At 35.5% G+C, this 142,902-nt stretch overlaps 10 protein-coding genes across 18 annotated transcripts; 5 read left to right on the top strand and 5 right to left on the bottom strand.

Moving 5' to 3' along the window:
* Nucleotides 1-30,528: 30,528 nt before the first annotated feature.
* LOC110622472 (cyclic dof factor 1) lies at nucleotides 30,529-33,226 on the top strand. Of its 2 annotated transcripts, none has more exons than XM_021766976.2 (2): nucleotides 30,529-30,903; nucleotides 31,190-33,225. In XM_021766976.2, exons 1-2 carry the CDS (start codon nucleotides 30,691-30,693, stop codon nucleotides 32,393-32,395), a joined length of 1,419 nt encoding a protein of 472 aa, XP_021622668.1. In that variant the 5' UTR covers nucleotides 30,529-30,690; the 3' UTR covers nucleotides 32,396-33,225. The 2 variants fall into 2 exon arrangements, with proteins under 2 accessions (XP_021622668.1, XP_021622677.1); XM_021766985.2 differs by having other exon boundaries at nucleotides 30,763-30,903; nucleotides 30,989-33,226.
* Nucleotides 33,227-61,916: 28,690 nt separating this feature from the next.
* Nucleotides 61,917-62,798, top strand: LOC110630945 (probable calcium-binding protein CML46). The gene has a single exon (XM_021778607.2). The coding sequence runs from the start codon at nucleotides 61,951-61,953 to the stop codon at nucleotides 62,443-62,445; it is 495 nt and encodes a 164-aa protein (XP_021634299.1). The 5' UTR covers nucleotides 61,917-61,950; the 3' UTR covers nucleotides 62,446-62,798.
* Nucleotides 62,799-63,989: 1,191 nt separating this feature from the next.
* LOC110627967 (transcription factor CSA) lies at nucleotides 63,990-66,175 on the bottom strand. The gene is made up of 3 exons (XM_021774392.2): nucleotides 65,396-66,175; nucleotides 64,788-65,279; nucleotides 63,990-64,551 (listed from the first exon to the last, which is right to left on the bottom strand). Exons 1-3 carry the CDS (start codon nucleotides 65,850-65,852, stop codon nucleotides 64,241-64,243), a joined length of 1,260 nt encoding a protein of 419 aa, XP_021630084.1. The 5' UTR covers nucleotides 65,853-66,175; the 3' UTR covers nucleotides 63,990-64,240.
* Nucleotides 66,176-72,339: 6,164 nt separating this feature from the next.
* On the bottom strand, nucleotides 72,340-75,663 carry LOC110618264 (transcription termination factor MTEF1, chloroplastic). 2 transcript variants are annotated; one of them, XM_043954522.1, is made up of 4 exons: nucleotides 74,670-75,663; nucleotides 74,001-74,065; nucleotides 73,794-73,910; nucleotides 72,340-72,637 (listed from the first exon to the last, which is right to left on the bottom strand). In XM_043954522.1, the coding sequence occupies exon 1, from the start codon at nucleotides 75,650-75,652 to the stop codon at nucleotides 74,786-74,788; it is 867 nt and encodes a 288-aa protein (XP_043810457.1). In that variant the 5' UTR covers nucleotides 75,653-75,663; the 3' UTR covers nucleotides 72,340-72,637; nucleotides 73,794-73,910; nucleotides 74,001-74,065; nucleotides 74,670-74,785. The 2 variants fall into 2 exon arrangements, with proteins under 2 accessions (XP_043810457.1, XP_021617095.1); XM_021761403.2 differs by having other exon boundaries at nucleotides 73,794-74,065.
* A 3,169-nt stretch (nucleotides 75,664-78,832) lies between these two features.
* On the top strand, nucleotides 78,833-83,584 carry LOC110625562 (agamous-like MADS-box protein AGL30). Of its 2 annotated transcripts, none has more exons than XM_021771201.2 (12): nucleotides 78,833-79,101; nucleotides 79,733-79,918; nucleotides 80,354-80,410; nucleotides 80,513-80,531; nucleotides 80,672-80,736; nucleotides 80,845-80,860; nucleotides 80,969-81,030; nucleotides 81,155-81,251; nucleotides 81,595-81,642; nucleotides 81,721-81,848; nucleotides 82,677-83,049; nucleotides 83,144-83,584. In XM_021771201.2, exons 1-12 carry the CDS (start codon nucleotides 79,088-79,090, stop codon nucleotides 83,153-83,155), a joined length of 1,077 nt encoding a protein of 358 aa, XP_021626893.1. In that variant the 5' UTR covers nucleotides 78,833-79,087; the 3' UTR covers nucleotides 83,156-83,584. The 2 variants fall into 2 exon arrangements, with proteins under 2 accessions (XP_021626893.1, XP_021626900.1); XM_021771208.2 differs by having other exon boundaries at nucleotides 78,833-79,269.
* A 1,902-nt stretch (nucleotides 83,585-85,486) lies between these two features.
* Nucleotides 85,487-87,200, bottom strand: LOC110625577 (expansin-A1). Of its 2 annotated transcripts, XR_002489591.2 has the most exons (5): nucleotides 87,043-87,200; nucleotides 86,825-86,955; nucleotides 86,404-86,716; nucleotides 85,677-86,264; nucleotides 85,487-85,634 (listed from the first exon to the last, which is right to left on the bottom strand). XR_002489591.2 is itself a non-coding variant. In XM_021771215.2 (4 exons), coding segments are annotated over exons 1-4 (753 nt in total). In that variant the 5' UTR covers nucleotides 87,045-87,200; the 3' UTR covers nucleotides 85,487-85,957. The 2 variants fall into 2 exon arrangements, 1 of the variants encoding a protein (XP_021626907.1); XM_021771215.2 differs by having other exon boundaries at nucleotides 85,487-86,264.
* A 13,599-nt stretch (nucleotides 87,201-100,799) lies between these two features.
* LOC110628612 lies at nucleotides 100,800-105,180 on the bottom strand. The gene is made up of 4 exons (XM_021775383.2): nucleotides 104,995-105,180; nucleotides 103,333-104,009; nucleotides 101,902-101,936; nucleotides 100,800-101,822 (listed from the first exon to the last, which is right to left on the bottom strand). Exons 2-4 carry the CDS (start codon nucleotides 103,649-103,651, stop codon nucleotides 100,944-100,946), a joined length of 1,233 nt encoding a protein of 410 aa, XP_021631075.1. The 5' UTR covers nucleotides 103,652-104,009; nucleotides 104,995-105,180; the 3' UTR covers nucleotides 100,800-100,943.
* Nucleotides 105,181-110,585: 5,405 nt separating this feature from the next.
* LOC110625389 (RNA-binding KH domain-containing protein RCF3) lies at nucleotides 110,586-117,042 on the top strand. 4 transcript variants are annotated; one of them, XR_002489578.2, is made up of 9 exons: nucleotides 110,586-111,369; nucleotides 111,849-112,250; nucleotides 112,352-112,606; nucleotides 112,696-112,959; nucleotides 113,187-113,233; nucleotides 113,608-113,676; nucleotides 114,565-114,688; nucleotides 114,779-114,816; nucleotides 116,635-117,042. XR_002489578.2 is itself a non-coding variant. In XM_021771022.2 (7 exons), exons 1-6 carry the CDS (start codon nucleotides 110,779-110,781, stop codon nucleotides 113,654-113,656), a joined length of 1,608 nt encoding a protein of 535 aa, XP_021626714.1. In that variant the 5' UTR covers nucleotides 110,586-110,778; the 3' UTR covers nucleotides 113,657-113,676; nucleotides 113,838-114,385. The 4 variants fall into 4 exon arrangements, 2 of the variants coding, with proteins under 2 accessions (XP_021626714.1, XP_021626713.1); XR_002489579.2 differs by having other exon boundaries at nucleotides 114,776-114,816; XM_021771022.2 differs by lacking the exons at nucleotides 114,565-114,688; nucleotides 114,779-114,816; nucleotides 116,635-117,042 and adding an exon at nucleotides 113,838-114,385.
* Nucleotides 117,043-123,831: 6,789 nt separating this feature from the next.
* LOC110625365 (protein SHORT ROOT IN SALT MEDIUM 1) lies at nucleotides 123,832-138,757 on the top strand. Of its 2 annotated transcripts, XM_021771002.2 has the most exons (23): nucleotides 123,832-124,032; nucleotides 124,125-124,226; nucleotides 124,925-125,119; nucleotides 125,659-125,728; nucleotides 125,822-125,955; nucleotides 128,182-128,282; nucleotides 128,516-129,160; nucleotides 129,264-129,309; nucleotides 130,046-130,138; nucleotides 130,227-130,282; nucleotides 130,578-130,698; nucleotides 134,000-134,211; nucleotides 134,296-134,359; nucleotides 135,102-135,275; nucleotides 135,458-135,488; nucleotides 135,591-136,744; nucleotides 136,875-136,949; nucleotides 137,036-137,110; nucleotides 137,198-137,530; nucleotides 137,683-137,904; nucleotides 138,003-138,044; nucleotides 138,125-138,187; nucleotides 138,287-138,757. In XM_021771002.2, exons 2-23 carry the CDS (start codon nucleotides 124,155-124,157, stop codon nucleotides 138,374-138,376), a joined length of 4,068 nt encoding a protein of 1,355 aa, XP_021626694.1. In that variant the 5' UTR covers nucleotides 123,832-124,032; nucleotides 124,125-124,154; the 3' UTR covers nucleotides 138,377-138,757. The 2 variants fall into 2 exon arrangements, with proteins under 2 accessions (XP_021626694.1, XP_021626686.1); XM_021770994.2 differs by having other exon boundaries at nucleotides 125,659-125,955.
* Nucleotides 138,758-139,401: 644 nt separating this feature from the next.
* On the bottom strand, nucleotides 139,402-141,196 carry LOC110625380 (methyltransferase FGSG_00040). The gene has a single exon (XM_021771015.2). It carries the CDS (start codon nucleotides 141,152-141,154, stop codon nucleotides 139,541-139,543), a length of 1,614 nt encoding a protein of 537 aa, XP_021626707.1. The 5' UTR covers nucleotides 141,155-141,196; the 3' UTR covers nucleotides 139,402-139,540.
* Nucleotides 141,197-142,902: the final 1,706 nt, after the last annotated feature.

Raw genomic sequence — 142,902 nt, 5'->3', positions numbered from 1 at the left:
GATGTGATAAGAACAAACTGAAACTGAATCAGAAGCTTATAGGGGTAGTGTGATTACCATCTAAGAGTTAAGTAACAAGATTGCATGTGGTTTATATATGTATGTATCTGTGAGAGTGAGGGAGAAATGCATGCACAATCATGAAAGGAATAAAAGGTCCACGTATTTGCACACTTTTTACAGTATGAAAGCTATCAACTTAAAGAAATATATTCAAAAGGGAATATTAGCTTTAAGTCTGTAATCCATGTCTAAGCTGAAACTTGGAAGGGGAATTTTCATCCAGAAAAGAAAAGAAAAAGAGCAAGAAAAAAGGAAGCCAAAATGGCCAACAACAAATCGTTAAAGTCAATTGAATCAGATCGATCTTCAGATTTCTTGGGTTTCGTTCAAGAATTTTGATCAAATGGAATCAAAATCCAATGATTGATATCCCACAGCATTGCCATCTCTCAGTTCCATACATGCACTTTCCCAGGATTCAAAAGTGAAGAAAATTAGATACTAAGCAATGTTTTTAACAGACAATTAAAAGAGTAATGTCCTTATAGATAACAGAAAAAGTAGAAGAAATCAGCATGCAAGTCCTTAAGAGAGTCTGATTGTCTAGTTATCACTCAGAGATTTCAATCACTAACATAATCCCATTTCATCATCAGCTGCAAGTTGAATATATATAATGAAAATGGAGAGAAGAAGTCCAATGATCATGCTGTTACTGTCACCATTCACTTAGATAAAAAAACTTAACTGACAAATCAACACATTGGAACCAATTAGTGGTAGGTCCAGTTCAACAGCAAGTTCTTCCTAAGCAAGCATCTTCTTCTGTCCCAAAACTATAATTTCTTAGTGCAAGCTCTTTCTCTTTAAGCAGCTGCTGTACTTGAAGGCTCCTTTCTTGCTTTAATATATTCCATGATGGATAAAGGAGATTCTAGGATGATGCTGAACGGACCCGGTGTTTTTAAGGTCAGTAAGAGAAGGTCCGGTGAATCAAAAGGCTAAGATGCCTCATCAAATTATTATTCTTTAAAGGGGCCCACTACACATCTCACAAAATTAAAGCATGTAAAGCAGATGAGGAGAATATGGCCTAAGGAATCAGGATGCAGAAAATGACATGAGCAATATGCCACTGCTCTATTTATCTCTATACACATAAAACACGAGTAAGTGATTGCAGGCTTTATAAAAAGAAAATCTATCAGCAATATGCCACTGCTGAGTTGTGTTACTGGTTCAGTTGCAGCGGTACCCTGTGCAGGTTGAAGTTGAAATCATTTTAGGATCTTCAGTACAAGGCAGCGATAACAAGCTAAAGTCTTCCATTTTATCTAAGTCAAACAACATATCCATATCAGGACTACCAACTAGTCTCATCATATTTGAATCTCCAAAAATGATGGCAATAAACCAAGAATTGAGGATTGAGGTTCATCTTATGCCTTGGCAATTGGCATATGGTGAAGTTCTGGATATTAAATGTATGTGAACTTAATGTCACACATGATTTACAAGTGGTAGGCATAATTGCTTCTTCACTAGAGCATCACACTTGCTAATTTAAGCGATCACCAATTTGTAGAATCTTTTTGAGGAACATCTTTGTCCAATATCCCAGACTTGATTGAAATAGATAATGTGGAATCTCACAAAGACATTCCCTAATAATTTAGGCAAGACTAACTCATTCCTGATTAAATGCTACATCTAATGATGTAATACATCTTGGTGGACATGCATGGATGGGAATAAATATAGAGGGATATGCATATTTTCTAAGAATTAGTTTCAATTTTTTGAGTTTTATCAGCTGTTGAAAGACTGATTATTTACAGTTGAACAAGAGAAAACATAAGAACAAGGAACAATTATAACAAGCAACTTTCTTCCTGCTCTTTTGTTAGATCATCTTCTGAATCTCATCTTTACTGCTTGTACAAATAAGGAAAAGAATTGGTTTTTCCCTCCCTTCAGTTCTATATTCGTTTATCCTTTCATCATTCATTCAAGCTCTATGTAAGCATATTGTTATCTAAGTATAAAAGTGAATAAAATTTGAAGCTTACAAATCTTTGATATCTCAAGACAAGTGGTGATAAATCCGGTGCCTGCCCCACTTTCGGTCAGGAACTCCAAACTGAACCACGATCCGGAAAATATATTCGGACCTGACATATAATCCCTACACCCAGTCCAGACAAAGTTTTCTAACTCGGATACCTTACATAATCCAAGATTTCCAGAGATCCTATCCGAACCACAATCTTATTCATAACCTATTACATGAACTGAAGAGCAGAAGGATTCGGATATCAAGATCTGAAGAACAGGGAATTCTACGTAGTGCAACTACTTCTTAGAAGACATTGAATCTTACATGGATTTCATGTTCTCAGATTTTCATAAACTATTTGCATCGGAGAGGAGAGGTTGTTCACAACCACTACCCAGTGTTTTTGCATATCCATACCCACAAAAGAGATTAGAACAGCATCAATCAGATTCATTCATTATTAACTGAGCAACTCTCCACTCCTGAATACAAATTAGAAATAACTTAGAGAGTGGAAGTGTTTCAATTCACCAGTTGAATTTAGGAAATTTATAAAACCAAGTTCAAAGGACGAGTGAATTCCCAACTGTACCTGCTAAAAGATTTTTATCCCGGCGAAGGATCAAGCCAATGCCTTACAGTTTTGACGTCTCCGGCGCCTCGCAGTTGCCGGGAATCGGATGTTGGACTTGGACCGGTGGCGCTCCAGTTGCACATGTTGGGCCGTTCAGTTTTAGCCCATTGGCATAATTTTATCCTTTATCACTAAATTTTTATTTATTTTTAATTACTTGTTTATGTTTATAAATTTGAATCATATAATTAGGAATTTCATAATAAATTTATCTTAAAAATGTAATTTTATATTTAATATTTTATGTATATATTCGTTTATGAAATTAATTTGAAGCATATTTAATATTTTATTTTTTATTATATTATTATATATACATTTATACTTGCTTTAATAGAAAATTTTTATTAGTTTTACTATTTATTTGTTAATTAATCACCGCTCGACTTAACATCTGAACTGAGTTCAAACTCTGAAGAAAGATACAGACTCAAAATCTATTAGAACTCACTAATCAGGTCAATTCGTTGACACACTATTCAATCCGTGCTTAAAATAAGATTGAGGATCCGGACCTACTAAAAATGAGTCTAGTTTATTTGATATGACGAAAAATAGGAGAATAGGTCTAATTATGCCGTAGCCCTATCAGCATGTGTGCCTGAAGAGAAATTAAATGATCGTCTAAGGATAATGGGCAAAAAGATACCCGTATGTACAGTTCTGTATGACAGAAACATGCAGTATTATAGTAGAATAATAGTTATACTGTGCTAAAAAAAAAGAAAAAGAAAATAAAAGAAGAAAACGCAATTCCTCCATACTAAATTTAAATAAATTTCAGAATATCATTAATTAATATAATTTTTTAATATATAAATTAATTACAAACGTACACAAATAAATTAAACAAAAATACTGGTGATATTTAAAATATGGAAGAATATCTACATAGATGTTTAAAGTTTAATCCACTAGTTAAATTTATTTTATCAAAAAGTATTTTAAATTTTAAAAATAAATTTTGGAAAAATAAACTTTTTAAAATTTAAATATAAATAAAATAAACTTTATTTTCAATTTATATATTTTATTTATTTTCTATCCCATCTTTTTGCAATTAACTTCTTTAATAATTTTCGTAAACAAACATCACTTACTCACCTTTTATGTGCAAAAGTCTCTCTTACTTACAATAGAAAATTTTCATATTAAAAATAAAATAAAATTACTTTTGCATCATATTTCATTTTACTTATTTTTTTATAATTAAATAATATTTTTTTGCGTTTACCAATAAATTAACTATTACAATGTATTATTATTATTATTAAAATAAGGTAGTATAATTTGATTTTATTTTATTATTAAAATTTTACATATATATATATATAACATTATGAAAATGTTGAGTAGAATGTAAAAAGTATGAAAATGCCAAACTAGCCGAATAAGGGGCCTTTGAGATCCTACGTCGGCTGTGGATAGTCGTGCATTTATATATCACTAAGGAATTTTATATGAGAGTTTTATTTTTAATATAAAAAAAAAAAAGCAACAAGTTAAGATGTACGTCCGTAATATTGCATGAGTTTTGAATTGAGATTCCTTTTGAGTGTGCTCCATAGACTGATCTTTTGGGTTTATACGTCGATTGTAGATGAATGTGTAGATTTATATATCACTAAAGAATTTTATTAAAATTATTATAATTTTAATTTAATTTCAATAGTTGCAATATGTATGTGATAGTTTTATCCGTTGATAGTAAAAATTGTATGCATATATGATATGGCATGTGATGTTCTGAAATTCAGAAAATATAATTTTTTGTACGTGTGTGTAAAACTTCCTTCTTTTAGGGATATTTTGTTCCTTGTATTCTCTTCTTCTTGCTTGTCAGTGGCGCCTAACGGCCTTTCCGCTACAGTGACGTCTGTCTCTGTCAGGCGGATCCATACCATCCGTTGTCATACCTATATCAGGCGGTCATTTAATTTTCCCCAGTGCGCATGCGAATAGGGTTGCGAAAGGATGAGACTTGCTCATTTCTCCCAATGTCTCATTCTTGGGCCGGCCTCTTTCTTACTGGGCTTGGACTACCCGGCCTATCGTTCATGCTAGATCCTGGGTTGAAGTAACTGGTCAGGCCTGCCTAAAAGCTTTCGAGTCTGCTTTTGTGGGTCCTAATTCAGCACAAAGGGGGTGCGAGACCCGACAGTTATCAACATGAGTTTTGAATTGAAATTCCTTTAGAGAGTAATTTATAGATGGATCCTTCAGAATTTTATATCGATTGTGAATGTGTGTAGAATTATATATCACTAAGAAATTTAATTAAAATTTTATGATTTTGATTTGAATTCTTCTTTATGGCGCAATGAACCATTAGGTAGCCATTCAGCCAGCTGCCCAATTATTTAAAAAAATATATATTTTTCTTGAAATGATTTATTTTTTTAATTTTAAAAATATTTTTTATAAAATAAATGGAGTCTTATTATGGAAAAAAATGATTTTAGTGATCGTGAAAGGAAAAGATAGTGATTTGCTTTCTGAATTTAGTGAAATTTTTACATTAAATTTTCTATTTTCAGAAGTCAATTATTTAGTTTTTATAATTTTTTAAAAAAATATATAATTTAACTATATTTGTAGTATTAATGATTAATTTATTAAATTTGTAAAAATTTCAATTATTTAATAGTTGGTCTTCAAAAATATAAAAAATAATAATTTATATAGCAACTAAATTTTGGTTAAAAAAGGAAAAAAGAAAAAAAAAAAAGGCTAATAAAACCATCCACTCGGGCTAAATCTATATTAACTTATACATTCAAGATAAATATTTTGAACTAGTATATTTTTGGAAACAAAAGTTTTCTTCCCAATTTTTTATGAAAAAAAATGTTGAAAATGATTTTTTTCCGAAAGCTTTCATTTTTATAAATATTTTTTTATATATTTGTATAAAATAAATGAATAAAAGGGTTAAAAATAATAAAGTTTAAAAAATTAAATAATTATTTATCTGAGATTAAATTAACATAAATAAAATAATATGTTATAAGATGGTTAAAAATTATTGAATGAAAGAATTTAAATATTTAATAAATTAAATAATCAAACAATAATTTCCGTATACTCACTCATAAGTAAAACCTGTTATGGTGAATAAAATCACGCGTTAGCAAGTGAACACACCTGTTTTCGTAGCGTCTAATCAAAAAAATTTTAATGTATGGCTTAACTAGCAGTATGATCTTACAATCAGAAATAATCAAGTCAAATTGAGAGTAACTCTCGTTGAAAGAGTTAATAGTAAAAAATAAAGATGGACAATTAGTAAAAACAGAGCCAGAATCGAATAAGGAGTCACGGACACAAACTAAATATTGCCTCAACGTCAAAGCTTCCGCAATTTCAAGCTTGAAATCTCCCTCTTCTAATACCACACCAAATCTAACAAAATCAAAACTATATCTACATGTGCAAGTCATGCAACTGATGCTCAATCTGTGAACGTTGTAATGGAATTGCTGCAATCTAAAACAGCTGCCGAAGCTGTTCCCAAATTTGAGCACGCCTTCTTGTAATGTTCAATAAAATAAGCGTTGCATGAGTTATAGCTGTGATATTCAGAAAAATATTCCTCAAGTAGAGCGAGTTCCGATCCTCTCATATTTTCCATGCTAGTGCTGCCATAATTTCATACCTATGTTTTTTAAGAGTGGAACAAACTTGTGTAAAGATTACTTAAAAAGCAAGATTTAAATTAATAAAAACAAAGCCTCCTTGTCTCCTAACTTCTTGAGCCAACACACACTTCACAAGGACATGATCAATATTTTCCATTCATGATAAAACAAACATTGTGCAAGAGTATTAATTTCTTTCCTAACCAAGTTGTCTCGAGTAGGTAGTATATTTCTTCCCACTCGCCACATAATGTGTTTAATTTTTGGAGGAACATCTAGCTTCCATAAATCACCAATGTAGTTTCCCTAACTCTTCCCCTTACCGAAACAAATGATAGGTTAAGTAATAAGCAATTTTGACTATATAAAAACCCTTTCGATCAAAATGCCAAACTAATTTCTCTTGATTAGCACGCTATTAGCAGTAACAGTTAGCCTAAGATAAGATAGATTAATTCAAAGTGTATTTGTATTTTGTAGATTCCTTAGAATCAGGAGCTTCTCTCTGTATTTAAACACTGTACACATTCATATCAAGATATACAAAAAATACTCATCTTCCTTCCTAAGTTAATTTGGTATCAAAGCCATAGGAAAGAAAAAAAAATGGCTTCAGATTCATCAACACCTGCTGATGTTTCTCATTCTTCTCCCCTTCAATCTTCGAATTTATTTTCTACCCCACCACACGCCCAACTTTCTTTTTCCTTGAAACTAAAGGAAACCAATTATTTAGCATGGAAGACACAATTTCTTCCTATCATCAAGTGTTATAATTTGAACCGACACATTGATGGAACTCCTGAACCAACACCAATTATCACAAATTCCACTACTTCTCAACCAGAGCCAAATCCAGAGTATCTCAAATGGATTCAGGAAGATCAGCTCCTTCTTAGCTGGATCTGTTCCTCTCTTACGGAGGAGGTGATGCCATATGTTACCGGTCTTGAGAGTGCTTTTGATGCCTGGAATTCTTTATCTGAAGCTTTTGGTATGAGTAATAGTGCTAAGAGGGTTCAATTACATATTGCCCTTCAGAATCTATCTCTAGGTGACAAACCTATATCTCTATTTTTGCGAGAAGCAAAAGTTATTGCAGATGAGTTGGCAGCGGCTGGTACTCCCATTTCCACCGATGAGTTCAATGCAACAATTTTCCGGTTACTGCCTTCTGACTATCATCCAGTCATTGCTACTCTATCTGCTAGCAAAACGAAGGTACCATTCTCTGACCTGTCTGCTCAGTTGATGTCTCATGAGATTCTCTTGCAAAGTAGAAATCGTTCGACCACCACTACGCCTATTCTTGCGAATTTCTCTCGCCAAACTCAGTCTGGATCACGATCTAATCAACGTGGTCCGAATGCAAGAGGTTCAGGTTCTAACTCCAAAGGGTCAAAGCGATGGTTTCCAAACCCTTGTCAGATTTGTGGCTTGAACAACCATCAAGCGAAATGGTGCCGCAAGCGCTATGATCAGGATTCGACTCCGATTACTGCCAATACAGCTACTACTATGACATCTGCTGATTCCACAACTTGGTTTGCAGACTCCGCTGCCTCACATCATATGACTCCCGATCTCTCTGCTCTTGAGATCACTGATGAGTATAAGGGACCGGACAAGGTTACTTTAGGTAATGGATCGGATTTGGATATTCAGCATATTTGTAATACCCGGCTAGACTCCGGTATCGGAATTCCTACCGTCCGGTGGAATCTAGGATGTCGGAGACCTCTAGAAGGGTAGAAACATGTTTTTATAAAATGTTTTAATGCATTTTATGATTTTAAGTATGAAATAAAATGAGTTTTTGCATGAAAATAGCTTTGAAGGAAAACTCAGGTTCGGCCGCCGAACCTCAAGTTCAGCCGCCGAACATGGCATGCATGCGGAGGCACATTCGGCCCCCGAACGTGGTCTGGCCAGCCACTATAAAAGGGTCCCTTAGCCGAAAACGGGCGAGCTTTTTCCCCATTTTCGGCCAAGGTGAGTCTCCGCCGCCCCTCACCCATCTTTGGCGTCTTTCCTCTAGATCTTTCAAGATTTTCACTTGTTTTCACTTTGTTTTGAAGATTAAAGCTTTTGAGCAAAGTTTTGGAGTTTGGAGGTTCAAGAACCAAATCTCTCCCAACTCCGAGTTTTTGGGGTCGTCTCTCTCGATCTTCAAGAGGTAAGAGCCGATCTTAAGTTCATTATATGTTTTAAACAAGTTTTATGAAGTTTCTTTGGGTAGAAATGCATGCTTAGGATAGTTGAGCTTTGATAGGGTTTTATGTATGTTTATGGGTATAAATGTGTGTTCTTGAACAATGTGGATGCTTGATGTGTTGTAGATGGGGTTTATGATGGTTTGAGACCCCTAGGAACATGTATGCTTGCGTTTGTGTGTTGTAGAATAGGTTTGATGCATGTTTGATAAGTTTGGAGGCGAAATGTACATTGGGAGCCAAGTTTCTGCCCTTTGGCAGAAACCAGGTTCAGCAGCCGAAGGAACTTTCGGCCGCCGAACATGGCTGGGGAGGCAGCCTTTCGGCTGCCGAAGCTTGCCCCCGAAAGGAGACTTTCGTCTCTGTCTGGCAGTTTCGGCCGCCGAAGGTGTCGCCGAACATGCATGAGTTTCGTCTCTGTCTGGGAGTTTCGGCCGCCGAAGGTGCCGCAGAACCTGCCTGACTTTCGGCTCTGGAGGGACTTTCGACCGCCGAACCTGCCTCCGAAAGTGCCTTGTCCAGGCCTCCTTTGCATGTTTTTGTATGGTTGTTTCATGATGCTTTAAGGGATTTTTGGGGAGTAGTTTATAGTTATGTTCAGGTATGTTTGGTCCCTCATTTGAGTCCACCTGTGTAGGTTTGGACCCGAGGAACCGAGGACCCCAGCAGTGAGTTCAGCTGCTTCGGTGTTGTCAGAGTCAGCCAGAGGTGAGTGGGACTAAACTTGATCTTTTAAATTAAATATTTTATCATGTTTCATGCATCATGATTATGCAATAGGATGATTGCATTAGTTTCACGAATATGCCGCATTGCATCTATTGTTGTTGATGTGGGTGAATGTTGGATGACCCAATTAGTCCATGACAGGAAGAACAGGACCCCATTCTATGGCCTGGCATTATGTAAGGAAAGACCAGGACCCCATTCTACGGCCTGGCACGGTTATGGGACTCGAAGACCAGGAGCTCAGAGGAGGCCCTGGGGCAAATGGTAAGTAATGTATGTTATGACAGGAAGACCAGGACCCCATGCTACGGCCTGGCACAATGTTAGCTTGGACTAATTGGTGACAAGTTCACCCAACCCTTATGTGAATTGTCTGTGTTATGATGCATTTCATTGGAGCATAGTGTTAATATGTTTTATAGTTCTACTCACTGGGCTTTTAGCTCACCCCTCTCCCTTTACCCCCAGGCTTGCAGGTACAGGATAGAGCAGGAGTCCGGATAGAGTAAAGAAGTCATGTTTATGTAATAGTTAGTAATGGACATGATCATATTATATTGTAATGTTTTAAACAGTATAGTTATGAAAGGATGTTTATGGATGTTAGAGGTGTGCTTGACCATAGATGGTTGTTATCCCTTTTATTACATGAGCTTAGATATTTTTATGATGATTTTTGTAAACCAACTTAACATATGCTATGCCACCCATTGGGGGCACTGATGAGATCCCACTGAGGGATCAATGTTATGTTTATGTTATGTATGATGTTTATGCACAGGTTGAGTTTGGTTGATGTATATGGAAAGAAAAGTTTTAATTTTTATGTATGTTGTTGATCATGTATGGGATTAAGCAGGTTTTCAGGATGCATGTCAGGCTTGCTACGGGTCCCGGCGGCCTTAAGTCGACCCGGATCCTAGCGCCGGTAGCGGTCCGATTTTCGGGTCGTTACAGAATGGTATCAGAGCCCTAGGTTCATATGGTCGGACCTAGAGTGTCGGGCTCATAGATGTTATAGAAAGTCAAGCACAATAGGAAAGATCATGTCCACTAGGATAGGATGTGGAGTCCTGTCTTGTATGATGATATGAAATGCCATGATAATATGCATGTGCATTAATGATATGCTATGATATGTGATGTATGTGATGCGGGTTCATGTGTGCCCACATGAACCATATGATGCTAATGTTTGCTTGTGATGTGTACTGTTTTTCAGAAAACAGGATGAGGGGAACTCGTCGATCAGCAAGATTGACTGGAGTACCACCTGAGGATGAGGGCATGAGCGCCCGTCCTCCTACATTGCCTAGGGCAATGTCTAGTAGGTCTAATAGAGAAAGAGCAGTAAGAGACCCTAGAAGGTCTCTGGATCTGGGTAGAAGCAGATCAGTTAGAGGAACAGTTCAGGGCGGAATGTCAGAGGAAGTGGGGGACCAGATGGATGTAGAGCAGAGGAGGGACGGCAGTGTGGGAGTTAGCATGTCGGAAGAAGGTATGGGAGAGTCCCAAGGAGGCACTCAGGCCTCGGGATTTGTTCAGCCACCCCACTACCCATACTTCTCACAACATCCCGGGTATTCGATGGGAGGTACATCGGATTACCCTAGCTTCACTCCTTATCCCACACAGATGCCATACCCACCATACTACCCACCATACTCACAGTACCCGATGTATCCACCACCACCCTACTATCCAAATCCAGCAAACCCTACCACAGAAATTGTTGCACCACCTCCACCACCTACAGAACCAGCAGCCCCAGTTACTCAACCTTCTAGACCTAGCTCAGCCAGTGGGAGCAAGGTCAAGATGACTGAATACATGAAGCTGGGTGCTCCCCAGTTTGAGTCAGGTGATGACCCGTTTGTGTATCTGGAGAGGGTCAAGGCTATTACAGAGGAGTTAGGGGCGGATGACAGTAGAGCCATTCAGATGGCCGGGTTCACGCTTAAGTGCAAGAAGGCACGAGAGTGGTTCAAGAATTATGTGAACCCGAGAGTGGACAGCATGTCCTGGGAAGAGTTTGCAAACGAGTTTGCAGGTTGGGCTTTTCCCGATAGTTCAAGGGAGCTGAAGATGATAGAGTTCGAGCAGTTGAGGCAGACGGATGAAATGAGTGTAGAGGAGTACACCGACAGATTCTTGGAGCTGTTGCCTTTTGCTGGGTAGAGTCTGGATACAGATTCGAAGAAGTCAAGGAGGTATGTCATGAAGCTTCATTCCAGGTATTCCTCCTTGATTCAGTCCATGGACAGGGAGAGCTTCCATGCCATAGTAGATATGGCTAGAAAAATGGAGGCCAGTGCCATCATTCAGGGGACAGTTAAGCAGACAGTGGCACAGCCTTCTGGTTCTAAAACTCCGGGTGGGGGAAGATTAGATCCTTCTACCCTGAGTGCAGCAGCTTCAGGCAGTAAGAGATGGGGTAAGCCCAAGGGTAAGAAGAATAAGTTCTGGAATAAAGTCAAGTCCAGTCTGGGATTTGGAAGTGGCTCAAGCTCTGGTGCGGATAATGTAGTTTGTGCGAAGTGTGGTAAGCCACACAGGGGAGTATGTCGGTTTGGGACGAACTCCTGTTTCAGATGTGGTCAGGAGGGGCATATGGCTCGAGAATGTCCAAGAGCAGTCCAGATGGCTCAGTCCCAGCAGACAGCCTCAGGCAGTGTAGCGCAGCCAGCAGCTCCAGCCATGACTCAGGCCAGTGGCAGAGGCAGAGGGAGAGGGGCAGCCTCTTCTTTAGCGGGTTTCAGAGGTGAAGGTCCATCAGCTCCAGCACGGATCTTCACAATGACACAGCAGGAGGCAGATGCATCTAACACCGTGGTGGCAGGTAACTTAATCATTGGTTGTTCAGATGTGTATGCCTTGATGGACCCTGGTGCATCTCATTCTTTTATTGCTCCGAGAGCCGTGGGGAGGTTAGGTCTGATGACTTCTGGGTTAGAGTGTCCTCTCTGGGTCAGTGGACCCAAGTGTGATCCATCAGTGGCAGAGTCAGTCTGCCAGTGTAGTCCTGTGTTTGTTGAGGGAAGATGCTTGTCCGTCGACCTGGTGGTTCTAGATTTGACAGATTTTGACGTCATTCTAGGGATGGACTGGTTATCTACCCATGGTGCTACCTTGGACTGCAGGGACAAGGTAGTCAGGTTCAGAGGTCAGGATGGGTCTGAGGTTGTCTTCAGAGGAGACAGGAGGGGTACACCTAGAGGTCTGATATCAGCTCTTCAGGCTCGTAGGTTGCTCAGGAGGGGATGTCAGGGGTATTTGGCTCATGTGAGAGAGCTTAGCAGTCAGGTCAGAGAGCCCGCCTCAGTGCCAGTGATTAGAGAGTTCTTAGATGTGTTCCCAGACGAGCTGCCAGGTTTACCACCTGCTAGGGAGATAGAGTTCGAGATAGAACTAATGCCTGGAACCCGACCGATCTCTATCCCTCCCTACAGGATGGCGCCAGCAGAATTGAAAGAGTTGAAGGAGCAGTTGCAGGAGCTGGTAGACAAGGGCTTCATCCGACCGAGTACCTCACCCTAGGGTGCTCCAGTTTTGTTCGTGAGAAAGAAGGATGGATCCCTTAGACTTTGTATCGACTACAGGCAGTTGAACAAAGTCACTACCAAGAACAAGTACCCTTTGCCAAGGATCGACGATCTATTCGACCAGCTAGCAGGAGCGGGTTGTTTCTCCAAAATAGATCTGAGATCTGGGTACCATCAGTTGAGGATCAGGGAAGAGGACGTGCCAAAGACGGCTTTCAGGACTAGATATGGGCATTTTGAGTTCCTTGTAATGCCGTTTGGGTTAACCAACGCCCCTGCAGCATTCATGGATCTCATGAACAGAGTGTTTAGCCAGTACCTGGATCACTTCGTTATTGTCTTCATAGATGATATCTTAGTGTATTCCAGGAATGCAGAGGAGCATACCCATCATCTGAGGTTGGTTCTACAGACCTTGAGGGAACATGGCTTGTATGCCAAGTTCTCCAAGTGTGAGTTCTGGCTGAGGTGCATTTCGTTCTTGGGGCATGTAGTGTCAGAGAATGGGATAGAGGTGGACCCCAAGAAGACAGAAACTGTGGCTAACTGGCCTAGACCCACTTCAGTAGCGGAGATCAGGAGTTTCTTGGGTTTGGCAGGTTACTGCAGGAGGTTCGTTCAGGATTTCTCGAAAATAGCAACTCCTCTGACCAGACTAACCAGGAAGAATCAGAAGTTTCTGTGGACCGACCAGTGCGAAGAGAGTTTTGAAGAGCTTAAGAAGAGATTGACTTCAGCGCCAGTTTTAGCTCTGCCATCTAGTGATGAGGACTTTACAGTCTTTTGTGATGCGTCCCGTGTGGGACTGGGTTGTGTACTGATGCAAAATGAGAGGGTGATTGCTTATGCTTCGAGGCAGCTAAAGAAGCATGAGTTGAATTACCCCACACATGACCTTGAGATGGCAGCAGTAATCTTTGCACTCAAGATGTGGAGGCACTACCTCTATGGGGTAAAATGTGAGATCTTCACAGATCATAAAAGCCTACAGTACATCCTGAGTCAAAGAGATTTGAACTTGAGACAGAGGAGATGGGTAGAGCTGCTAAGTGACTATGATATCAAGATTCAGTATCATCCGGGTAAGGCGAATGTCGTGGCAGACGCCTTAAGCCGGAAGTCACTAGGTAGTCTATCCCACATCACGGCAGAGAGGAGACCAGTGGTGAAGGAGTTTTACAAGCTCATTGAGGAAGGTCTACAGTTGGAGTTGTCTGGTACAGGTGCTTTAGTTGCTCAGATGAAAGTGACACCTGTGTTTCTGGAGCAAGTGGCTCAGAAACAGCATGAGGACCCAGAGTTAGTAAAGATTGCCAGGACTGTTCAGTCAGGCAAGGACAGTGAGTTCAGATTCGACAATAAGGGGATCCTCCGCTATGGGAGTCGTTTATGTGTACCAGATGACATAGGGCTAAAAGGAGACATTATGAGAGAGGCTCATAATGCAAGATACAGCATTCACCCCGGAGCCACCAAAATGTATCAGGATCTGAAGAAAGTTTATTGGTGGCCAGCTATGAAGAGAGAAGTGGCACAGTTTGTGTCAGCCTGGGAAGTTTGTCAGAGGGTGAAGCTGGAACATCAGAAGCCGGCTGGAATGCTTAACCCGCTACCTATTCCAAAGTGGAAATGGGAGAATATAGCTATGGACTTCGTAGTGGGGTTACCGACGACGTCCAACAGATTGGACTCCATATGGGTGATTTTGGACAGACTCACCAAATCTGCTCACTTCATCCCTGTCAGGAGTGGCTATTCTGTGGACAAGTTGGCGCAGGTGTATGTTGATGAGATCGTTAGACTGCATGGGGTTCCTGTTTTTATAGTGTCAGATAGAGGACCCCAGTTCACCTCCAGGTTTTGGCGGAGTCTGCAGGATGCTATGGGTACCAGGTTGGATTTTAGCACTGCCTTCCATCCACAGACAGACGGACAGTCAGAGAGGACCTTCCAAACCATAGAAGATATGCTGAGAATGTGTGTGCTGGACTTTGGCGGTTCTTGGAGGCAGCATCTACCTTTGGTGGAGTTTGCCTACAATAACAGCCATCATGCTAGCATTGGGATGGCTCCATATGAAGCTTTATATGGAAGGAAGTGCAGGTCACCTGTTTGCTGGGAAGAAGTTGGAGAAAAGGCCTTGGCAGGGCCTGAGCTAGTAGAGATCACCAGCAGAGTGGTACCCTTAATCAGAGAAAGAATCAAGACGGCTGCAAGCAGACAGAAGAGTTATGCAGACATCCGCAGAAGGCAAGTAGAGTTTCAGGAGGGGGATCTGGTATTGCTCAAGGTGTCTCCAATGAAAGGAGTGGTTCGGTTTGGGAAGAAAGGTAAGCTGGCTCCGCGGTACATCGGACCCTTTGAAGTCTTGCAAAAGATTGGGAATGTATCGTACAAGCTGGATTTACCTGCTTCAATGGAGAGAATCCATCCAGTTTTCCATGTTTCTATGTTGAGAAAGTTCGTGTCAGATCCGGGCAAGGTTCTTAGTGAGCCTGATGTGGAGATCCAAGAGGATCTCACCTACGTTGAGCAGCCGGTACGGATTCTGGACACTCAGATCAGAAAGCTAAGAAACAAGGAAATCCCGATGGTGAAAGTCCTATGGAACCACCACAATATGGAAGAATGCACTTGGGAGACACGGGAGTCCATGCTCCGGCAATATCCTTGTAATACCCGGCTAGACTCCGGTATCGGAATTCCTACCGTCCGGTAGAATCTCGGATGTCGGAAGCCTCTAGTAGGGTAGAAACATGTTTTCATAAAGTGTTTTAAGGTATTTCATGGTTTTAAGTATGAAGATTTAATGAGTTTTTGCATGAAAAGTCTTTGGAGAAAAACCCAGGTTCGGCCGCCGAAAGTCAAGTTCGGCCGCCGAACATGCATGCGTTTTGGAGGCACGTTAGGCCCCCGAAAGCATGAGTGAGGGAAGTTCAGGTTCGGCCGCCGAAAGTCAAGTTCGGCCGCGGCACCCGACGCCGATAGGGTCAGCCAGACGAAATGTCTTCGTTTTTCTGTGGGGGCTTGCGCAGGGGCCCAGGCGTTTCGGCCAGGCCGCCCGTCGGCCCGTTGTCTTCGGGGGCCAGCCACGCGCTCTGAAACTCACTTTTCAGGGGGCACTTAGCCGGAATTGGGCGAGGGCCTCGAATCTTTCGGCCGCTTTTTCTTTGTCCAAAGGCAGATCTCTATGCATGCTCCAGGACACAGCTCAGCTTTCCGACCTCCTACTTCCAATCACAAATTCTGTTGATATCTTCCTTCAAAACTTTGTCCCTCATCATATATATTCTAATAGGCTTAAACGAGCCATATTGATCTATACTAAACCTTAGGGGGTCCATCAACATTAGCAGTATACCCCAACCTAACACACTTTCCAACACACAAAAATCCAACCTTGAACATGTATAGCATGCTTTAACTTTCCATTTAATACTGCAACATAAACCTACATACAACGCATTTGCTAGAACATGCTGTTACCCCATAAAGACCTATCTGAAGCTTAACAATCAAGCTAGCTGTCCTCCATTTTACGATGGCTTGTTCTACAAAGAGTTTAGCGAGTGCGCTTTATACGCCACTCCCGATCTTCAAAGAGGTAGAGCGCGATCTTAAGTCCTATATGCTTTTTATAAGCCTAACGCTTTGTATAAGTTATGTTTCAGGGGTTCGAGAGAGATGAGGCTGACTCGTTACTAGGCTTGTTGAATGTGTTGTATGGGTTTGATGTTATCCGAATGATCCTTGATTCCTCAAATATGCCCAAAACTCTGTTTCAAAAGTTTCAAATAAACAATCCTGTGCAATTCAGTGTCATAGGCTTTATTCTTGTAAGAACGTCTAGTTTTGGAAGATGTTGTAGTAGGGTAAATATGCTATGTTTGATTGAACCGCCTGTAGGGGTGATGGAATTTTATTGATAGATAAGAGGTGTTTATGATCGTTATAGACTAGCAAGTTTATGCATGATTGGTGAGTTTGGAGGCAAAAATGCATAAGGGAGCCAAGTTTCTGCCCTTTGGCAGAAACCAGGTTCGGCAGCCGAAGGAGCTTTCGGCCGCCGAACATGGCTGGGGAGGCAGGCCTTTCGGCTGCCGAAGTTGCCCCCGAAAAGAGACTTTCGTCTCTGTCTGGCACTTTCGGCCGCCGAAGGTGCCGCCGAACATGCATGAGTTTCGCCTCTGTCTGGGAGTTTCGGCCGCCGAAGGTGCCGCCGAACCTGCCTGACTTTCGGCTCTGGAGGGACTTTCGGCCGCCGAACCTGCCGCCGAAAGTGCCCTGTCCAGCCATTTCTTGCATGTTTTTATGTAGTTGTTTTATGATGTTTTAGGGGGTTTTTGGGGAGTATATTAGAGTTATGTTTATGTATGTTTGGTCCCTCATTGGAGTCCACCTGTGTAGGTTCGGACCCGAGGAACCGAGGACCCCAGCAGTGAGCCAGCTGCTACAGAGTTTGTCAGAGCTAGCCAGAGGTGAGTGGAATAAACCTTAAGTTTTAAAATAAATGAAATATGGATTTTTGAGCATGATCCATGCATCATGAATGCCATGAGATATAGTAGGTTGTTGCATTAGTATTCACGAATATGTTGCATTGCATTTATGATGATGATGTGGATTGGTTATTGGATGATCCTTTAGTCCTCATAGGATATGATGATGTTATGGCATGATATGGTATGGAAGTCCAGGTTGTACCCATTCTACGTCCCTGGCACGATGTAAGAGGAAGTCCAGGTTGTACCCATTCTACGTCCCTGGCACAGTTGGACTGTATGATATGTTATGATAAGGGAAAGACCGGTTGTACCCATTCTACGTCCCGGCACAGTTGGACTATGTAGAGGACTATTGGTGACAATACCATCCGAGATGTGATTAGTTGTGATGTGTTGCATTACATAATGGCATGAAATTTTAATATATGTCTTCACTATTCTGCTCACTGGGCTTCGTAGCTCACCCCTCTCCCCTAACCCCAGGTGTGCAGGTACAGGGTAGACCAGGAGGTTAGCCAGAGTTTTGAAGTATGTGTATGTAATAGTTAGATGGTGGACATGACAATTGTATTATGATGTAATGTAAGAGATTACAGTATGTTATGTAATGAGGTATATTGAGGTTATAGATGTGCTTGACCCTACGTGTATTGTAATCCCTTTTTGATGCATGATCTTAGTTATTTGATGATACAGATGTTAACCAACTCATCTCATGTTATAGTGCTCATTGGGGCATTGATGAGATCCCACAGAGGGATCACGATTATGATCAGGACTATGTACATGTATGTTCAGGTTGAGTTGGATGCCTTTAAGGAAAAGTTTAATTTTTATGCATGTTGTTGATCATGTATGGGATTATACAGGTTTCCAGGATGTATGTTTGGCTTGCTACGGGTCCTGGCGGCCTTAAGTCGACCCGGATCCTAGCGCCGGTAGCGGTCCAATTTTCGGGTCGTTACAGAATGGTATCAGAGCCCTAGGTTCATAGGATCGGACCTAGAGTGTCGGGCTCATAGATGTTCTAGAAGGTCAAGCACAATAGGAAGATCATATCCACTAGGATAGGATGCGGAGTCCTGTCTTGTATGATGATGTGTAATGCCATGACTTTGTGCATGTGCATTAATGATATGCTATGCTATGTGATGTATATGATGAGGGTTCATGTGTGCCCACATGAACCATATGATGCTAATGTTTGTATGATGTGAACTATTTTTCAGAAATTAGGATGAGAGGAACTCGTCGATCTGCACGATTGACTGGAGTGCCACCTGAGGATGAGGGCACGAGCGCCCGTCCTCCCACATTGCCTAGGGCAATGTCTTGTAGAGCCAACAGAGAAAGAGTGTCAAGGGACCCTAGAAGGTCTTTTGATGCTAGCAGAAGGGGGATTGATAGAGGAGGAAGTTCTTCAGATGTGAGGGAGGTTATGGAAGAGGATTAGAGGAGGGATGGGAACCTGGATGTGAGCATGGAGGAAGAAGGGACAGGGGAGTCTCAGGGAGGCGTTCAGGCCTCGGGGTATGGTTTTCCACCCCATTATCCACCCTTCCCACAGGGTTCAGGGTATCTGATGGGAGGTACATCGGATTACTCCAGCTTTAACCCCTACCCTACCTACATGCCTTATCCACCTTTCTATCCACCTTACACACAGTACCCAGCTTATCCACCCTCACCCTTCTACCCAAACCCGGCAAACCCCGCCTCGGGGAATGCTGCACCTCCACCTCCACCACCTACAGAACCAGCAGCCCCAGTTACTCAACCTCCTAGACCTAGCTCAGCTGATGGGAGCAAGGTGAAGATGACAGATTACCTCAAGCTAGATGCTCCCAAATACAAGTCAGGGGATGACCCCTTTGAATATCTGAGAGTGGTGAAGACAATAACTGATGAGCTAGGGGCAAGTGACAGCATGGCCATTCAGATGGCAGGGTTCACTTTAAAGTGCAAGAAGGCACGGGAATGGTTCAAGTGTTATGTGGACCCGAGACTAGACGGTATGACATGGGAAGAATTTGCGAATGAGTTCGCTGGATGGGCTTTTCCAGACAGTTCCAGAGAACTGAAGATGATTGAGTTTGAACAACTGAGGCAGTCAGAGCACATGGGTGTAGAGGAGTTCACGGATAAATTCTTGGAGCTATTGCCTTTTTCAGGGCAAGCTCTAGATACAGATACGAAGAAAGCCAAGAAATATGTTATGAAGCTACATTCCAGGTACTCCTCGTTGGTTCAGTCAGCTGAGAGAGAAAGTTTCCACACTGTGGTGGATATGGCTCGAAGAATGGAAGCAAGTGCTATAGTTGAGGGGTCAGTGAAGCAGTCAGTGACCCAGTCTTCAGGGGTTAAGACCCCAGGCAGAGGAGGACCAGGTTTCTCTTCTCGGAGCTCAGGTAAGAAGAGGTGGGATAACACCACCAGGAAGCTGAAGAAGAATAAGTTTTGGAACAAGTTGAAATCCGGTCTGGGATTTGGCGGTGGCTCGAGCTCAGGCTCAGATGGTACAGAATGCCAGAGATGTGGAAGACCGCACAGGGGAGTGTGTCGAGCTGGGACTAACACATGTTTCAGATGTGGACAGGAGGGACACATGGCTCGGGATTGTCCTAGAGCGCCTTTTATGGGCCAGCCCCAGCAGACAGCTTCTGGTAGTGTGGCACAGCCAGCAGTTCCAGCCACAACTCAGGGCAGTGGCAGAGGTAGAGGGAGAGGGACAGCCTCTTCTTCTGGTTCCCGAGGTGAAGGTCCATCAGCTCCAGCCAGGATCTTCACCATGACACAGCAGGAGGCTAACACAGGTGATTGTGGACAGACTCACCAAATCTGCTCACTTCATTCCTGTCAGGAGTGGCTATTCTGTGGACAAGTTGGCACAGGTGTATGTGGACGAGATCGTCAGACTGCATGGGGTTCCTGTTTCGATAGTGTCAGATAGAGGGCCCCAGTTCACCTCCAGGTTTTGGCGGAGTCTGCAGAATGCCATGGGTACTAGGTTGGATTTCAGCACTGCCTTCCACCCCCAGACTGACAGACAGTCAGAAAGGACCATCCAGACTATCGAGGATATGCTTAGAATGTGTGTGCTGGACTTTGGCGGTTCTTGGAGGCAGCATCTACCTTTGGTGGAGTTTGCCTACAACAACAGCCATCATGCTAGCATCGGGATGGCTCCATATGAAGCTTTGTATGGGAGGAAGTGCAGATCACCTGTTTGCTGGGAGGAAGTTGGAGAAAAGGCATTGGCAGGGCCTGAGCTAGTAGAGATCACCAGCAGGGTGGTACCCATAATCAGAGAGAGAATCAAAACTGCTGCTAGCAGGCAGAAGAGCTATGCGGACGTCCGCAGCAGACAGTTAGAGTTTCAGGAGGGGGATCTGGTATTGCTCAAAGTGTCTCCAATGAAAGGAGTGGTTCGCTTCGGAAAGAAAGGTAAATTAGCTCCACGATACATCGGACCCTTTGAAATCTTGCAAAAGATTGGGAATGTGTCATACAAGCTGGATTTACCTGCTTCAATGGAAAGAATCCATCCGGTTTTCCATGTTTCAATGTTGAGGAAGTTTGTGTCAGATCCGAGCAAGGTTCTTAGTGAGCCTGATGTGGAGGTCCAAGAGGATCTCACCTATGTTGAACAGCCAGTACGGATCATAGACACCCAGATTAGAAAGTTAAGAAACAAGGAAATCCCGATGGTGAAAGTCCTGTGGAACCACCACAACTTGGAAGAATGCACTTGGGAGACACGGGAGTCTATGCTCCAGCAGTACCCTCATCTCTTTTAAGGTTGGATCTCTTTGTGTTTATGTGCTATGTGTATATGTTATGTTTTATGCCATGCTATGTGTGCTAGTTGAGGTACATTCGGGGACGAATGTTCTTAAGGGGGGGAGAATGTAATACCCGGCTAGACTCCGGTATCGGAATTCCTACCGTCCGGTAAAATCTCGGATGTCGGAAGCCTCTAGTAGGGTAGAAACATGTTTTCATAAAGTGTTTTAAGGTATTTCATGGTTTTAAGTATGAAGATTTAATGAGTTTTTGCATGAAAAGTCTTTGGAGGAAAACCCAGGTTCGGCCGCCGAAAGTCAAGTTCGGCCGCCGAACATGCATGCGTTTTGGAGGCACGTTAGGCCCCCGAAAGCATGAGTGAGGGAAGTTCAGGTTCGGCCGCCGAAAGTCAAGTTCGGCCGCCGAACATGGCATGCTTGCGGAGGCACTTTCGGCCCCCGAACGTGGTCTGGCCAGCCACTATAAAAAGGGGCACTTAGCCGAAATGGGCGAGCTTTCTCCCATTTTCGGCCACAGCTAGCTTCCGACCTCCCTCTTCCAAATCTAGTGTTCTTCCTTCAAATCCCCACCATTTTTCTTGAGTTTTAAGCTTGCATTGAAGGTTTTGAACTTTTGAAACAAGTTTTGGAGCTTTGGGAACTCAGGAGCTCATTTTCGTGGATCTCCAAGTTTAGGTCGTCTCCCTCTCGATCTTCAAGAGGTAAGAGCCGATCTTAAGCTCCTTATATGTTTTAAGCAAGCTTTTAAGTTGTTTTATGGGTAGAAATGCATGTTTAGGCTTGTTGATGAGTTTATGGGTTTTGATGTTTTGATGAACAATGTATGTTGATTTTTGTGTGTTTGAAGTGTTGTAGTTGGGGTATATGCTTGTTTGAGACCCCTAGGTGTGATATATGGTGTTTATGCATATTTTAGAACAAGTTTATGCATGATTGGTGAGTTTGGAGGCAAAAATGCATAAGGGAGCCAAGTTTCTGCCCTTTGGCAGAAACCAAGTTCGGCAGCCGAAGGAGCTTTCGGCCGCCGAACATGGCTGGGGAGGCAGGCCTTTCGGCTGCAGAAGTTGCCCCCGAAAAGAGACTTTCGTCTCTGTCTGGCACTTTCGGCCGCCGAAGGTGCCGCCGAACATGCATGAGTTTCGCCTCTGTCTGGGAGTTTCGGCCGCCGAAGGTGCCGCCGAACCTGCCTGACTTTCGGCTCTGGAGGGACTTTCGGCCGCCGAACCTGCCGCCGAAAGTGCCCTGTCCAGCCATTTCTTGCATGTTTTTATGTAGTTGTTTTATGATGTTTTAGGGGGTTTTTGGGGAGTATATTAGAGTTATGTTTATGTATGTTTGGTCCCTCATTGGAGTCCACCTGTGTAGGTTCGGACCCGAGGAACCGAGGACCCCAGCAGTGAGCCAGCTGCTACAGAGTTTGTCAGAGCTAGCCAGAGGTGAGTGGAATAAACCTTAAGTTTTAAAATAAATGAAATATGGATTTTTGAGCATGATCCATGCATCATGAATGCCATGAGATATAGTAGGTTGTTGCATTAGTATTCACGAATATGTTGCATTGCATTTATGATGATGATGTGGATTGGTTATTGGATGATCCTTTAGTCCTCATAGGATATGATGATGTTATGGCATGATATGGTATGGAAGTCCAGGTTGTACCCATTCTACGTCCCTGGCACGATGTAAGAGGAAGTCCAGGTTGTACCCATTCTACGTCCCTGGCACAGTTGGACTGTATGATATGTTATGATAAGGGAAAGACCGGTTGTACCCATTCTACGTCCCGGCACAGTTGGACTATGTAGAGGACTATTGGTGACAATACCATCCGAGATGTGATTAGTTGTGATGTGTTGCATTACATAATGGCATGAAATTTTAATATATGTTTTCACTATTCTGCTCACTGGGCTTCGTAGCTCACCCCTCTCCCCTAACCCCAGGTGTGCAGGTACAGGGTAGACCAGGAGGTTAGCCAGAGTTTTGAAGTATGTGTATGTAATAGTTAGATGGTGGACATGACAATTGTATTATGATGTAATGTAAGAGATTACAGTATGTTATGTAATGAGGTATATTGAGGTTATAGATGTGCTTGACCCTACGTGTATTGTAATCCCTTTTTGATGCATGATCTTAGTTATTTGATGATACAGATGTTAACCAACTCATCTCATGTTATAGTGCTCATTGGGGCATTGATGAGATCCCACAGAGGGATCACGATTATGATCAGGACTATGTACATGTATGTTCAGGTTGAGTTGGATGCCTTTAAGGAAAAGTTTAATTTTTATGCATGTTGTTGATCATGTATGGGATTATACAGGTTTCCAGGATGTATGTTTGGCTTGCTACGGGTCCTGGCGGCCTTAAGTCGACCCGGATCCTAGCGCCGGTAGCGGTCCAATTTTCGGGTCGTTACGGATCATCTCTTTTAAGGTTAGTCTCTATGTGTTTTATGTTGTATGCCTTACATGTACTAGTTGAGGAACATTCGGGGACGAATGTTCTTAAGGGGGGGAGAATGTAATACCCGGCTAGACTCCGGTATCGGAATTCCTACCGTCCGGTGGAATCTCGGATGTCGGAGACCTCTAGAAGGGTAGAAACATGTTTTTATAAAATGTTTTAATGCATTTTATGGTTTTAAGTATGAAATAAAATGAGTTTTTGCATGAAAATAGCTTTGGAGGAAAACTCAGGTTCGGCCGCCGAACATGGCATGCATGCGGAGGCACATTCGGCCCCCGAACGTGGTATGGCCAGCCACTATAAAAGGGTCCCTTAGCCGAAAACGGGCGAGCTTTTTCCCCATTTTCGGCCAAGGTGAGTCTCCGCCGCCCCTCACCCATCTTTGGCATCTTTCCTCTAGATCTTTCAAGATTTTCACTTGTTTTCACTTTGTTTTGAAGATTAAAGCTTTTGAGCAAAGTTTTGGAGTTTGGAGGTTCAAGAACCAAATCTCTCCCAACTCCGAGTTTTTGGGGTCGTCTCTCTCGATCTTCAAGAGGTAAGAGCCGATCTTAAGTTCATTATATGTTTTAAACAAGTTTTATGAAGTTTCTTTGGGTAGAAATGCATGCTTAGGATAGTTGAGCTTTGATAGGGTTTTATGTATGTTTATGGGTATAAATGTGTGTTCTTGAACAATGTGGATGCTTGATGTGTTGTAGATGGGGTTTATGAGGGTTTGAGACCCCTAGGAACATGTATGCTTGCGTTTGTGTGTTGTAGAATAGGTTTGATGCATGTTTGATAAGTTTGGAGGCGAAATGTGCATTGGGAGCCAAGTTTCTGCCCTTTGGCAGAAACCAGGTTCGGCAGCCGAAGGAACTTTCGGCCGCCGAACATGGCTGGGGAGGCAGCCTTTCGGCTGCCGAAGCTTGCCCCCGAAAGGAGACTTTCGTCTCTGTCTGGCAGTTTCGGCCGCCGAAGGTGCCGCCGAACATGCATGAGTTTCGTCTCTGTCTGGGAGTTTCGGCCGCCGAAGGTGCCGCCGAACCTGCCTGACTTTCGGCTCTGGAGGAACTTTCGGCCGCCGAACCTGCCGCCGAAAGTGCCTTGTCCAGGCCTCCTTTGCATGTTTTTGTATGGTTGTTTCATGTGCTTTAGGGGGTTTTTGGGGAGTAGTTTATAGTTATGTTCAGGTATGTTTGGTCCCTCATTTGAGTCCACCTGTGTAGGTTCGGACCCGAGGAACCGAGGACCCCAGCAGTGAGTTCAGCTGCTTCGGTGTTGTCAGAGTCAGCCAGAGGTGAGTGGGACTAAACTTGATCTTTTAAATTAAATATTTTATCATGTTTCATGCATCATGATTATGCAATAGGATGATTCATTAATTTCACGAATATGCCGCATTGCATCTATTGTTGTTGATGTGGGTGAATGTTGGATGACCCAATTAGTTCATGACAGGAAGACCAGGACTCCATTCTACGGCCTGGCACTATGTAAGGAAAGACCAGGACCCCATTCTACGGCCTGGCACGGTTATGGGACTCGAAGACCAGGAGCTCAGAGGAGGCCCTGGGGCAAATGGTAAGTAATGTATGTTATGACAGGAAGACCAGGACCCCATGCTACGGCCTGGCACAATGTTAGCTTGGACTAATTGGTGACAAGTTCACCCAACCCTTATGTGAATTGTCTGTGTTATGATGCATTTCATTGGAGCATAGTGTTAATATGTTTTATAGTTCTACTCACTGGGCTTTTAGCTCACCCCTCTCCCTTTACCCCCAGGCTTGCAGGTACAGGATAGAGCAGGAGTCCGGATAGAGTAAAGAAGTCATGTTTATTTAATAGTTAGTAATGGACATGATCATATTATATTGTAATGTTTTAAACAGTATAGTTATGAAAGGATGTTTATGGATGTTAGAGGTGTGCTTGACCATAGATGGTTGTTATCCCTTTTATTACATGATCTTAGAGATTTTTATGATGATTTTTGTAAACCAACTCAACATATGCTATGCCACCCATTGGGGGCACTGATGAGATCCCACTGAGGGATCAATGTTATGTTTATGTTATGTATGATGTTTATGCACAGGTTGAGTTTGGTTGATGTATATGGAAAGAAAAGTTTTAATTTTTATGTATGTTGTTGATCATGTATGGGATTAAGCAGGTTTTCAGGATGCATGTCAGGCTTGCTACGGGTCCCGGCGGCCTTAAGTCGACCCGGATCCTAGTGCCGATAGCGGTCCGATTTTCGGGTCGTTATAATATTGGTAATCGTATTATTCAAACTCCTGCTGCAAAACTTCATTTGAATAATCTTTTACATGTGCCTACACTGCAATCTCATTTACTATTTGTTAATCAGTTTGCCAAAGATAATGATTGCACCTTTAAATTTGACTCTTGCGGCTTTGTTGTGAAGCACAAACCAAGTAAGCGGGTTTTGATTACTGGTCCAGCCGAGGATGGTATTTACAAGTTCAGATTTCCACCTCCTGTTTCGCATCCTACAGCTATGGTTTCTGCGAGGACTACGCAACCAGATTGGCATTCCAGACTTGGTCATCCTCAACACTCAACAGTATCTTTTCTTATTTCAAAGTTTAATTTGCCGCATTCTTCAATAAAACAGTCATCCAACAGCCTTTGTGAAGCTTGCTGTTTGGGGAAGAGTAAACAACTTACTTTGCCTTTGACTGGAACTATTGCAAATAAACCATTAGCCTTGGTTCATGGTGATGTCTGGGGTCCTGCCCCCGAATTATCGTTTTATGGAGATCGATATTTTGTCATTTTTGTAGACGATTTTTCAAGATATTGTTGGTTATTTCCTATTAAGAAGAAAAGTGATGTTTGTTCTGTTTTCATAAATTTTCATAAACTTGTTGAAAGACAGTTTCAAACTCCACTGCTTGAATTTCAATCGGATTGGGGAGGGGAGTTTCGCACTGTCCATAATTATTTGAAGGAACAGGGTGTTCATCATCGTATTACATGTCCGCACACTCATCAACAGAATGGTACAGTTGAGCGGAAAATTCGACATGTTGTTGACACTTGTCTTGCATTACTTGCTCACTCCTCGGTTCCCAAACGATTTTGGAATTTTGCAATGTCTACTGCTGTGTTCTTGATAAATCGGTTGCCAACTTCAGTTTTACAAAATATTTCACCATATCAGAGGTTATTTTGTAAAGCTCCGGCTTATCAGTTTCTACGGGTCTTTGGTTGTACGGTTTATCCATTACTTAGGCCCTACAATCAGCATAAGTTTTCATACAGAACTGTTGCTTGTCTTTTTCTTGGCTATTCTAATGATCATTTGGGATATCTTTGTTTTAATCCTAATGATAACAAGTTGTATGTCAGCAGGCATATTCAATTTGATGAGTCCCGATTTTTATACAAGGAAACTCTTTCCACCGGTGCTTCGATTCTTGGTAAACCACATTCAGACATAGATTCTGTTTCATGGCTCACACTTTCAGTGCCGACTTCTAAGCCAATTAATTCAGAAAAGCAACCATCTGCTGGACAAGTAGACACGCCATCTTCTGCTGGTCAGGAGAATCTTATGCTATCGACAACTGAATCTGGATCAAACCCATGCTTGCCGCAGCATATTCAGTCTTCAGATAGTTCTCTGCCGTAACAATCATCTGGAACAGGACTTGAACTTGCGTTGGTTTTTGAATCCAACACTGCAACAACTACTTCTTTGCCGTCGGAACAGCCACTTGATCCGATTTCTGCACCCACACCCCGTCCACATCCTACAATGGTCTTGAGACCCAATCCTAAGAAGAAAACATTTGCTTACACTACAACTATAAGTTCCCATGGAGAGAAGCAATGAGTAGTGAAATTACTGCTCTAATTCAACATCAGACTTGGGAATTGGTTCCTAAACCTTCGAATATTAATGTTGTGGGATGTAAGTGGGTCTTTAAAGTTAAACGGCATCCAGACGGTAGTGTTGAACGATGCAAAGCTCGGTTGGTTGCCAAGGGTTATAATCAAGTTGAAGGGCTTGACTATGCTGCCACTTTTAGTCCAGTGATCAAACCACCAACAATCCGTGTTGTTTTATCTCTCGCTGTTATGAAAGGATGGGATTTGCGGCAATTGGACATTTCCAATGCGTTTCTAAATGGGTTTTTGGAAGAAACTGTATATATGACCCAACCTCCTGGGTTTACTGATTCCCGATGTCCTACATATGTTTGTAAATTGAACAAATCCATTTATGGCCTTAAGCAGGCTCCTCGGGCGTGGTTTCAGAGATTAAGTTCTTTTCTATATGGCCTTGGTTTCTCCGGATCACACACTGATTCTTCTCTTTTTATTAAAGAAGCCAACGGAGCTGTTTTATATATTCTTTTATATGTCGATGACATTGTCATCACTGGTAGTTCTTCTACTATGATTCAAGATTGTATACAGCAGATTGCTCATGAGTTTAAATTGCGCCATCTTGGCAAATTAAGTTACTTTCTTGGAATAGAAGTCCATCATCACAAAAATGGAATTCTTCTTTCTCAACACAAGTATCTTCAAGATTTGCTTCAGCACACTAAAATGGAACATGCAGTGGCTGTAAAAACGCCTATGGCTACCAATTGTCAATTACATCTTGAAGATGGTGAACCAATGGCTGAACCAGATTTGTATCGACGAACGGTAGGTGCTTTGCAATATGCTTGTTTGACACGACCCGATTTGGCATTTTCTGTCAACAAACTTTGTCAATTTCTCTCGAAGCCAACGATGACTCACTGGACAGCATGTAAGAGAGTCCTTCGCTATGTTAAGGATACAATTCAACAAGGGTTATTTATTACACCATCTACTAATAGCAGACTACAAGCCTTCTGTGATGCTGACTGGGCAGGAAGTTTGCAAGATCGTCGATCTACCGGTGGCTTTGCCATCTATTTTGGAACAAATTTAATTTCTTGGTCCGCTAAGAAACAACCTACAGTTGCAAGATCTTCCACAGAGGCTGAATATAGAGCTGTTGCAAATACGACAGCTGAACTGATTTGGCTTCGGTCTTTACTTAAGGAATTGCGACAACCTTTGCTTAACCCAACAATCATTTGGTGTGATAATATTGGCGCTTCATATTTAGCTGTCAATCCATGTTTTAAAGCCCGAACGAAACACATAGAAGTAGATTTTCACTTTGTTCGGGAGCAAGTCAAGGAAGGAAATATTTTTACAAAACCCCCCCCTTAGCACCAGTCGATTTCAGCAGCATAAAAACAAGCTTCGACTTCTCACCCGAGATTCTAAGCTTGAGAGGGGGTATTAGCAGTAACAATTAGCCTAAGATAAGATAGATTAATTCAAAGTGTATTTGTATTTTGTAGATTCCTTAAAATCAGGAGCTTCTCTCTGTATTTGAACACTGTACACATTCATATCAAGATATACAAAAAATACTCATCTTCCTTCCTAAGTTAATTCACGCAAACTCAACCGAATGTTCAAAATTCTTCTAAATAATTCATATTAAATAAATTCTACATCCGTTCACCAGCAACAAATAGGTCATAAACCCACATAGCATTAGGAATAAATATAATAACATCTTTAGAATAGAAATTTTCTTCCTAGAAATTCAAGGATCAATATTCACATAGATACTATTCCCATCTCTTGCACCCCATATTTCAATACCTGTTTAGAGAACAAAATACTCTTCTAAACATAGTTACAACCTAATTCAGGAGTAGCCGATAAAAAGTTTTCTCTTAAAAGTATTTAACTTTAAAAACCCTCTACATAAAAGTGTTGGTATCTCTTAAAAATCTTCACCCTTATTACATAGCAAAGTAACACCGAAATATCTCAAATCCCTAAACTCTATCACACTTTCTGATTTCTTATCACATATTAAGTTCCATCCTTCCAAAAAAAATAAAAATAAAATTTAAAAACATTTTACAATAATTTTTTTAATCCAAATAATATTATTAATAATAAAAATTCTAAAAAAAAAAAACTCAACATTCTCGGTTTAAACTAGCTTAAACAATTAAATTCTTGTATTAGGTCAAAAACTCAAGATATTAGGTGAAAAGAATCCAGAACTATCAGATTCAAGCGAGCTTTGATTGGAGACTAACAAAACAGTAAAACTAGCATTTAAAATAACTATTTGTATAAACAATACATTGCCATATTAATTTATCTCATAATCTACCATAAAGTCCATTAAACTCATAGAAAAGTAAATCCTACAGTCTAATTTCACACTTTCCAATATAAAATATCTTCTCCTTTATTATTTTAACTCTAATTTGAAGAAAAAATAGAAAAAAAAAATATTTTCCTTTTCTTTCTCTATTTTTCTCTCCCTTCCAAACAATATAAAGTAAAATTATATAAATAATGAAAATGTAATCAATCCTGAAATTGAAGGAAAATTCCTTGGCCAGGCTATGGGCCCTTTAGTCAATTTTATGCTTGGGCATTTGACACGTGTTCAGTTGTCATTGGCAGAGGAACGAACGGTAGGAATGTTGTCAGGAACCTTTTTCAATTCGCTTTTTGCAGGTGGGACCAGAGAAAAATGTTGGTGATGTGGCAGATGCAGGGAAGTTTTAAATGCAAGCTTGCGGTGTGAAACAAGGTGGGTCACGTGGCCATGTGCTTACATGGCATGTGAGACCAGACAGCTTGGAAATTTCGAGATTCTGTACCTCCAACACAGCATGCGGCATTCCGATAATTAACTCCGGTTTCAACTAACTTGATCTTTTTTTTTAATACATCAAAGGAAAATACTTGATAATTTTTTTAAATTTGATTTTATTTAAATGAGAAAAAGGGGTGGAGTGCTGACATGGCGCAACACAAAAGGAAGGGACAGCACAGCACTATCTTTATAAGCAAGAATGAGGAATCAAACGCTCTCAAAGATCTCAAACGCCACATAAACTTGTGGCTCACAAACTTTCCCTCCTTTGCTGATGTGGCATTCCTCTCTTTTCTTTATTTACCAACTATGACTTCCATCTTCCAACTCCCTCCTCCTCCTCCTCTCTCTTCCTCCTCCTCCACCACCACCGCGATCACAGCTCCAAGAGAATGTCGGGTTTTAAAGATTCTACGATAAAGCTCTTCGGCAAGACGATTCCATTGCCGCTTTTCCACCGCCCTCCACACTTGTCTTCTCCTAATGAGTCTTCTTCAGCGGCAGCTGTTGGTCCTGTCCAGCTTCAGGACTCCTCCGATGAGAATCCCACTTCTTCTCCTGAAAATACGTTTTCCATGGAACAAGAAGCTCACCAATGGAACAGGGTATCTTTGTTTTTCTGTGTTTGTACTGGTTTTTTCTCTGATTTTCTCTCTATCTAGAAAACTGATTCTGATTTATTTTAACAAGTGATCCATGGAATATACGAGTATTTTCAGTCCACCACTTGCTATATTTTTGTTAAGTTCAGAGTAGCTTCTGACAATTATCAAGATGAGTTCTTGTATTTTTAGCTGTATCAGTGTTCTGTTTTTTGCTCTGTTTCTTATTAAATGGATTTCCAGAATGAAACTGAATTTTCTGTTTTGGAAATTTTGTCTGAAATTTCAGGAATCCTCAGAAAAAGATGCCACAGATGATAAACAGGAAGGTACTACATCGGATCATGTAATTGAGGACTCAAAAGATCCAACAACATCATCAGACATTAATGAGAAATTACTCAAGACTTGCTCAGCTGAGAGAGAAGCTTCACCCCAGAAAAGCTCCAAGAATGGAGAACAAAGCGAGACAAGTAACTCTCAAGAAAAGACTTTGAAGAAACCTGACAAAATACTTCCATGTCCTAGATGTAATAGCATGGATACCAAGTTCTGTTATTACAACAACTACAACGTTAACCAGCCACGTCATTTCTGCAAGAACTGTCAGAGATACTGGACTGCTGGAGGAACCATGAGAAATGTCCCTGTCGGAGCTGGTCGTCGCAAGAACAAAAGCTCTTCTTCTGCTGCTGCTGCTGCACATTACCGTCAAATAATGGTATCGGAAGCTCTCCGAACCAGCACCTCTGTCCTTAATTTTGGCTCAGATTCTCCTCTTTGTGAATCTGTGGCTTCTGTACTGAACCTTTCAGACAAAACACAGAACAATATTCGAAATGGGTATCACAGACCTGAACAAAGTATCCTCATTTCTTGTGGAGGAGGAGCAAGCGATAATGGTGATGATCGAGCAAGTGGATCTTCTGTCACAGTTTCGAATTCATCGGAGAAGAAAGGAAACTGTGGCTTTACTCCTGAACCTCAAGTTCCAAGCTTTGCAGGGCCTCCTTGGTCTTATCCATGGAGCTCTCCAATGGCTCCGCCGACTTTTTGCCCTTCTGGGTTTCCAGTTTCATTTTATCCGGCACCGGCATACTGGGGTTGCAGTGTTCCGACTCCTTGGAATGTAGCACCATGTCTCTCGCCACAATCACTATCTTTGAATCATCACTGTTTTACTTCTGCACTAGGTAAACACACAAGGGAAGGCAAAATCTTAAATCCTACACATTCAGAATCTCCCTCAGAAAGCAGTGTTTTGATCCCAAAAACTCTCAGAATTGATGATCCTAGCGAAGCTGCAAAATCCTCTATATGGGCAACACTTGGGATTAAGAGCAGTGACAAAACAAATTTGAATGGAGGAAGATCACTCTTCAAAGGTTTTGAATCTAAAAATGAAGACAGAAACTACAGAGCTGAAACTTCTCCACTGTTGCATGCCAACCCAGCTGCCTTGTCTCGATCTCTCAAATTCCAAGAGAGCACCTAAAGCTAAAATGAGTCATCTGTCAATAGCTTCCATAGCTACCTTTTAAATCTTCATCTGTAGCATTATGAACATGCAACAGGTGTTTTCAATTTCTTGTACATATAATATATTATAGATATATATATATATCTCAAAGTGTGAGACATGTATTACAGATTCAGACAACATAGAATCTTTTGATTTTATAATGTTGCAGAATAAACTGTCAAAAGCTTCTTCACTCTATCAACAAACCTGCATGAACTGCATCTTTCTGCAGAATCTTACCCTGATAAAAAAGCTGCATTTCATGGACCCTTTTCAATTCTAAGAAGATCAGAATAATTCCTCCAAGCTATACATATACACATACCATCTGATATATCATACTTCAATCATACAGGATTGAACAGCCTTGCATCAGATGAAGGAATACAGTTGCATGTATCTGATCCTACCCATGTGTGTAATCTTGTTAGATGCCAGGGAGCAGATACAAGAGATTTGCAGGTTGTGTGATGGTAGAGAAGTAAAAAAGCAATGATCACAGAGCTTACTATTAATCGGGTGCTCAAAAATTATCTACTAAGCCAAGCTAACAGAGAAGAGCCAGGGTGGGAAGTACACAAGGAGATGAGAGCAGATTCAAAAGAGATGGAGAAAAGTTTCTTGCAGGCCCACACTACTCTTCAACAGATAAACTTGAATATAAATAAATAAAATATTTATATAAATGTCACATAACAACCCACAGAGAAACCAAACAACAACACCAAAAGGTGGAAAGGAAAAAGTTTTCTTTCTCATGCATCTTTTTGCCTTCTTTTTACGCTTTCTCTTCAATTTTTTTTTTTTTTTTTGTTTTTTGCTTTTATATGGAGACAAGTATTCTTGTATTTGTTTTTCTATTAGAATAATTTATTGTAATATCCTATGTTTATGAATATTGCAAAAATAAATGATAGTAGTTAATTATCTCCAACTTTTCATGATTGGAACTTGTCATAAAATCTCTCTAATTCTTGTGGCTATCCTTGGAGAACAACTTCTTTGTTGTGTGTCAACTTCATACTCTTAAGTAAGCATTTTGATTAGCTAATTCTATTAATATAATATGTGGAAGCCATTGATACTCTTATGGAAAGCCCACTAAAACTTTCCTTTTTGAAAGTTCTTCAATCCCATTACTCTTATGGAAAGCCCACTAAAATTTTCCTTTTTGAAAGTTCTTCAATCACATTGGTGAGTTTCTTGGGTCTCAATAAATACCAGCTTCCTATCCATAAAAATAAATCAATCTGATGCGTAGCAATTAATCTTTATATTTTATAGTAGATTTGAACTAAATTTAACTTTTATTGCTGTCGACATCCATTGTAGATTTATGATAAAATTTTAAAAAAAAAATTTCGAGATACACAACTTTTAAAGTATAACAGAGAGCCGCAGACCTATTCATTAAGTCCAAAACTTTATCATTTATAGAATTAATTTTTTATTTTTATTATTTTTTTAAAAAAAATTTTCATAATTTTTCATAATAGAGTTTTTGCTATTATAAATAGTTATATTTTTTTTTATTGTTTAAGAGATTTTTGAATTTTTCAAGAATTCAACAAGAAATTTCGGTTTTTAGTGTTTATTTTCTTAATAGAGTGTAATTAATTCTATTTTAAAAAGTTTAGAGTTTAAATCTTAGTATATTTAAAAATTAAAAACAAGTAATTTATCTTTTAATAAGTCTGATCGACATAAATTTAAATTAATCAACTGATATTATACTAAATGAATAAATAAATGTCAGCTTCCTAGTACTATTTTTATTTTCTAACATTAAGAAATAACAATAACTATAACTTCTCTTTGTACTACAAAGCATTCATGATGAATGGGATGAGCAGTATTCGGTTCAAATCGAAAAAATCGATCGAATTGAATTAATTTTAAAATTTAGTTTGGTTTTTTATTCAATTCGATTCGATTCGGTTTTTAATTTTAAAAATTTCGGTTATTTCGGTTCGGTTCAATTTTGATCAGAAAAAAATTGAAAAAATCAAACCGAATCGATTAATGATAATAATATGTTATTTTCAATAATATAGAGAAATTAAATTATATTAAGATTAAAATATTTTAATTAAATTTTAAAATATTAAAAATAAAGTGTAAAAAATAAAAAATTTATTAAAAATCAAAATCGATCAAACCGAATCAAATCAAATTGAATCAGACCGATTCGATTCGATTCGATTTCTGATCAAAATCGATTCGGTTTGGTTTTTATAAATATTAAAATTTCGATTTTTGATTTATTTAGTTCGATTTAATTTTGAACCGAACCGATCAAATGCTAACTCCAATGAAAGCAAATGACCTATAAAGTCAAGCTACACCACCACTTCAATAAAGTTTTACCCATTTTGAAGTGAAAAAAAAAAGATTATTTAACAAAATATGGACTTGGACTTGCTTTTTAAGTGGATTTTAGTATGATTTATGTTAGAATTATTAAACTATTTAAACATTTTGGTAGAGGCTTAATTAAAATGTGCTTAAAGATAACAATTTGATAATAATTTAAAATTATTAAAAAAAATTATTATATATAATAATATATATTAATAAATAATTAATTTTATATTTAATAAAATTATAATTTTAATAATAATTTATAACTAACGTAAAAAAAAATAAATATATTATTGCTTTATATATTATACAGTGAAGATAAATGTATTAATTTTTAGGAGTGAGTAGTATTCGGTTTAAATCGAAAAAATCGATCGAATTGAATTAATTCAAAAATTCAGTTTGATTTTTTTTTATTTTAATTTAATTTAATTTTTAATTTTAAAAATTTTAATTATTTTAATACGTTTCTATTCCTCTTCACATTAGTACCATGTGCTATAGGTCTCTTCAAAAATTTTTAAATTATGTAGAAATATTTATATATATAAAAAAATATTATTAGATTTTTATATATTTAAAAAATATTTTATAATTTATAAAATTAAATTATTTAATTTTTTATCAAATAAATCTTATTCCCCTTTAATGCTATTTAGTTCATTTAATTTTATTTTATTCCTTTCATTCTCTATTTTTTTTAATCTAAAAAATTTATTTTTTATTTTTAAAATTTCAATTTTAATTCGTAAGTTTTTAAAAAGAATTATATATTCATTATATAATTTAATTTTATATACTATTTTTATTATTAAAAAGTAATTATCTCACTTAATTAATTTTTAATCTATTTATATAATTAAAATTATTTATTAAATTATTTAAATATTAAAAAATAAATTTTAATTTTTTTTAAATAAAAATGTTATGAGTAATATTTCATTAATGAATGAGTTTTATAGAATATTTAAATTTAAAAATTTTTTAATAGGTAATAGGTTAGATAATTTAAATTTAAAAATATTTAAATATAAATTAAGTATTATTTTTATAGATAATATATTAAATTATTTAAATTGAGGAAAAATGAAATGAATATATTATTTTTATAGTTAATTGGTTAAATAATTTAATTTTTATAGTAAATATTATATTAAATTATTATATTATTTTAATAGTATTACTTTTTATATGTGACAATTATAATAGAAAAAGTTATTTTTATAATAAATATTATTAAAAATAAATTTTATAATAAAGAATTTTTTCTATAATAAATATATCAAAAATAAATTTCATAATAAAATTAAAGATGAGTTATCAATCGATTAACGATATAATTATAAATATAAAATAATAAATTTATTATTACTATATTTTAATTTATAAAAAATAAATAAATTGTAATTTAATTATAATATTTTATTAATTTTTATAAATTTTTTAAATATATATTTATTTTATATATTTTATTTTACGTTTAAATCGGGCCTTCAAAAACAAAATTTCTAGATCCTGACGCTCTTAAGCTTTCTCAATAAAAAATTATTTATAAAATAAATTAATTCTCACGTAAATTCTTCGTAAATTAAAAAATTAAATTATTTTTTATGTTCTTAGATTTAGAGAATAGGCTTTACAATGGTGGTTGTGTAAACTTAACCTCCGTGAAGGATGTTCCTCACCTTTTATCATTTTTTCCCTTTTGTCTACTATCGACGCCTAACTGTCTCTTTGCTACAATATCGTCTGTCTCTGTCGAACAAGTCCGTACATACGAATGGCGTCAGACGTACTCTCCACATCAGGCGGCTATTTAATTCCCCCGGCGCGTATGCAGGCAGGGCTGCGAGGTAACTGAGCCTGCCGTCCTTCCTCATGTCACATCACTGGGCTGAGCTCAAGGTTGGGGCGCCTGAGCTTGTGAGTGACTCGACCTACTTTCTGAGGTCTGGGTCGAAGGGGCCAGTCTGACCTGACAGGGAGGATTTCTGAATCTTGGGCTGGGGCAATTTTCGTGGGCCTGACCCCCTTCTTGGACATGTGAAACCCGACGATCATCAATTGTCCCTTTACCTCCTCAGCAGTTATTGCATGAGTGATGATGACGTAAATATCTAGGTTCTCTTAATGACCGCGCAGCTTGAGAACGGTTTCCATCAAAACGTCTCTTCTTTGCTTTTCTATTTTCAAAATTCAAAAAACCTCAAATTTCTACAGAACTCTTCTTCTCCGGTCGCTCTCTGCGCACCTCGTTTCTCCACATTTTTCCTGCGAAATCATCTTCAAGGTACGTACTCTGTTCTGCCATGGAAGATCCAAAACTTCAGGATGTTATGAACCTAGAGTCTAATGTCACTACTTCCTCCCTCATGTCCTCTTTTCTTGAGAATATCTAGATACCCCCTTATTTCGGATTAGGGCTCCTCATCATAACGAGAGGATCGTTCTTCCAGAACCTCCACCCTCCGGTCTCATTGATCCCTAGAGGGATCGCAGTCTAGTTTTTTTTTGTTAAACAGCGTGAGTTTGGCCTAACCTTTCCCTTCTCTCCATTTTTTATCGAAGTTTTTCGGTATTTCGAAATCACTCCCCGTATGGTTGCCCCTAACTCGATTCTTTTCATGTGTTCTTTTGAGTCTATCTGTTTGAGCTAGGGATTCTGTAATACCCGGCTAGACTCCGGTATCGGAATTCCTACCGTCCGGTGGAATCTCGGATGTCGGAGACCTCTAGAAGGGTAAAACCATGTTTTCATGAAATATTTTAAAGTTTTTGATGATTTTAAGTAAAGAGGAAATGAGTTTTTGAATAAAAACAACCTTGGAGGAAAACCCAGGTTCGGCCGCCGAACATGCAGGCATTTCGGGTGTGCCTTAGGCCCCCGAAGGCATAGGTTGAGGAAAGTCCAGGTTCGGCCGCCGAACCTCAAGTTCAGCCGCCGAATATGGCATGCATGCGGAGGCACGTTCGGCCCCCGAACGTGGCCTGGCCAGCCACTATAAAAGGGTCCCTTAGCCGAAAACGGGCGAGTTTTTGTCCCCATTGTCGGCCAAGGTGAGCTCTCCGCCGTTCCTCATCAATCCTTGAGTTTTTCCTTCAAATCTTTCAAGATTTTCACAAGTTTTTGCTTTGTTTTGAAGATTTTCGAGTTTAAAGCAAGTTTTGGAGCTTTGAGGTTCAAGAACTCAAAAATCTCCCACCTCCGAGTTTAGGACGTCTCTCTCTCGATTTTCAAGAGGTAAGAGCCGATCTTAAGCTCATTTCATGTTTAAAGTAAGTTCTATGCAAGATCTATGGGGTAGAATGCATGTTTAGCTTATAGTTAGGTTTTTGAGTTTATGTTGTGTTTTTGAGCAATGTGTTGTTGTTGTGTGTTGTAGTTGGGGTTTAAGTTAGTTTGAAGCCCCTAGGAGCCAATGTATGTATATTTGCCTGATTTGAATGAGTTACTTGCATGTGGGAAGTTTTGGAGGCAAATATGCATAGAAGAGCTGAGTTTCTGCCATTCTGGGAGAAACCAGGTTCGGCAGCCGAAGGAACTTTCGGCCGCCGAACCCTCTTGTGGAGGCAGCATTCGGCTGCCGAAGCTTGCCCCCGAAAGAGGACTTTGCCTCTGTCTGGGAGTTTCGGCCGCCGAAAGTGCCGTCAAACATGCATGAGTTTCGCCTCTGTCTGGGAGTTTCGGCCGCCGAAGGTGCCGCCAAACCTGCCTGATTTTCGGCTCTGAAGGGACTTTCGGCCGCCGAACCTGCCGCCGAAAGTGCCCTGTCCAGCCTTCCTTTGCATGTTTTGCATGAATGTTTTGAGGAGTTTTAGAGGGTTTTTGGGGGATGTTTTAGAGTTATTTTATAGTATGTTGGTGCCTCATTTGAGTCCACCTGTGTAGGTTCGGACCCGAGGAACCGAGGATCTCAGCAGTGAGTCAGCTACTTCAGTCAGTGTCAGAGCTAGCCAGAGGTGAGTGGAATAACTCTTATTCTTTAAATAAATAAACCAGTTTTGAGCATGTTCATGCATCACGGATGCCATGTGATATTTTAGGTTGTTTGCATTAGAAATCACGAATATGTTGCATTGCATAATATGTTGATTGATGTGGATGAATGTTGAATGATCCATTAGCCCTCGTATGTTATGACATGATGATATGATATGGAAGTCCAGGTGTGGCCTGCACTACGCCCCTGGCACTATGTAAGAGAAAGACCGAACGTGGCCTGCACTACGCCCCCGGCACCATGGATTATGTATGTTATGTTATGTATAAGAGAAAGACCAGGTGTGGCCTGCACTACGCCCCTGGCATGATTGGAATATGTAGAGGGCTAAATGGTGACAAGTTCATCCTTGATATGATTAGTTGTGATGTGATGCATTCCATGATAACATGTGTTTTAAATGCTTTATGATTCTGCTCACTGGGCTCTTGTAGCTCACCCCTCTCCCAAATTCTCCAGGTTTGCAGGTGCGGGTTAGACAGAGAATTCAAGAAGAGTAATGAAGTCTTATGCATGTAATAGTTAGAATGTAGACATGACAGTTTGTATAATGATGTATAGATATGTAATGTAACGATATTAAGGTTAGAAGTGTGCTTGACCATAGTATATTGTAATCCCTTTTTGATACATGATCTAAATGTTTATTGATGACTATGTTTAGCCAACTCAACACTTGTTATGCCACCCATTGGGGGCATTGATGTGATCCCACTGAGGGGTCAAGTTTATGATTATGTATATGTTCAGTGCATGCACAGGTTGAGTTTGGTGTATGATAGAATGTATGAAAGAAAAGTTTTAAATTTTTATGTATGATTGTTGATCATGTATGGGATTAAACAGGTTTACAGGTTACGTGTCAGGCTTGCTACGGGTCCCGGCGGCCTTAAGCCGATCTGGACCCTAGCGCCGGTAGCGGTCTGATTTTTGGGTCATTACAGAATGGTATCAGAGCCCTAGGTTCATATGGTCGGACCTAGAGTGTCGGGCTCATAGATGTTATAGAAGGTCAAGCACAATAGGAAAGATCATGTCCACTAGGATAGGATGTGGAGTCCTGTCTTGCATGATGATGTGAAATGCCATGATTATATGCATGTGCATTAATGATATGCTATGATGTGTGATGCGGGTTCATGTGTGCCCACATGAACCATATGATGCTAATGTTCATATGATGTGTACTGTTTTTCAGAAAACAGGATGAGAGGAACTCGTCGATCAGCAAGATTGACTGGAGTACCACCTGAGGATGAGGGCACGAGCGCCCGTCCTTCAGCATTGCCTAGGGCAATGTCTAGTAGGTCTAATAGAGAAAGAGCAGTAAGAGACCCTAGAAGGTCTTTGGATCTGGGTAGAAGCAGATCAGTCAGAGGAACAGTTCAGGGAGGAGCGTCAGAGGACTTGGGGGATGATATGGATGTAGAGCAGAGGAGGGATGGCAGTTTGGGAGTTAGCATGTCAGAAGAGGGAATGGGAGAATCCCAAGGAGGCACTCAGACCTCGGGATTTGTTCAGCCACCTTACTACCCACCCTTCTCACAAAACCTTGGGTATTCGATGGGAGGTACATCGGATTACCATAGCTTTAGCCCTTATCCCACACAGATGCCATACCCACCTTATTATCCACCATATCCACAGTATCCAATGTATTCACCCCCACCTTACTATCCAAATCCAACAAACCCTACCCCGGGGGATGCTGCACCTTCTCCTCCTCCAGCTGAACCAGCAGCCCCAGTTACTCAACCTTCTAGACCTAGCTCAGCTAGTGGGAGCAAGGTCAAGATGACCGACTACATGAAGTTGGGTGCTCCGCAGTATGAAAAAGGGGATGACCCGTTTGTGTATCTTGAGAGGGTCAAGGTGATCACAGATGAGATTGGGGCTGATGATAGTAGAGCCATTTAGATGGCTGGGTTCACACTTAAGTGCAAGAAGGCACGAGAGTGGTTCAAGAATTATGTGAACCCAAAAGTGGATAGCATGTCTTGGGAGGAGTTTGCAAACGAGTTTGCAGGATGGGCTTTCCCAGATAGTTCAAGGGAGCTGAAGATGATAGAGTTTGAGCAGTTGAGGCAGACTGATGAGATGGGTGTAGAGGAGTTCTCAGATAGATTTTTGGAGTTGTTGCCATTTGCAGGGCAAAACCTTGATTCAGACCAGAAAAGGTCAAGGAGGTATATCATGAAACTCCACTCCAGATATTTCTCCTTGATCCAGTCAGCAGATAGGGAGAGCTTCCATGCCATAGTGGATATGGCCCGAAAAATGGAGGCCAGTGCCATCGTTCAGGGGACAGTTAAACAGTCAGTGGCACAGTGATCAAGCATAAATTAGCCACATTTTTATTATCTTTTTTATTGCTTATTTACACATTCTTTAGTTTAATTTATGGTTTTTATCTTGTTTTTACAGAAAAGGAAGAAATTGGAAAATTGGAGAAAAAGTGCAGAAAATTGACAGAAAAGTGATTGGGTCAGTGATTTGCCCAGTGATCCGCCCAGATCAAGCTGAAGCAGAAACCTGGAGGCAACAAGTGATAAGGTCAGTGATTTGCCCAGGACACTCGAAGACACTGGCCAAATCACTCGCAGAAGACAGAGAGAACTGACTCACAGAAACGTGATCGGGTCTGTGATTTGCCCAATCACTTGAAGAAACTGGTCAAATCACCGGGCAAATCACTTTCACAACAGAAACTGACAGCAGAGCGGGAATTTGGGCAGAAAACAGAAATCCGAATTTTCAGAAGTCCAAATCCAATCCAATCATTACCAACATAAAACCAAGAGCCACGAAAGAGCTTCTCATCCAAGGAATTCCAATTGCAATTAAATTCAACATCAAAAGAGGAGTCAAACACCAAATCAAAAAGGGATTTCAAAACCCTAGATAGATAGAATTCTTCAGCTATAAAAGGAGAACCTCCAAACCAGCAAAATATCTTCTGAAGGGCAACTCAACTCGCCAGAAACTCTCCAGCATCTTCCTTTTTCTTTTCTTTTCATCTTTTTGTGTATTTAGTCCACCATGAGTGGCTAAACTCCTCCTTTTCTAGTTGAAGTTGGTGAATTTCAGATTTTGTGATGAATTGGGAGATTTAATACTCCATTATTGAACTCTTGTTTATTTCAATATTTATGCAATCTGATCTTTTCCATAATTATTACTTTGCTTTTAGAATCAATAAGGGCCCATTGCTTTTAAATTACTTAAGTGATAAATTGTTTGAATGATTTAGGTCCGTAATTGCTTAAATTGTTTAAACTCACATTTAATCAAATTGCATAATCTAAACTTGACCACGCGGTTGGCAAGGTTAGAATTAGGTTTCTCTAAGTCTTAATGCAGTTAACAGTTGTTCGATGCTATAATGCCCCAAGGACGTTCCTTGGCAACTTGTTAACTAGTGTTTGATTAGCGAACGTTTCCTAATCAAACTAGAACTAAGGAGGAATTTGGATTGTGAGAAGCGTCTTCCACATCCAAAACTAATTTATTGGAATAAATAGGAGAGTTAAAGGATCAATGATCAATTCTAAACAATCTGAAATAAGATCCATACTTCAACTAGAAGCTTTTCTCTTATTGATTTACTCATCTTTAAATTATTTGCTTGCTATTGTTAATTAGCTTTAGTACATCTTCAACACAAAACCCCCCTCTTTTTATTTGTTATTTACTCATCTTGGTTATTATTAGGAAGATCTTTAGTGTCAATTCCCTGTGGTTCGACCCTATTGCCACTATCTACAAGTTTTTTGTTGATTGTTTAATAGGTTTATTTTTGACGGCTTCGACAACCGCCTATCACACAGCCTTCTGGTTCTAAGACCCCAGGCTCTTCTTTAATGAGTGCAGCAGCTTCAGGTAGCAAGAAGTGGGACAGAGGTCCCAGGAAGTCTAAGAAGAACAAGTTCTAGAACAAGGTTAAGTCCAGTCTGGGACTAGGGAGTGGCTCAAGCTCTGGTGCGGATAATGCAGTTTGTGCAAGGTGTGGTAAGCCACACAAGGGAATATGTCAGTTCGGGACGACAGCCTGTTTCAGATGTGGTCAGGAGGGGCATATGGCTCGAGAATGTCCAAGAGCAGTCCCGATGGCTCAGTCCCAGCAGACAGCTTCATGTAGTGTAGCGCAGCCAGCAGCTCCAGCCATGACTCAGGCCAGTGGCAGAGGCAGAGGGAGAGGGACGGCCTCTTCTTCAGCGGGTTTCAGAGGTGAAGGTCCATCAGCTCCAGCACGGATCTTCACGATGACTCAGCAGGAGGCAGACACATCTAACACCATGGTGGCAGGTAACTTAGTCATTGGTTGTTCAGATGTGTATGCCTTGATGGACCCGGGTGCATCTCACTCTTTTATTGCACCGAGAGCCGTCCAGAGGTTAGGGTTGATGATCTCTGAGTTAGAGTGTCCTCTCTGGGTCAGTGGACCCAAGTGTGATCCATCAGTGGCAGAGTCAGTCTGCCAGTGTAGTCCTGTGTTTGTTGAGGGAAGATGCTTGTCCGCCAACCTTGTGGTTCTAGACTTGACAGATTTTGACGTCATTCTAGGGATGGACTGGTTATCTACCCATGGTGCTACCTTGGACTGCAGGGACAAGGTAGTCAGGTTCAGAGGTCAGGATGGGTCAGAGGTAGTCTTCAGAGGAGACAGGAGGGGTACACCTAGAGGTCTGATATCAGCTCTTCAGGCTCGTAGGTTGCTTAGGAGGGGATGTCAGGGGTATTTGGCTCATGTGAGAGAGCTTAGCAGTCAGGTTAAAGAGCCCGCCTCGGTGCCAGTGGTTAGAGAGTTTCTAGACGTCTTCCCAGACGAGTTGCCAGGTTTACCACCTGCTAGGGAGATAGAGTTCGAGATAGAATTGATGCTTGGAACCCGACCGATCTCTATCCCTCCCTACAGGATGGCTCCAGCGGAGTTGAAGGAATTGAAAGAACAGTTGCAAGAGCTGGTAGACAAGGGCTTCATCCGACCGAGTACCTCACCTTGGGGTGCTCCAGTCTTGTTTGTCAGAAAGAAGGATGGATCCCTTAGACTTTGTATCGACTACAGGCAGTTGAACAAAGTCACTACCAAGAACAAGTACCCTTTGCTAAGGATCGACGATCTATTCGACCAGCTAGCAGGAGCGGGTTGTTTCTCCAAAATAGATCTGAGATCTGGGTACCATCAGCTGAGGATCAGAGATGAGGATGTGCCAAAGACGGCTTTCAGGACCAGATATGGGCATTTTGAGTTCCTTGTAATGCCGTTCGGGTTAACCAACGCCCCTGCAGCATTTATGGATCTCATGAATAGAGTGTTTAGCCAATACCTGGATCACTTCGTTATTGTCTTCATAGATGATATCTTAGTGTATTCCAGGAATGCAGAGGAGCATGCCCATCATCTGCGGTTGGTTTTGCAGACCTTGAGGGAACATGGCTTGTATGCCAAGTTCTCTAAGTGTGAGTTCTGGCTGAGGAGCATTTCATTCTTGGGGCATGTCATGTCAGAAAATGGAATAGAGGTGGACCCCAAGAAGACAGAAACTGTGGCTAACTGGCCTAGACCCACTTCAGTGACGGAGATCAGGAGTTTCTTGGGTTTGGCAGGTTACTACAGGAGGTTCGTTAAGGACTTCTCGAAAATAGCAGCTCCTCTGACCAGACTAACCAGGAAGAATCAGAAGTTTCTGTGGACCGACCAGTGCGAAGAGAGTTTTGAAGAGCTTAAGAAGAGGTTGACTTCAGCACCAGTTTTAGCTCTGCCATCTAGTGATGAGGACTTTACAGTCTTTTGTGATGCTTCCCGTGTGGGACTGGGTTGTGTACTGATGCAGAATGAGAGGGTGATTGCTTATGCTTCTAGGCAGCTAAAGAAGCATGAGTTGAATTACCCCACACATGACCTTGAGATGGCAGCAGTAATCTTTGCGCTCAAGATGTGGAGGCACTACCTCTATGGGGTAAAATGTGAGATCTTCACAGATCATAAAAGCCTGCAGTACATCCTGAGTCAAAGAGATTTGAATTTGAGACAGAGGAGATGGGTAGAGCTGCTGAGTGACTATGATTGCAAGATTCAGTATCATCCGGGTAAGGCGAATGTCGTGGCAGACGCCCTAAGCCGGAAGTCACTAGGCAGTCTATCCCACATCACGGCAGAGAGGAGACCGGTGGTGAAGGAGTTTTACAAGCTTATTGATGAAGGTCTACAGTTGGAGTTGTCTAGTACAGGTGCTTTAGTGGCCCAGATGAGAGTGACACCTGTGTTTTTGGAGCAAGTGGCTCAGAAACAGCATAAGGACCCAGAGTTAGTGAAGATTGCCAGGACTGTTCAGTTAGGCAAGGACAGTGAGTTTAGATTTGACAGTAAGGGGATCCTCCGCTATGGAAGTCGTTTGTGTGTACCAGATGACATAGGGCTAAAAGGAGACATTATGAGGGAGGCTCATAATGCAAGATACAGCGTTCACCCGGGAGCCACCAAGATGTATCAAGATTTGAAGAAAGCTTATTGGTGGCCAGCGATGAAGAAAGAAGTGGCACAGTTTGTGTCAGCCTGCGAAGTGTGTCAGAGGGTGAAGCTGGAACATTAGAAGCTGGCTGGAATGCTTAACCCGCTACCTATTCCAAAATGGAAATGGGAGAATATAGCTATGGACTTCGTAGTGGGGTTACCGGCGACGTCGAACAGATTGGACTCCATATGGGTGATTGTGGACAGACTCACCAAATCTGCTCACTTCATCCCTGTCAGGAGTGGCTACTCTGTGGACAAGTTGGTGCAGGTATATGTGGATGAGATCGTCAGGCTGCATGGGGTTCCTGTTTCGATAGTGTCTGATAGAGGGCCCCAGTTCACCTCAAGATTTTGGCGGAGTCTGCAGAATGCCTGACTTTCGTCACTAGAGAGGGACTTTCGGCCGCCGAAGGTGCCGCCGAAAGTGCCCGAGTTTCGTCTCTGGAGAGAGGGTTCGGCCGCCGAAAGTGCCGCCGAAAGTGCCCTGTCCAGCCCTTTCATGGTTATTTTCTATGCATGTTTAAGTGATGTTCTAGAGGGTTTTTGGGGAGTTGTTTATGAGTTCTTTAGAGTGTGTTTGGCACCTCATTCGAGTCCACGTGTGTAGGATCGGACCCGAGGGACCGAGGAGGCCATCAGTGTTAGCAGTTGCAGAGTCAATCCAGCGTCTGCCAAAGGTGAGTAGAACTAAACTTAATCTTTATTTTATGAAATCAAATGCCTAAAGCATGTTCATGCATCATGTTTATATGTAATAGGTTGATTGCACTAGTTCCACGAATATGACGCATTGCATCATTTACTGTTGATGTGGATGGACCAAGGCGACCCCAATAGCACTAGCTATGTTATGTTAATGAAGTCCTAAGGAGCCCCTTGAGGGCCGGGCATAATGAAGTCCTGAGGAGCCCGAAGGGCCGGGCACCATGTTATGTTACAGACAGAGGGAGTTTTGGTGGTCATGTCCAATCCGTTATGTGAAATGTTTGTGCTGTGACGCATTTCATAAAAGCATGTAATTAACGAACTGTTTTATTGTTTCTACTCACTGGGCTTTTTAGCTCACCCCTCTCCCCTAACTCCAGTGTTGCAGGTAGAAGGTCGATCGGGAAGTCTCAAGAGTTAAGGTTGTGCTTATGTAATAGATTAGAGTTGTGTGGACATGTAATGTAAATTGAGATAATGTATTGTAAGATAATGAAATGTAATGTAATGCAAGTAAAAGTAGAGTTTTGTTTATGGATTAGTATTGTGCTTGGCCCTAAGACTTGGTTAGTCCCTGTTTAGTACATGATGTATGTAATGGTTTAATATTGAGTTGTGTTGAACCAAACTTGTGGCATGTGTTGGTTACCACGCTAGAGTTTGATGAGGACCCTAGTGGAGGTCTTATGTTTGTGGTTTGATGCGTGCACAGGTTAAGTTCTAGTTCTTTGGATGTGACTCCGGCTTGATGTATGTTATGTTGACCCAGCTAGAGTTTTGATAAGGACTCTAGTAGGGGGTTCTTTATGTTTCCAGTTATGTTGCATACAGGTCAAGCTCGGTATTTACATCAGATGTTACAGTTTTTATGTTAAGTTTTGATCATGTATGGGATTTGACCAGGTGATAGGAGGTATGTTTGGCTTGCTACGGGTCCCGGCGGCCTTAAGCCGATCTGGATCCTAGCGCCGGTAGCGGTTCGGGCCGTTACAGAGGGGTATCGGTTTTCGAGTCGTTACAGAGTGGTATCAGAGCATAGGGCCTCATCAGTACGGTGTGCTGAGCAAAAATGCTCAAGGGTTAAAGATATCCCACATCGGAAAGAGGTTGGTTTAGAGGTCATAGAAGGGCAAGCACAATAGGTAAAAATCATGTCCACTAGGATAGGATGTAGAGTCCTGTCTTGTATGATAATGATGTGGAATGCCATGATTTTATGCATGTGCATTAATGTTATGTATGGTATGCTATGTATGCTATGTGTGATGCAGGTTCATGTGTTTTCATATGAACTGTATGATGCTAATGATTTTTTGTTTGCTTGTGTGTTGTTCTTCAGAGGAGCCAGAATGCGAGGCTTTTGTCGATCTGTGGAATCGACTGGAGTTCCATCTGAGAGGGAAGGTATGGATACATTTCCCCCTGCTCTGCCAAGAGCGCAGTCGTGGGGAGTCAGCAGATGGGGAACATCAAGGGACCCTGGAAGGTCTTTCGATGTAAGCAGAGAAGGAATGGCTCCAAGAAGGATGTCAGCTAGTGTGAGGGAAGTAGAGTTGGATGTTCAGAGAAGAGATGTCAGTTTGGGAATCAGAGTGCCAGAGGAAGGCATGGGAGATTCTCAGGAGGATGCTCAGACTCAGGATTCTAGAATCTCGGGTTCAGGAGGGATTGATCCCTCCACTTTGAGTACAGCTTCCACGAAAAGTAAGAAGTGGGGCAGAGGCCTCAGAAGGTCGAAGAAGAAATTTTGGGCGAATTTGAAGTCTAGTCTGGGTTTAGGTGGTGGTTCGAGCTCTGGCTCAGGCAGTTCAAGATGCATGAGGTGCGGAAGGCCGCACAAGGGAGTCTGTCTGATTGGGACTAATCTATGTTTTAGATGCGGTCAGGAAGGGCACATGGTACATGAGTGTCCCATTGTGCCCCGGTTGGCACAGTCTCAGTGGACATCTTCAGGTAGAGCGGCTCAGCCAGTGGCTCCAGCCATGGTTCAGGTTAGTGGTCGAGGCAGAGGAAGAGGGTCAGCCTTTCTTTCTGAAGGTTCCCGCGGAGAAGGTCCGTCAGCTCCAGCTCGGATCTTCACCCAAGCTCAGCAGGAGGCAGACACATCGAACATGATGGTGTCAGGTATGCTCACTTTTGAATGTTCTGATGTGTATGTTGTTGTGAACCCTGGTATTTCTCTTTCTTTAGTTGCTCTAGGAGCCGTCGAGAGGTTGAGTTGATAGCTTCTGGACTAGAGTGTTCTCTTTGGGTCAGTGGACCCGAGTGTGATCCATCTGTGGCAGAGTCAGTCTGCCGGTTCAGTTCTGTGTCAGTTGAGGGTAGATGCCTTCCACCCGACTTCGAGGTCCTAGACTTGACTGTCTGGACGTTAGTTTAAGGTTGGACTGAGTTTTTCTGCTCGAGGTGCTATCTTGGTCTATAGAGACAAGGTAGTCAGGTTCAGAGGACAGGATGGGTCAGAGGTTTTCTTCTGAGGGAACACAATAGGGATGCCTAGAGGTTTGATGTCAACCTGTCAGGTTCGTAGGGTGCGTAGGAGGGGTTGTCAGAGGGTTCTAGCTCTTGTTTGAGGGTTTAGCAGTCAGGTCAGGGAACCGGCCTCAGTGCCAATTGTAGAGAGAGAGTCTTAGATGTTTTCCCAGGCGAGCTGTCAAGTTTACCACCTGCTAGAGAGATAGAGCTTGGAACTAGAAGTGATGCCTAGCATCAGGTTCATCTCTATTCTTCTCTATAGGATGGCACCTGTAGAGTTGTAGAAGTTGTTAGAGCAGTTGTGAGACTTGGTAGACAAGGGGTTTTATCCGACCTAGTACCTCACCCTGGATTGTTCCAGTGTGGTTGTGGGAAAAGAAGGATGAATCCTTGAGACTTTGTAACGACTGTAAGCAGTTGACCAAGGTCACTACCAAGGGCAGGTATTTCCATGCAGGATGGATGATCTATTGGGACAGCTAGTAGGAGCTGTTTGTTTTCCAAGATAGATCTGAAATCCGGGTACTACCTGTGAGAGTTAGAGTTAGTTTTGGGTTAATAGTGAGAAGAAGCCAGTTAGTAAAGATGAAGAGAGAAGAGTAAGGATCAGAGTAGCGCTTTGGAAGCGTGTTGTGTTTCAGGAGAAGGTTGGGTATTGCTAAGGTGTCTCTTTGGAAAGGTGTGTTTGGAAGACCCGGGAGTTCTTACTCCAGCAGTACCCGTGTCTCTCTTTTAGGAGAGAGGTTTTTAAGTTTTGCTAGCTTGTTTGCTTGCTTGTTTATGTATGCGTGATGCTATGATTTCAGAATGCCTGTTTGTTTGTGGAACATTCGGGGACGAATGTTCTTAAAGGGGGGAAGAATGTAATACCCGGCTAGATTCCGGCATCGGAATCCCTACCTTCCGGCGGAATCTCCGTTGGAATCTGGAATTCTGAAGATGCCAGAGGCTTCTAGAGGGGTAAAATGTGTTTTCTAAAAGGTTTTTACTGATTTCATGATTTTAAATGAAAAAGAATTGAGTTTTGAAAAGAAAAGACCAAGGAGGCATTTGCCAGGTTCGGCCGCCGAAAGTGAAGTTCGGCCGCCGAACATGGGAAGGTTTCGGGAGTGCTTTTGGCCTCCGAAAGATTTGTTTGAACGAGCCAAGGTTCGGCCGTCGAAGTTCAAGTTCGGCCGCCGGACATGCATGAGTTTAGGGGGCACGTTAGGCTGCCGAAGGTCTTCGACCAGGCCACCTATAAAGAGCCCTCAGATCGCAAATGGGTGAGTTTTCTCCCCATTCTCGAGCTCAGGTGAGTTTTTGTCCTCCCTTGGCCGTTTTCATGTTTTTCTTCATCTCCTTCATGTCTTTATGAGTTTCATGGTTGTTTTGAAGAGTTTTGAGAGCTTGGAGGCTTTTGGAGCTTGGATCCTCCACACCTCCGAGTTAGGGATCGCACCACCCCTTGATCTTCAAGAGGTAAGTGTAGATCCTTGCTTTCCTTGTGTTTTAATGAAGTTTTAAGTAAGTTTATTGGAGTTTTAATGGGTAGATACGCATGTTTAGGTTTATATAGGTTTTATGCCCAATGTATGCTTATGCCTGTTTATGTATGTTTATGTGATGTTATGTTGAAGGTTTAAGCTAGTCTATGCATGTGGGAGTGAGTATGCATGATGGAGAGAGAGTATGTGAGGATTTGGGTTGTTTTAGAACAAATGCATAAGGTAGAGGGTTTATGTTACCCTTTATGCAAATGTGTGTTTATGTATAATGAATGTATTGTTGTTGGGGTTTAGGATAGTTTGAGACCCCTATGTGCTTGGTTGCATGTTGTAGAATAGTTAATGCATGTTTTAAGAGGTTGGGTGCTTGTTTTGGGGTGTTTGGAAGGTTTGGGAGGCTTGTATGCATAAGAGGCTGAGTTCTAGATGAACTCAGGTTCGGCCGCCGAAGGTAGTTTCGGCCGCCGAACCTGCCTGTGGATGCATGGATTGGCCGCCTAACCTTGCCCCCGAAAGTTGAGTTTTGGCTTGAAAGCAGACTTTCGGCCGCCGAAGGAAGGTTCGGTCGCCGAAAGTGCCTGACTTTCGTCTCTGGAGAGGGACTTTCGGCCGCCGAAGGTGCCGCCGAAAGTGCCCGAGTTTCATCTCTGGAGAGAGGGTTCGATCGCCGAAAGTGCCCTGTCCAGCCCTTTCATGGTTATTTTCTATGCATGTTTAAGTGATGTTCTAGGGGGATTTTGGGGAGTTGTTTATGAGTTGTTTAGAGTGTGTTTGGCACCTCATTCGAGTCCACGTGTGTAGGATCGGACCCGAGGGACCGAGGAGGCCATCAGTGTTAGCAGTTGCAGAGTCAATCCAGCGTCTGCCAAAGGTGAGTAGAACTAAACTTAATCTTTATTTTATGAAATCAAATGCCTAAAGCATGTTCATGCATCATGTTTATATGTAATAGGTTGATTGCACTAGTTCCACGAATATGACGCATTGCATCATTTACTGTTGATGAGGATGGACCAAGGCGACCCCAATAGCCCTAGCTATGTTATGTTAATGAAGTCCTAAGGAGCCCCTTGAGGGCCGGGCATAATGAAGTCCTGAGGAGCCCGAAGGGCCGGGCACCATGTTATGTTACAGACAGAGGGAGTTTTGGTGGTCATGTCCAATCCGTTATGTGAAATGTTTGTGCTGTGATACATTTCATAAAAGCATGTAATTAACGAACTGTTTTATTGTTTCTACTCACTGGGCTTTTTAGCTCACCCCTCTCCCCTAACCCCAGTGTTGCAGGTAGAAGGTCGACCAGGAAGTCTCAAGAGTTAAGGTTGTGCTTATGTAATAGATTAGAGTTGTGTGGACATGTAATGTAAATTGAGATAATGTATTGTAAGATAATGAAATGTAATGTAATGCAAGTAAAAGTAGAGTTTTGTTTATGGATTAGTACTGTGCTTGGCCCTAAGACTTGGTTAGTCCCTGTTTAGTACATGATGTATGTAATGGTTTAATGTTGAGTTGTGTTGAACCAAACTTGTGGCATGTGTTGGTTACCACGCTAGAGTTTGATGAGGACCCTAGTGGAGGTCTTATGTTTGTGGTTTGATGCGTGCACAAGTTAAGTTCTAGTTCTTTGGATGTGACTCCGGCTTGATGTATGTTATGTTGACCCAGCTAGAGTTTTGATGAGGACTCTAGTAGGGGGTTCTTTATGTTTCCAGTTATGTTGCATACAGGTCAAGCTCAGTATTTACATCAGATGTTACAGTTTTTATGTTAAGTTTTGATCATGTATGGGATTTGACCAGGTGATAGGAGGTATGTTTGGCTTGCTACGGGTCCTGGCGGCCTTAAGCCGATCTGGATCCTAGCGCCGGTAGCGGTTCGGGCCGTTACAGAGGGGTATCGATTTCCGGGTCGTTACATGTACCTTCGGGCTGCAATGACCTCCCTCAGCTGACCCTTTCTGAGCATATCGGCCTTCTCAGACCGACTTCTGTTGAAAAGAAGTATGATATCGAGAAGTGCATGTTTGTGTCTAGTCTCCAGGATTGCAAAGAAGCCGGTATTTGCCCTGTTGATGTGTTGTTTGCTCTTTACTTCTGTCTGTTGTTCGATATGTCCCTGATATGTTTGATTTTTGTTTCTTTGTAGCTTCCAAACTCCCCATGGAGAAGATTAAGCCACCCAAGAATTTTGTCTTGTCTCGGGAGAGCATGAGGGCTGCTCTGGACGCTTTTCGTGCCGGAATGTCAATGGCTGATATGACTCGGGAGGTCGCCGAGCTCATCTCTCCTCGATCCACTGGTCGAGCTATTCCTCCTACGCCGAGCTCCAAAGGTCATCGTTTAGGAGCTCCCAAAGCCTCCAGTCGCAGCCGGTCTCACTCCTCTCCCAAGTCTCCCTCAGCCACAAAATCTAAACCGGCCTCACTTCCGACGTCTCAGGAGCTCGTCGTGATCGAGGAATCTGTCGAAGAACAACTCCAAGAAAGCACCGAGATCCCCTTAGCCATTGAGGGTGCCTCCGAGGATGCGGCCGAGGTCGTCCTAGCTAGCGAGGGTGGAGTTGAGGTCGTCCCAACTAGCGAAGGTGGGGTTGAGGTCATCCCAACTGGCGAGGGCGGAGTTGAGATCGTCCCAGCTAGCGAAGGTGGGGTCGAGGTCGTCCCATTTGGCCAAGGTATTTCTGAAGACAAGGCAAAGGCCAAAACCATTCCTACTGCTTCTCGTCAGAATAAGACCTCGATCGGCAGTGGTGTCGTTGTCAAGGAGGCCGCTAGCAAGCGAGCTCCTCCCTCAGAAGCTCCTGCTGCAGCTCCAGCTCCAAAGAAGGCCCCTACCCCTAAGCAACCGGCTCCAGCTCTGCCTCCCCTCAAGAAAGAGAAGACTTTTGTGGAGCCGTTGTTTTCTACCCCCAATAATGAGACTCTGAACACAGAAGACATCACCCCCCTGACCCTCGTCTGCTTGCCCTTACTGGCCTCCTAGCCAGCTCTACCCGGGAGCAAGCGGCGTTCCATTCTTGGACTCGAGGGGAGTTAGGGGACACAGTTAGGGAGATGCTCCTTATGGTGAGCTGTTCTCTTAATTTTGGGTTGTATTTTACTCCCATTGTTTTCTCTTTTAATAGTTTTTCTCTTCTTGTTAGGTGATGGGCCTCTTTATGGAGATGATGCCCGCGACCAATCTCTCCAGAGCTCGGTGGACTGCCAGATCGAGGAGGCCCTCCATGAGAGAAACCTCACTGCCACCAGCGATGCCAGGGTTCAGCTCGTCGCAGCTCACAGCCATCTGAAGACCCTTAGAGAGGAGCTGACTTGGACGTAGGATGCCGTTAGGAGAGCTGATGGGAGGGCAGCTGCAACGGAGGCTCGTTGCAAGGAAGTTTTAGCTCTGTTGTCCTCTCTAGAGGAAGCTCGGCGGGAGCGGGATGAAGCTGTGGCTCAAAGGGATGAGGTCTGGCACAAATGTGAGATAGCTAGGACAGATTGCGATTACGCCTAGTATAACGATCCGGAAACCGGACCGCTACCGGCGCTAGGATCCAGATCGACATAAGGTCGCCGGGACCCGTAGCAAGCCTAACATACATCCTGAATACCTGTCAAATCCCATACATGATCATACATATCCATAAACATGAGAACTTTTTTCTTTTCTTTTACCAAGCTCAACCTGTGCATGCACATAAATATAAACATAAACCACACACTGGAGTCTCATCAAATGCTCCAATGGGGTATTTCATCAAACATCAAGCTTGGTTGAATATAAACATCATAAAACATAGATCATGTATATACATGGGATTATCCAAATATACTATGGTCAAGCACAATTCTAATCCTCAATATCAATATTACATAACATGACTGATCATAACCTTACTTCATTTTACAAATCATCATGTCCACATCTAACTATTACAAATCACATGACTTTACTCTTCTGGATTTCCTGATCTAGCCCGTACCTGCGACCCTGGGGGATATAGGGAAAGGGGTGAGCCACTAGAGTCCAGTGAGCAGAATAATAAAACATTTAAAACTTATGCCATCATGTAATGCATCATATCACAGACAAGTCACATCAAGGGTAAACCTGTCACCAAATAGTCCCAGCATCATATCCGTGCCAGGCCGTAGAATGGGGTCCTGGTCTTCCTGTCATATCATAACATTACTTACCATTGCCCCAGGGCCTCATCTGGGCACCTGGTCTTCGCGTTCCATGCCGTGCCAGGCCGTAGAATGGGGTCCTGGTCTTTCCTCAGGGACTAATTGGATCATACAGCATTCACCCACATCCACAACAAAGAATGCAGTGCAACATATTCGTGGATTCTAATGCAACAACCTATTATATCACATGGCATTCGTGATGCATGATTCATGCTAAAACTTTCATTAATTTAAAACATAAGGTTTATTCTACTCACCTTAGGCTAACTCTAACAATGAACTGAAACAGCTGACTCACTGCTGGGGTCCTCGGTTCCTTGGGTCCGAACCTACACAGGTGGACTCAAATAAGGGACCAAACATACTAGAACATGAATCTAAAAATATCCCCTAAAGACCCCCCTAAAACACCTCAAAACAATCAAAGAATTCATGCAAAGGAGGGCTAAACAGGGCACTTTCGGCTGCCGAAAGTCCCTCCAGAGCCGAAAGTCATGCACCTTCGGCGGCACTTTCGGCGGCCGAAGGTTCTCTCCAGAGGCGAAACTCATGCATGTTCGGCGGCACCTTCGGCGGCCGAAAGTCCCCTCCAGAGACGAAAGTCCAATTTCGGGGGCAGACTTCGGCAGCCGAAAGCTTGCCTCCACAGGCAGGTTCGGCGGCCGAAAGTCCCTTTGGCTGCCGAACCTGAGTTTCTCCCAAAGTGGCAGAAACTCGGCTCTTATGCACATTTGCCTTCCAAAACCTTCAATCATGCATACAACTCAACCAAAACATGCATAAACACATACATAAGCTCCTAGGGGCTTCAAACTATCCTAAACCCCAACTACAACACAGCAAAAGCAACTCAGCAACCTACATTGTCCATAAACACAACTCAAAACCTAACAAAGCTCAACTGACCTAAGCATGCATTTCTACCCCATGAATCAACTTGAAACTTGTTTAAAACATATACTGAGCTCAAGATCGACTCTTACCTCTTGAAGATCGAGAGGAAAAATGATCCTAGCTCGGAGATGGGAGAGATCGAGTTCCTTGAACCTCCAAGCTCCAAAACTTGCTATTTGCTTTAAAATCTTCAAAACAAAGGTGAAAACTCATAAAAATCATGGAAGATTTGAAGGAAGAACTCAAGATCGGCATGAGGGCGGCGGAGACTCACCTTGGCCGAAAATGGGGAGAAAAAGCTCACCCGTTCGGACATGGAGACCCCTTTATAGGTGGCTGGCCAGGCCACTTTCGGGGGCCTAACGTGCCTCCGCATGCATGCCATGTTCGGCGGCTGAACATAAGGTTCGGCGGCCGAACCTGGACTTCCCTCACTTATGCCTTCGGGGGCCTAAAGCACTCCCGAAGCGCATGCATGTTTGGCGGCCGAACCCGAGTTTTCCTCCAATGCTATTTTCATGCAAAAACTCATTTTCTTTCTTGCTTAAAAACATAAATTACATTAAAACATTTTATAAAAACATGGTTTTACCCTTCTAGAAGTCTCCGACTTCCGAGATTCCACCGGACGGTAGGAATTTCGATACCGGAGTCTAGCCGGGTATTACACCTAGGCCCATTTCGAGACTGTGAAATCCCAGAAAGAGGAGGCCTTAGCCCGAGTTGTTGTTCTCGAGCAAGAGCTGAACAAAGGCACCGAGGATCTGAAGATCCTAACTTTGGCTGCAGAGGGTTTGAAGCTTCAGAACCAGCAGCTCTGTCAGGAGGTTAAGGTCATAGAGGGGAGGTGCTCTGCCCTTCTCGAGGATGCCAAGTTAACTGAAGACAAGGTCCGGTTAGCTTGTGAGGAGTATCTGCAGGAGTTTAAGGGATCTGCTGAACTAGAAGCTGAGATCGATCAAGCTTGTCAGAGGTGTCTGCGAGAGTACAAGGACTCTTCAGAGTTTCAAACTGAAATCAGGCAAGCCTGTGAAGATCATCTTCAACATTATAAAGACTCCCCTGAGTTGAAGGCTAAGATCGAGGGGGCTTGTGAAGCGCGAATTGCGGAGTTCAAAGCTTCTGATACAATGAAGAATGAGTTGTGGCATAGAGCTTTTCGCATGTTCGCCTCTGGGTTTAACCAGGGTTTGAAAGAGGCTAGGGATGCCCCCTCCACTCCATTAGCTCGGCTCCGAGCCCCTGAGGTAGACTCCAATGGGGAAGAGGTGCGCTATGGGGAGGACGATAATCCTCTATCCAAGAACGCTCCAACCTTGCCAACTGGACCCCAAGATGAGGGTGATGGGTCTCCGAGCTCCCAAGTTGAGGGTGATGACGCCGCGCTGCTTATAGAGGGTACTGGACTTCTCGAGGGTGACAGTGTAGTTAGCATAGGGGACAATGTAATTATTGAGTTTGAGCCTCTTAGCATTATTTTGCCAGATGTAATAGGTGATAAATAAATAAATAAAGACTATGTTTTCCTTTTCATGCTTGCGTTGTCTTTTTCTTTCTACTGCTTGAATTTTTATAACAATATGAAAACGTGTGTCCCCTTGATGGATGAGATTTACCTATGGTTTGTACTTTAGTTGTACTTAGATTATTTTTTATTCAAATTGCTTTAATAGCTTGGCCAATCTACCTGTATCTCCTTAGGAAATTGTTAGTATATTTGCCCTAGACCATTATCTTGAACCTTTTTATATGTCGTTTTGGTTATTAATATTAGAGATTTTTATCATCATTATTATTTGTTTGCATATTACATAATAATAATTATCATCCCTGATTACTTATTATTATGTTTATAATAATAAAATATAGCTAGTATGATTATTGATTGATAATCATGAGATGATTATGTATATGTTGATATAATTCAATAATCATAGATACTTGTTAGAGAACAAAGTATTGGATGGACCCGCATTGAGATCACTACATGGGTTATTGTCATAAGTGAATCTCAAAGTAGTTATGTCTTAATCCTTTGACTTGAGATTGTCATAGTTTTCAATATAAGAACTATTATGTTTTGACATAACCAAACATTGTCTTTAATCGGACAATCATAAAAGTTATGATTGAGCATAATAGAAATTATGTAGAGGATATTGAACAATTAATATAGGATTTGTCCCTTTCTTTGAGAGATATCTTCTGGGCCCCTCAATAAGTGAGACTGAGAAATGCATGGCCGTGCTCAAATGAATTGATAGTGTGATTAATATCATTTGAATTTATCAGTTTACTTAGAGATCGAGAAATCATAAGTTTGAACATTATAAGTTTGACATTGACCATGACTTATGTTCAAACTAGATATCGTGTGACAAAGGGATTGATACATGTTTTATTTATTAGGCTTTATCGAACTATTGATCCTCATATTAGTTGGGTAATCATAATATCTTGCTAGAGGCCACTTATGACTTATAGGCCTTGTGGGACTGGACCTATTGCCAATTAATATGAGCCTATTGGGTCACACACAAAAGAACGTTGTTGATGTGCTATGACATGTTAATGGGCTAAAAGCCCAAAGCCCATTAATATAATTAATAATAATAAAGTGTTATTATTATTAATTATTTATTATTATAAGATAATAATATTTAAAAGATTTGCAGTCTATCTATAACTATTATAGATAAAGGACTTTATCACATAAGATATTTGAGTATCTGCGAGATTGTGATAGTGGGCTCTGAACACAACTCTTTTGGGAAAAACAAAAAGACTGAAACATATAAATACTCCTTCTACGAATTGTGGAGTGATGGTTTTTTTAGAAAATTCAGTCTAACAGTTACAGATTGTGGAGCACATAATTTATCCATCCTTGAGAGAGCTAGCACTCTAGAAAGATAGAAGACGTTCGTGTGGATACCATTGAGGGTGTTCGTTTGAAAAAGCAGCACCATCAGTCCGGCATTGTATCTTCTCGACGAGATTAACATGTTAGTCTCATATCCTTCCTTGGAAATAAACGAAGCACTCAGATTCTGGAAAAGGAAATCAGAGATTTTTATTTTTTCGCTGCGCAATTTGGGTTGTAATAATCTCAGGATTTCCCAACAGTTGAGGGGGGTTATCGTTTCTGGGACCCGAGGCGGGAGTGGTCTCTGCTCTCTTCTGTCCCAGGGCTGTTTGTATACCTCGGGTCTTTTGTTATGCCATCTCTCATGCCTGTCCGACCTCCTTTCTTCCGGATCTTTTCCTTTATCTGCAGCCTCTTTAGCGGACCTGCTGGTTGTTAAGGCATCATCTTGCCTTATATACTTCTCCGCTCTCTTCATCAACTCTGCTAAGGAGGTGGGCGATTTTCGGCATAGTGAGCCAAAGAACTCAAGGGAGGTGGTCCCCTTCTGTATGGCTTCCACAGCCCGGCTTTTATCCAGCTCAAGGATCTATAGGGCCTCTATGTTGAAACGGGCTACATACTCCCTCAGGGATTCATTTCTCTTTTGTCTGACTATCTCCAGATAACTGGTTTTTTTGTCAGCTAGTACTCCTGCTATGAACCGGCTGACGAAGATGTTGGCGAGGCCGCCAAAACTCCTGATACTTCCTGTCTCCAAACTATTGAACCAAGTCCTTACCGGTCCCGTGAGCGTTGTAGGGAACACCTTGCACATTAAGGCATCCGACAAGGTCTGCAGCTCCATAAAGGTCTTATATTTGAGGATGTGCTCCCTCGGGTTTTCTGCCTCATCATACGTTGCCATAGGTGGCATCATAAATTTCTTGGTGATGGTCTCCTATTGGATCCACCCCAAGAAAAGTGAAGAGGTGGGCAAGAAAGTCTGGTTGTTCTCTTTTGGCCCCAGCTCGGCCAGAAGCTACTGTCTCATCTTCCGAAACTTCTGATCCATGTCTTCCTCCTCTTGTCTTGGCCTCTTCTCTAGGCGACATCCTTCTCTCCATTCCTCACTCCTTATCCTCCTAGCCGTTTCTGCAGAATAGCTTTCCGCTTCATCATTGTCAATAAGCTCCCTTGCCCTCCTTCCATGAACTCTAGTTATTAGCTCCTCCTGAACTCTAGTTATTAGCTCCTCCTCTCCACCAACTCCTCTGCTTCCTACTCCGGCTCTGTGGCTGCTTTGTTAAGGGGCCGGGTGGTTGAAGGTGTGTTGAGGCTCTACGACAGGGGTTGTCTCCACTACAGGAGACACATTCAACGGGATATTGAGACCCCTCTGTTGCATCATTTGCCATAGCCAGTGGGCGGTGTTTTGTAATTGAAGGGCTATGGTTTGGAGTTCTTAGTTGGATAGGGTGTTTTGGAGCGTGTTTCCTGCTGAACTTGGTGAGGGAACGGGTAGCATTGGTGGTTGGCTGGTGGGGTTGTGGGGCTGGAAAAAGAGAACTGCTGCCCTTCCTGGGCAGAGCTCAGGTCATTTGAGGTGTTAACAGCGTGATTTTCATTGTGGTTTGTCATTGTGGATCTCAATGGGTTTTACAGGAAAGGAAACTCCGGTGATGAGAAAACCTCATTCATTTTCCACAAACGGCGCCAATTGATATTTTGAGATCTAGAGAATAAGGTTTACAATGGTTGTGTAAGCTTAACCCCTGTGGAGGATGTTCCTCGCCTTTTATCTTTTTTTTCCTTTTGTCTACTATCGACGCCTAACGGCCTCTTTGCTACAGTACCGCCTGTCTCTGTCGGATAGATTCGTACGTATGAATGGCGACAGATGTCCTCTCCACATCAGGCGGCCATTTAATTCTCCCGGCGCGCATGCGGTAAGGCTGCGAGGTGACTGGGCCTGCCGTCCTCCCTCATGTCACGTTATTGGGCTAAGCTCAAGGTTGGGGCGCCTGGGCTTGTGAGTGGCCCGACCTACTTTCTGAGGTCATGTCTGGGTTGAAGGGGCCGATCTGATCCAACAGGGAGGATTCCTGAATCTTGGACTGGAGTAATTTTTGGGGGCTGCCCCCTTCTTGAATGCGTGAAACCCGGCGGTCATCAATTTTAATTAATAGATTCATAAATATTAATTTCGTATAAAAAATTAAATAATTTTCTATAAAATTTGCATGATTTTAACACTTTTATGATAGTCAAATATTAAATAATGCGCAAACAGCTCAATTAATTAATGATTTTATTGAATTTTAATTAAATAAATATATTTATAAATTAATTTATAAATTTATAAATAAATAATTTTTAAATTTTAATGATTCAAATATTTACACGTTCGAAATTTATTTTTTATTAAATTAACATAAAAATTTACAATTTATGATAATTTAATATTTATATATAAAAATAATAATTTATAATATATTCTGTAAAATTTGATAAAACTCGCAATTTAATATTTTTAATAATTAATAATTTATCTAAAATTTTATTATGTTAACAAAATAAATTTTTTATTAAAATTTATTATCACATTTTAATAATTTAATTATTAGAATTTCATTTTAAAAAACAATATAGTCCATTTAGTTTCTATAGTTTTAATATTTATAATAATTTAGTTGATTTTTCTATTTTATAGTTGACTAATAATAAATTTTATATAAATACTATTTTATTGATAAAAAAATTAAAAATTATATTATTAACTATAAAAATAAAAAGTAAATTTTGCTAAATTTTAAAAATTAAATTGTAAATTATATATATAATTTAAGATTTAGAGTTTAAGATTGTATTATTATGTTGTACAAAAGCTGAAGCACCTCAATTTCCTGGAAAATTCTAGAAAGTTACCATACCAAACCCAAATACTTTATGAGAAGGTTTAGGAAAAATAAGATTTGATTTGTTTGGTTTGATTTTTATTCGATTTGATTTTTATTAAATTTAACGGCTGAATTTTTTTCAATTATTTATTTTTAAAATTTAATTTTAAAACTTAGTTATAATCCGGTTATAATTACAATCAAGAACATTGTGACATTCAGTTGACGTGACCATGAGCACTATCACTTTTTTAACTAGATTAACTGTTTTTCTCATTTCTTTATTCACAAACAACGACTTGGTCAACTACTTAAATCCTAAGAAATAACCTTGTTAGTCGAGTCAGTACTTTGTTTTTTGCAGACGTCTAGTTCTGTATTTCCATTTTCTGCACAATTTCTAGGAAGCTTATAAACAATAACCAGAAATTCCTTTGACCTATCACGAATAAGCAATTTTTTTATCAAAAAATTATATAAAATTTATATATTTAAATAATATAAAACAAAAAAATAATATAATATTCAAAATTTTTAATTATAATTTATTAAAAATATATAAAATAATTTTAGTTTTAGTTTCTAAAACCCATGTTTGAAGGTTAGCACTTTTGCTAAGGTGATTCTCTTGCAAGTTCAAAAAAGAAATAATTGTATGTTGCTTTTGCTGACTTTGTTTGCCATCTCCATGCTTCCTCGGAAACTAACACCACAATGCCAATTACTTTCTCTCAAACATTAAACTCAACTACTTGTCGTTTAAGTCTCCGCAGACTTTCTTCCTTATTCCTTGCACCATTGCACCACAATACATAGATATCCAAGAAATACTTATCTTACTCTAATTAGGAACTACAATTATAACTCACAAATATAACAGTATGATATGAATTTATAATCATATTAAAATCAGTCAATAATTTATAAATCAAAATCAATTCGGTCTGTAGTAAACCCATAACGTAAGTGAGATTCATATGTAAAATAAATACAGTTTAAATATTTTTCGATGAATATCGAATCGAATTGAATCGAATCATAAGTTATTTCGAAATTCGGTTTAGAGCCCTCAATTCTATTGATCAAAATCGGGCCGCGGCCTAAGTCTATATATGTAGCCAAGTTACTTTCTTCCTCCAGTCTCCATCAAATACACATTATCAACAATGGAGAAACTGCTAGTGAACATCTCATATCCTGTTACTCTCTCTAGTTTTCAATTCTATTTTCAGGCCCTGCAAAAATTTCTCTTTCCAAAAGCAGCAGGCACCAAGAAAAGTTGCGACCCTGATGAGAAACTAAACCAAGAAGAGCTGAAAATTGTGATGGAACAGCTTGGAGTTGGCCATGACAGTGACGATGAGGAGCTTCTGCATCAAGAACAGATGTTATTAGGAGCAGAAGAGTTCTCGAGATTGTTCGAGGAAGAAGAGCCGAGCTTGGAGGAGTTGAAGGAAGCATTTGATGTGTTTGATGAGAACAATGATGGATACATTGATGCAAAAGATTTACAGAGAGTTCTATGTGGTCTGGGTTTTAAGGAAGGGAAACAATTGGAGGATTGTAAGAGAATGATCCATGCAGTTCTTGGAGGAGATAATGGGTTTGGAAGGGTTCGATTTATTGATTTTTTGAGATTTATGGACAAGTGTTTTTCATGAAAATTCTCAATCATAATTATTATAGTTTTGTTATAGGAGCATATAACAATTAAAAGGGGAGGAAATTAGGAAGAGAAGAGAGCAGGCAATTTTCCAAACAGCAAGCATCCATGTGGGTGGTTGTGTTGAGTTTGCAGAATAAGATTCTGCTGATGAGAAGAAGATGTTTCAACAGTTCCCTTCATGAATGCATCATTTGGAATTCCAAGTGTTGCAGCTGTTTCCCTTCTGTTTGTAGAATTTTTGCAGGCCCTTGAGAAAGGGATGTTTTCATTTAAAGCTTTGATTTAGTTTCTCTTTGTTACTCTACCAAGAACACATGTATTTAATAAAAAGAATTTGCTTTTCTCTTCCGCATATTTTAGATAATATGATATCGTATGGATTATTATTAAATTCATTTAAAATAGATATAATTATAAAAATATTATCTTGTAATATATATAAAAAATTAAATAAAAATTATACGACGGAATAAATAATAATTAAAATCCTAATGGTTATATATGCAACAATTCCATATAGTTATTTTTGAAAAGGAGTAACAGTTAAAATTGTATATTAAATGTATTTGTCATACTTATATAAATGAAGAATATACATTAAATTTTTAATATTAATTTAAGTATATATTAAAATGGATTTTTTATTATAATAATTGATGACGGTCGAGTTTTCCTTGTCTGAGCGAGGCTGGGTCCAAGAGGAGAACAATAGCCCAAAGTCCATCAAGTCCTCCTTAAGCAAGATCGACCCAGCGTTTCAAGTTTCGATCCGGATACGCGGAGTAGGCTAGATCCACCATGAGCCCGGATCCAATAAAAAGAAGTCCAACCCAGTGAAATAATGCTGGAGAGAATAGTAGGTCCAAACACCTCGAAGTCCTATTCGCATGCGCACTGGAGAAGATGAAATGGCCACCTGCGTGGAAAGGGGGTCTGACACGTCCGTACGTACGAGACTGAGTGATATAAACAGGTAATATAATGGCAAGAACAGGAGGCAGGTAAAAAAAAGGGGTCTTCTCTTTCAAAGGGTCTTCCTTCTCTTTTCCTTGGGGTACTCTATTTTTTTATTTTTTTTATCGGCAACTTTTGCTTAAATATAATACTCTAATTCATAAAATCTGACTTAAATGTCGGAGAGTCTCCACCGGAACATCCCGATAGACCCTGATTATTTTTTAACAGGTCTCATTATCAAACAGGACGTTGAGTGGTCCATTTGATGGACTCATATGATGAACTAAGAAGATAAACAGATTTATCATGGAGTCAGAGTAAAAAAAGATTTATCAATAATTATTTATAATAATTATTTTCTATTGTTTTTATTTTCTTATTACGATATTACCGTTTCAGCAGGTGGCATACCAACAATATCTAACAATTTTCCGACAATAACCTGCAAAGTTCTCACCGGAAATTCATTTAAACTTTTTAAGTAATTCGCTTTGACTCGTTAGTTTTGTCGTAGCAAATAAAAGCTAAATTTCTATAGAGAATATATAGATAAATTGATGGTAGTAATGATATGGGAAATGTGAGAGTAAATGAAATTAAGATTTATTTTGTGTCTGAAAGGGTCTCATGTCTCACCACACAACTTCTTACAAGAAACGAGAACGATGTAATGACATGACATTAAAAGATTTATCATTAATGCTTAACAAATGGAAAATCTTTTTTTCTTATGTTTTTACCTCTAATGGCCTTTCAATTAACTTTGGAGCACACCCACATGAAGCCCCCCTGATCTTCTGAGCTAAAAGAAAAACAAACCCTTTTCAGCTTTTTCAAGTGGCTCCAACTCCAAGAAAGTCAATGAATGGTGGCGGTGGAATAGTCTCGAAATGGACGGTTCTTGTGTTCTCTGCTACTGATGATGATGAAGAAGATGGCGAAGGTTCAGTTGCTGAAACTTGAGGTGGTGGCGGTGGTGGTGGCGGTGGTGGTGTTGATGCTGATAAATAATAAGGTGTTTGATAATTTGACTGTTGCATTGCCATTGTGTCATGGTGTCTTTGAGGGTAGAAACTAGAATTGTGGGGTTCATCAGCTGGCCTATGGCTGAAAATGCTGCCTATCATGTCATTGCTCTTGGGACCTGCAAGAAAATGAAAAGTAAACACAAAAACAATCACAAAATATGCAAAAGGAACTCTCTTTTCTAAAAAATCCATGGCAATACAGAATTTAAAGCAGCTAAAAAGTATGGGGAATAAGCCAATCAATCAAACTTGTTCAATTGCAAAAGGAGCTCAGAAGGAACCAGCACTGAAACCCAGATGAAAAAATTGCAGCAATGAAAAGGAGATATAGTTTATAAAAGGATCCACACACCAGGGAAGAAATCAAAAGGAGTCTGCTGTGCACAAAACCCAGTCAGAGGGAGCTGGATTCTTGATCCATTTAAGCCATAATCAACTCCACCATTAAAGGGTCCAACAGGATAAGGAGATAGATTGGTTAGCCCAACAGCGTTGGGGATGTTAAGACAGTATGTTGGCGGCGGCGGTGGTGGTGGTTCTGATCTTGTGGCTGGATCTCTGCAGAGAAAGCTTGAAGTTTCCTCCGATCTTCTGTAGACTGATTGAGTTAGCTTCCTCCTCCTATGAGCACTTGATTGTTCTCTATATTTTCTAGCCATGATAACATGCCAATGATTCTTCACAGCATTATCAGTTCTTCCAGGGAAAAGTCTGGCTATCATGGCCCATTTGTTGCCGTAAAGTCTATGAGCTTGCATTAATCTTTCTTCTTCTTCTTCTGTAAAAGCTCTTCTATTTATCCTTGGATCCAACTGATTAAACCATCTCAATCTGCAGCTCTTACCTTGAAAAAAAATAAAATAAAACTCCACATATATCAAAAGTTTTTTACAAGAAATCAAAAGAAAAATAGGAAATTATCAGTTTTTCTTTCTTTTTTTCTTTCTTTTTTTTTTTTACCTGATCTGCCCTCTAATTTCTCAGCTATAAGGTTCCAGTTTTGAGGGCCATAATGGGCAACGAGTTCCTTAAGCTTGGTATCTTCTGCAGGTCTCCAATGGCCTCTTGCACAGAGCTTTGACTGTCCACTATCTGTTTCCTTCCCACTGTTGATATTTTCATTGTTAGGGTTCTCATCGTTTGAGTTCGCATTGTGATTTTCAGTGTCATTGTTCTCTAAAAACACATCACTACAATCAGAACCTTTCCCCATTAAAGAAAAAACCCAAGAGCCTCTCCCAGTTTCCATCGAAGAAGAAGAAGAAGAAGAAGAAGGTGGTATCACTCCATAGCTGGGACTAAGAGAAAGAGAAGCAATGTCAACAAGAACCATCCCAGAAGAAGAAGAAGAAGAAGAGGGAGAGAAGCAATTTGGATTCTTCTCAGATGTTGAATATATAACACAATTGTTAGCCATGCCTTCATTTCTTCTCTGACAGATGCTGTTATACAACTGTTACAAAGTCATATAGAAACTTAAAAGATCACAAGCAAAAAGCTTGAATAGAAGAAGAAGAAGAAGAAACTTTAAAAACAGCAATACATTTCTGCAAGAAAATGCTTCTAGCTTTAACAGAGACCTAAAAGCTTTACTCACCTACTCTCTCTCTCTCTCTCTCTCTCTCTCTCTCTCTCTCTCTCTCTCAGTCCATAGAACAGCTAGAGAAGAGAGAGATCTTCCAAGCTAGTTAACCACAGTGACTGAGCCACCTCCTGAGCTATTTCTCTGATGACTCTGACCATACCTCATAATTTATTTATTTATTTATATTCAGTTTCCTTAATTAGTTTGGTTTTAAATAGTTATTAATTGTTTTTTTTTCCTTCTTATTCTCGGTTGAGATGATGAAACTCACACGTGCGAAAGAGAGAGAGGGAGAGACTGTTGAAGGTTCTTAATATTTCTTATGCTGTCTCTCTCAAAAATGACAAGGAAGACTCAAATGTTGAAGTGTTGCTAGCTTAAACTTGTACAGAGCTTAGACACCTTTCTTTTCAAGGGCCAGAAAAATGAGAGCTTTGACATAACCTCCCCCTTAGTAAATAAGCTACCTAGCTCACCCCATCTCTCTATCCCCATCAATCCTTCAAACTGTTGCTATTCTTTTTTTTTTTTTTTGTAATATTTAGTCTCAATTACACAGAAAATTTTATTAATTTATTAATTAATTTTTTTATTAATTATAAATTTTCATTTAGGACGAAGATTGAATAGTATATATATATATATAGTTATTGTTGAGAGGGTTAACCTGGGTTTCAGGTTAACCACCTGAAGTTGACCCTACAACTTAAAAAAAACCCTATTCTCAAACAATTACTTTTGATCTATTTTCATGTGTCCCTTCTTCTCTCACAGCTAATTATAACAGTACAAAAAAAGCCCAATTTGCTATTCAATCTCTGTCTCTTTCAAGAAGAGTCTTGCTAATGACCATTGGATACTTACTTTAAAGAAAGGTTTCAACCCTCCTTTATATGAAAATTTTCAGTAAATCAGTCACAAATGTACTTTATTTAATTTTATGTGGTCCTTCATCATTGTAAAGCTTGATTTTGCTTCATGCTTGTTAGATATGGTTAAGTACATGTGTTGGGTTATGAGATTGAACAAATCTAGCTTTATTTGTGATGATGTAATATTTAGAAAAAGTTTAGATTTGGGTGAGTATGATTAAATTTGATCTGAATTAATGATGCATCGCTCTTTATTTTTTAATTTATATATATTATAGTGATACATGACCGTTATTTTACTACAGTACTGTGTATTATATGTATAAATGTATTTATCTGTCCGCGTCGTTAGGCAATCATTTAATTTTTTTTCTATCGTTTGTGTTGATAGAGTCGCAGTATAACTGAACTTACTCTCCTATTTTCCGTCACATCAAATGAGCTGAATTCTTTAACGAGTCCAGACCCTAATGAGTTGTGTGCTAATGGGTTGTTGTGTAGTGGACTCTAATGAGTTTTGGGTTTGACTCTCCTCTCAGATCTCGACCACGGCCTGGGTATCAATGGCCCAGCAATTAAGGGTGAGCAGTATTCGGTTCAAATAAAAAAAATCGATCGAATTGAATTAATTTAAAAATTCGGATCGATTTCTTATTCATTTCAATTCGGTTCGATTTTTAATTTTAAAAATTTCAGTTATTTCAATTGATTTTATTTTAATTAAAAAAAAATAGAACCGAATCGATTAGTGATAATAATATATATTTTTTAATAATATAGAGATTAGATCATATATTAAGGTTAAAATATTTTAATTAAATTTTAAAATACTAAAAATAAAGTATAAAAAATTTATTAAATATTCAAATCGATCAAATCAAACTGAATCAAATTGATTCAATTTGATTTAATTTCTGATCAAAATCGATTCGATTTTTATAAATACTAAAATTTTAATTTTTAATTTATTCAATTCGGTTTGATTTTAAATCAAATCGATCCAATACTAACCCGTACCGGCAGTTATCAATTTGCAACTCAATGTTGTATTCTTACTCCCTTTCACTATTCATTCTCAACATTAATCACCATACATAATTTACTAATAAATTCTCAAACAAATTTTACCCATAAAGTCTATTATTATTGAATTTTATTAAAATTATTTTATTAAAAAAATAATTTTATTTAAGAAAATATAAAGAGGGTAGCTACACATAGTTCGGTAGCTTTATTATGTACAGAGAAAATAGTAAAAAGTGAAGACTAAAAGCTTTGATTTGAAGAAATGATGATAAGTCAGATCAAAGAGATACACAAGAGGTTAGATAAAATCTGAGACATTCTAAATAAACCCTAATTAGAGCAGCTAAAAGCAAAGACACATTTCCATGTAAGGAATGTCCTCAGACTGCACATTTTTATCTCCTAAAACGTTAACCCAACAACATACAAAACAAGAAATAAAAATAATAAATACAAAAATTTTTAAACAAGAAGAAGAAGATGATGACTTTACAGTTTTCACTGTGAAAAAAACCCTAATGTGTGACGTTTCAATTAATGTGGACAGGAATGTACTATCCTTTGCTGAGCAAAAACCACAGCAGGCAAAGCTTTGGGTCAAAAAAAAATTTTTTTTAAGAAAAAAACTGACTTTCTATTAGAAACAGACCAAACTAAAATGACCCAAAAATAATTGAAAAACCCACCATTTGCAGTTATTTCCAACCTCTATTACATCTCTCAGGCCATAGGGTCCCACCCAAACAAAGTATGTTTCTATGTCACTCTCCCCTTCAACTTCATTAGCTTCTCTTCTCTGCCTTCCATTCTTACCAAATTTTCATTTATGGCTATGTAAGCATGTGAACTTTGCTTAGGAGATGGGATCCATTACTGGGTTTTGTTTTTTTCAAGAGAAAGTATATAAGTTTTATCGATTTTTTACGTCATCATGACGGAAGTCTGTGCATTGGGAACTTGCAATACAAACATCATCGTCAACATAAGTGATTTAGTTAATCTAATCCATCTATGTAATTACTTTTGGTACAAAATCCAAAATACCCATTAAATTTCCTCATGTTATTTAGCTACTTCATTCAATATATAACACTAAAACCTGATGGATTTCTGTAGCTTCTGTTTCTTTATCAATTTCTTCAAGCTAAAGAGATGAAAGCTTCCAAAGACTGTGGACCATATTGTGATATAGTGGACAAGTTCCAAGGAAAAGACAACAACTCTCTTGGTCTCAAACTTTTCAGACACCAAACTATGCTGTAATGACAGGTTACAAATTTTAAAAAAAAAAATAAATAAATATTTCATAGATTTATGTATTAAAAATCATATGCAATGTAAAGAATATATTGCTGATAATATTCAAAATATTCAAAATTTTAAATCTGTGTGCTTTTCTTTCTGGCCTTCTGCTAAAGCTTCTGCCTTCTTATGATAATATTCTATTCCCACGTGTGCACTCCTTTGCACGTGTAAACCCTTTTGTCATAATAATTTCAGTGTTGTTTTTTGTTTGCATTGCACACCCTTTTATCTATCTTCAATTATTGCCAATTTAGGATGCTTCTCTCTTGCCCACGCTCTCAGTGGAGCATTTGAATTTCACTCACTGAATTGAATTACCAAAGAAAATAAACAAATTTCCCATCTTTTTCTCATAAATGCCTAAATTCCAACCTGGGTATTTGGATTTTAGAACCAAAACTAGGGTTTTTTTAACTACTTGACACTTCATCCACTCCAAGATCAATCAAGACTCTGCAATCTCAACAGCAAGTGAATAATGATATAAAGGAATTTATATATTTTTGGCTAATTGCATTGCTATATAATAATTTCTTTTTTTTTATTTTAAAATTTTAAGTTAAAATTTTTACTATCGTTAATTTAAATTTTATTTATAATGTATAAGTAATTGGGACATGAGGAGGCCAAATAGAGATGAGAGTCGGTTACAGATGAAAAAAATGGAGTTATATTACAAAACCAAGAAGCAAGAATGTTGGAACAAGTGTATTGGAAGCATCCTATGTTTGCAAATTGTACAAAAGATAGAGAGAGATTAGAGAAAGTGAGTCTCCTTGTCTGAGAAGAGGGGTGCATGTGCTCCCTCATCAACACCTCAAGCTCATGTGATTGAGTTGGTTAAGATTGAACATGAATAAATGAAAAGAAACAAAATATTTTTCTAAGGCAAAAGTGTGTGATGGCCCACAATATAAATAGTAGGGCTGATCCTTAAGATTCTGTTGGAGCTGTTCCCTTGGAACCATATGGAAAGGTAGTGTGCCCTCTGTTTGCTGTAGGGTACCCCATAACTTGTAAGAAGATGACAAATCTTATGAGCAGGAAATGGGGATTGGGAACCCAACAGCATTGTATAAACCTTAAAGTAAGAGAGAGATTAAATATATAATTTAAAATAAAAATTAAAATTTTTATAAAAAAAAAATCGAGAGTAAAATTATATATTTGGACATAGGTAGAAACAAGAAAACATCATATGGTTGGTTTAATTGGTTTTCTCTCTCTTAGCTCTACAAATGTTGGAAATCAAGCATGGAAGTCAGTTAACACTGTCTCAACACACAACAACAACATTCAATTCTCTTTACCCATACCATGTGAGATGTGACTCAAAATACGGCCTTTCCACCTCTTCTTTAGGGGCTTGTTTGGAAGTCTTCATTCATATTTTTTCTTTATAAAATTTATAAGAAAGTAAAAATATAATTATAATTTTTTTTATAAATAATCTACAAAACATTTTATATCAAACCGATTAAAATAATTTCTAAATTTACTTTTTATTTAAAATAAAATGATTGATCTAAATTATTTAATAATTTTGTTATTAATTATTTGTGACGTTCAAAATTTTTAATATCTCATTTATAAAATTCAGATAAATAAGTAGTTGAATTTTATATTCTATTAAATTTGTGACGTTCTCGTTACAATTAAATCAGAACTGAACTCTCGGATATTGTGATTCGCTACTATCTCGGACGGCTCTATCTCGTCTCACACGAATAGTCATTTCTTTGCAGATTCACTAGTTCTGTACAATTTGTCTGATCCGGATGGCTCTAATACCGATTAAAACAATGCGGATTAAAAATTATATTGATCCAAATAATTTTTAAACCTACTTTTTATAACTTTTAAATACACTTTTCATAATTTTTAACTAAAATAATTAATTCAAATAATTTAGTAATACTTATTATATAGAATGCGAAATTTTCGTATTCTATTAATTTGAGATTAGACAAAGAATTTTACATTATAATTTTATCTCAATAATTTATTTTAATGATTATTTTTTATATTAAAATCAGAAACTATAAATATTATATTTGATTTAAATATTATAAAAAATTAAAAATAAAACACACACAAACAAGGAATTATGGAGATTGTACACACAAACAAAAGAAAAAAAAATAAATTAAAGTAGAAACTAGAGAGAAGATGAGTGACATCTTCAGACCCACTTCTTAATTTTTAAGGACAGACACCAGCATTTCAAATATTAAATGCTTTTCTTACCTCTTTCACTTTCCCAAATTTAATATTAATTATTTATATATATAATTTTTACATAAATATTAATATGAATATTTTATTTAATTAATATAAATTTTTTTGTATAAAATTTAGGTTATATTAAATGCATTCAGAATATATCATTTTTTATTTACAAAAACTTATTATTTTTATTTTGATTTAACTACAATTTTTTTATTAACAATAATTCATAATTTCATATTAATATTTTAAATAATCAATAAATAATTTATAATTTATTTTAGTGATAATTTTTTATTAATTTAATCATTAATTATTAATAACAATAATGTATTAGAGGAGAAAGATTATTTTAATGATAAAAATAGATAAAAATACTATTTTATTGATGAAAAAGAAAGAAAAAAGTATTTTAATTTTTGCTATATATTTTTAATGATAGAAATGAAATGACTATTTTATTGATGAAGAGAAAAAATAAACACGTCTTAATATGTTTTTGAAAATAAAGAAAATGACTTGTTAATAATGATAACATTCGGATAATAAATTATAAATTTTTTATTTATTTTTATAATTATTATATTAAAATTTATGTATAATTAAAAAAAATATGTATAATACATACATAAATTCAATTTATTATCATTATTATTTATTTTGAAGAACAAAGTGATTGTGCCAGTCCACGTGCGTAGACCCATATGTGCAGTTGCGAAGCGAAAACATCTGGCCCAACGGTTCATTAATAGAGTATAAGGCTTTGTTTGGTTCTAGGATGTATATTAAACTTTTCGGAAATTCATTTATTGAAAATTCATTTATAAAATTATGTACAATTTTAATTTATTTTAATAAATTTTTTATAAATTACAAAAATTATATTCTTCTCTCCCAAACAAGGATTAAATTCTGAGATGGGCTCCTCCTATAGGGTAAGTTTGTTTGGCCGAATGATGCATGCCTAGTTCTCAGCTAGTCCTGCACTGGTCTGAGTTCGTATTATTCATGGTTTGCTACAAATCATTCCTATCTCCCAACCGGCTCTAATGGCGTTTTTTGCATGGGACTTGAGCTTGTCCTCCTTTGCCAGCTGCTCACTGGTTGTTGGCCTGCAAAGATTTGTGTTGATGGTGCTGTCGTCCGTCGTCAATGATCGGAAGTCTCAAGTTCTATCCTTTTTCATACCTAGAGCACCATGCGAAGAAGACTTGGATATTGAGTTTCAATGTCTGTAATGGACTTGGCTTTAGCATTTTAATATTTAATTAATATGATATAAAAATATCCATTAATTAATTTTTTAATTTAAAAATTATATTAAAAAGCCTATAAAATTTATAAAAATCTATTAATTAGTTCTTTTAACTGTTAATATAATTAACCTCAATAATTTGAAGAATCATAAGAATGATTTATTTTGTACGAAATGAATTCTTGCAAAATTATATATGAATTCTTGCAAAATTATATATAAATTCATTTTCTTGGAAGATGAAAATTTTATAAATTAAAACAAAATATATTTTTCGTGATGACCGCTGGGCCATTGACATCCAAACCATAGTCGAGCCTTTATATAAAAATCAGGCCTAAAATCCATCAGACGTATTACGTAAGATGACCCATTAGCACCCATTAGAGTGCACTGCGTAAGATGACCCATTTGCGAGTAACCCATTTCCAATCGAGCAGATCGGGCTAATCGGAGTCTAGGACTCCTCAGAAGGGGACCCAGCTCCTCTAACGTGATAGAGGAGTAGAAAAACAGGCCTAGTTATGCCACGGTCCTAGCAGCACGTGCGTCTCCTTTAACGTGATAGAGGAGTAAGGAAACAGGCCTAGTTATGCCACGGTCCTAGCAGCACGTGCGTCAATAGGAAATTAAATGGCCGTGGATGTACGTACGACTCTGTAGGACAATGTCAGGTGGCACTAAAACAGGGTGGCGGGCGGCGGTTATGTGTCAACGGAGAATAAAAGAAATAATAAAGGAGAAAGTCATGAACCATTCATGCTAAACTCATTCATAAATACAGAAACTCCTATTTCTTTCTGGATCTTAGACCATCACTTCTATTCCAAACAAACAAAAAAAATTGATAGAAAAGAATTGAATTCTTATGAAATTTTTTATTCCATGTAAGGGGAACAAGTTAGCATGCGTGGAGCTCTACCCACAATAAAAATAAAATTGATGTTCACAAATTTAGTAAACACAAGAACCATGAATATAGCATCCAGGAGCACAGCATCATCAAATATCCACAAGCATGATACTATTCTTTAAGTTCATATGAAATAAAAAGGCCATATAGAAGCTGATAAAAGCATTTTACCCTACCTGACATTGAAGAGAGAGCGCTTGATCCTCAAAAACTTAGCATTACTCTCCAGTTAAAAATGCCAAACTAATGAAAAACAGCACAGCAGGAGAACCTTTTTGCTGCTTCTTCTCAATCTGCGAACTTGTCAGCCAAAGTTAATGATTCCCCAAAACACCAAAGGTCGATTACAAATGGAGGAAAAAGCAATAAACTAAATTACTCACTAATATTGTAACACAAACACTTCATTTGCTCTGTTCAGTTCCTCACAATTAGTAGGGTTTTAATCCTACAACAGGATGACCAAAACGAAAAAAGACATTATCTAAGGAAGACAGTGATTCTGCTGTGACTTTTACAGAGGACAAATATTTCAAAGAACTAATAACCACTATAATTGATGGCAAATGTGTTATGTTAAACACTTGCCAAAAACAAAACCCAATTCCTTTATTAGTAAACATGAAAACTCAAATGACAAATACTTCAAATTTCCAGATACAAGGTGCCAGTTCTGCAAATGACCAACGCATCATGAATAAAGGGTGGAGGTGGATACGGTGAAAAATGGTGTTTCTGGTAAAGCTCCATGAATGTTTACTCATCAATCATCAGCTTATGTTACAAGATCAAGAAACCAACAATAGCCGATGTTTAAAGATAAATTGGCTTCTTTATCTGTCTGAACAAAATTCAAACTTGATATAGAAAGAGAATTTTCAAGTCATAGCAAATTTCTCCAGCACATAACGCCTGAATTCCTATAAAAACATAGTATTCTTTGTTCCTTTTGAATTCAAACCAAACAACTTAATTGATATATTAAAGAAAACAAGTGCATAAAAAATTTAAAGATTAAACAACTTCTCATGTTTTGTAAACAAGTTACTCACCAGTTTTTACATTATATGTTAAGCAATTACAGCAGCTTAAAATTCAGAGCTCCTGTATAGCGTAGCCAAACATAGTAGCACACAAGTATGCAAAAATTTAAGAAGCCAAGCAGGAGTTAAGTCTCTCCAACAATTCTTAGCCGCATATCCACCAATCTTGCATTGAATTCACCATCACTAATCTTCAACATTTTCCACAATGGAAGCTTCAACCCGTACTCCGCCAACATTTTATGCCTTGGCTTTATCTTCCTCTCCAAACTGAATGAAAAATACTGCGGAAATCTTTTCAGTTCCTCCAAATCACCTTTCATTTCCATCAAAAAGTACTCCACTTTCGGCATCAAATTGTTCTCTACACTAAACGTCAAAAGCCCCGGCGACCTGACCACCATTTCTTTAACCTCACAGTATTCAAACCCCAAACTCATCAAATACTCAATCTTAGCCATCAATGTAAATTCAACATTATAGACAAGCAACACAGTTGTCTGACAATTGATAGCATTAGCACCCACAAATCCAAGGTCTCGAAGGAAGATAAGGGCAGGGCATAATTGGTCGGAAACACTAGAGACTAAAAGCCTAGGACACCGAGAAATAGATTTAGCGATATCGGGAAAGGGGATACCAACCTCGTTGAGGAGGAACTCGAAGACTGGGTAGAGATAGAGGTGTAGGTCAGAAGTGAGGAGGACAGGGTGCATGTCGAGGATGCGGCCGATGGCGGAGCGGTGAAGGCCCATGGAGGAGAGGCAGTGCTCGACGGAATAGAGGGTGGAGAGAGGAGTGGAACGGAGATTTGGGTTTTGAGAGAGGGCTTTGTGGGTATCAATTTTGAGACCTGTGAGGTATTGGAGCTTCTCATGGAAGAGGAGACCAGAGTCTGCAGTGACAGCGGGAAGGCATTTGAGGGTTTTAGAGAGTTTTGGAGAAGAGAAGAAAGAGGGAGGAAGAAGGAATTGAGTTCTGCTGGCAATCATCCTTTGAGCCAAACGACGCCTAACGATTTAAAATATAGGTGATATAATAATAATAATAATAATAACAATAATGTGAAAATTTTATATTTAATCTCGTAAAAGTTCTGTAAAATAATATTTAATATTCTGAAGTAATTAGTTTAATTAAAGATAAATTACACTTTAATTTTTAAATTATAAAATTGTTTAAAATTTTAAATTATTTTAAATTAAATTTTTTAAGTTAAAAAATTAAATTATTTAATTTTAAACATTATAATTATTAAAAAATTAATTAAATTAAATTTTTGCAGAAATTCTTCAATACCAACGGGAGAGTTAATATGTATCTATTATATTCATTTAGAAAATCTATTAATAAAGCTAGTGTGAACAATTTTAATGATATATACTTTTTTTTTTTTCAATCCAAGTGAGGTACTTTAATATTTTTACAGAAATATATTTTTTATATTTAAAATATTTAAAAGATTTTATTAATAAAAGTATTTTCTTAATTAAATGGAAAAATCATTCTAAATAAAGACATTTTATATTTATAAGAATATTATTTTATGATTACTCTATTTCAATTAAATATATATATGTATATTTTTTTTGAAAATATTACTTTTTAGTCTAAGAATGAGTAAACTCATTCTAAAAAAAAATAAATGAGGAAACACATTAATTAGTTTTAGATTTTTAAATTAATATTATTATTTTTAATACCTAAAGGGGAATTGAAAATTTTTTTTCTTTTAGAATTACTCTTTTCCTTATAAAATGAATAACCAAAATAATTGAGTGTATTAATTTTTATTTAATTTTTAACCGTTAAAATTAAGAGAAATAACACTTAATAAATTTTTTAAAAGTTTGGAAATCTTTTAATATATATTTTAAAATTAAACGATCAACTAATTAATTTTTTTTATAACATATGAACAATATAGTGATGTGGTTGAAATACAGTCGAATAATATGCAAACAAAATATGAGGTTAGAGACGCTGCATTTTAACACTCAAATCAATAAACTAATAGCATGAGCGAATATAATGAATTATGTATCTTGATCTATGTGTTTTTTGTTTTTATAACATAGGAAAATGGAGTTGATTATGGAATACCCTAGAAATCCGATTAGTACTGGTTAATGAATAAGAGATTCTGCATTTGTAGATATAGTGGAGATCTGCTAAATTACATCCATTGGTAACTTTCCATGGACACTCGATTTTGGTGGGGGAGAGGGAGCTCTCACGAACGAGGTATGCATTGGGTAAGTTGGGAACGGATGGCGAAATCGAAATTTGATGGTGGGTTGGGATTTAAGAAATTGCATGAGTTCAATTTATCTATATTAGGGAAACACGCATGGGCAATTTTTACTAGAGATAATTCATTGGTGGTAAGAACTCTAAAGGCTAAGTATTTTCCGTTTGGCTCTTTTTTAAATTTGGAGATTTGGAGTAATCCAAACTACTTGCGGAGAAGTTTGTGGGAGAGTAAGAAATTGATTGTGTCAGCTCTCTCAAAAGAGTTGGACATGGTAGAAATATTTCGATTTGGGAGGATCCATGGGTGCCATTAAATTTAAATGGTAAGGTTTCTACTCCTCAACAGACAGATTGTGATGTGTTTTTGGTTTCTGATCTCATTCAACAAGAATGCTGAAAAAGGGATTTGATTCTGTCTATATTTAATCAAGTTGATGCTCATAATATATTGTCTATCCCTTTGAATATTACTGGGCAAGCAGATAATTGGGTATGGAAATTTGAAAAACGTGGATTCTATTCGGTTCGAAATGCTTATAAATTTTTGACACAGACTACTCACTTGAGTTGCTTAGTTGCGGTTAGATCAATGTGAAAGAAACTCTGACATATTTGGGCTCCACCGAAGGTTTTGAATCTGGTATGGCAGACTGCCTTAATGTTATTCCATGCTTGGTTAATTTAATTCGTAGGAATGTCAAAGTCAGTGAGTTTGTCCCGTTTACTCTAATCAAAGAGAAACGATAATACATGGTCTGGTTACTTTCACTTTTGCCCGTGATTGTTGGATAATGACTGAATCTCGTTGGCATGGTCTGGTATGGAAGCAGAAAAAGTGTCCATCTCATGTTGTGATTAGGCGTGCAAAGTATCTTCTTCAAGATTGGGAGGTGGCTAGAAGTTGCAGGGAGTTGGTTGTTAATGCTCCGATTTGCATCCAATGAAAAAAGCCACCTATTAGAATTTTTAAGCTAAATGTTGATGCTGCATTATTTTCACATCGGGCTATGAGAGTGGGTTGTGTCTTAAAGGGAGGGAATGGTGAGTTTATTGCAACACGTCAACAATGAATTCTTGGTAATTTTGATACTTATACGGCTGAGGCCATGGGTTTTAGGGAAGTTTTAAGCTGGCTCAAGGATGGTGGTTGGTTCTCGGTTATTGTAGAGTCAGACGCTCAACTTTTAGTTCGAGGTATAGCTAATCCCAATTACTAGGATTTATCATCATGTGGTAATATTATTTTTTATTGTAAGTCTCTTATTTTGGAGATGATTTCTATAGTGTAACTCATGCGCTTGCTCGAGTTAACCATGGTATTCCGGACCTGATTGAAGTTTTTTTCTTACCTCCTGATTGTATTTCTGAGTTGATCGTTCTTGAAACTTAATGAAATTTACATTTTTTATTCAAAAAAAATAATATATCTAATAAATTAAAATATGTGGATGAGCCGTTTTTGATTTTGAATAAATTTAAAATTTTAGTTTGGTTGAATTTTAATTTTTAAAAAATTTAATTATTTTGATTTAATTTAATTTTGATAAAAAAAATAAAATGAAATCGAACTAATTTATTAGCATTTTAATATTATTTTGATAATATAAAAAGATTATACCATAATTAAAATTATAAAAAATAAAATATAATAAATAATAAATTTATTAAAAAATTAAATTAATTAAATTAAATTAAAATTAAACTAATTCGATTATGATAAACTTGTATTTAAAATCAATTTAATTTGATTTTTATGGATATTAAAATTTTAATTTTTAATTTATTCAAATTAATATTACATTTGTAAAAATATATTATTACTTAAGGCGTTTGTTTGGGTTGTGCGCTCATTGGTGCGGTAAAAATTTTCCATATATCCTAGCCTCGTTTTCAACGTGAGGGTAGCACAGAAGGGAGCACGTACAATGTGGTAATAAAAGGTTCGAAAGTAACTACCAGTAACAGAAATTTGAGTGACGCGGGTGGGAGTGAAGGAGAAGGAGGAGGAGGAGGCCTTAAAAGTTTTGTTTTTGTTTTGCATATTGAATGGTACAGATTGAATGAGTTGGGTATAATGTGTTTGGTTGGTTTTTTGGCATTTGGTGGAAACTTCTGACGATCCCGATTCTCAAGCTCCCTCCCACGACCGCTTTTGCCACTCACCCGGTCGTGTCATGCAATCCTATATGTAAGCTCACACCTTTCTCTCTCCCCCTCTCTATCTATCTCTTCGTTTCTCTCTCTACCCTTTAGATGGTTCTCTTCTCTTCTCTCTTTGGCTCAATCATCGACCTATCCCACATTTAAGGCCTTTCAATTTTGCACTTTTAACTCCTTGTTTGATTTTCTCATTCGGGTAAGTTTTACTTTTTTGAGCTTTTTTTTTTCTTTCCTCTCATGGGTAGATATTTTTATTCGGAACCAAAAAGGAAAGTGGAAAAACATCTGATTCCTAAAGTGGGTATTCTTTAATTTGTTTCATTTTGTTTTTTTGATACAATATCTTCGTGGGTTTACTCTATTTTGGCTGATTTTATCTTCTTTTGTTCTGATCTTGTAATATAGAATGCTATTTATGATTTTATATACCCTCTCTCTGGAATTTGATTCTGGATTTGGTAATCGGTACATCACCTATTAGCATTTTGATATGTTGTTTTAAATTGTTTGATCTTGCATTGCAATTCTAATTGATGCCAAGGATGTTTGATTTAGTTTAATTACGTGCTTAATGGGTGGAAATTAGAGTTTTAATTGCATTCAATTTTCGATTCTGAGTCTCTTTCAAGGTTGTGATAATATTGATGTCAAATGTGCAGGATGGGAAGGGTTAAGCTAAAGATAAAGAAATTAGAGAACACATATGGCCGTCAAGCTACCTATGGCAAAAGGAAGCATGGCATCATGAAGAAGGCCAAAGAATTATCAATTCTATGTGACATAGACATTATCCTTCTCATGTTCTCATCAACTGGCAAACCCTCAATGTGCAAAGGAAAACGGAGGTAATATCATTGAATGCTCTTTCTGATTTAGGGATTTATACCTTGTGAACTATTAAACTTAGATCCAAGTTCGTATCCATTTTCTTGTTCTACTGAACTACTCCATTTCATACCAACATATCAAACTTAACCTCACTAAGCTGAACTGAGCAGGATTTGATAACTCGTTCTTTAGCTACTATGTAGTTGTCAGATAGGTTAGAAGTGTTGGTAGCAGAAGTGAACTGACTTAGGGGTTTGATTTTCCATGTGGACATGCAAACCAGATCCATTTCTGCCTTTGTTTTATGATTGTGGCATGGGGCAAAAAAAAAAAAAAACTTCAATGGTCCTAGGATGTTCACCATGCAACTTTTACTTATTTATCATTGTTATTGTCATATAGATAATGACAAGTTTTTCTGAAGCTCCTTTTCCATTTGATGATGTGAGCAGCATTGAAGAAGTCATTGCGAAATTTGCTCAGTTAACACCTCAAGAAAGAGCAAAAAGGTGGAGAGCAGTTCCCTCACTTTCCATTTTTTACATATTATCTTGTATCTAAGTTGATCTAAGAAACTGGAGTTTAATTTGTTCTTCATTTGATTGGAACAGGAAGCTGGAAAGCCTTGAAGTAAGTCCATTCTTGTGAACCATTCCCCATTACTAATATCAATTGCTTTCATTTCTCTTACCACTTGGTTTCAGTAATGCAGGTTTTTTTTTTTGCATTCTCATTTCTAACATGGCTTCTTGTTTTCTTTGAGAGTAAAGGTGCTGAAGAAAACTTTTAAGAAGTTGGACCATGATGTTAACATACCTGAATTTCTGGGCACAAGGTATTTGCTAGTCAAAAAAATTCATTTTTGTATATCTTCATAGGCAATCCATATTTTTTAGGATATGAACTAAACTTGTTTTCATTCTTTTCATCCTTTACGTTTCAGTTCTCAAACAATAGAGGTACAGGCTCAAACAGTAATTCCAATGTTCCTATGATCTCTTCAAACTTGTTCTTCTTATATACTTAAGCTGTTGACATATTTTATGGTTTGAAATTGCATCGATCAGGACCTATCAAACCAATCGAGGTTATTGCAAAATCAACTTTCTGAAGTGCATAAAAGACTGAGGTGCACGCTCGGAAATCTTTGACTGCAGAATTGTGTTTTGTGCTTCATGAATTTTAAATATTGATTTATACACACAACTCTTTGCCACCCTATATTAATTTAAATTTACTTTGAGTTTCTGCAGCTATTGGAGTAATCTAGATAAGATTAACAACACAGAATATCTGGGTCAATTGGAAAATTCACTCAGGGAATCACTTAATCGAATTCAAGCTCACAAAGTATGTCTATCATTCTTGCTTAGATTTAGTCATTATAACGAGTCTGAATTAAATTGGGATCTGTACTTGAACCTACACACAAGAAATCCATGAATAAACATCCTTGACGTTATGAAGTTTGTCTGCTGAGACAAATATCTTGTTCCAAAGTATAGGCATTTTTTTTTGTTTTCTTGAATTGAAAAGAGTACATCAGCTTACGTGAAAAAAAGGATATCTAGTGCTGCAAAATCTTTCCAGAAAAAATAGTCTCACAACACACAGATGAAAACTGAATGAGTTCAAATTCTTTCTTCTACCCTTCTCTTCTTTATCACTAACAATGTTGATTCCTCCTTGCTAGGAATATTTAGGAAAACAGCAACTTATGTCGCTAGAATGCAATAGTCAGGTAAAGTGTGTCTTGATGCTTTTGCTTTCCTCTCTTTTCTTCATAAGAAGATATCATCTAAACTTACATGGCTTGCAGTTCCAAAGCGGGACACATGTACCTTTCAGAATTGGTACTGAGCAGCATCTCCCACCCATGCCTTGGATTCCTAATAATGACAGTCAACAGATTGTGTTACCAGAGGATCCAAACCTAATTTCCAATTGGTGAGTGGACCTCTTATAGGGAGCTTGTATTCCAACTCCCCAAATATAATCTTCCTGGCATTCCAGAGACTTACTCTTTTAAACCTATAGATGGGATGGCAGTTCTAATCTTTTCAAAAGCAGCACGACAAGAATATACATGTATATAAATGTGGAAAAGCATGCAGTTAAGTTGTAGAACTTACTCCCACCAAAATTTTATAAGGGTAATTTATAATATAATCCCTGAGATTTAAGAAAACCCACAACTTAGTCCCTTCTATTTTAATAAGAAATAATTTAGTATTTAACGTTTTATTCTGTTAACAAAGTAGTCCTTCTATTTAAATTCACTGTTAGAGTATAACAATTTAGTCCTTTAAATTTCATTTTTTTATAACAGTTTAATCCTTTATTTTTAATAATTTGTAACAATTTAGTCCTTATAGTTTTAATATTTGTAATAATTTAGTCCCTTTAATTTAATTAACTTCTTTAATTTATGGTTGACTTGTGATAAATTTAATGAAAGGACTATTCTTTTAACAAAATAAGAAGCCAGGGGCTAAATTTTTTACTATTAAAAGCATAAGTACCAAGTTGTGGGTTTTGCTAAATCTCTAGGACTATACTGTAAATTACTATTTTGTAAACATGGCTTATAGAATGAAGAGAGAGAGAGAGAGAGAGATCACATTGCTGGGGGCATTTTATTTTTGTATGACTTTGGTCTACGATAGGTCAAATATTTAGAGAAGGATAACGAATTTATGCATTTTTGTCTGATCCTTTTACACATAGACCTCCTCATGATGAATTCTGATCTGTAAGTAAACTTTTCTTCTATAGGGATGTTGAGTGTTCCGCAAGTTCCTCCTTTGGGAGTTATTCTGGTTACTTTGGCACAAGAAAGGTTTCAGAGCTATCTAATTCCAGTCAAGAAAATGGTGTGAATGGTATTTTTAATGAGCTAAGTGGATCTGCATCTCTGAGGTTGCAGTTGTCTGGGCAGTATCCTTACTTGCCATACAATCTGAATTTGATGAGTGATGCAAAATTCCAGTCTGCAACAGAGATGAACCTACTACAAAGCACTGTGGATTTTCATGTTAATGGAAGTTTTGAAGCTCCCAAACATGGATATGATGCTAGCCCTGGCAGTTGGGCTTCCTCATCAGGACAGTGTGCTGTTACCATGTTTGACGAGCATTTATATTCTCGGGTGAGTTCAACCTTAGTTTGTCTCATTTGAATCATAATTCACTCTTTTTAGAATCAAATTGTTGTCTAATGCACATCTTATTTGTTACTAGCAGCAACCAAACTGAGCATCAAGGATGATCTTACAGTTCAACAACTGATGAAATTGCTGGAGATCTTGGCCATATTTATGCGAAAATTAGATATCCCATCAAAGGAAGTTGCTGAATTTGCAGATTTTTAGCCATGAAATGGTGAGAAGCAGGCAATGAGCTTTGGCATGATAAAAGCATAGGATGTTGGTCACTTCACTTGGTGCCTAAATTGAGGTATCATAAAATCTTCTGTATACAAACTATATAAATAGCAGGTTTTGCAGAGTTAAGTATTGTTTTTGGATGACCTTGTCATCCATGGCAGCTAAACTACTGCCTCTTTCTTCTCCCCAACTTGTTTCCAGAACTGTAAATTATAGCAATAATCATATAGAATTGTTGCGAGTCAAAACCATATCTTGTTTTTTTGACAATTGAATGCACTTCTCTACTTCAATAACACTAGCATTTTCCTTTGAGTAAAATTTAAATAAAAATAAATAATTAAAAAGAGTTCAAAAGCCTAACAATGGGAGCGTTCTCATCTAATGAAATCTCGGGGATATTTATTAAGGGAAAAGAGTTCACACGAGGTGAATCGTCGAAGCCCAGAGGGCCACGTGCTCTGCGAGATATCCGGCGACTCACGTGGGTTGCTGTCCAAAACTAGGGCAATTTTTTTTCTTTCTTTCTTTTTCTTCAACCTGATTCAGCATGTGCCCAAAAAAATGTACACTGACATTTACCAATTATAAAATATTTTTAAATTCATTAAAAGTTAAATTTCTTCGTCAAATTAAAAATATTAAATTTTATTTTTCAATTTTAATTTATTTTTAAAGTCAAGCTAAATCCTAAAAAATTTTGTAGGCTCTGAAATTTTGAATAACAAGCTAAATCACATTGAAATTTCTGGAAAAAATTCAGGAATTTCCTTTTGTTCATTCTTTAATTTTTTCTAAAAAAAGAAAAAGGAAAATAATATTTTTATTATCCTGAAAACCCAATTGGACCACTCATTTGATCTATTTTATCAGCAAAAAATATATAATTTTGAGTTTCAGAAAGGATCAATTCCATATTGGGATAAGATTTCAGATGAGATTTTCTCAACTAAGAAAATAATATAAAACCGGTAAACAACAAAAAGAAAATATATTTAAAGAAGTTAAATAGTATAAATATTGAAAATTATAAAAATTAAATGGTAAATATAAATTTAAAAAAATTATTTTTTATTAAAAATTAAAAGTTAAATTTTATAAAATATAAAAATATTTTAATTAAGTGATTTTGAGATGAATTTTAATAATTTTTTAAAATTTAAGAATTTGTTCATAATTTACCTTTATAAATATATATGTAGAGATATTTTTAAAAAAAATAAATATATATATATATATATATAAATATTGATGTTAGGAAACGGTGACGAATCTTGAAGAAAATCTGCAGAGAAAGAGACCCTGGAAACTAAGGGACAAGCATTAGGACATTGACATGAAATGTTTTTGCCTTTTTATTTAATTTTATCTTAATGTAGGCCCCATGCTTCCACTCCCAACCAAATTACAATGCTGACAAATTATTTTTTTTTATTTTTTATTTTTAAATATTTTCACATTATGTTTAAATTAAATCTCTTTTTAAAAATTGAGCAATCTTGTTTAATAAACTCAAAATAAATCACATTTATCTTATTTTTTAAACTTAATTCTTGCTTAAATTTGTATTATATAAATTCGTGCAAATAGCATCACATCACAAAATTTTAATTTTATATATGAAAAATAAGATTCAAACACTGTTAATCTCGACTTTTCATTAAAATTTACCCACTCAATCACAAAGCGAAATATGATGAAAAATTATAGTTAGAAAATATAATACAGATTGTCATTACATCTTTAATTATAAAATTTCTTATTTATTGGTCGATAATTAAATTTACAGGAGATTTAATAACTAACTCAAATAAATTAATAAAATATAAATTCTTATAAAATTATTATTGAATTCTAAATAATTTATATACATTATATTACGATTCGATTTAAATAATGTTTTTTTTAATGTCAAAATTGTAAATATTAAAATACAACACATGCTTATGGATTTCAAGCCATAAGGTTTTTTTTTTTAAGTTATGATACGGAAGAAATCTTTTACTTTATGATAATTTTCTAGAATTTTGAGACAATTTTAAAAATTTCTAAGATTTTAATTTGAGTTGATTACTATAAACAAGATAAAAATTTTGATTGTTACGAGAATTATTTCAAACATATGCATAACTTGCCTAGTAATTTTTTTTAATTAATATTTTTTTTAATAAAAACTTTCATTTAGAAAAATCAACACCAATTTTCTATATAATATTTTTTTTTTTCACTTTCATTACCAGCAGAAATTGGAAATTTTACACTTTAGAAATAGCAACTCAGGGCATGATTCAACCCAAAGTTGATTACAAATTACAATAATCTTACATTAATGCCCAAAAAATAAAACTTCTAATAGTGAAAAAAATAAAAATAAAAATAAAAATAAAAATGCTAGTGGCGGGTGGTAAGAGTCCACCTCAGCCATCTCCTGCCTTTTTACAGCAGAATTAAAAATAAGAAGACCCCAACACTAAGAAAGGTCCCTCCAAGTTTAGGACACCACCCCTCCAAAAGTCACCTCAAAATGAGTTAAGGGCAACTTAAAATAGAGCCCTAATACCCATTTTGACCCAAGACAGTATTATAAAATTATATAATTATATTTTATACCCTAAAGTTACACTAATTACTTTTGAGACCCCCAAGTATATTATAATTGAAATTAAAGCCCCTAGCGAAATTGGGCACCGGAGAAGGTCTGGCCAAATGACCAGTTAGGAGGAGCAACATTGTAGGACACAACACTACGGCCGTCGCTGGTGGTGACCTTAAATGAGAGGCTTTGTCCGTTGAGAAGAGTGTTGCTCTGCCAGTTTTGGCCCCAGTTTCTTGACATTGGTTGCCAACCAGTTCTGGACCCTTTGATTGCTACAGCATGCACATCACCAGCACCTCCAACGTTGGTGATTAAAACTAGGTTGAAGTATGAGTGACCATTGATTGTGAATCTTATCCCTCCTCTCCTCCTACAGGATACCCTACAAAAACCCACCCACCAAAATTAAATTCATTCTCCGCGCAATTAACATAAAAAATAAAATAAATAAAAACTTTTTTTAAAATATATATTAAAATATTTATAAAATTCCAGCTCAAAAGATAGAAGAAAACAGATACCTTCTGTAGGCCACAGGAACAATTCCAGCTCTATATTGAGCAATGTGCTGGAAGACAGGCTGAGATAGATCAAAGTGCTGCTGAGGAGGATTGCACCACCCTCCTGCATTGTTGGGCAGAGCATTGTTTGGTGGGCAGAAATTGGTGGCTGTGACCACAATTGAACCAGGTAGGCACCACTTGGGATCATTCACACACCTAATCTCATAGCAAGACCCACAACTCAACCCATTGTTAAACAGAGCAGTGCTCAATGCTGCAGTGTTTGTCCCATACCCTTGGCTGTAAAGGTTCCCATAGCCACAAGCACCACCTGCAATTTTTCATTATTTTAACAAAAACAACAAAATTGGTCAAATGGGTATGTCTAAAAAGTTGTAAATTTTGGTAAAAATATCATCTTGGATTATAATGTGCATACCCATTGTGCCAGAAGCATCACCACCGCCGTAAAAGGTTGCATGAGCATTAGTCCAGCCGCCGCCATAGCCATTGACAAAAGAGACCATTGCCAGCAAACCCACAAAGAAAACTCCAGCAAGAGCCATTTTCCTGCACAAGTGAAGTATTCCATTAGCATTTTTCTTCTTTAAGTGTTGAAAATTCAAGAGAAAATAAGGGTTAGAAGATTATTATTACATGAAAGTTGATCCTTGGAGAGGAAAAGCAACCAAAAGATAGAAAATGTGAAGCAGCTGAGTGAAGAAAGCTAGGTAGGGGTGAGGGGGAATTTATAGAAGGAAACTTGGGACTATTTAGCCACGGAAAATTCCCTCTAGGAATATTACACTAAAGCCTTCACGTATTATAAATTAAATATAGAAAAAAATACGTAAAATTTAAAAAAATCACTTTATTTTTTATTATATTATAAATTTAAATTAATTAAATCAGTGTATTTCGAATATAGAAAGAGAGCAAAAAGCATGTGAGATGTGTAAGGTGGTTTTGTGGCTTAAAGCCGTGTGGTTTTGTAGCTTTCACAGTGGGAAATTCCCTAAATCCAAGTGGGCTATGGTGGTTTTTTCCATTTGATGTTTAGTAAACTTCCATAGCCACATGCAAGCAAGGAAGCAAGCATTGCCCATTTGCCGCAAATACCCTTTTTCCCTTTTTGCTTTTTTTTTTTAAGAAAAAAATAAATAAATTGCATATTTAATATTTTTAAAAATTTATAATTTAATCATTTAATATTTTCATTATACTTATATTTTTAAAAATTTATTAAAATTTTTTTTTTCACCAATAAAATAATCTTTTTATTTATTTTTACCGTTATAAATATAGTAAAATATGAAATTTTCTCTTTTTTTCCTCTCCTTTTTCTTCTTCATTAATTCTTTCTCCTCTTGTTTTTTTGTCTTCTTTTTTAATTTTTCTTGGATTTTTTTTAAGAGAAAGTGAAACGACTATATTGTTGATAAAAAAAATTATAAAAATATTTTAATAGATTTGAGAAAAAATAAAGATATTTTAATAAATTTTTAAAAATATAAAAACTAACTTATTAATAATAGTAATATTAAAAAATTAAATAAAAAATTTTATTTGAGAGTAAAAATGAATTTTAAATTTTTTTTTATTTTTTATTTATTTTTAATAAAAATTGTGTCAGAAAATTATTTTATTGATGGAGAGAAAAATTAAAAATATTTTAATAAAATTTTAAAAATATAAGAACTTATAAATATAAATATTTTTTTTATTTTTTAATAAAAAATTCAATTATTTTATTTATCTTTATTCATTAAATTAAATCAGTATAAGCAAATCACTGGCCGTTTATTTGGACTCGAAGAGTGTGGTTGAATTTATTTAATACCGAATCTTGTACAGGTAAACAAATTAAATGAAAATTTTTTACTAACCAATATCTTTTCTTTAATCATCTAAAATTATAAATAACAAATTAAAAAAAAAAAGCATTTATTCCCGTCGTCTATTAAACTCTAGAGTTTGAAAAACTAAGGCTTTTTCCCTTGGGGTGGTGGGTCCATGTGTGAGATGGACGGTGCATAGCGTAACAACTAGAGAAATAGGTAGACTTAGAAGAGCTGACTGCTGACACAGACTAAGACTGAGATGACTTATCTCTCACTCGTTAACACATGGCTGGTCGTCTCTTCAACTTCTTCATCAATGTTCTCTTGTCGTTAAAAAAAAATATTATTATTATTATTATTTAATTGACATAAGATCTGCCACGACACCCCATTGATTAGTTGGATTAACGAGAATAGAGCCCCGATATTTTAGGAATACAGAGTATCAAATCATCTTAATTATTTATAAAGATTTTATTAATTTTTTAATTATATTTATTTTAAATATATTAAATTTTATTAAATATTTTAAAATATTTCTAAAAATAAAATAAAATAAGTTTATAATAATCAATTTATATAATAATTTCACATTAAACTTTAGTATACCTAAAGAAAAAAAATATTCATAATCATAAACAGTGTTTTTTATATATTTTTTAAATTTATATATAATGTCATTACTCTTGTGTATAGAGTGACGTGAATTAAGAAAGAGTATTGGTTGACTGAATAGGATCTCCAGAATTGAAATAATTTTGTACTTACATTGGGATTTGCTTGTTTTATATGTATTTTCCTCTTGTTGTTAGGTTAAAAAGAATTATGATCTACTTTTTTATCTGGTCATGTAACGATAAATATCTTAAAATAAATAAATAGGTGATAATTTAAGATTCGCTGAATTCACCAAAACGAAACACTTGAATCAAAGTTTAATCTCACGAGAAAATCAATGGGTCGAAATTGGTAGTTATAGAATTAATAAAATGGAATGCATCGATTTAGGTAGATTAATGGAGGTATAAAGTTATCAGAAGATTCAATTTGTCTAATTAGAGTTGATTCTAGAATTTATATTATTACATTTTTATCGCCATATCCTATCAGATCAAATAAATATATTATTTGGTAAATTTATCAGACGATTTATTAATTATGAGCAGTCGGCTATTAATGCAAAATCGTTTTTCTCATACTACGTATTTTTGTATGCATCACATTAACCTGACTCATAACACGTGCATTTATGATATCGGTAAGCGCCAATAGAATTGACCACTTTCATTGAAAGTTTGTATATATTCTCTGATCGTCTTTGGTTGTGTTTAGTCTATTCAACTTATATCCAGATAGGTTCTCTTTGGTTGTTAAAATTCAGTCAAACCATAAATACATACATTGATTATTAAATGCACAACATTCATTCACGTATTAAATAACAACGCATTATAAATAAAGCTAAAAAATCTCTTACAAAAATATAATTATATAATTATATAATACACTCGCTGTATTCTTTTATTTGTGTGCTATTTAGAAGTATTAAAATCGGATGACCGTTTAGAAAATTTAATAATTTTGATCGTAGCATCATATTAAGATGTACAACGTCAACTGTTCTGATTTAGCATATGTTAAAATTAAAATATAATCTTACCTAAGTTAAATATTGAATGAATTAACTGTTTACCTTAAAAAGTTTACTAAATATATAATTGTTTAATTTGGAAATACAACTAGAGAAATAGGTAGACTTAGAAGAGCTGACTGCTGACTCAGACTAAGACCGAGATGACTTCATCTCTCACCCGTTAACACATGGCTGGTCGTCTCTTCAACTTCTTCATCAATGTTCTCTTGTCGTTAAAAAAAAAAAGCGAAAATTATTTCTTAGTTCCTCAGGTTTTGGTACTTCTTAGTTCCTCAGGTTTTGGATGGAAGGGAAAATTAAAAAAAAGGGAATGACTGAGAATTTGGATAGAAGAGAAAGTGAGGAACTTAAGTGTTGAGTCGCCAAAATAGAGGGACAAAAGTGTTAATTATGTTAAATTTGAGGGACTAAAAAGTAATTTTCCCAAAAAAATATTATTATTATTATTTAATTGACATAAGATCTGCCACGACACCCCATTAATTAGTTGGATTAACGAGATTAGAGCCCCGAGATTTTAGGAATACAGAGTATCAAATCATCTTAATTATTTAATTTTTTAATTACATTTATTTTAAATATATTAAATTTATTAAATATTAAAAAAATATTTTAAAATATTTTAAAAAAATAAAATAAATTTATATGATAATTTCACATTAAACATTAGTATACCTAAATAAAAAAAATAATCATAATCATAAATATTATTTTTATATATTTTTAAATTTATATATAATATTATTACTCTTGTGTATAGGGTGACGGTTAATTAAGAAAGAGTATTGGTTGACTCAATAGAATATTTTAAAATAGATAGATAAGTGATGATTTGAAATTCGGTGAATTCGCCGAGACGAGATATTGAATTAAAATTCTATTTTACGAGAAAATTAATGAGTCGAAATTGATAGTTATAGAGTTAATAAAATTGAATTTATCAATTCAGGTATATTAGGGTCATTGATATAATGAAAATATGAAGTTATCAGGTAGTTTAATTTATCAAATTAGAGTTGATTTTGGAGTATATATCTTAATTATTCTGATAATTTTATTGCCACGTTCTATCAAATCAAATAAAGATATCATTTGATTTATTAGACGGTTTATTAATGGTGAGCAGTTAATTATTAATACAAAACTGATTATTTCATATTCCGTCCTTTCATCTACACTACATTAGCCTGACCTACAGCACGTGCATTTATGATATCGGTAAGCTCCAATGGAACCAACCATTTTCACTTAAGATTTGTATTTATTCCGTAAAGATTTATATTTATTCTCTGATCATATTAAACTGTATTCAGCCTATATAACTTTTATCAAACTATAGATATTATAGAAAATCTTATATTTTATATGGTATTAATATATAAACTCAAATTTAAAATTTTATCCTTTTTTACTTATCCAACGGTGAAAAAAAAACCAATATAAAGCTTGAACATAATTAATCTCGAAGGTTTTTGAACTTGATAATTACATTTTCTTTAAAAAATTAAAAGCTTGTTGCATGCGGAAAAGTATTATATGTATTTTGCGTATACTTGACCAATTAAAAAAAATGAAGGATTATTTATGATAAATTCTATCTAAAATCATAGTAAAACTTACTAAAATTTTAATATTTTATTCTTCCATCTACGCAGAAAACTGCTCTCCCACTTTGTTTCCTTCAATCTCATAACTTTCTCTGTTACCCTGCAATCTTAAATATTTCATATATTTCAAATCTAAAACCATTACTCACCCCCTTTACTAAACTTGTTGAATACAGTTCACATCCTCATCTTTCAAATTCAATATCCTCAATTCCCACTTATCTTGAAACTATACTCTTATTGCTTATTGATGATCGTCGGACTTCTGGTATTCAGGCTGAGGTCGGGTCCAAAAGAAAGAAAACAGGTCCAAAATTTAGTAAAACCTATCAAGCAGGTTAACCCATCAGCGCGCCACTCAATCTGTGATTGAAGCAGATCAGACTTACTCAAGACCTGGACCCTTCAGAAGAGCGGAGAGTAGGAGAACAGACCAAATTACGCCCCGGCCATACCAGCATGCACGCCAGAGAAAATTTAAATGGCTACCTGACGAGCATGGGCTAGCAGATACGTCCGTACATATGGAACTCCATACGTATGGAACTGCGTGATAGAGACATGTGACATTATAGCAGAGTGACGATTATACGTCATTAGAATACAAAGAAAAATATGAATAAAGGGAGAATATGTGATCTTTTGGACTAAATTTAGACACACTCCTATAAACTCTATTTTTATCTGAATTTCATAATATTATTGTGAATAAAAAAATTAAGTGTTTATAAATTTATTTTCATAAATTAAATCAAACACTTTATAAATATTAAATGATTAATTCTTATAATAAAATGTGATTTTTTTTATGAAATATATATTTATATTGTGGCATACTATATTATGTCAATTTTACAAGAATTATTAAATTTCTTTTTATAAAAAATATTATTAATAGAAAATATAATATATCAATTTATATTTTAAAGAAAATGAAAGGGAAATGAATAGAATTTTCAAGTGGGAATTTATAGGATGAGGATAGAATGGTCACATAAGAAAATGAAGTTTAACCGCCAATAACTAACTTGAAGTTTGAATGTAACCATCCAAACCCCACTTGCCTTCTTACAACCAAAATCCTAGTCAGGTTTTTGTCTGAGACAAAAAAAAGAAAACATCTGGACCGTCCATCCTGTGAAGGATTATCTTTATTCCTCATCAGTATCCAATGTGGATTCTATGCTAGATTTTTCCTTTTGTGTCCAATCACCATCTTCCCTTTCACTGTTGATCTCAATCTTCTCCAAATCTTTGCAAAACGTGAGCGATAATTAAACCACGAAAATCACCCATTTCTTTTTAATTCAAATTTATTTATAATTTTTATTTTTATTTTAGAATGAATTTGTATGTATTTCGATTTAATTTAAAATTAAATAAATTAAAAATTAAAATTTTAATATTTATAAAAATTAAATCAAATTAATTTTAATCAGAAATTAAATAAAATCAAATCGAATTATTCTGATTTCGTTCAATTCAATTTAAGTTGATTGGATTAAATTTTTAATAAATTTTTTATTGTTTATACTTTAATTTTTTTAATATTTTAAAATTTAATTAAAATATTTTAATATTAATATTTTATAATTTTTTATATTATTAAAAATAATATATTATTATTATAGAATAAAAATAATTAAAATTTTTAAAATTAAAAATTAAATTAAATCGAATCAAATAAAAATTTAAATTAAAATTAAATTAAATCGAATCAAATAAAAATTTAAATTAAAATTTTAAATTAATTCAATAAAATTAATTTTTTCGATTAGAACTCTTATCTCATATCCTAAATTAGAAATAATAATATTAAATTTTTAAAACTTAATAATATTAAATAATTTATCGAAGACTAATATATAATTTTTACTAAATTAATAAAATTACATTATTACGTACCACTAACTTTTTAAATTTTAATTATGGAAAGTATAGAATTATTTATTTTGAGTATTTCAATTTATTTATTTTGAATTTAATTATTTTTATGAAAATACAATTTTCTTAAATTTTTTTACCTAAATAGATTTTAAATTTATAGTAAAATAATAATTTTTTAATAATAAAATATTATTTCTTTAAAGACTTGTGGCGATTTGTCTACGTTATCTTGTAAAAATCTAACGGCGATTTGTCTATTTTCCAAATCTCTTCTTATCAATAATTTTTCAGGTTGCTAATTAAATTACACCTGTAAAGTTGATGAATACTACTCAAAGATTACGTAAGCATGGATGTCAAAAATATATATATATATATATATAAATTAAACCCACTTTTTATTTTTAAATTATATTTTTTCTGCAATTATAAAATGAAATGTAATATTATATAGCTCTAGAATTTTAAAATTTTATTAGTTATTTTTTTGAATTTAAAAATATATTTAAATGTATTTAAAATATTATAAAATTTATTAATTAATCATTTCGTTAATTTTAATTATTAAATACTTTAAAAAAATTAAAATGTTATTCGTTAAAATATTAATTAATTAATTATTTCATTAATTTTAGTTATTAAATACTTAAAAAAAATTAAAATGTTATTCGTTAAAAAATTAATTAATTTAATTTTTATAAAATTAATAAATTAATTAATTATTTTTTAAAATTAAATAATAAAATATTTAATATATAAAGTTAATAAATAATTGATTACGCATGAAATTTAGTCTGATGAAAGTGCATTCTTGTAGTCTTTTGAGGTTTAAGCTTCTATTCTCCAATCCCTATTGAAAAAAAAAAATTTTGATTAGTAAATTTTTTAATATTTAAATATATTTTAATGAGTTATTTTAAATTGATAAATAAATTAATATGTTTTATTAAATTTATGAGATTAAATAGTTATTTTTTAATTTTTTAATTATTTTATATTATATATATATATATATATATTTGGTGTTATGCATGATTTTGAGTCAAATGTCAATTCGAATGGGTTGTAATCCACGATTTGATAAATGATTCCAAAGACAAATACTATATTAAGGATAAATCTTAGACTATGACTTGATTTTAAGCATTCGTGGCAAAATCATGTCAATATAAAAAATAAAAAATCCCACCTCAATGGAATATGAAGAGATTAAACGTTATAAAACTATTAAAATAATTTAGAATTATTATTTTAAATTTAATAAAAAAAGTGTAAATAAAATGTTAATAATTACAATTTTGAGAAATTATTAGGAATTAGTAGTATTCGATTTAAATCAAAAAAATTAATTAAAATGAATTAATTTAAAATTTTGATTTAGTTTTTTATTTATTTCGATTCGATTTAATTTTTAATTTTAAAATTTTAAAATATTCGGTTATTTTAGTTTGATTAGAAAAAAATAAAAAAAACGAATGAAATCGATAATAATATATTATTTTCAATAATTTAGAGAGATTAGATCATATTAATGGTAAAATCTTTTAATTAAATTTTAAAATATTAAAAATAAAGTGTAAAAAATAAAAAATTTATTAAAAATTTAAATCGCTTAAATTGAATTTAATCGAATCGAATCAAACTGGTTTAGTTCAATTTAATTTTTAACTAAAATCAGTTAGATTCGATTTTTATAAGTACTAAAATTTTAATTTTCGATTTATTCAGTTCTTTTCGATTTTAAACTAAACCGATTAAATACTCGCCTCTATAAACTATATAGTATTTCAATTTTAAAACTAATGAAAAGATGGATAAAAATACTTAAAATGTGTGACAAAAGTAAAATTAAAGAGTTAAATAGTCTAATTTTTAAAATATAGGATTAAATTATTATTATTAATAAATTTTAGGGATTAAATTATAATTTTTTATAAAGGGCAAAAAAATTTTTTTTTTTTTGAGAAGAAAGCTAAGTGCTTGTTGATGGTGTGGTTAATGATATAATATGAAGACTTTTGAAGGGTGAAATGTCAAATCAAGAAATCTTTGATAAAATGTCTGCTTCTTCTTTCTGTGTCGTCTCCCCATGTGCTAATGTTCTTTAAAGTTACTATTTATTTTTATAATTCAATAATATATTTTATTTTATTTTATTTTATATATAAAAAATACCCAATTCCAATTTATTCTCAAATTAATTTATTTCAAAATAATAATAATAATAATAAAAGGAATCAAAGAAAATCACAAGTGGGATTTTATTTTTATCTTTGGATGCTGTCTTATTCCTTATTCAAATTTTGATGTAGATGTTCCCAATCCATCTTCAAGGAGCGCGCGTGGAACTCAATCTTTATTGAAATTAAGCAATTTACTATTATTCTCTTTTTTAAGAAAAGTGAATTATTATAAAATATATAGATGTTTTAATTGAATAATTTTAAAATAAAAATAAATTAATAAATTTTTAAAAATTTTAAAACTCGATAATAATTTTCGATTTTGAAGAACTCTTTGCTGACTTTGCATCCTCAATAGCAAATAGGTTTCAAAACTGTTTCCCAAAATTTGGGAGAGCGCGTAGAAGGGGAAGAATTGGAAGACCATAATTAAAGGAGAGGCTGTCTAGAAAAGAGAGAGAATTGAATCTTTAAGATTGGATTTACGTGTATGTCTATTAACTACCTTAAGTAGCTAAGTTGAGTGTGAAATATTTGAAAAAATTTATTAAATTTTAAAATTTTTAATTATTTTAGTTTGATTTAATTTTAATAAAAAATTAAAAAAATCAAATTAAATCAAATTGATTGGGAAGAATAATATATTATTTTTAATAATATTAAAAAATTAAATTATATTAAAATTAAAATATTTTAATTAAATTTTAAAATATTAAAAATAAAGTATAAAAAATAAAAAATATTAAAATTAAAATCGATCAAATTGAATTGAATCGAATCAAATCAGATCGGTTTGGTCCGATTTAATTTCTAATCAAAATCGAATCGATTTAATTTTTATAAATACTAAAACTTTCCGTTCTCGATTTATTTAATTTAATTTGATTTTAAATCAAACCGATTGAATACTCACTCCTAATTACATCCACCTAAATTAACTACCTCAAAACACCTTTTGATATGTAATTTTTTATTTATATTTTATTTTAATTATCTTAAAATTAGTATTAATTTTTCTTTTTTATATCATAATAAAGCATTCTCCTTTTATTTAGTGGCCATGAGAAGAGATGAGATTTTGCCCTTTTAACATCTTTAGGAGTTTGGTTATTATTTAGGTGATATTGCTTTATGGAGACTTCAAAAGGGTATGATTATTAATTAGGGTAAAGAATTTTTTTAATTCTATTTTCCACTTCTAGGGTTAAAGAATAAAGTTATTTAGGGTAGAAGAAGATTAGTGGAATGATTGTCCTATTATAAAACCTTTTCATGATTTAATCTAATAATTCCCTTTTTGATTTTAGGGTTTTGGTCACATGAAATTTTGCCGACACTCTAATAATAACAGTTTATTACATGCTTTTTCATGGATATTCTCTTTAGGGATGATAATATTGGGTTTCTTACAGGTTATTATTTATTTATTTTACATTATAATAATAATAATAATTAATGACCGCCAAGCTTTAACACTCTTGAACAAAGTCGGTCCAAAAAAATAGTGCCGACTCACGGCCCATGAAATATTCTTTGGACAACTGATCCAGTCTCTTCCGCTCTGACTCAGATATGTGGGTAGGCCCGTGAGCCTAAATTCAGTAGAAAAAAGTCCAGTCCGGTGATGTGACATGATAAAGAACAGTAAATTCAGTCACTTCGCAGTCTTTCCTACACCCACTGAAAGAATTAAATGACCGTCTGGCGTGGAAAAGGACTGTAACGCATCCGTACGTACGGATCTAAACATCAAGGACATGTGGCACTGTAGCAGAGAAGCCGTTAGGCATCACTAGTAAATAAATAGAAAAGAATAAAATTTATTATCGGTTAAACTTACGATTGTACTGTAAACCTTATTTTTTAAATTTTATAGTTTCAATAATATAAATTAATTATTATACCCAATTTAATTTTACAGTTTGATTGTGTTTGGGGATTGGCTGTTGTCTTCCTTCTCCCATGTTGGAATTGATGGGTTTTGTTAGTGTAGGCGTCTATTATTGTGGGCTTTTTCTTTATAGACCATTTGTTTTGTTATTTGTTGTAAGTTTTAAGATTAGCTTGTCGAGTCTTGTCAAAATGTAATATCAGTCTGTATTGATAAAAAAGGAATATTGGGTTTTAAATTTATTAAATTTTCAATTTGGGAATATATAGATTTTTTTTTTTTTTTTTTAAAAAAGAGCATTAAATGGTGTGGGGGAAGGGCAAGTTGTCCACAAGCTTGAGAGCAGAAGAGGAAGGGTTGAGGCAGCTGATGTTACTGTACATTGCAGTTGCTTGGCCCATCCTGTGATATGCCAATCACATTCTTCAAGTTGCTATTTACATTGGTCCCCCACTGGCAGGATCAGGCTCTTGCATTTCATTCAAATTCAAATATTTTCAGTTTTTTAATAAAAAATAATTATAATTATAATTTTTTATTATTCAAAAACTTTTTAAATTAATATTTATTAAATTCTTCACCATATTAATTAATCAATTTCTTATTTTTAAAAATTAAATGGGTTACTCTTTGTTATTTAAAAAATACTTAAATATTTTTATTTTAAATTAACTTTTAAAATTAGATCTGACCTAAATTTAATATAACAGTCGAGAATTGAAAATCTCACACTCACACACAAAAAAACAGAGGCAATTTGGGTTGATGTAGTTAGGTAAGTTTCCATTGATTATTATTGGCAAGTTGTTTAGCAAATTAGCTTAGCCTTTTCCCTTTTTCTATGGGGTCCTTCTACTTCCTATATTCCTAAATTTGGTCTAACAATGGACCCCTCCCTTCACATGGACCTAGTTTACCACTATACTTTAGTACATTTGTAGGGCACTCCCTACCTTGTTTTTCCCAAAAATTATAAAATATATATAACAAATTAATTACGATAATTAATTCCCAAAAAAAAAAAAAACTGTTACTAAGAAGATTCTGTCTATGTTGAACTATAATGTCCACATATTTCAATAGATATTTTGAATGTGTACTAACACTCACACTTCTATATAGAGATGATCATGTGTGCAAGAGCTTCCCATATATAAACAAAGTAAGATATCACTATTCATATTTCTTCTCATGTATTTCATTTAATTTTTCTTCAGTATTGAGTTTAGATCATTTAATATCTAAAATTCATTCGATTAATCTGAATTTGAATCGATCAAATTCGCTAAATATTGTAAAACATTCACTCTTTTATAAATATTAATAGAAATATTATTTAATAAATAAAAGATTTAGTGGTTACAATTAAATGAGTAATTGCTAAATCCAAAATGGTGCAATTTAAATGCTTAGATTAATAGTGTGGATTCCCTAATGATACCCATTTTGATAGGGTTAGTGATAAAAGATGAACAAAAGTTCTCTCCTTCCCTTCCCCTCTACTTCTCAATACTTTACATTAGGTTTAGGATTTAGGGATTTTAGTTTCTTTCTTGCAATTTCAAAATCTTGCCCACTTGTTTCACATACTCGAATGGCTTCAAATGCAATAAAGGGCTCATGTTAACAAAATCCTTCAACATCACTTTCTTTAAGAAAGAAGATATAGACTTGTAGTGATTGTACGTAAATGTAGTTTCATTTTTTTTATTACATTAAATTTAAATATGAATTCGAATTATAATTTGATAAAAAAATTCATATTCCAATATGAATAGATAAGAAACTGAACCGACCGATTGGGTGACTAATCTCATCAAAACTTTTATCTCGTATTTTACTTATGAATGGAATTATATAAATATTATATTTAATTTTTTTATATATTATGGTTGAATGATTATACATGCCTTAATTTATGTGGCCTATCATTACAATTATAGTTGTGTAGAGGAAGATGGCAAACTGAAAGAAAATGACAATGGATTAGACATGGGTAGTGGTAGGGAAACAAATGTCATGATCCAATTGGGCCCAATTGGTTATGATTTTGCAAGGATGAGCAAAACATTGGGCGTACCATGAGGATCCAAGTTGTGTCATGTTTTGCCTACAATGTGAAATTGTATGGGTTTGGCATAAACAAGTCACATGATTCTCTCTCTCTCTTTTTTTTTTTAATGAAGATGGTCATGGTCCCCTACAAAAATTAATGTAATTTTGAGAAATCCAATTTCTGAAATTTGAATTTCTATGAAGATTGGATTATGAAATTAGTTAGGGTTTATTTTCAAGTAATTGATAGAAACTTGCTTTCACATGCATTACCTTTTTGTTTTATGTGCTCAAGGACTCCATCCAATTATGATATTCAACTGTCAATGAATGGTCCCATTTTGAGTTTGAAAGTGACTTATTAATCCCAATTTTTTTATTAAAAAAAATTAGTTTTTTTGGGATTTTATTCATTAGAGAGCATTGCCCAACATTTATTAAGCTGGGATAAAATTCAAACTCAAGTTTTTTAGTTCCCCTTTGACGCATTGTGATGCAAACTCTTCTAGGAAAAGACAAAGGTTACAAATTTTCAAAAGAGTAATTTTGCACAACATTTATTTGGTTGTCTAAAATAAAAATCTTGAATTCCCTCATTGTCACTTCTGACATGAAGCTTCCTTAGTCAATACCCTCAGAATGGCATTACATTGAAGAAAATCACTAAATCTCAAAGAGGACAATATCATATTTTCTTAGATGTTTGGGTTTCTTTACCACTTTTCCCTGCATTTGGGTAGAAATCCCTTTTTGTTTTTTAAACACAAGTTAAGAGGATAGAGAGATTAGAATTAAATCCAGACCGAGCTAAACCCATGACCTGTGGTACACGTCAATTGAAAAGTTACAAAAGTGCTGGCACTCCAGTTGAAGGTACCCAATTTTTGGTCTTTAAGGAACCCATGAGGCAAGGCCTGGCAACTTTTTGACGAGAATTAGAGCCAACAATTAGACATACCCGAAGATTATGTCCAGTCCAAAGACGGTTCTTTAATAATTCAATTGAACTATGCCTAATCTGCCAATTCCGATTCGATTTAATTTTTTTAGACAATTTTAAAACTTTTGCCTTCTTTTTTTTTTTTTAAGGCAAACATGATTTTGATATGGATTCAAACCAGTTTCAGTCCGGATTGATTTCGGTCAAATCAGTTTTGACCATAGCCCTTTTTGACCATAGCCCTGTTTCCAGGAAATATTACTCCGCTGAGGTGGCTAACCATTTGGTAGCAACACGCATAGTACAATATAATTATTTAAAAAGGGCAAAAATAAAAGGTCGGCCTTCAGCAAATATGAACGAAAAAAATTCCACACGATGCAATTGCCAGGCATCAACTATACATAATGACCTAGATGTCCATTCTCATTGCCAATTGCCAGGTATCTACCCAGCTAACGTGAGACCGAAACAATTAGCAAACTACAAGAGGACTAATACTAGTGTAATCTCTTCATACTTGGATTTGTTGTCATTTTCGAGCACCCAACCGTTCCAAAATCAACAGCATTTCCATTCAGCAGCTGTGAAGAATATGAACCATTCTTCCTTAGCTTTCCTGGAAATTCCTTGCTAGAGTTCCCCTTCAAAGAAAGATTCTTTCTCATTCGGTTCCTATTTAGCAGCAATGTGGTATTCCGATGGGGTGAATGTAATGTTCCTCCAACAAAATCTCCCATCGTTACACAGCCCCATGGTCCAGATGGTCCATACTCGGAAGATGTTTTAGAATTTGGGAACCGGTCCCTCAACCCGGGAAATACTTGCAGAACCGCAGAATTTTCATCCTCCAATCCGACACAGAGAGGGCAAGGAGGGTCATTCTTATGTGCTTTGGGTGTTGTCTGCTCCAAACATTCTGCATGAAAAACATGACAACATGAAAGAACCCCGGCAACAGGCATGTCTCCACTTCTCACAATCCGCCGTGAACTCCAAGGAGATCTTTGTGAAAGAAATCTTTCACACAATCCACATTTAAAAACATTAGATGAAATACATAATCGACCTACAATTTCAGATTCAAGTGGTTCAGAAATATCTGAAGAATCTGCACTACTGCTAGCACTGCTCCAATGATGGGCATCTCTTTGCACAGTAGCAGCATCAAACTCTGACAGCCTAGAAGCTTGGGTTTCAGAAGCTTCTTTTGGAGCTTGAACGGGAAAGAACAAAGGGTGGATGGGTTTTGATAAAAAGGAATGGCGACCTGAAAAGTTGCAACGAGAGGATAGGCATGACTTGAATGTGGGCTCGTCCTCACTGCTGTCTGAAAAGGTTGGAGTGGATCTCCCACTCTCTGGGTGTCCAGAAGGTCCCTGTAGAGATTTAATCCTATTCAGGAAGCTGAATCCTAGAAAGATACTAGACATGCCAATAGCATACAGAAAACTTTACCGCTATAGTCGGTGAGGAATGCAGCAACACTTGACCTAGTCGGTACAGAAGGCCAGAGAAAATTTATTAAAATTCAGTAGGGGGAAATCAAAATTAGCAACAAATATAAAAGATGATAGTTGTGAGACTTTCTATTCTGCAGCAGAAGGTCAGTTGATGTTTGAGCAATTCTGGATTATCCCTACTTACATACAATTATACAATTAAGACTCATTAATTATAGTTGCCCAAATTCACCCTTAGTACAAAATTCAAGAGACACTATTCTAAGACCCTGGTGGGTAAACAGACAGGTTTCACCACAGAAAATAATGTGTTTCGGCGTCTATCAGAAATTCAGGATATAGGCACAGGGGATCCACACAGCCCAACTATGCATGCAAATTCATTTGGAATGGGCTTGGTCAAATCCCCAAGCTAGAACCTAAAGGCAGCCCACTTTACCTGTAGTTCACATTATACCATATGATCCCCAATTAGTTGTTGTCACCTTTGTGTTATACAAGAGATGCGTCCTGTGAATGTAATCATTAGTAAGCCTTAACCTATAAAGAAAACACCATCCTAAATTCTAATGTACGAGGCTCTGACTCACTGGGGTCAAATGTTCACAGCTTATCCCTCACTTTCCAGATGCTTTATATATGCACTTGTACTTAAAACCTCCAGGTCATAATCGAGCACCCTATTTATGCACCCAGTTTCCACCTTAACACGAATACTATCCCATACAAGAGATGTGTTCTATAAATGTAATCATTAGTAAGCTTTAACCTATAAAGAAAATGCCATCCTAATGCACGAGGCTATCACTCACTGGGGTCAAATGTTCACAGCTTATCCCTTCAGAGGCTTTGCAAATGTACTTGCACTTACAGCTTATCTCTCACTTCACTGACGTGTTCATTTTAACCTTGGTTTGAGAAATAATTTCTTTCTCACGCAGAACTGGTAGATATTTTTCTTTATTCACTCACTTTTCATAAAAAGGCCCCCTTTCACCTCATACATTATCAATGTGGGACTTTAATCCCAATTCATTTCTCAAGACTCTGCCCCTCAAGTGCAACAACATAATTGCCACTTTGACAATTAGTTAACATTAACCCACTATAGGCACAATTATAAAGCTTTGTGCGTGGCTGAAACCACAACCCAAATTGGGCTTTGACGCCATTCTAAATTTGAAAAGTGTGTAGAGCATATTAAACATTCAATCATTTTGATAAAGACTTACATAAGTGATTGAGTTGCTTTCACATCAAAATGACTGGCCATGTCAATATTGCAACTCAACCATTTATATATTAGCCTTTCACATTTAAGATTTTCAGTGTGGGACTTTAATCCCAATTCATTCACAACAAAAACAATAATCAACAAGTTAAAGTAAAATGTCAGGAATGAAGGATATGGAATAACATTTTTTACCTCTCATTTTTGCAGTTTCATAATCATCAGTGTTAATTTCCTGTATGACTGGAGGCGTCCACTGAGGACCGGGAGAAAGTTCCAGGGAACTAGTCAAACGCAGGCCTGCACCACCAGATGCAAAACAGTGATTGTTATAAAGATGGTTGTCCCTCATCCATCTACTTTCTTTACTGTTTGAGGATGTTGAGGACCTATGAAGTAGGGTAATATCACGTGAATCATACAGAAGCTCATCAGATGGGAAACTAAAATCCCATCTTGATGGGGGTGGTGAGAAGCTTGTATTAGTTTGCCAGTAGGGCTCATGCTGACCCATGGACCAGTTCCCACTGGTTGTATTTGACCCATGTGGCCTTGCAGCCACACAACACAGAGAACCCGTTTTAGCTATTTTTTATAAACCTCACCAAATACAATTCTGTTCGCTTTAAACCTTTGTAGAGCTACAATAGATGACAGCAAATCTCAAAAAATCATATATATTATTATATGCATTATATTGGCTTATAAAAACCAACTAATGCAACATATGAAAGTCTTCTGCAATTAAGTCAAATCTTCAAAACAAAAGGTCACTGCAGAGAAACCTCCAATTTTTTAATAAATATATAGGAAGAATCCCCTTATGCAAGCCGGATAAGCATCACTCCCACTTCATCAAATGTCAATCAACCCTGAACAAATAATAAAGCCAGCACGTGAATTGGATATCTTCCCAAAATATACTTGATTATAAAACACAAAGGCATCGTCAGGGAGCGGAAAAAAAGAAAGAATTAAACAAAAAAACATAATCAAATGCTAAACTCGACAACAATGGAACGTCCAAAAAAATTATAAGTGAGGGTTATATACATATATATATTATATATATATATATAGTATGGCGAGCTATGTGTCACCTAGTGGAGAATCTCAAGTTCTTCCACTAACAGTTGGAAGATATGGGGATGAAGAAGAAGGTCTTCTTCTCCGACATTTTCCTCCATACTACTTCTTACATGGTTTTTCCATGGTTATCTTGCATGTGATGTCAGAGAACTCTTATAGAGAGAGAGAGAGAACAGGGGGAGGAGCATGTTTTCTTTTATCTATTCTAATGCTCAACCATTAAATTTAAAAAAAAAAAAAATTATTGAAATTACAAGTACACAACAAACATAAATCATAGCAATAGACTTTAATGCTTGAATTTCGGTGAACAACTCTTAAGTGACACAATAGACCAATCTCAAATGAGGGTGTATTTGTAATCCAGAGAGAGCAAGAAAAGGAACACCCAGGGGGAAAGACTAAACTACACCTATACTGTAAAAGCAATTATGAAACGGGCAATGGTGGCAGTTGTCCACATTGACCCAATAGTATATCCACAGTTACGCACGCTGCATTATGCCATCAAATTTAACAGAAAACTATAAAAAAAAATCCAACGTTTTGATCCATTCATTACAATAAATAAATCAAACGTTAGAAACACCAGAAAACCAGTAAAATCAAGAGACAAAATCGGAATAGTTCTCTTTTTCTCCATCTATCTCTCCAATCTAAATTCCATAGTTAAATTTTCAGTTTAGCAATTGTGCATTGCACAAAACTCCCAAACGAAGACAAATTTGAAACACGTTATTAAGAACAAAAAACAACAGAAAAACTTACAAGCTTATCACTACACTGAGACATTGAAGCAGAGAATGAGATTAGCTGAAGACCATAGAAGGATGAACAACGAGGAAGTGAGAGATTGCGAGAACTGAGTGAAAGACACAGCAATCAATAAATTGAAACTTGAAACCCTAATTTAAGGATTTTTCTTTTTAATCAATTGAATGCCCTTTTGGCGCTATGCCCTCCGTCTTCACTCCGTTTATATATACCCCTCTCCTAAGGGCTACGTGTCCCACAATTACAATAAAATAATGATCTTTATTATTAATAACAGAAAAAAAAAATAAAACTTTCTACAGTTTAGTAAATATATTCTTTAATTTTAATAATTTTAACTTAATTCTGAAAATTAAACATAATTATATTAAAAAAAATTATTATATATTAATCATGAAATTTATTATAACTTAATCATTAAGATTTTCACATTATGATGAGCTTTTTCACTTTACCTGATGGGTTTTTGCCTGTTTTTGAGAAAAAAAATATTTTAGACATTATTAAAAATAATATAAAATCAATTATTTGAAATGTTATTAATAAAAAAATTAAATTTATTTTGAAATTAAATTTAATTGATATATTTAAAGTACTATCTTCTTAATAGTTATTAAATAAAAAATATTTATCTTTGTATGTTTATATAATTTCTGCTTTTATTTGAGATGATAATAAAATTAAATAATATTTTAATTATTTTAAAATTCCATATGAATATAATTCAGCACCCATTCCAATAAGCCTCATTCACAAAATTAAATGAGTAATTAGCATCTTAAGAAAAAAGAAGACAATAAAAATGAGTAATTGGCATGTATATAAGAAGTTAAATTGTTAAATAAAATCATTTATATGAAAATAAAAAAAATCGACTTAATTGAGTTTTTTTCAAAATAAAAATTAAAAATTAAAATAATAAAATCTAAAATATCTCATATCTATTCGAATGCATTTACTACGAAATTAAATTTATGAGTGCAATTTAATAGATGACCGTTGGATTTCTCCATCCCTTACGAGGCCGGGCCTATAGTAGCAGCCCACAATCAGTAGGCTCTTAAGCTCCCAAATAAGTCAGGCCCAACCTGTCCATCCTCCGGATCGGACTCCTATTTAAGTCACTCACTTAGACCTGCCCAGCCCATTTATCAACCTTAAAGCCAGCCCTTTCCTACTGGTCCTTTTCCCTCAAACCCGTTCACAAGAAGAAAAGACTGCGGGTCCAGTCATTTCGCAGCCCTGTCCACGCACGCGCCGAAGAGAATTAAATGCTTGTCTGACACAGGGAGGGCATGGGGTCACCCCTACGTACGGACCTACACCAGGGGTAGGTGGTCCTATAGCGGAGAGGCCATCTCGCGTGAATGAGAGGAAAGAGGATAAAAGGGAGGAGATACTCTCCTCTAGGGCTAAATTTTTTCTAAATTCACAAAATTCTTATAAAACCCTGTTTTTTGGATTTTAGATTATCAAAAATCAAAAATTAAAATAATAAAACCTAAAATATTTTATATTTATTCGAATGCATTTATTACGAAATTAAATTTATGAATGCAATTTAATAGAGTTGATATTACGTACGAGATTTATCATAATTAATTACTACAATATAATTGTTATGCGGGTAAAATTTTTCCAATTGCAGATTATGTCACGCTAGTGGGTGATAGAAGTTGGGACTTCTCAAAAAAATTTCCATTTCATTTCATATTTCTAACATTGGATTTAGCCTCATTATCTCTTACAACTTTCAAATCAACTTATGATTCAATTATAGGCAATAATTGGAATGCTCCTATGTCTAATGTTGTAATTAATTAGGTAATGACCATGTCCACAATCATTTTGTGACACATGGTCTGTTGAAAGGTTTAAAAAATAATAAAAATTAATTTAAATTTATATTATATATTAATTATAAAAACATCAAATAACCTAATAATTATATCTTTCATGATTTTTAAATACTTAGTTATATACAAGTGTGGTGTATTGTGTTTTTCTCACTTTTATTTCTCTTTTTTTTTTAGTGACACATAATCGCCATATATTACCGTGTTATCTATCGTTATTATACGTACGGGCGTACATATTTATCCACTATTGTGATTATTTAATTCTCTTTCAGCGCTCGTATACTGATAAAGTCGCGGTATAATGTGATTTGCTCTTCTACTTTCCATCACGTCAGATAAATTGTGTTCCTCACTAATGAGTCCGAACCCTCGATTAGTCTACTTCAACTGCGGGTTGAATGGTATGCTGATGGATTAACTTATGTAGTGGACTTTAGTGAATAATGGGGTCTGATGACTCTTCTTTCGATGGTCATCACATGTGATGATTGAACCACAAACAAAAAAAGAAATTTTTTTGCCAAAACTTGTTCCACAATGATTAACATAAACACAATTAATTACAATCACAAATTATTTTTTAACTTTTCCAAAAATTATTTATATTATTTAAAATTTAATTTTATTATATGCCGCGCATTAAATAAAGTTTAAATAATCTATTAACCACACTATTAGTGTTAGATCATTTAATCGTAATCTAATTAATAATTTAATTTAATTTAAAAATAACATATAAATATATTTTGATTAATTATTCTGTTATTTTGAGAATTTATTTGTTTGATGATCTTTACAACTATTAGATTCTATATGAGTTGCTATTATAACAAAAGATTTACTCACATTAAGATGACAACATTGATAATGCTGGTGGTGCCAATTAATCTCGTGATAGAGATTAGATATTCAATGCTATATAAAAGAGAAATGGATACGGGTGAATATTCGGTCGATTCAATTTGAAATTAAATAAATTGAAATTTGAAATTTTATTATATGTGAAAACTGAATCGAATTGATTTTGAATAGAAATTGATTTGAATCGAATTGATATGATTCAGTTTGGTTTAGTTGGTAGGGCTTTTTAATAGATTTTTTTATTTTTTACACTTTATTTTTAGTATTTTAAAATTTAATTAAAATATTTTAATTTTAATTATAGTTTAATATATTTATATTATAAAAAATAATATATTATTATCACTAATAAGTTATGTTTGATTTTATATATTTTTTATGACTAAAATCGAAGTGAACTAAAATAAGTAAAATTTTTGAAAATAAAAACCAAACTGAATTAAAAAAAAAATCGAACTGAATTTTAAAATAGAAAATACAAGAATTAAAAATAAATATATATAAAAAATACAATAAATAAAAGGAAACATTTTTTTCAAAATAACTAAAAGTAAATAAATTTAAATATGGAAGAAAAAGTAAGGAAATAAATTTATTGAAAAAAGAAATAAATTAATTATATAAAAACAATTTTTTAAATAAAAAAATTTTAATTAATTAAAAATTTAATTCGATTTATTTTTTTGGTATGGTTCGATTCTTATATAAAAAAATTAATTGTTTTGATTTGATTCGATTTATTTATTATTAAAAAATAATAAAATTAAATTGAACCGATTAGTAATAATAATATATTATTTTTTTATAATTGAAAAAGATTATATTATAATTAAAGTTTGATTAAAAAATATATTATAATTAAAGTAGAAATATTTTAATTAAATATTAAAATATTAAAATATTAAAAATAAAATATAAAAATTAAAAAAAATTAATAAAATTTCTACCAACTAATCTAACTCAATCCAAATCAGATTAATTTGATTCAAATTAATTTCTATTAAAAAATAAATCAGTTTAATTTTTATAAATACTACCACTCTGTAGCGCTTACCACCCTTTTCAACTTTCCTAAGCTTCTTTCAAAACTGTTCCTAACCATGCTTTGCCCAGCTATCACTATGAAATTTTCATTCTTTCCTTAGTCTTTTTATCTATCTTCCCTGATTCTCAATTCCAAAATTACCAAACTCTTACTTGTATTTATGTTTTTTTTCAAATTAGTAGTCAACTTCCTTATTTTAGCAAAGAAGTAAACTTTCCTATAAAGGATTAGTTCTCACACTTTTGATTCTATTGAATATGTAAAATTTTACCTTAATTTAAAATCATAAAAAAGCATATCTAAAAAATAATATAAGCGTAAAAAAAACGTTAACGATTTGATAAATAAATTCAAAAATAGACGAAATACATCTTTATGTGATTAATATTTTTTTGAGATGTCTAAATTCGTCACCAATCCTGTCATTTTTTATTTCGAATAAATATAAAAAAATCTATAGTTTCAAATCTAATTTGGACATTTATTAAAGAATTCGTACATAACCTTGCTAATTTTGTTTCTAATACTAGCACTATAGTCCTATACTAAGACGCATATCTATACTCATCAGTAGGCAAAAGCCCTTAACTTCAAAACAATCAATCAGGCTTGATGCTATCCACACTTCTTTTCAAATTTATTATGTATTTTTTTTTCATTATGCAAGTTAGTTGCATTAAATATATTACATTTAAATTTTCAGTTTATATTTATATTTAAATTATCATTAAAAGCTAAAATAAAATAATTATTTATTATAATTTTAAAATGTGAGTTATACTTTATTTATTTTTTACAGATAATTCAAATAAAAAATTAATATTTTTTACCCAATAGTGTAACTCAAGGGTTAATTATGCATTTTTCTTCTAATTTAATATATTCATACTAGGGGTGAGCAGTATTCGGTTCAAACTAAAAAAATCGATCGAATCGAATCGATTTAAAAATTTAGTTCGGTTTTTTATACATTTCGATTCGGTTCGGTTTTTAATTTCAGAAATTTTGGTTATTTCAGTTCGGTTCGGTTTTGATCAGAAAAATCGAAAAAACCGAACCGAACCGATTAATGATAATAATATATTTTTTCAATAATATAGTGAAATTAAATCATATTAAAATTAAAATATTTTAATTAAATTTTAAAATATTAAAAATAAAGTATAAAAAATAAAAAAATTATTAAAAATCAAAACCAATCAAATCAAATCGAATCAGACCGATTCGATTTAATTCAGTTTCTGACTAAAATCGGTTCGATTCGATTTTCAAAAATACTAAAATTTCAATTTTTAATTTATTTGATTTGATTCGATTTTGAACCGAATCGACCGAATGGTCACCCTTAATTCATGCAATTGCAATGTCTAAATTATACTTTTTGAAGGCGGTATAATTTTTTTCATAATTTTTGTTTATTTTTTTAATTATTATTATTATTTTTTATATATTATAAGAATATATAAATTAACTATTATAATATTATTTTATTTTATTTTATTTTATTTAAATTTTTTTTTATAATATTTTATAATATTTAATAAAATTTAATATTTTTAAAATATATATAATTATAAAGTTAATAAAAAATTATTTTTTAATATGTATGAAAAATAAAATGAATAAAAAAAATTATAAGGGAGAGGTGAATTACATTAATTTCTCTTATATTTTATATTTAAAAAATAAAGAAAACAAGAAAAAAATGAAAAGAGAAAATGGAAGGGGCATGTATACAGGTGTAACGTGCAGTAACAGAGAGAAAAGGTAAGAACCCTAGAATCCAAAGCCAAGCTGTCCAGTTTGATATGATTACGTACTTACTCGCATCACTTTCCTTTCTCTCTCTATAAATTACACGCGCCGCTCGCGCCTGAACAAAACAAACAAAAAGTCAAATTATCAGACACACACACCACAAGAACTCGCCTCTGTGTTTCATCTTCTTCTTCTTTTACGTGTTCCTCTCTCTATCTCTCTCTATCCAATCCGTTTCCAGATCTGTATCTCTCTATGGCCGGCCAAAGGAATGACTACGGCAAGAGATCCAATTCCCATTCTGACTACGGCGGAGGCAAGCGGAGGAATCCCGGCGACGATCCTGACCAGCCGCGTACGATTGGAAGCGACGACACCGTCTACCGCTACTTATGCCCACTGAGGAAGATTGGGAGTATAATTGGGCGAGGCGGAGAGATAGCTAAGCAATTGAGGTCGGAGAGTAAATCTAGCATTAGAATTAGCGACTCTATGCCAGGGTTTGAGGAGCGCATTGTTACCATTTACAGCTCTTCTGAGGAGACTAATCTGTTTGGAGATACTGGCGAGTTTGTTTCCCCTGCTCAGGATGCTCTTTTCATGGTTCATGATAGGATTGTTGCTGAGGACCTGCCGCCTAATAATAATAACGATGGGGATGATGAATTTGGGGATCCTCAACAGGTTACTGTTAGAATGCTTGTGCCTTCTGATCAGATTGGTTGTGTTATTGGGAAAGGTGGACAAGTGATTCAGAATATAAGGAGCGAAACCCGCGCTCAGATTCGTATTCTGAAGGATGAGCATCTGCCTCCTTTGGCTTTGAGTAGTGATGAGCTTCTCCAGGTGAGAGATATTTCGTGGTTTGAGTTTCTTTTTGGTAGTATTTCAACTCTTAAGAAGTTTGGTTCTAAACATTAAGCAAAACTAGAATGTTGAAACAGTCCTTCTGAAGCTGATATCGATGATGTGAATGTGTTTGTGCTATGTTTCAGTTATACATTTATAACTCGAATATTTTTCATGCATTCTGTATTTTGCCTAAAAGTGCATGTAACTCTATAGTGTTTTATGGTGAAGTTTTTGTTTTGTCCTGTTTGCTGGATTAGCCCACTTTCTGTCCCATCCCATTACTGATAAAGAAAACTCATGTTCAATTACTGGAGATTATTAGTCTGTAGGCTGGTTAAGAAGGAATGAATTGCTTTTTCTGCAATGGATGCCAATGTATTTTATGAGTGCAACGAACTTCTGCATTATTGGCATGTTCATCGATATAAGATCTTTTAATTCATTTCCTAGACTTTTCAATTTTATGGTTTCAGATTATTGGAGAGCCTGCCATTGTTAGAAAGGCTCTTTATCAAGTTTCTTCACGCCTTCATGAGAATCCATCTCGATCCCAGCACCTTCTTTTGTCTTCTTCAACCAACATGTATCAATCCGGTGGCATGGTGATGACCGCAAATGCTGGTGCCCCTCTAATGGGTCTTTATGGAAATTATAAAGGTGGATGGTCATCATCTTTTTACTCTGACCAGAGAGATGAAGCTTCTGCTAAAGAGTTCTCTCTTCGTATGGTGTGCCCCATTGGAAATATTGGAGGTGTCATTGGAAAAGGTGGTGGTATCATTAAGCAAATTCGTCAGGAATCCAGGGCTTCCATCAAAGTTGATAGTTCAGGTGCTGAAGGTGACGACTGTATTATATTTATATCAGCAAAGGAGGTAAGCATGCTGTTCTTCTTTATCAATTATTCTCCTAATGTATTACACAACCAAGATATCTAGATGTAGTGCCACATTGTTGCTGATACAACTCTTCACAGTTTTTTGAAGACCAATCTCCAACACTCAATGCAGCACTGCGATTGCAACCACGATGCAGTGAAAAAAGTGAAAGGGAATCAGGTGATTCTGTAATTACCACTCGTCTACTTGTGCCAAGGTCACAAATTGGTTGCCTTATGGGTAAAGGAGGGGCTATTATTTCTGAAATGAGGAGTATAACAAGGGCAAGCATTCGGATTCTCTCAGAGGACAATCTTCCCAAGGTTGCTTCTGAGGATGATGAGATGGTGCAGGTAAGTTATTTTAAATATTGTATTATTTATTTCTTTGAGACCTGCCCCTTACAATATAATGGAGATTATGTCTTTTAATTCTGAGTCAGATCACCGGCAGCCTAGATGTTTCTAGCAATGCTCTTTTACATGTTATTTTGAGGTTGAAAGCCAATTTATTTGGAAGGGATGGAGCACTAAGTGCAATTCCACCAACTCTTCCATATATTCCCGTTTCAATGGATGTATTAGATGGGCAAAAATATGGGAGCCGAGATAATCAATCACGTGGACGTGGATACTCTTCAGCTGGTGCATACAGTTCTCGTGATGTGCCCCCAATTGAAAATTATGGGAATAGTGGTAGTTCACTGGTAAGCTTATCTTCTACATTGTTTCCATGTCCTTTTGCTGGCTCTCTCTCTCTCTCTCTCTCTTTTTCTCGGTATTTTTGTTTGTGAACATACTTATGGATGTTCATAATCAGTGCAATACAGCACAGAAACAGATCATTTGCTGCATTTGATGTATTCCTTGATCAATAGTCATGGCCACAATGCTATTATTTCTTACGATGTTTTATCTGATTGTTGCCATTCAGAGCGGTGGTGAGAGTGGGTATGGCGGCTTATCTTCTGGTCGTTCAGGGTAAGATTGTTTTGCCTTATAAGATACTGAAACTAGTCTATCTTCTCTTCCATGCGTAAGAATTTGTAGCTTAATGCAAGGATTGGTAAATGGACACAACTCAACTGTGCAACTCAAAAGTGGCACATAATTACTGGTAGAAACTCAAATATGACAAAATTACTAAATAATTGATTTTGAATCAAATTCAATTTAGATATTAGCCAATTATCAACATCGACATGGTAATCAACTTGAAAAGTGGGGCAAATTATTTATTTTTAAACTTCCTTTTTACTCTTTAGTTCTCTGAAGTTTTATATATTTGTAAAACCGTTTTTCATTGTCCACATTGATAGTATCATCCAAGCCTTATTTTTAGCATCTCTTACCAGGTTATCTGGTCAAAACTCAATTAACCAAAGAAAGCATCATGGATATTAGTCCCATTGTATGACGAACAGGTAAATAATTTTGTTTTCCTCTTATTTCGTTCTTTCCTTTTTCAATAAGTGTGTCATTTTATATTAATTAAGAGGAGAGAAAACCACATTGATGTATCTAACCCACCCATCCTAGAAATTCTAATGTACCGTTTGCCTTCTCTCTACAATCTAAACAGCAGTGACCTACAAATCCTGAAGTCAGCCCTCTGCCCTTTTGATGAAGCCTTCAGCCTAGGTCAGAAAAGTTCAACTGAACAGGGTTTGAGAAAATTGTGCCTCCCCTTGGCCCACCCTCAATGCTTTGTTTTGGGTGACCTACATGAACTGATGATGCAATTCACCAATCAATATTGTGGATCTTGACACCAATACTTATCAAGCTCTTGTTGTGTGCTCTAAATGGTCATATGCCATCAGCACACTTATATGTAACAGCAATAATATGTATTTCTTTATATAAGTTTTGTGATTGGCAGCCGTGACTTTTCTCTTTTGTTTATGAGGGAAAGAGCTTGTAGTATAACTGAATTCTGATAGCATCTGCCTTTGTTTGTTTTCAATCCTTATGTTGGTTGAGATAGTCAGAGTATGGCAACGGAGATTTCAAAATCGTAGGCTGTATTAATTTGAGTTGTCTGCACCATCTTTTGTGTTGTGCATGAATTCTTCTATTTCATCTTGCAAAGTTATGTGGTTGAAAAGGAATCGACTGATTGTTTTCATGTCCTTTATGACCCATGGCTTCTTGTCCCCTTTTTGTGGTTGAAAAGGAACCAACTGATTGTTTCCATCTTTTATTTAGAATTACATTTCTTTGTAAATATCAAATGTAATGAACGACATGAATTTGCTCTGATGCTGCAAATGACTTTAAAGGCATATATCTTGGCCATGGCATGTGTTCAGGTTTGTTTCTTAAGCTTTGGGGGGAATGATGAGGAAAGCTACAGTTTGCTTTGGAGGTAATTTTGCATAATGCTCTTTGAGTTGATTCACAGACTGTTGACATGGTGAGGATATGACTCAAGGGGTAGGTTTCTCTATGTATGTTGCATCTTCCTATTTCTTGCCTTAGGCTTGAGTGGATGTATTTAAGTTCTTTGTGCAATTGATGCAGCAGGTTTGATTTATCAGGTTTCCCTTGGCATCAAGAGAAAGGTATGTTTTTTCTGCAACTAGTAATTACTGAGCTTGGTTTTCCCGTTGAATGTATCCCAAGTCCTAAAAACACTCATATGATAATTTAAATTTAGATGAAGCAATAATAATGTAGTCAATGCTAAATTTTGACTATTCTCTAGCACAATTTTCATGTGGAAAGTAAAGTGAAAAGTTTCTAATTTTCCCTTGTTGTTTGAAACTTATACAACATTAATGCAGGGCAGTCCTATCTCTTTATACATTTGTCTAGTGATTCATCTAATGTACAGGAAAGAGTAAAAAAGGAAGTACTAGAGGAATAATATAGCTGCTTCTCCATAGGATCTTCTTTGCATGATAATACATCTAAGTGCTCATTAACTTATATATAGGGGCGAATATGTAGTACGGTTGAACACACAAGTCTGTGAATCACATTTTTTATATTTATATTTTTGCTCATTACCCCAATAAATATGGCTGAGGAACTTGTGCGCACAAGTGCAATGAGGAGACAAAACTTTGACTTGTTTGCTTTTAATGGATTGGCAAAAGCTAAAGGCTTTTGATTGTGCCAGTCTTGCATTTGCATCCTGCTCATGTCATTATATCTCTGAGTTCATCTGATAATTTTATAGGTCCTCCATGATACTCTACACCTTTATTTGTTTATTCATTTATTTTCACTGAACATGAATGCAAATGTAACTTTTTGGAGGCAAATTTTAGGGTAACTTACCTATTTTAGTGGAGTTTTTTTTCAATTCATGCATAATAAAGAAATTATTTATCAATTCACACAGAATCCAAAAATATTTTCGGATTCTGTGTGTTAAAGGAGCGTGTTCGGCAGTTTGTTCGACACCCATGGTGTCGAAAAATGGGTATGGTGTTGAACTGCCATTAAGCATTGGTGTCGGACAAGCTGCTCTATGCTGCTCCCGTGGCATGCACCCTTGGCATGTTCGGCACTTAGAGTGCCGAACATACCTGTCCAGCACTTAGAGTGCCGAACATACCTGTCCAGCACTTAAAGTGCTGGACAAGCCATCTTCATCAGGGTGCAGAGATGAGGCAGGTCCACTGACTCGCATGTCACACAGCTACTTCCACTCAGCTGAGCCACCATCTGCTCTGGCTCCAATTGCCAGAAACGTCTCTAGGCTTGAGATTTGTTCTTTCAGCTCACATTCACTGCCCAATTCTTTTTGATACCCGAGAACACCCATGTATGGTGGCAGTACTGGCACGCTGCAGTTTTGTAAGCCAGCAGGAGTCATCTCAGAAGCGAAAAGACACCGCTTCTTTGATGGTGGTGGTATCGTCAGAGATGCACTTGTAGCTTGGGGTGGTGGTGGGGATGCTGACTGCCCAAAATTGAGCTTAGCCTTCTCGCCACGGATGCGCTTGGCTGCCTTGTCGTCCGCTCGGGCGGCTTCTTCAGCTGTATTATAAGTCCCAGGCCTTGTACATGGTGCCGAACATGCCAAGAGTGCATGCCACGAAGCATTTCAGAATGCTCCGTGGCATGGAGCAGCAGTTTGACACCCATAGTGTCGAACAAGCGTGTTCGGCAGTCATGCTCCCGAACACGTTCCTTTGACACACAGAATCCGAAAATATTTTCGGATTTTGCGTGATTTCATAGATACTCTCTTTATTATGCATGAATGGAAAAAAAGCTCATTTTAGTGTAGGATTTTTTTAAAAAAAAATCGTCAAAGAGAAATAAGCTTGTTTTTGCTTATTTAATTAAGACTGGAGAGTACTTTTCTATTACCCATTCATTAGATTACAATGTTTCTTTTCTTACCTATGCTTTCTGCTTGTGTTTAGGAGGGAAACGTTGTGAAGACGTTTGCATTAGTTGATGAAGATGTTCATGATGAGAAGGTTAAGCAAACCAGGTGGGTCTATTCCATTCCCATAATAACTAATCCTCTTCAAAACTCTGAAAACTAATTGAAATTAGTGCCACTTTACTAATGCAGCATCATTTTGCATTAGAAAAAATAATAAAGAGAAAAAGTAGCACACCTTATTTTAATTGTTACGACTAATTATTAGTATCCATTTGTTTGATATTCCTCCATTGACTTAACTATTTATTCAGATTTTTTTCATATATTTATTTTATGTATAAATAAATTATACTATCTCGGCCAACTGAAAATGCCAAATGGCTTTGCCTCATGAATACTCAATGCTCATGTAAGAGAAAATAATGCAATGTATTGGAGATAACTTCGGGATTATAGGGTTTTGATGGAACCAAATCAAAGAGAAAATTGGGTTGTTAACAATTTTTGCGTTTGCTTCCTTATAGACTAAAGAAATATAGTTATTCTTTATTTAAAGGAAAGTGGGTTCCATGCATGTGAGAGCAAGGAGAATTCGAAGTAATAACACGTCGGTGTATGGCGAGTAATCTTTTCAGAGGGTGTTTGTCTTATTTTATAAACTGATTTGTCATATCTTATCAATTGAACTTATAAGATCTGAAAATAAGCTGATCTGTTGTTTATAATAGTTATCGGACTTGTAAATTTAGCTTATAAGCTTAAAAAAATAATAAATTAGGGGATTAACTTTTTGTTTTGGTGCTCGTAAACATTGAACTTTCTAATTCCTATAGCTATTGAGGTTATGGATTTTTAATTTATGAGGTAGTATGGGATTCCTGGTAAGAGAAAATTATTACTGGCTTGATGGAGGATGCTGTCAATAAATTTTTACTGCTTATGTAGTGTGTGCTTGTAGAGGGGCAAGCATGCGAGAAGGAAGTTTATGTTAAATTTCATATTAATTTGAGATGAATAAGAGGAACTTGCTTTTATTTAAGGATTTTAGACACTCATTTTTCGAGTCGGTGGTTTACTTATCCAAAACTAATTTGGTATTAAAATTTTTTTATCGATATTGGATTACTTATTCAAAATTAATTTGATATTAAAGCTTTTTTACTTGGTATTGAATTTTTCGTAAATATTTTTTGTTCACGAGGTGTGCGTTGAATTAGATATTTTTTCCTTTTTAGATAGGCTATATGTTTTTCTGGGTAAATTAAGTCTATCTAAATTTAACAGTTTGACTTCAATACAAATGATATAATATTTTTTACATTATATGAGGATATTTCATTTAATTTTAAATTTTTATAATTACTCGTAAACATTATAGTTAAATATATATCACATTAAAATTTTAAATGCCAGTACATTTAAATACAAGTACTAAGTTTATTACACTATTAAAATTAAAGTTATTTAATTTTTTTAAAAAATATAATTAATACGGCGATAAATGCATGAAGAGGATAACAAAAGTATTTCTCTCCAATTTTCTGATAATGATTTGGTGATTCCTTCGAGGTGTAGGTGGTAAAAAATGGCCGTGGAATTTTTTCTTTTTAAATTACATTTTAATTTAAATTTTAATATAATTAATAGATTAGCCTTTTTATTTTTAAAATTAAATATTTAAATATTTAAATTTTTATTCTCTTTAAATAGAGATTCATTCATTTTAAAATCTGTTAAAAAAAATATTTTTAATTCAAAAAACATCATTTACATTAACTCTTCCTCCACATTTTCATTCCCAACACCTAAAGTTCCCTGATTCAAACTCTCTGCAAAGTTCTTATCCAGAATCATCCGAGATGGTTCTTCTCGACATGCTCTACAGGCAGTTCAATCTGATCAGCTATATGTGCAATCTCTACCCTAGAGAAAGGCTCGATCAACCGATAAAGGTTTTGCTCCAATAAAGTGTCATGCAGGGAAGAGAGGCGTCTGTGAACAATTGGGTCTTCCTCTAATTGGGCCTTGTAATCTCGGAGCGAAATCTCAAAGAGCTCCAGAGAACGTTTTGCATGAGCATCAGCAACAGCTTTCATTGCATCCAGCTTTGGGCCTACATATTGAAGCCCAATGGATGGTATTACTCCAGCAACATCTTCACCTTGGTTCACCATTATTTTGCATAATAACAAATAGTTAAGGCTAAATACTGCTCGGGATCTTCGAGAGCATTAAAAGCTTCAAATGCTTCAAAGAAGTAGCTGTAGGCAATTTTGTAATCCTTCTCTTCTGCATGAAGAATTTAAGGTATTGGGAACTAAGATGTGGGGAGAGAGTTAATGTGGAGGGAAGTAAGGGAAGGGAGAGGGAGAGGGAGAGGGAGAGGGTGAGGGTTCCGTACATGGTATTTTTGAAATTAAAAATATTTCTCTCTTTTTATAACGGTTTTTAGGATAGAAAGACTTTCGAGTTGAATAAAATAAAATACATAAATTTAAGTATTTAGTTTTAAAAATAGAGAAATTGATTTATCAATTATGCTAAAATTTAGAGATTAAAATGTAATTTACTCTTTTTATAAGGAAAAATTATTACCTAATTTTTATAATATAGATAAATTCATTAATTAGTCTCTCAATTTTAAAAAATAAATTAAAATATTGTTGATATTTTAAAAAGTTGGCTCATTAATTTTTTCATTAATTTTTCTATTAAATATTTTACTATTTAGTCTTATGGTTTTAAAAAATTTATTAATTGGTTCTTTAAATTTTCTTTTAAATTTTATTAATTAGTCATTCGTATCAAATGGTTTTGAAGAATTTATTAGTTAGTTCTTTAATTTTTTTAAAGTTTTATTAATTAGTCATTCGTGTCAAGGACATTTTAGATTTTTTTGTAATATTTAATGGTTAAAACTAAGTAAATTTTTTAAAATGGTAAAATGTTTTAATGCATTTTTCTTAAAATAAATGTACTAATTCGTTAATTATGTTAAAATTTAAAAACTAAAGTGTAATTCCTTTTTTTAAAGAAAAATTACTACTTAATTTTTATAGTTATGAAAAAATTTATTAATTAGTTTTTTAATTTTAAAAAAATAAATTAAAACATTCTTAATATTTTAAAAAGCTACTGATTTTTTAAAATTTTTTTTAAGTATTTTACTATTTAATTTTTATAATTTTAAAAAACGTATTAGTTAATTTTTCAATTTTTTAAAAGTTTTATTAATTAGAACTTCGTTATTAGAAATATTTTAAATATTTTTTTATAATATTTAATAGTTAAAATTAATAAAGAAATTTATTAATATACTTTTTAAAATATCAAAATATTTTAATATATTTTTTAAAATAGAGATATTTTAATATATTTTTTAAAATTAAAAGATAATTAGTAAATTTTTTTATATTATAGAGATTAAGTAATAATTTTCTTAAAAATAAATAAAAACTTTGTTTTATAATATTTGTAAGGGTTATAAAAATCAAATTTGCTTTTTAAATTATATATTAAAAATAAAAGAAATACTAAATTTTGTTATTTAAGTTAAAATTATCTCTAAATTATTATTAAAAAATTAAATAAAGTCTTCATTGATCAAAATATAAACTTGAGTGATGTTTAATTAATTTATTTGACTTTATTAAAATATATTCTAATTTTAATAATAGTTCATAAATATTTTTTACCGAAAAAATGAATTCGATAGTTTTAATCATTGCTATATAGAGATAAATTTAATTTTTTTTCATCATTTATAAATTAATGTCATAAAGAAATTTATCCTATCGGTTAATTTGTAGACTTATTAAATATTTAACTGAATTAACTAAATAATTAGTTTTTTTTTTTTTGAAAAAAAAAGAGAAAATCGATGTAAAAAGCATATTTATTTTTAAAATTTTTAAATTTGTGAAATCAAATGTTACGCTTATTAACATATTCAAGCATTAGGTGTCAGCAATCCATTATTTTCATTTAAAATCGAATCGAATAAATTAAAAATCAAAATTATAATATTTATAAAAATCAAATCGAATTGATTTTGATAAAATTAAATTAAATCGAATCAGTCTGATTCGATTTGATTCGATTTAATTTGATCGATTTGAATTTTTAATAAATTTTTTATTTTTTACACTTCATTTTTATTATTTTAAAATCTAATGAAAATTTTTTAATATTAATATGATCTAATCTCTCTATATTATTTAAAATAATATATTATTATCACTAATCGATTCGGTTCGTTTTTAAAATTTTTTTTATCAAAATCGAACCGAATTAAAATAAATAAAATTTTTAAAATTAAAAATCAAATTGAACTGAAATGAATAAAAAACCAAACTAAACTTTTAAATTAATTCGATTTGATTGATTTTTTCGATTTGAATCAAATACTATTCACCCTTACTGTTTATCACTGCATCTACAATATTAATTTCTAAATCCTCTTTGTTAATCTTTTTATATTATTAAAAAGGAAGAAAATATATTTTAATTGTGTATTTTCATTTTTTGTTATAAAGTAATTTTCGATATTTTTTTATAAAATTAAATAAAATTATTATAGTTAATTTATATATTACTATATTTTAAAAAAATGGATAATAATTTTAAAACGACTATAAAATTAATGATGAATAAAAATTATGAATTTTTTTTAAATAAGAATATAAGTAAAATAATAATTTTATTATTTAAATTAATTTTAGAGTTTGATAAAAAATATAAAAGAAGTACTTAAATTAACAGATACAAATAGATTAATTTTAAAAGTAATATTTTTAAAATAATATGTTCAAATATTAGATAATTGTAAAATAATAAATTTATATTTTTAAGTGGAAGTTAAAATAAAATTTAATTAGTAAAATTAAAAATATTAATGAAATAAAAAATTTAAAAATAAATTTATTATTATTTAATTGATTTTTTATTTAAATCTAATTATAAAATATAATAAAATTTATCGATTGTAATTCTTAAAATCTATAAATTAGATTAGATCATATTAATTCTATTATTATTATTTATCTATATATATCATTTTTTTTAATTTTTGCATTTAAATATTTTTATTAAAAATAGTTCGAATAAAAAAAAATATATTGTTATAAAATAAAAAAGAACGTTTCGTTTTAGGTATTATATTTTTATTCGTTATTATTATTTTTATTTTTCTAAATTTTATTTCTTTTTTATTATTATTTTAAAAAAATTTATAAATAAGTATTGTTATTTGTTATTTGATATGTTAATATTATTGTAATGCTTCCTATTCTAAAAGTGAATAATATTTAAAGAATATCTATAATGTTAAAAGAAATAAATTTTTAATATTATTACTTTTAAATTTTATTATAATAATAATTTATTAAATTTATAAAAAATTTTAATTAAATTTATAATATATCATCTATGTCTATTGAAAGTGAATAATGATTTTTCAATTGAATTTACATTTTAAAGGATATGATGATTTTATTATTTAAATTAATTTAATTTTTTAAAATATTTTGCATATTTAAATTAAATGTGCCTCCGGGCAGGAAGTTGGAGGGGATGAGGGGAAGGACGAATCGAAGCGACAACGGGCTGAATCTCAGTGGATTGTGGCAGCAAGGCCACTCTGCCACTTACAATATCCCGTCGCGTATTTAAATCGTCTGCAAAGAATTCAGCCTGCCGTCCGATGGGAATTGTACTTCAAGACGGTCCGCGCGGCTCGTCCACCGCGAAGGCTTGGCGAACGGCACGTGCCATATTTTATTATTTAAATTAATTAAAATTATGTATTGTTATAAAATTAAAAAGAATGTTTCTATGTATAAATATATTATAAAATATTAAATTTACACATTTTATAAAAGATAAATTAAAATATTAAATATTAAATATTAAATATTTATTATGTAAAATATTAAATATATCAGAAAAAAAAGCTAAAATTGCAGGAGAAAATAATTGATAAAAATTAAATTCATTCATTCAAAGAAACAAACTTCTTCAAATGGAATTCCATCTTTCTTAGGGAAATGTGCAATTGGAATCTTCTTGGTCTTGCATCTCTGTAAGGCATTAATATTAATTCAAATTTAAAAAACTGATGGAATTAAATTAATTTAAAATTTTAATTTAATTTTTTATATATTTCGATTGGATTCTATTTTTAATTTTAAAAATTTTAATTATTTTAATTTAGTTCAATTTTAAATAGAAAAAATAAAAAGGATTGAACCGAACTGAATCGATTAATAATAATAATATATTATTTTTAAGGAGATTAAATTATTTTAAATTTAAAATATTCTAATTAAATTTTAAAATATTAAAAATAAATTCATAAAAAATAAAAAAATTATTAAAAATTTAAACTGATGAAATCGAATCGATCTGAATCAGACTAATTCGATTCAATTTGATTTTTGATTAAAATTAATTCAATTCAATTTTTATAAATACTAAAATTTTGATTTTTAATTTATTCAGTTCGATTCGATTTTAAACCGAACCGACCGAATCGTCCGTTAGAGTTTGTGGTTTTGAATTGTGGATACCTATCAAGCCCAATGACAATCTAGTCCTTCTTACTGTGAGAATCAGAGTACAGATCCAGAGCATATGAGAATATCCTACTAATCCATCTTGGACTGAATCCAACTCCAAGAATCCACCCAGGAAATTACCAATCATTCTCGCAGTTGTCGTAGTGATTCTATTCGGCGGAAAGCCAAAAACTTGAACCCAAAAGGGAAATTCTGTAAACCTAATTTTCTTGAAAAGTCAATTTAGGAGGCCAATTTCTAACTAGAAGAAGATTATTTATAGATGAGTATTATGCCGTTATCCACTGAATTAAATCTGGATTGACAACTTCTAGTTAGAATCATTAAATTTATATTACAATTATAAAAAATTTATTAATTTATTAAATTTAATTATCAAATATTATAAAAAATTATAAAATATTTTTAATATTGAAAACTAATTAATAGATAAAACTAATTAATAATTTTTTATATTATAAAAATTAAATAATAAAATATTTAATAATGAAAATTAATTAATAAAATTTTTTAAAATTTTAAATTACTTATTAATATATTTATTAAAATTAAAAAATTAATTAATAAATTTAACTGTGCAATAGAAACTCAATAGTAAATTTCTCAAAATTTAAATCACGCCATATCATCAGCAGCTGGCCCAGTACATCAGATCACAGTCTGACCCGAAAAGGCCCCCAAACCGGTTTGTTTCTTGCCCGCGAAGGCGAGTCTGAAGCGTGTAATTTGGTACCTGAAAGTTCGTTGCGCTTCTATGCTCAAGCACTAGGGTTTTAATTTTTTTTTTTTATTTCTATCATCCATTAGAAGTCCATCTCTCAGCCTATCTCCACAGTTTCGCATCATTCTCTAATCCGGTATTTTCCTCACTCAATCTGATTTCACTTTGTAAAATTCATTTATTGCTTGCTGATGAGTTGATTACATGGGTGGCTTTTCTTAATTGCAGGTTGATTATCCTTTGCTTTATGGTTTAAAGATGTTTTCCTCTAGAGGAAACAGTGCCTTTGGGCAGCAGCCGTATGGCACGCAATCTAGCTATGCTCAAAATGTAAGCTCATTATAAAATCGCACCTTGCTTTTGTTTGGAATACCTCTGGGTAGTGTATTAATGGGTTTTGTTGGATTTTTTTTTTCTTTTCATTTTGGGTATTGAGATAATTGCTTGGAAGTTTATTACATCTTTCAGTTACTAACCCTTTTAATTGGAATGCCGCTTTTTATTTTTTAATTGGATTTATGGGATATAGATGTCTGTTTCATGTACTATAATGGCTGTCGAGGCTTTTTTCAAATTTGTTCTCTCTCCCATTAGGTACTTTTTTTTGAAAAACAAAACACACTCATGTTCAATTACCGTGATATTTACTTTATTGAAGTTTAGTAAAAATTCTTACTTTTTCCCTCTATTTGGAATAAAAAATTTCTCAGCAATTCAATTCAATTTAATTCCTCAATTCTTATGTTTGAAATGGAAGAATTCATTTCTTTTTTAATTTACAAAATTTTCATTTTCAATAAAATGAAATCATGCATGATTTTGTAAGAATTCATTTGAATTCTTTTCTTGCAAAATGAATCATACCAAATGGAGGGTTTATGCTTCAATTAATTTTTGTATTTCTTTAATGGAATTTTTCTACTGTTTGATAAATTGTGTAACATGTATATTTCGCTTGCTGCAAAATGTGAGAGTTGCTGCAATTTTTTTAGATGATTTCAATTGACTAAAATTTCGCAATTTTGTAGCTGGGATCTGCTTATTCTGCAAGTTCAGTTGGAGGGCCTGATGGAGGCTCTCAACTTTCATTGGCTTCTAGGCATTCCTCAATGTTAAATGTCTCTCAAGAAGCAGATGTTGGTGGGTTTCGAAGCTCTGCATCACATTATGGAGGTCAATATGGAACTCTCTATGGCTCAGCTTCCGTCACTGGTGCTCAACAGGTTAGTGGGAGCAGTTTTTTTAATGCTTTTGTTCAGAATATTCCTGAAATTTATGCATTGTATTATTTTGTTTTATGTTTAAATCAAGTGCATGAAACCTTTGACTTCGAAACTATTTCTAAAGATTCTTTGATTCTTTCACACTTCAATCTTATTTGGCTTGCCGGCCTTGGTTTTCAGTTCAATTGACCTTATTTAATTACTTTAGAATTTACATGTCCCCTGTGTTAAAATCTTGCTACGGTCACCAGATCTTAGATAAACTTGCAAGTTAATGTAGGATAAACATTTTTATAGTTCTGTGCTGGTGGACCTCTGGAATCTTACCTGGAAAATGTGTTTTTGAACTTACAACTCCTATCTCAAAAATAATATTATTGAAACATTTACATTCTTTTTCATAGTGCTTCTGAATATTGTGGCTATTATTTTAATTGTGCTGTTAGAGATTTTTTTTGCAAGTTATGAGTTGTTAACAGTGTCTTTAACCATCTGGTGCTCTATATTTCTAAGATTCCACTTGAAATTGTCTTGCATAGGTGTCCGCAATAAGTGCTAAAGGGACTGGATCATCAGCTTTGGAAGGTCGTGGTGGTGGCTATCCCTCAGGTCTATCCGATTCTCCAAAATTTGCTTCTGGTGGTGACTATGTTCCATCATCTAGTCATGGATATGGTCATAAAATTGATCAATTATACACAGAGAAGATTCATGATTATCCAGTGATTGACAGACGCCAGTATGGTGAACGACAGAGTGCTTATATTGGGAGGGACATGCAAACTGATCCGGCTGCACGACATGCCGATTCTGTTGGTTTTAGTCATCAACGTCAGGTGATGCTTCTCATTTTGTTTGTTCCTAATTTTAGTGTAACAATACCTTTTCACGTGCATTAGTGTTTTTCAACAATACTTATAGTAATATTATAATAATGATAATTTTCAATAATAATTCTCCAAATTCAGTATTATCCCTTGTATTTTTATGCTATAAAAAAAGGAATCTGTTAGTATGATTTTCAAAAAGAACAATTATGGTGCTTTGTTGTATTGATGGCTGACTAAACACATGGATTATTAATTAAAGAAAACAAATTGCAGTAGTATTAAAAGCGCTCTTGATTATTAAAATCTAATTGAGCAAATGTTATTGGTATATCAGCAATCAAAATAATTATAACCATAAATTTATGCACTTCACAAATTTGTTAAAGAATGTAATAGCATTATTAGGTCTAGGAATACTTATTATGACCAATCAAATTATTTATTGTGGTACACAGATTCATAGTTTATCCTCTAACTGATAATTTTAACATCATTAAATTTACTATCTAATACACAATCAAATTTCAGTTACAAGGATCTCTTATTAAAGTCAGTGTTGTTAAAGGCGTCCAAAGGCGCCTGGCGAGGTGCCTCTCTCTGAGGTGCTCACCTGAGAGAGAGAGGCACTGGGCGACAGGCAGACGAGGCGTCGCCTAGTGCCAAAACGACATTTCTTTCAGAAGTGAAAAAAAAAAAAATGAAAAGAAAAGCAGAGAAGAAGGAGAAGAAAGAAGTAGAAGAAGAGAAGGAAGAAGAAGAAGTCACGTTGGAACTCTAAGAAAAAGTGGTTTTAAATTTTAATAATATTTAAATCACTTCTTTTTATTGGAAGAAGAAAATTCATGGAATCTTTTGACTTATCTTGTTATTAGTAATATGAAAATAAAAATATTATTATTGGTATTAGTTATATATAATAAATAATTTTATTTATTTATTTATAAATATTGTTTATTTATAGAAAATGATTATTAATTTTTTAGTTATATTTATAGATTTTATTATTATTTTATTTTTTTATTATATATATTATATTATTATTCTATATTCTATAATCTATATTATAATTTTATTCTATATTTATATTTTATGAAATAATATTCTGAAATAATAATATTATTTATTATATAAATTATTATATTATATAGTATATATAGTTTGTATAATTTTGGAATTTATATATTATGTTATTATTAGTTAATATTATTATTTAATTAATTATTAATTTTATTATTATTAATTATAAATACATATATATATTAAGAAATTAATATTAATCTTCTATATATTATATAGATATAATTTATCACCAACTATGTTTTTTATATTTTAATATAACTAAAGAAATTAATATTTACTTAGATTAAAATATATAAACTATAGTTATTGATACATTTTATGAATATATACATATATATAAAAATTTGTTGACTTTGTTGCCTTTTTTAAAAAGGCGTCGCCTGGCCTCTCGCCTAAGGCGATAGAAGGCTCTATCGCCTTTTTGTCGCCTCTCGCCTTAATAACACTGATTGAAATGCAATTCGCGTAAATTAGTTTAAAATTGTTATGGGCAGTACTATCTTATTCAAATACCCCTTCATTTCAAATCCTAAATCTAATATATCCAAATGAACCTTATATAATATTTATGTTATTAGATTTTGGATTTTCGCAGGTTTAGCCTGACATGAATTTGATTATTGCATGAGCAGTTAAAATCTTTTGATAAATTTATGCAATTTTCATGAAGAAAGTTATGTCAAATTATGTACCATTTAATAGCAGAAAATGCTGGAATATACTGCTACTTCATAAATCTGCACACTATGAGCAGTCTGGGTTAATAGGGTCGAAACTGGGGTTGCAGGTTCCAAATAACTTGAAATTTGGCTCAAATGAAATGTAGGACCTAAAGCTAAAACATTGCAGAAGGCATCTTTGCCTAATTCTGCTTGCATTTTTAACTAGTTGCTGGGTAAAACAGGCCATGTGAACGTTACCAGACTGGGACTGGTTACGTTGAGCTGTGGGCAGCTTAGGTAAATCTGAGCATAACTTGAGTTCTGGTGGTCTAAATGAGTGGCATAGGGGAGACTCTTGTAGTTTCTCCTTTTGAAGTACATACAGTAAGATAATTTGTCATAGGTTCATAACCTACTAAAACAATGTGAACAGCAGTAGAACACTGATTTCTATAATATTCTTTGCTGTTTCTACCATTTATTGTGACAGGCCGGGATGTATGAACGTATGGATCAGGCATCAATACTCAGACAAGAGCAGTTACTGAAATCTCAGTCATTGCAATCTGCATCTCTTGATGGAACGACCAGGTATTATTAATTTGTTAGGTATTTGTTCAGGGATGTGTCAAAATGGAACTTTGCATTTGATGGCTTATGGTGATTGTTTACTGGTTACATCCTTTTATCTTGATGACCAACACTTTTCTGATATGTTAGCCTATGACACAATTAGACCTCTCTGTTATGGCGATAGCCTGTGTACAGCTAAGATAGATTATGTAAACTTCATATTGCACTGAGCAGCAACACATTTCTGGCAGACAAATTGAATATCTTGCAGCGAGAGGTGCTGCAAGTCGCCATCCCACTCAAGATCTCGTGTCTTATGGAGGAAGAATCGATGCTGATCCTCACAGTTCATCAATGCTTAGTTCGTCTTCATATAGTGGGCAACATGCTCCATCAATATTAGGGGCAGCTCCGCGGAGGAATGGGGATGATCTCCTCTATCATCAGAGTTCATCAAATCCAGGCTATGGAGTTAGCCTGCCTCCAGGTAGGGATTATGGCACAGGGAAAGTGCTTCATGGGGCATCTATTGACTCAGATTATCGTGGAGGTCGTTTGAGGATTGATGAGCATAGGGATGATAAAGCTGGTTATCTTCGGGAATTTGAGCTAAGAGAGGAGGAGCGTCATCGAGAGCTTTTGCGTGAGAGGGAGAAAGAAAGAGAAAGGGCGAAAGAAAGGGAAAGGGAACGAGAACGCGAACGAGAAAGAAAGCGGGAAAGAGAACGCATTTTCGAGCGGCGTGAGAAGGAGAGGGAGCGAGAGCGGAAGCGTGCACTTGAAATTAGGCGTGAACGAACACCGCCAAGAGTTTCAAGAGATAGACGTGGGTCCTCTTTGACAAAGGAGGGGAGACCTTTGCGACGAGATTCCCCAAGCCATGAAGCTTCACATAGGTGGATCATGATGTTTCATTTGCGCCTACTCTAGTTCTAAATATATAGCTGTTTCTGTATCTTGCAGTCTTCATAACTAACTAGCTGTCCTGTTATGCTGAAGGCGTCATTCACCTGTTAAAGAAAAAAGAAGAGAATATGTCTGCAAGGTAAAGAAAACCAATGCAAGAGTTTAGTAATTCAGTGATTACAAGAGCTTTTACCTCCCCAAGAATCTATTTTTTCCTTTTGGTGTTCCAGAGTTGAGGGCTTAATTTGGATTCAGACATGTTCCTCCTGTTCATTCTAGCTAGCCCACTTTTTCTATTCTTGGACTAAGTGTTCTCTCTTTCGACAGAACTCTTCTTTTGACTTTCTTCAAGTTGTATTTTGTTCTTATTTCTCTGCAGTTGGAGCACTTCTATTCTTGGTTGCTTTCCTTTGGCTCTGGGTGCCTGATTCCTAGCATTCCTTTTTACTCAGCATTTTCTTCAATTTCATCTTGCTTTTATCTTCTAACCCTTATGAGAATATTGGAGACTTTGTTGCCAATCTCTCACAGAGCTTCCAAGATGTATCTCTTGCCAATCTCTTGTTCAGTTTCCAAGATGTATCTCTGAAACCATAAACTTCAATCATACAGAACTTCAGTTTCCAAGATGTATCTCTGAAACCATAAACTTCAATTTAGCAATTTCACATACAGAACTTGTGTCGATTGTAGACAGCTTTTATTGCTATTACTGCTACTGAAATTCAGGGATGTTACCCTTTAAGAAAGAGGAATTTTATGGTCCTATTTTCATTTGAGACATACCAAATATCAAGTCATTGGCACTCTGTTTTCTGCAACCTGAATTTATCATTTAATTTCATTTCTTTTTGTAATTGTTGTTGTACTTGCAGATTTCTGCTTCCAGTTTGGTTGATATAGAGAGGGATTATTTGTCAATAGATAGGAGATATCCCAGACTTTTTATATCTCCTGAATTGTCAAAGGTCTGTGTTTCTAATTTCCTCCCCCTCATTGGAAGAGATATCAAGATTTGATAGTTTTTGTTTTATGCTTACATCCTTTTTGTTTTAGGTTGTAATTAACTGGCCAAAGGAGAATCTTAGACTTTCTATCCATACCCCTCTCAGGTATTATGCTCTTTAGTTATGTGTAAAATATGTTCCCTGATTTCTTTGTTTGTTTACTTCTTCAATTATGAGGGGTGTATAGTAGCTGCTTTTATTGCTTTGAAAATCCATCTCGTTATATGTGTATTTTTTTTTCATATGCATAAAACCATCAGTGTGTTACTGTGTTATTGTGGTTTAAGCAACTCTATTAACCTTCTGGAAAGCAAAACGAGAAAAGTACTTCTATTTGTTTTGCTCACAAGGACAAATACTAGAATGGACTAATATTTGTTAAATGTCATAAATATCACAGTTTTGAGCATGATTTTATTGAAGATGAGGCTGTAGTTGAGTCAAAAGAGCCCCCATCAAATAAGCCTTTGTCTCAACAACTTGAAAAATCAGAGCGTGGGCACACGATATGGAATGCCAAGGTAGGTTATTCATCTTTTTTCCTCGGTTATTTGATTTCAAAACAAAGTTCCTAATGTGTTATGAACTGTATTGAAGTTAAATATTGGTGCTGGTGATTATTTTTTGTTACCTATTCATTGATATTTAATGAGCCAAAAAAAAAAAGGGGAACTAGCATTCTTAGTAACATGGGAAGGGGAATGTGGGAGTGTAGGGCTGACTTTGTCTGTAATTTCAAATTAATTATACCAATCTTGTGTTGTTTCACCTTGTGCTCTATTCATATAATCTGCAGTGTACACTGCTGCCTCTACCCTCGTGTACAATGCTTGTATAACATGCTGTACCGGGTGCCCCCAATTTTTTTAATCCGTTGGTTTTTTATGTCAATCAAATCTTCCAAAATAGCAAAACTTGGCAGGGCTTTTTAGAACCAGAAAGTGGAAATGACTATTGTCAAACAGGGGATCTGCACATGGCACGTCCGAGCAATGTCCTTTTTGTGTCTTTGCTATATTTAACTGGATTTACGTTCTTCACATCTTAAAATTGTTTTTATTGATATGTATGTTATTTGAAGGGGATAAATACCCTGGAAGTCCTCTAACTTGCATTCATATCAATTAATGACTTGAACTTCATCTTTCCCCAATCAAGGCATTAACTAAACTATTCCAAAATATCCATATTGTGAAGAAATTGACACTTGTGCATACATGGCAACAATAGCAAAAAACACTTCACGCACATAGGACATACATTACCTTTAGAATAATCTTGGTATATTTAAATTTCAATTAAGGACTTCTTTTTGAGAAGAAATAATCAAACAATTGAAATACTGTTGGCAAGCTGGAGGACTTCTTGAATGTTTTACCTATTGGAGTGGAAGTGCCTAGTAAAATTGTCCTTATTGTTATATGAAATTCTATTAGGGTTGACAAGATATTAAGGAGGATTTTCTCCGTAGAATTAGTCAAATGTAAATAACTTTAGAACTGTTTTGTAGGTAGGGTGCTTGTCGCTTGACTGCCCTCCTGGGAGGATAGAAGGATATTTATAAAATGATTATGGAATTAGCACTTTTGATGCTGCAGACAGTTGAGGAATGTGTCCATGAATAGCTGAACAAGCATGTTAGGATTAATAATGTGGAATATTGCATCGGAAAGAGATCAAAATACTGATACATTTGTTGTGAAGATGGGAATGACTCTGCTGAAACATTAGTAGATGGTAGAAAATCTGATACTGTTATACTTGGTCAAATATAGACTTGTGTGTTTTGCTGAGAAGTGGTTTGATTTTAGGAGCAGTAAAAAAATTCTGAAGGCTGATGCAATATAATGTTGTTTGAAGGGTTGAATAAGATGGAAATTTTCTCCTCATGAAAGTATCCATGGATGACTGAATGTCATGTAAGTAGATGAAGAAAATTAATCCAGCTGATCCAACTTGTTTTGGAGAAAAGAAATATATTTGTATCTGTTGATCATTGTGTTCAGAAATTCTATAATCCTTCTACAGAGCAATGATAAATGAAATCTTTGATGAAAAAGAAAAAGAGAGAGCAGAAGTTTTGAGAGAAAGTGTTTGATCATTCCCATCAAGCCAATTGGAGTATATATACTACTTACAAGAGTACATATTAGGTAAGAAAATAAATTAATTCCCTAATTATAGCCTAATCATATCCCAATCATATCACACAATCATATCCCTAATTATCACTACAAATCTAGGCTATTTACAGAAATAATCTCAACATACAGAAATAATCTCAACACTCCCCCTCAAGCTGGAGCGTACATATCATATGTTCCAAACTTGTTACAAATATACTCTATTCGTGATCCTCGAAGTGATTTTGTGAACACATCAGCTAGCTGATCATTTGAATTGACAAAGCTAGTAGAAATGCATCCGAATTCAATCTTTTACCTAATAAAATGGCAATCCACCTCTATATGCTTCGTCCTCTCATGAAAAACTTTATTTAATGCAATATGGAGGGCAGCTTGATTTTCACATATCAAGTTTATTTGACCAGTATCGCTATATTTCAATTCTTGAAGGAGTTGCCTCAACCAAATGAGTTCGCATGTTGCTAAAGCCATAGCTCGATATTCTGCTTCTGCACTTGATCTTGCAACTACACTTTGTTTTTTACTTTTCTAGAATATAAGATTCCCTCCAATCATAACACAATATCCTGAAGTAGATCGTCTATCTGAAGGGGTACCTGCCCAATCTGCATCAGAATAGCCAACAATTTGTGAGTGACCCTTATTCTCACAGAGTAGTCCTTGTCCTGGAGCTCCTTTGACATATCTAAGAATGCGAATGACGCATCCCAGTGACTAACCACACTTACAGCAAAGGAAATATCTGGTCGAGTGATAGTGAGATAATTGAGTTTGTCGACCAATCTTCTGTATCTACCAGGATCTTTAAGTGACTCCCCTTGTTCAGGAACCAGTTTGACATTTGGATCCACGGGAGTGTCCACATGTCTACAGTCTAGCATGCCTGTTTCTTTCAATATGTTCAAAGTATATTTTCGTTGAGAAATTGCGATACCTGTTTTAGACTGTGCCACTGCAATTACTGTTCACGCAGAGAGTGTGAAAGCGAGTTGAATCAGGCGACCGGACCTACTGGGCTTTTGTCGCCGTCACCAGATGATGCAGAGAGAAGAATCGCCGGCATGAAACGGTCGTCGGAAAATGGTGCAGGCGCCGGCGCGTGGCCGGAGACGGGTTGGTTGGCGGCGGTGCGTGGAGGCGCGTGAGGCCGGATCTGGAGGCGGTGCTTCACCGGAAAGTAGATCGGTCGCCTGCTTGGAAAATGGGCTGAGTGGTGAGACTAACTGATTTCCAGAAAGTCACCAAAGCAAGGTGGCAGATCTGCCACTCACAGGAGAACCAAGTTTCTTGGCTTTGATACCATGAAATCTTTGATGAAAAAAAAAAAAGAGAGAGCAGAAGTTTTGAGAGAAAGTGCTTGATCATTCCCATCAAGCCAATTGGGGTATATATACTACTTACAAGAGTACATATTAATTAAGAAAATAAATTAATTTCCTAATTATAGCCTAATCATATTCGAATCATATCACACAATCATATTCCTAATTATCACCACAAATCTAGACTACTTATAGAAATAATCTCAACAATAAACATGCTGTAATTCTAGATAAAATTACACTATTGATTTGTGCCTATGAATTCTATTTTAGCAATACATATGTGTGTGCACCACACGCGTGGGCGTTGATATTTTTCTGTTTTGTAATGTATATTTTTTTCACTGGTGCAGATAATTTTGATGAGTGGACTTAGTAAAAATGCTCTGGAAGAGCTTTCTTCTGAGAAAAGCTACGATGATCGTCTACCACATATTTGCAATATTCTTAGGTTTGCTATCCTGAAAAGAGATCGCTCCTTCATGGCAATTGGTGGTCCATGGGATTCTGCTGATGGGGGTGACCCCTCTATTGATGACTCTGTTCTAGTTCAAACAGCCCTGAGGTTAGAATTCTCTATTATGTGGTGATTGGTATATGTTATACTGATACTTTTGGAAGTGGACTTAATTTGTATTTTACCTTGTAGATATGCCAGGAATGCAACTCAAATTGATTTGCAGAACTGCCGTAATTGGAATCGTTTTCTGGAGGTGCTATACTTATCCTTTTTATCATGAGAGAGTTTCCATAAGCTACTGTGGTTGCCATCTAGTGATGCAGGATAGATGCTTGTAATATGTCCACTAAGGCCAAAATATGAAATCCTAATGAGTAATGCCTTAAGAATACTCGAAAGTAAGACCATAACTGAGGTCTTTTCTTACAGAAAAGGAAAAATAAAATTGTGAAGCCAGTGTACATAATAAAACATGAAGACAGGTACTATTGTGTACTAAAGCTGACAACTGCAAAGGACACTTTTGATTGCCAAAATTCCTTTCTATTGTTTTTTAGGCTAATAGTTTTATTAGAGGTTTTAAGTCATAATAGATGTCACCAAATACCAACCACCTTATACCTTTAGTCATAAGTTTGGATATTCATGCTGGACATGTCCATGGGAATCAGATAAAAGAAAACTTTGTTTAATAGTTGAATCTTGTCTCTAAGTGTTTTCTCCTTGGAATTTATTATGATGTTGACATTATTGAACGAAGATCAAGTGTAATCGTCAATACAGTAGTGTCTATATATCTTTAACAACATAGATGGCGCTGCTGAATATTTATTTCGTTAAAGTTTTTATGAGATTAGCCCATTGTTGATTTTTGGTTTCATCACTTTCCTCTTGGATACATTTCTTAGCTTGCATACATAGAGGTTTAGTTTGGCTGCTTGCACATAATTCTTGATGTCAGAATCTGATTTCTAGCCTATTGTTTGCATGTGTAGATACACTATGATAGATTCCGGAAGGATGGGTTCTTCAGCCATAAAGAGATTACTGTTCTGTTTGTTCCAGATTTATCTGATTGCTTGCCTTCATTTAATACATGGCGAGACCAGTGGCTTGCTCATAAGAAGGCTGTTGCTGAGAGAGAGCATCAGCTCTCTTTAAAAAGAGAGGTTTGTTCTTGTGTGGGCGTGAAAAATTGACATATAATTTTGCTAATATTTCTTATGCTCATATTTGGTGATCCAATGATTACATATGGTTTCTGTTGATACTATAATTCACTTGAAATTTATATCTACATCCATGGAGAATAACGTATTTGTGATGCTTATTATTATTTTTTTTTTCTCAGAGGTCAAGGGAGAAGAAGGAAGGAAAGAAAGGTGAATTTCGAACTGTATCCAAGCTTCTTGTCCCATATTACATTGCATCTTTTGCTATTTTTCTAATCTTTTAATCAATATGATTATTCTCTTTACTTTCAGATAAAGGAACAGATTCTCCGAAAGATTCTAAAAGGACGGACAATTCAAAAAAAAACAAAGAATCTGCATCATCTGGTCCCAACAACAAGGAGAAAGATGGGAAAGGAAAAGCGACTGCTCAAAAGAGTGATGAAAACAACAAGAACCTTGAGAAGAAAAATGGGATTGTAACAGGAGAGGAAGTCAAGAACGTTGAGAAGAAAGAAAAAGGGGATACTGCAGGTACTCACACAACTGACAGTGTGAAGACTGGAAAAAAGAAGATTATAAGGAGGATTGTCAAACAGAAGGTTGCTAATAAGAAAATGGATGCTGAGAGTAGTGTAAGCAAGCAAAATGAAGCTTTAGATGCTAAGGATGCTGGAGAGAACAATGAAAAATCTGAGATCTCTGTTGAGCAAGATTCTTCTAAAGTTAAGACTTTTGCGAGGAAGAAAGTTATAAAGAAGGTCCCAGTAGGGAAAGCTACTCAAAATGAAGATAAGGGCTTGCAACCCGAGGTTAAAGCTGAGAGGGATGTGGACAATGGTGAAGATAAACCACAGGATAATTCACAAACTGGCAGTGATGCAATTGTGCAAGGTACTAGTGTCAAAACTGCCATAAAGAAGAAAATAATTAAGAGAGTACTCAAAAGAAAGCTCACAGGTGTGGGGACAGGTGATAGGGTCAGTGAGACCAAGAAGGATGACAAGATAGTAACTCAGGCAGGTAATGCAATAGAAAATATTGCAAAAGAAAAAACGGATGCAGAAAACCAGATGAATGAGAAACAAACTTCAGAAAAGAAAATAATTCCCAAGTCAAAATCACCTACTGTGGAGAAGGAAGCTAGTGTGCCCAATTCAACTAAAGTAGGAATCAAAGCTGTCAAGGAGGACAAGGATGACAAGGAAATTGATGGGAAAAGTGCTTCCGGGGCTAAAATTGAGGGTAAGGATGACAAGCAAAAAGTAGCTCAGAGGGATAATCTTGATGGGAAGGGAGGAAAAGGAAAGGATGATGAAAAATCTAAGGATGAGAAGAAGGAAAAAGATGGAAAAGATGAGTCTAGGAGTAAATCTAATAAGGATGTGAAAGAAAAGAGAATGCATGAAGAACCTCCTAAACATCCTGGATTAATTCTGCAAACAAAAGGAGATAAGGAAACTAAAGTATGTTGATCATGGCCCCAAGAATTTCATATTTTATTATAAAAAATTTGTAATTTAATTTTGATCAACTAATCTCACATCCTTGCCTCTAACCTGTACCTTTTATCTAATGATGCACTTTTAACTACAGCTACGTTCATTGTCACTTTCACTTGATTCACTTTTGGACTATGCTGATAATGATATTGAGGAATCTACATTTGAGGTCTGCTACAATGTATTTTGTTTGAAGTTACAGCTCCTAAAGTAATATTATGTATTCATTCCTCATGTCAATTTTGTTCTTTGCAGCTTTCATTATTTGCTGAATCACTTTATGAAATGCTTCAGTATCAGATGGGCTCCCGTATTTTGACATTTCTTCAGGTTTGTTCACTGTGGTGAATCAATCCACTTGCTCATTACTTGATTTTTATTTGTTAACACATCTTTCTATTTGCATCTCGTGTGCAGAAACTACGCATAAAATTTGTAACCAAGAGAAATCAACGGAAGAGGCTATGGGAGGAAAAGGAAGAGAAGGATAAGGAGCGGAAATCATCAACCAAACGCCAGAAGACTAGTGAACAGCCTGTGAAGACTAAATCTGCTGACTCTGCATTGTTGGGCACAGATCAGTCTGAGGATCAAAAAACTAAGAAAAGGGAAGATACTTCTGTTGACAAGGTTAATGAAACAAAGTTGGAAGATGAAACTGATGAGGAGGATGATCCAGAGGAAGATCCCGAAGAATGTGAAGAAATGGAGGATGAAATGGAGGATGCTGGAGATGACTTGCCTGAAGAGGCAATAACACCCTAACTTGTTAACATTTGAATATCATTTTTCATATTTTGTTCCATAAACATTAATTGTATAAAGGGCGGGGGGGGGTCCAATTGATTCCCTTTATAATATCTTCTTGAAGTTTGTTTTTCCTTTTTTTAATTCATTTACAGAAGAACCAAGAGGAGGATGAGATGAGTCTGGATGCAGTCCATGAACAAGTGACTGGCAATGGAGAAGAAAAAGCAGAGGATGATGCCAAGGAAACAAAAAATGAAGAGGCAAAGCCTAAGCCTGATGTTGATTTGTCGGAAAAAAGAGATGTGAAGGTGGAGACTGGGAATAAAGAGCCAACTGCTGTCAAAGAGGGTGTGATTGATAAGGAACTATTGCAGGTCTTTTTACTGAATATAATCCCTTTATCTTTTAGTATATTTATTAGAGTAGTGATTATATTCTTTTATACTCTCTCTAACAACGCAATCTTCCTCAGGCTTTCAGGTTTTTTGATCGTAATCGAGCTGGCTATATTAGGGTAAATATTAAAGCTTTTGTTTTCTTTTTCTTCCATTACTCATGACCAAGATTGTTGAAGAGTATCCTTTTATTTTTCAGGTAGAAGACATGAGGCTGATTATCCATAACCTGGGGAAGTTTCTTTCTCATAGGGATGTGAAGGTGAGAATTTGCCTCTCAATAGTTCAGGCTTTTTTTTCTTCTCTTTGGCTCTTCTCAATAAATTGGCAAATGTGGTTCATAATGGCTTTTCTGTGTTAGGAACTCGTGCAAAGTGCACTGTTAGAGAGCAACACCGGCAGGGACGATCACATTCTTTATGGCAAGCTTGTGAGAATGGCTGGTGTTTAAGTGATTTGGGTGGTTCTGATATGTTGGGTTATTGTTGTTTTATGATCTCATAATGGTCTTCCGAGATGACACAAGGCAACCTTTTTTTTGGCACTTTGATTTTCTGGCTGGTGGTAGTTTTTCTTGAGTTCTGATTCATCAGAAGTGATTGATGGTTAAAAGGTGCTGTTGCATGTTGCAAAACATTTTTAGGGTTTAGTTTGTTTCTAGGAGGACGTATATTGTAATGGGAAAATGTAAATTGATTCGAGTAATTTGGGTCGTTTCCATCTATCGTTCCTGGGTTTTTATTCTAGTCTCTAAATTTTAGCTTGTTCCTCCTGTTTAAAATAAAAAAATTGGCAAGATTATGATTCAATGAATTTTGTTTATTAATTCTCATAGTTCGACTGAAATAATTTTCATTCAGTTGTTCTCAACATTATGGCATGAGCAGCTCTAATGTCTGAGGTATAGATTGTCTTCTTTTAAGGGGTCTCTTGTGAATCCATATCACTGTGGTGTATGTTTTGGGTGTGAAAGCCTATTTTATTATTGAACTCTATTATCTTTGGGAGAAAAATTGAAAATGTTGATATGAGCAGCTCATTTTTCGTTTCTTTTCATTCAGAAGAGCAAGTTAAAAAAAAATAATCTTCACAAAGAGAGACTAAATTTTTGTCCATTTTGCTTTATCCCGTGACCTCCCCCTGCCCCATTTCAAAGAGTACAACTCCTCTCCTCGCTCGAAGTGGATTTCCTCCCTGCTTGAAAGGACTTTGTTTGAAGATCCACTAGTTTTGTAGACCTTTTGATCTGAGTCAATAGGTTGTAGTTTGTGGGGGATTTTGATTCTATGGAGGAGTCCGACCGTTGAGGCAACAAATGAGAATGCCACCAAGAGCTCTGCATGTTTGTAGTCCTTTCAAGAGTCGGTTGCTGGTGGCAGATCCAGTATTTGAGGTGTGGTTGAAATATTATGTAATATCCACCTCCTATTAAATTATGCAACTTCTAATTTCTTTAAAAAAAAACAGCAGACAACATCAAATTTAATATCAAATCAGTTGATTGATTGCGATTCATACACTAGGACGAATTCTATATTCATCCAAAGACGAAAAAATTAATTACAAAATTTAATTTAAAAAAAAACACACCCTTTTCTTGGTTAGCTATTTTAGCCTAATAGCTTAGTCGATAGACACAATGCTGAAGAAGAGACTTCATTGCTTGTTTCTTTACAACTTTTCCATAAATTCCTCTCCCCAATTTCATTACTCTCTCCATCTCCACCTCATTATCACCTCTCCTCAACACTTTCACTACTCTCTCATCACTTCCTGTTGCTTCTGCAACACTATCCACCACTACATCAACACTTGGAATCCTTCTTCCCCATCTCTTCACCATCTTCTCTGACCCATATGCTTCACTATATGCTACCCAAAATGCTGCCCTCAAATACCCTTTCTCTTTTCCTCTCACTTTCCACCTTTTCATTCCTTCTTCTAGTTTCAAAATTGCCCCACCAAGCTCTACTCCTCTCTCTAGCCCCATCTCAATCTCCTTCATCTCTTGCTTTGAACACAATTCTTCTTCAAACTTGCATCTCTTGCAATGGCAATTGAAACCCCATGTCTTTGACATTTCCTTTCTCTTGTCTATTGGTTTAAGCACATCAAAATATGGAAATGTGAGCTCTTCTCCTGCCTTCACATCTCTTGAAGCATGAACTAATAGATAATCCCCTACATGCAATCTCCTAGTATTAGGATGACATGAATGGTTGATGAATGAAGCTAGGATCCATAACCCAACACCATGATAGTCCTTGTTCTTCCCCAAAACACTTGCTGAAACTGAATCCTCAACAAGAGAATTCACATCCAGTATGCTCAACATTCTCTCCATGTCAAGCTCTTCATTTGATTTGCTATTGATATCATCTGCCTCTGGCCTAAACAGGCTCATTTCAGGTATCTCAAGCTCGTTTTCTTCTTCTCCAGTCGACAATGTGCTCAGTAAGTTTTGGATTCTTCCACACTTTTTGGTGGATTCTACAACTTCATCAATGAAATTCTTCCACATCATCAACTGTTCATTTTCACCTGAATCTTCGCTGGACAATATGCCTCTTTCTATTGCAATTGCTTTGTTCACTAACACCAATGTTCCTGCGTCAATGTTCTTTGTTGCAAACAGGCCTCTCCCACTAAACTCAGACCGCTTGATCTCCACTGGGCCAATGTATTCAGCGAGCTCCGGGAACTTCCCGCGACACCCATTTAGCACCCAATCTGAAAGATCAAAAGCTCCAGTCCTTGATTGATATTCAAGTTTCTTGCATTTCTCAATATACCCATTTAGGGTTTCAAGATTCCCATTAGCCTGTGGATCAAGAAGAGCTGTTTTAAAGCAATCTAAAGCCATAGAGTACCTGTTTAAACAGAGCAACATTTTTCCTTTGCAGAGAAGAGCCTTGAAATGGGTATTCTCGATTTTCAATGCTTGATCACAATCTTCTAGTGCTTTAGTGAAATCCCTAAGCCTGGACCGTGCTTCAGCTCGATTGGAGAGGGCTAAGCAGAGAGATTTCTGGAGCTTGATGTTTTGATCTGTGTTTGGGCAGTGTTGATTGGTGTTTGAGCTCTGGTCTTGGCAAAGATTGATGAATTGAGTATAGACTTGCACGGACTCTTGCCATTCTTCACGGAGGAGAAGCTCGTTGGCCTTCAATCGGAGCTCTTGCAATAGTTCTTCTGATGTTGATAGCTGTTGTTGATCCTCTTGTCTCATTTTTTTCGACGGTGGTGGGGTATCACTTCTGCTCGTATGATTTTGTTCTTCCTTAGATTTAAATTGGACAGCTTGTAACGGTCACATTTCATAACGGCAACGGCTATACTAGGGTTTCTCTTTTACTATTCCTTTTTCTTTTTTGTGTTTATGAATATTAATCAGGTTTTTATTAGCTATCATTAAGAATTTAATTAAAACGGCCGAGAATTAAGAGTAAATACACCAATATATATAATAAATTTAAAATCCCTTTTTCTTTCCTTAGATTTAAAATAAAATACAATCATATTAGATATTTATAGAGATGATAGGTTAACCGTTTATCGTTAAAAAAATTACTTATCTCATTATTATTTTTTATTTTTTAATAATGTACAACTGCCACATTGTTATAATGTCACGTATTTTTGATAAAAGTGTATTCATTTTTGTCAGACCGCCATTTAATTTTCCTCCAACGCGCATACTGACAGGGCTATGAAATAGTCAAATCTACTCTCATACCACTTCTCATATCATATTAAACTGGATTCTCTTCTGATGAATTTAAGTCTGAAATCAGTTCGGCCTGTCTTGAGCCTTGGATTGGATGATGCGATGGTGGGTCGAACTGTTAAATGAAATCCACTGAGTTTTGGACCTATCTCTTTCTCTAGAATTCAGCCTCAGTCTAAGTGTCAGAAACTCGGCGATCATCTATATTCCTATAATTTATTAAACTAACTATCTAATTTGTATTTTTAAAAATTAAGTTCTTTAGTTATTTTTTTATATTGAAAAATATATTGATCAATTTATCTTATTAGAGTTATCAAATATTATGATAATTAAAATTACCAAAAATTAAAGAATGTGTGGATTAAATTATTGGATGAAATGGTATAATATTAATTTTTGAAAAAATATAAAAGATTTTAACTTTATAAAATATATGAATAATTTAATTTAAAAAAAAGCACTTGACAAATATAAGCACTCTAAACTTTAAAGACAACCACTCTACTCCTTTTGCTTATCATTTAAAACGGTGAAAGTTATTTATTAATTTCATTAAGGGTTAATTTTACGATCCTCTCAGTAAAACTTAAACATAGTAATACCTTTTTTATTTATTAATCAGATAAATTTGATTACAAAAACAAATTATTCATTTTGTAATATTTCAATATATCTTATTTTATATTACTATAATTTTTATATATTTTTTTTCTATTTTAAAATTATTATTTATTTTTCTTTTTCACATTGTAATAACTCTATTTAATTTTATTTTATTTTTAAAAATCTCAATATTTAATAAAATTTAATATCTTTAAAATAAATATAATAAAAAAAATTCTCTTCTAATATAAATAAAAAAATAAAATATATAAAAATTATGAAATATTTTATTTAGAAATAATTACTTATCATATTAAGAATGTCTGTTTCTCAGCCCAGTTAGTATCAGTCGGATTTTAAACAACTGCAGTTTTCTAAATTATCACAAGAAAAACTATAATCAAATCTTGCATTAATTAGTAACATAAATTTGGAGAAATAGCATAATAAATAAAGAAATCTCTAAATCTAGAATAATGAGTTATTGCATGAGTTTTTTATGTTCAAATAAAGTGAATGGTAATTTAATTCGTTTTATCAATTTTTTTTATGACTACTAAAAATAGTAAATAAGTTAAAATAGAATAATCTCCATAGATAACTTATCCGCCATGGTTCCAAAATCCATGACCTACATCTCTCTC

This window comes from Manihot esculenta, chromosome 1, assembly GCF_001659605.2.
Source record: "Manihot esculenta cultivar AM560-2 chromosome 1, M.esculenta_v8, whole genome shotgun sequence".
Taxonomy (NCBI): domain Eukaryota; kingdom Viridiplantae; phylum Streptophyta; class Magnoliopsida; order Malpighiales; family Euphorbiaceae; genus Manihot; species Manihot esculenta.
The sequence above is the reverse complement of the archived record's forward strand: the minus strand, read 5'-3'. Positions and strand labels throughout refer to the sequence as shown.

What these genes read in the sequence shown, in the direction of transcription:
- LOC110625380 (XM_021771015.2), bottom strand. Translation starts at nt 141,154, where the DNA reads ATGAGACAAGAGGATCAACAACAGCTATCAACATCAGAAGAACTATTG.
- LOC110622472 (XM_021766976.2), top strand. Translation starts at nt 30,691, where the DNA reads ATGTCGGGTTTTAAAGATTCTACGATAAAGCTCTTCGGCAAGACGATT. An exon ending in AAGCTCACCAATGGAACAGG is followed by an intron (nt 30,904 to 31,189) that starts GTATCTTTGTTT and finishes CTGAAATTTCAG; the next exon opens with GAATCCTCAGAAAAAGATGC.
- LOC110625389 (XM_021771022.2), top strand. Translation starts at nt 110,779, where the DNA reads ATGGCCGGCCAAAGGAATGACTACGGCAAGAGATCCAATTCCCATTCT. An exon ending in GTAGTGATGAGCTTCTCCAG is followed by an intron (nt 111,370 to 111,848) that starts GTGAGAGATATT and finishes TTATGGTTTCAG; the next exon opens with ATTATTGGAGAGCCTGCCAT. An exon ending in TATTTATATCAGCAAAGGAG is followed by an intron (nt 112,251 to 112,351) that starts GTAAGCATGCTG and finishes AACTCTTCACAG; the next exon opens with TTTTTTGAAGACCAATCTCC.
- LOC110618264 (XM_021761403.2), bottom strand. Translation starts at nt 75,652, where the DNA reads ATGATTGCCAGCAGAACTCAATTCCTTCTTCCTCCCTCTTTCTTCTCT.
- LOC110627967 (XM_021774392.2), bottom strand. Translation starts at nt 65,852, where the DNA reads ATGGCTAACAATTGTGTTATATATTCAACATCTGAGAAGAATCCAAAT. An exon ending in GAAATTAGAGGGCAGATCAG is followed by an intron (nt 65,280 to 65,395) that starts GTAAAAAAAAAA and finishes TTTTTTTTCAAG; the next exon opens with GTAAGAGCTGCAGATTGAGA. An exon ending in TCCTTTTGATTTCTTCCCTG is followed by an intron (nt 64,552 to 64,787) that starts GTGTGTGGATCC and finishes ATTTTCTTGCAG; the next exon opens with GTCCCAAGAGCAATGACATG.
- LOC110625365 (XM_021770994.2), top strand. Translation starts at nt 124,155, where the DNA reads ATGTTTTCCTCTAGAGGAAACAGTGCCTTTGGGCAGCAGCCGTATGGC. An exon ending in AATCTAGCTATGCTCAAAAT is followed by an intron (nt 124,227 to 124,924) that starts GTAAGCTCATTA and finishes GCAATTTTGTAG; the next exon opens with CTGGGATCTGCTTATTCTGC. An exon ending in TTGATAAGGAACTATTGCAG is followed by an intron (nt 137,905 to 138,002) that starts GTCTTTTTACTG and finishes AATCTTCCTCAG; the next exon opens with GCTTTCAGGTTTTTTGATCG.
- LOC110625562 (XM_021771201.2), top strand. An exon ending in ATCGAATTCAAGCTCACAAA is followed by an intron (nt 81,252 to 81,594) that starts GTATGTCTATCA and finishes CCTCCTTGCTAG; the next exon opens with GAATATTTAGGAAAACAGCA. An exon ending in CGCTAGAATGCAATAGTCAG is followed by an intron (nt 81,643 to 81,720) that starts GTAAAGTGTGTC and finishes CATGGCTTGCAG; the next exon opens with TTCCAAAGCGGGACACATGT.
- LOC110628612 (XM_021775383.2), bottom strand. Translation starts at nt 103,651, where the DNA reads ATGGGTCAGCATGAGCCCTACTGGCAAACTAATACAAGCTTCTCACCA. An exon ending in TGAAACTGCAAAAATGAGAG is followed by an intron (nt 101,937 to 103,332) that starts GTAAAAAATGTT and finishes TGTACCGACTAG; the next exon opens with GTCAAGTGTTGCTGCATTCC. An exon ending in ATTCCTCACCGACTATAGCG is followed by an intron (nt 101,823 to 101,901) that starts GTAAAGTTTTCT and finishes AAATCTCTACAG; the next exon opens with GGACCTTCTGGACACCCAGA.
- LOC110630945 (XM_021778607.2), top strand. Translation starts at nt 61,951, where the DNA reads ATGGAGAAACTGCTAGTGAACATCTCATATCCTGTTACTCTCTCTAGT.
- LOC110625577 (XM_021771215.2), bottom strand. An exon ending in TGATGCTTCTGGCACAATGG is followed by an intron (nt 86,717 to 86,824) that starts GTATGCACATTA and finishes GAAAAATTGCAG; the next exon opens with GTGGTGCTTGTGGCTATGGG. An exon ending in GTTCCTGTGGCCTACAGAAG is followed by an intron (nt 86,265 to 86,403) that starts GTATCTGTTTTC and finishes GGGTTTTTGTAG; the next exon opens with GGTATCCTGTAGGAGGAGAG.